At 43.5% G+C, this 144,179-nt stretch overlaps 4 protein-coding genes and 1 long non-coding RNA gene across 9 annotated transcripts; 3 read left to right on the top strand and 2 right to left on the bottom strand.

Moving 5' to 3' along the window:
- Nucleotides 1-1,599: 1,599 nt before the first annotated feature.
- Nucleotides 1,600-48,441, bottom strand: CCNYL1 (cyclin Y like 1). The gene is made up of 10 exons (XM_069983474.1): nucleotides 47,993-48,441; nucleotides 35,135-35,209; nucleotides 31,417-31,451; nucleotides 30,175-30,275; nucleotides 22,278-22,313; nucleotides 21,580-21,631; nucleotides 19,260-19,379; nucleotides 16,057-16,223; nucleotides 6,432-6,594; nucleotides 1,600-6,300 (listed from the first exon to the last, which is right to left on the bottom strand). Exons 1-10 carry the CDS (start codon nucleotides 48,156-48,158, stop codon nucleotides 6,184-6,186), a joined length of 1,032 nt encoding a protein of 343 aa, XP_069839575.1. The 5' UTR covers nucleotides 48,159-48,441; the 3' UTR covers nucleotides 1,600-6,183.
- Nucleotides 48,442-48,690: 249 nt separating this feature from the next.
- METTL21A (methyltransferase 21A, HSPA lysine) lies at nucleotides 48,691-62,525 on the top strand. Of its 4 annotated transcripts, none has more exons than XM_069983478.1 (5): nucleotides 48,697-48,788; nucleotides 57,890-57,941; nucleotides 59,028-59,198; nucleotides 59,902-60,013; nucleotides 62,076-62,525. In XM_069983478.1, exons 3-5 carry the CDS (start codon nucleotides 59,052-59,054, stop codon nucleotides 62,462-62,464), a joined length of 648 nt encoding a protein of 215 aa, XP_069839579.1. In that variant the 5' UTR covers nucleotides 48,697-48,788; nucleotides 57,890-57,941; nucleotides 59,028-59,051; the 3' UTR covers nucleotides 62,465-62,525. The 4 variants fall into 4 exon arrangements, with proteins under 4 accessions (XP_069839578.1, XP_069839579.1, XP_069839580.1 ...); XM_069983479.1 differs by lacking the exon at nucleotides 48,697-48,788 and adding an exon at nucleotides 48,816-48,845; XM_069983477.1 differs by lacking the exon at nucleotides 57,890-57,941 and having other exon boundaries at nucleotides 48,691-48,788.
- Nucleotides 62,526-63,629: 1,104 nt separating this feature from the next.
- LOC138801773 (uncharacterized) lies at nucleotides 63,630-67,814 on the top strand. The gene is made up of 3 exons (XM_069984871.1): nucleotides 63,630-64,112; nucleotides 64,204-64,789; nucleotides 65,929-67,814. Exons 1-3 carry the CDS (start codon nucleotides 63,651-63,653, stop codon nucleotides 67,812-67,814), a joined length of 2,934 nt encoding a protein of 977 aa, XP_069840972.1. The 5' UTR covers nucleotides 63,630-63,650.
- A 12,274-nt stretch (nucleotides 67,815-80,088) lies between these two features.
- On the bottom strand, nucleotides 80,089-121,213 carry CREB1 (cAMP responsive element binding protein 1). Of its 2 annotated transcripts, XM_069983468.1 has the most exons (8): nucleotides 120,941-121,212; nucleotides 97,297-97,418; nucleotides 93,813-93,959; nucleotides 91,822-91,922; nucleotides 89,986-90,128; nucleotides 89,150-89,326; nucleotides 84,639-84,789; nucleotides 80,089-81,574 (listed from the first exon to the last, which is right to left on the bottom strand). In XM_069983468.1, exons 2-8 carry the CDS (start codon nucleotides 97,408-97,410, stop codon nucleotides 81,430-81,432), a joined length of 978 nt encoding a protein of 325 aa, XP_069839569.1. In that variant the 5' UTR covers nucleotides 97,411-97,418; nucleotides 120,941-121,212; the 3' UTR covers nucleotides 80,089-81,429. The 2 variants fall into 2 exon arrangements, with proteins under 2 accessions (XP_069839569.1, XP_069839570.1); XM_069983469.1 differs by lacking the exon at nucleotides 97,297-97,418 and having other exon boundaries at nucleotides 120,941-121,213.
- Nucleotides 121,214-121,309: 96 nt separating this feature from the next.
- Nucleotides 121,310-124,883, top strand: LOC138802112 (uncharacterized). Its single transcript, XR_011364690.1, has 3 exons — nucleotides 121,310-121,568; nucleotides 123,988-124,109; nucleotides 124,218-124,883. It is a non-coding gene; the product is annotated as an uncharacterized lncRNA (long non-coding RNA).
- The last annotated feature ends 19,296 nt before the right edge of the window (nucleotides 124,884-144,179 follow it).

Here is a 144,179-nt window from a genome sequence, read left to right as displayed (position 1 = left end):
AAATAAAAAATTGTTTAGTGACCGTTAATGAGCGGCCGTTGGCGTGAGTTTATGAACAATAATCTTTCCGTGGTATAGGGCCTTTACGGTTACCTACATTTACTCTCTGCGGTGCTTGGTTCATCAAGCATACAGGGATTAGAGCTGAGCGCAACTTGAGAATGCTCAAGTCCGATTGGTTAGCATTTGAAAACTGGCGGCTAAAAAGGTTGGATGCAGCTCTAGGGAGACCTGGAAAACATGGTCACAGCCATATGCTGTGCTTACCTCTCTGCCCTCCCTCTAAGCACTGGCCGTCGTGCTGTCCCATTGTCTCAGTCAGGGATACAGGTTGTGACTCCTGAGAAGAGTTAATCTCAGAAGTGGAGGTGGCTGTGACGGGACACTGGAGACCTGTAGGATGACACCAGGAGAGCGTGGAGAGGCAAGAACAGACTTTTTTGTTTTCTATATAACAGCAGCAGTATATTAAAAAGCTGTGTAATGCAGGACGACACTTTAAAGTACAGTAAAGGAAGCGGAGAACCAGGGAAACCCAGGCCACATGGCTGTGGAAAACACAGAGAGGAGGGGGAAAACAGAAATAAAAGGGTCACATGGCCTTTAGAAAACCTTTCCTGCTTTTGACAGCTCCTGTCACAGACAGAGGTGGCAGCAGAGAGCACTGAAAAGACTACACCACTTCCTGGAGGAGACACAGCAGTTAAGTCCTGGAGGGCTTGAGATTTTTTTTGATAGAAGTATTTTACAAATCTGGATACCCTTTTGACACTAGTGGTTTTGAAAACATTTATTTCCTCTGGAGTAATGCTGGGAGGGTTATTCTGAGGTCAAGTTGCTGATTAAGGGTCCATTTACACAGAAAGATTATCTGCCAAAGATTTAAAGCAAAAGCCAGAAATGGATTTGAAAAGAGGAGAAATCTCATGCTTTTCTTTATGACCTGATCTCTGTTTATAATCTGTTCCTGGCTTTGTCTGCAAAGCCAAGGAAGGTTAATCACTGTAATAAACCCTCCCTGATTCACAAAGAAGCTACAATGTTGCAGATACAGCCAGCCAGGGACTTGTTTACATAAACTGCTTCAGAATTGAGACGGGAGGAGGGGGAGAAAGACTCACGCTTTTTTTTGTGTGTTTTTAGCAAAAATCAGCAGATCAGAACTGGGTGAAGGTGACTGAATAGTTAACAAGTATGGAAGGAATTGTTAGTCTTACCATGGGCAGCACAATATCAAAAGTTATAATTGTGGAATATCCCTTTAAAGTGACTGTACCACCAGGCATTAGAATTAATGAAACCCTATCATAGAGGGGCTAGGGTTTCCTCCCACTAAGGGTCGGTCGGCCCGCTTCCAGTGCTTCAGCCTGGGCCTGGTGGTACAGTCACTTCCAATCCAGCCAAATCCTTTTACAAACCTCAGAAGAACTCCTATAAATGGTTTAAAACACATAATAAATGTGGTGCAAGTCAGTAAGTCAGCTTTTTGGCATAAAGGATGTCAGAATTTTTGCATTTGCAATATTACATTTGGGCCATTTTCCCATTCTCTTAGTTGATATCTAGATTACATGGACAGTAAATCACAGACAAACATAGTTGTTTAATTAAAATAGAGTTTATTATTAGCTTTTCTTTTAATTATAAACATGAGGAAGCACAACCTCCTGAAAATGTAGCATTAGTTTCAGAATAAACCAATTGACCCAATATGCAGCAGAGCTTCCCTGTGGTGCTCCAGGAGCGAAAAAGACTACAGACAACCTGGCACCAAGGTACCACATCATAGTCAGTTTGGGATAATATACTAATAAACTCTACTGGTCTAGTCTTCAATTGCAAATAGTAAGTTTTATTTGCAATCTGCTTAATGGTCTGCTATGCTCACAAGTTTTGTGGGAAACCGTTCTTTTAATACAATCTTAAACATTTTAACAATGTTAAATACATTTACTGATCACGGGACCCAACTCCTATCCAAACCTTATACAAGTGCAATGGCACCTCTGTTCAGTCTGCTACAGTTTTTAGGTTGGTGAACGATCTAAATTTTTTGAATGATAATCATCCCCGTGGAATAGGGCCCTTCTCTGCTGTGCAAGTATCGCTTCCCACTGATTCATTAGATGTTTTATCATCCAACTGAGTCCTTTTGGCCCACATGACATCATGATGCATCAGTATACTTTTTGGTGAATGGAATAGTGCAGTAGACTGCGTTATTCTGGCAAATACAAAGACAACTTGTAAAAACAGTCAGTCCTGTGTTGTATACATTTTTTTTAAACAGGAGTTACAGACTTCACTATACTGTTGCATCCATCAGATACAAGTTGGAAGCCTTTTCTGACACCTCCTAACAATGCAAAACACAGTGTGAAAGGAACCTTGGTGGGAAAATATATTTCATTTAGACTAAAATCCCATTTCTCTAATATTGACATGTCCACAAAGCACTTCCCTGTAAAATAATCTGGAATCTCACTTCAATAATTCCTGACTAAATATAACTGAAAACAGATTATAAATGCATCATTTAAAAAAAAAAAAAACTGCTGTGTCAACTGGGCCTAAAGATCCTATTACAATGGAACGATTATCGGCTGTATTCGTCCTGTGTAATAGAACACAACGATCAGCTGACATGTTGAAAGTCAAATGACTCATAACAGCGATCTTCTGTCGTCACTTGGCGGAATAGGAGCGGCGGCAGCAAACCGCTGCTATATGCTATAGGCTGCCCAGACGATCATGCAATCACCTGGGCAGCCCCCCCCCCGCTCTCACCCAGTCGCTGCCGCTGCGTGTAATGGCGGTGGCAGCAAGCGGGGAACGAGGAGGACACGCGCACTCACAGCGTTTGTTTGCTCCTCACAGTCGCCCCTGTGTAATAGGGGCTTAAGAGCAGGCATGGGGTGATCTGTCATTAAGTGCAAATTACCAATTGGTTTCAATCTGTTTGGCAAAACAGGCAACACATCCCTGACAGGACATACAATTCACAGACTGACCCAAACAGTAAAGGATTTTTTATTTTTTCTTGTATTAAAAAAAAATAAAAATTAAACCCTAAAGGCTGGAGAACCTGGATAACAAAACAGTTACTCACCACTGGTCCGGTGTCCATCAGGCTACTATGATGTCCCACACTTTGAGCAATAGATGTTGCAGCAAGTGAGTGGCGTCAGCGGTCTATGGTTGCATGTACTGAACAAGATGGTTGAGTGCACAATATACCTCATCACATCAAGCTGTAGAAACAGTAGCAGTGGAGAGTTTAGAGGGAAGAGTACAGTACAGTTCTGGGTTGTTTTTTTTCCCAACCCTGGTACGGCCTGTGGGGAATACTTTAAAAATACTGCACAACTCCTTGAAGATTGGTATGGAACGGGCATCTTGAAGTTGCCCCCTTAACATTTTTTTCTGCCTCACACCAGCTTCACACTACATTTGAAGTACTCCTATAATATACTTTTATTTTTCAAGACTCAAGTGTTGACTACTGTCGAGAGTCCGCAAATAGAGTACGTTCACTAGTGGATTACAATCAGTCTATTACAATGATAAGATAAGTTGTAAGCCGTTGCCAGACTGACAGCGGCTTATGTCTCAGAGAACAAAAAGGATCAGACAGTTGAAATCCAACATGCCTGACCCTTCTGTAACTAAATGACTGAACACACCACCAAATCTGCTGTGGATCCTGTGTGTGAACACAGCCTAAAGGTAGTCTGGGCCTGCCCAGTGAATCTGGACTACTTTTTGTTGTATAAGTTGTATAAGGGCCTCTAGAGAAAACCTTTTATATAGACTGTTCCTTAAACCTCCAATACAATAAGGACAGGAATATTCAGTTTGGCAAACTCAGACAATGCAATGTGAAACCCAACATGGAGTTTTAACACTTAAAATTTGAAAACAAACATTTCCATATTTCAGACAATAAGATCATTGTGTCTGTAGTTATGAAAGTCACACTTTAGCATGCACATACCCTATAACAAAGCTGACAGAGTAAGGCTGATTCAACATGTCCATGGGCTTTGTCTGGTATAGCAACAGAGGCGCCGTTATTCTAATTTTAGCCAATCCCTTGGTCACCCCTGTGTGTGACTGTTCTGGAATATCCAATTTTGCCTTTAACTATATGGCAAATAAGCGTTAAGACAGTGCTTAAAAATAGTATTCTCATCATTACAAGTGCTTGGCGGGGGTCTGACTGCCAGATCCCTAATGGAGGTAAAGTGTCCTCTGAATTAATGGAGTGGCGGCACTTCATTTATTCCATATGGGGCATCCAAACATTGCAGAGTTCAGCATCTGGCTGAAGTCTTTGCCTACTGTACACATTTGTAACAACTTTTAGTTTTGGGGCATGTTTTATCTTGTTAAAAACGTGTCAATATTTCCCATACCAAAACTGTTTTGGCTGCCAACACAAGATCTCACACAGGTTGCTTTAAAGTGCTTTGCGTGTACCAATTTCACATATATCTGTGTAACACATTTATAATTTTGGTAATAGGCAAGGTAAACTAAAAAAAACTGCATGAAAGAGTATGTAGTAGATTGGGCTTTTGAAGAGAAATCTGCAGACATTATGTGGTCGACAACCATAGTGCAAAGCCATAGCAAGTTACATTGAAACGTGTGCACTTCTGATGCATGGTAACCGGGCACGCACCACTGATATTGGATACTCAGCCTTAGGGCCCTATTCCACCGGACGATTATCGATCGCATAATCGTTAACTATTAACGATCTCAAACGATTGCTATTGCGAAAGACCTGAAAACGTTCACTCATTTCCATGGAACAATAATCGTTACTTATGATATTTGCGATCGTTTTTGCTTCGCTATTGCGTTCGTATCTACTGCGAACGACATCTTATTCAATGCGAACGATTTGCGAACGAGCAACAATAAAAATAGGTCCAGGTCTTATAAAGCGATCAATGATTTCTCGTTCGGTCATTAACTGCATTTTAACCGAACGATTATAGTTTAGATTCGAACGATTTAACGATAATCTGAACAATAATCGTCCGGTGGAATAGGGCCCTTACTGTATGACCTGTTGAAGACTGTGTTCCCTGACTCCATTACTACTGAACGGAACTGAACTATGATTTTCTTGATATTAAAAGGACTTGTAGAAAATTCGCAACCCAACATATATTTAGAGTTACGGCCAAATTGAATTTTGCTACAAAGTATTTCTGCATGTGAACAAACATAAAATACCAATGGTAGAACTGATAAGCCAACCAAACTGTAGTAATCTTTCAACTATACATACAGTTGAATGTATATCTTAACCCACAGAATAGGAGTTCAGTCATGGCAGGAAACACATGAAATCCATCTTTGCATCATTATGAGCTGAAAAAGTGGTGTAAAGTATAAAAATCCCAAATTTATTTAATTTTGCAGTTCCTTATAATGCATAAATTTCTGGAGGAGCACCAAGGAGTATAGTAGGACTGGCTAGATCCCATTTTAGTTCCAAATACACATTCTGTTTTGGACAGTGCTAATCCTATCCAAACCATTTTGTAGTTCCTGCACTGGTAGGCAAAAGCTTAATGAAACATTGCACTGACCTAATAAAACAGTTTAGGACCAGAGATCATCATACAAGGTCCACAGTTTAACCCTTGTCATTGCTTAAGCGTAGTGTATAGTCCGGAAAGAACTGATAACAATTGATAGGGGTAACTGGGGCAAATAAAGAAAAATAAAATTGGTAAGGGGACCAAGAAGGCAATAAAATAGTAACTATAATCACAGGATTAGTGTTTTAGACTCTAAAATGTCAAACTATATAGTGTTAAAAAGAGTTCACAGCTATAGGCCTACACAGTAAGCATACAAATGTAGGTGGTAGAGGGAGATCTGATGAGAGAAGGACTTCACTTTTGATGCACCATATTATCCTGTGTAAACCGGCCGTGCTGCTTTCTATTACAGCCTCTTCTCTGATTTCACGATGTATGCCCCTTAGTCTTGAAGAAGGGCTTGCAGCGTCCCTGCATTCACAATCCCTTGCTCCCCACAGCCCTCATACTGGAAGACACTGCTGGCTTGAAATAGTGTGTAAGAGTGTGTGGGAAGCTTGGTAGTGCCCGGGTATCCGTGTTGCACACTGATCATGTTGCAGCTGCTCCTGCTGGTTGCGCCTCAGGAAATGATGGCATTAGAGCGCCGAATGCCCACTAGGTTATCAGCACTGATGGACCGCCTCATGGCAGCTTTAGAAAGGTCCTTGTACTTATCTTCACAAAGCCTGGAAATAGCCTAAGCAAAAGAAAATCATGTTTTAAAGGCAAATACTTTTTCTCCACGTATTACATACTACAGAATACACAGACTGTCAGCAAAGCAGCAGAAGGAGCACTGAATAGTCAAAGACTGTATATTGGTCTTACCTCTAGTTTTTGTGCTCTCTCTTTACTAAGTGGCTCAAGCAGAAAACTGAGATTGTTGTCATCTGCCAGGGAACGCAGATCAAAGTAGTATTTGGCATATACACTGGCAGGGACATTGATGTTGAACTGCAGCAGCTCCAAGAAGTGTCTCTCCATTTCATTCCTAAAATGAGAATCAAGCACATTAAGAAAGGTCTAACAGTGTGACTATAAGAGTATACACAGATCTGACAAATCAGCATGAACTACACCACACTAAGGCTGCGTTCACATTAGCGTTTGACCATCCAGCACCATTCCGTCTACCTTTTCCGTTTTAGAGTAAGCTAAACGGAAACTGTCGGATCCGCCAAAATCCCCATAGACTCCCATGATATATTAGTGTGCTCCGTTTGCATGCAATCCGTTAAAGATCCGTTTTTTTGAACGGAAGAAAAAAATAGTGTTTGCAGTAATTTTTTTTTCCGCTTAAAAAAACGGATCACGAACGGAAAGTGCACTTCCATTTTTTTTTTTACATTGTAGTCAATGAGGACGGATCTAAAACGGAAGGTATTTCCGTTCACATCCGTTTTTTTCATCTGTTTTTTGCACTGAGCATGCGCAGAAGCAGCAAGAAACCAAAGAAAAATAAACTGATAGAAAAACGGATGCTAACTGATGCAAACTGATGTACAAAAGTCAGTTTTTTTAAGCCAAAATACAAACGGACCATTAAAAAAAGATGAACATTTTGCAATCAGTTTGCATCAGTCTGCTCATCAGTTTATGCTCATCCGTTTAATTAATATAGACGGCTCCGTTATAAACAAAAAAAAAAACCCGCTAGTGTGGCCGAGCCCCAACTCAATTGAGTTTTGAAAAAGAAGCATGCATATGTCAGTATAGCATTTATCTTCTGTTGGAGTTTTTAGTTATGCTATTTTTGCGTGTGTGTGACATTGTGATTGCCATTTAATTTTCGACAGCAGGATTAACAAAATCTAATTTATTTATTTTTATGGCGTTTACCATGAAGGTTAAATAATCTAGTGGTTTTATAGCCTTGGTTATTAAGCTTTTTTTATGACACTGTTATTTTTTATTTCTCACATGTATTATGTTGTGTATTTTTACTTATTATACTGTCTAACTAGGGGACTTGACTGTGTCATTTGCTGATTGCAAGTATACTACACTGCAGTACAGATCTGCACTGCAGTGTATTATGCCTGTCAGTGTTACACTAACAGACATAGCTGAGCAGACTCTGCCTTAGCATAACCAGGAAGTGAAAGGCCTTCAGTTGCTGTGTCAGGATAAAAGGTTAAATTGTCCTGATAGTAGCCGCAGCTACAAAGCAATGTGAGACAGCCGCAACCTGCTGCAGATGACAGACAGCAAAAATTTTGAAAAAAAATTGCCTTGCTTTTTCTAATAATTTAAGTTAATAGAAAATGCATTCTGCTGGCACACATCCACTTTGTTTTCGAAAAACGGATGCATTTTCGTGCATCCATTTTGATCCATTTTTCCACTGACTATAAAAAATAAATAAAGAGAAGATGAAAAAAAAAAAACGATCAAAACGCATCCATATTTCATTAAGCACAAAAAGTGTCAGACCATGTTTGTGTATGCTAAGAAAAAGGATGTGTTTTGTTTTCTTTAAAAAATAAAATGGAAAAAACAGATGCACACAGAATTTGTTTTTGCTGCATTAAATGATGGGGGGGGGGGGGGGGGGGGTAACGAACTGCAGTGCAAACCCCGCCTTACACATATAGTTGCATCCTTTTTAGGAGCATAAAGCATATATGTTGAATGTAAAACACAAATACAGCGTGAACCTGTCCTAACCCTGTTGTCGATATCTGTCCCCTTCATCCAGGGCACAATATCGGCTCTCAGCTAGAGCTACGTTTTTTTTATATTGCTTCTGCCAGGTGAGCAGATGTAATTTCTTATGGGACTGAGGAATGAGCCCTGGGAGCGAAGCCATTCCTTCCTCTTAGCTTTCATGCAGACGCTCTGCACTGAAACAGATGAAAGGAATGATACTTGCTGTTTATTAGCTACAATGAACTCTACAACATTTTCACCATATTGATAACAGGAAAAGGCTCTTTTTTTTATTACTAAAGTACAGACGTATCAACAAAAGTGGTGGGCACATCACCAAGGCAACAAATGGATCAGCGCAGAGCCGAAGCTATTATCTCAGTGAAAAAGGGCCCTTGAAGCAATGTGGACTCATCGCATAATAAATAAATAGACGACACTATGGAAAAAGGAATTCCCCTGCCCCCTTCTCACAGGTTTAGAAAATATAAGACAACAAACTCAAAGATCAGTCACGGAGGACAGTTATCGGCCACAGTTATATGGGAGCGACTATATGGGGGTAAACAATACTTCATCTATCCCACACCCTCAAACAAGTCCTACACTTCACTTTAGACCTACACTTTACAGTAGACATGAGAGATAATAATGATTAGAGATAATAATAAAGAAAAGTGCTTTGTTATCTCTGCAGTCCGCTCTTCAGCCTGATGCCTTTAAGGCCGGGTTCACACTGAGTTTTTGCAATCGCGTTTTTTTCATCCGTTTTTTGCAAAAAAACGGATGAAAAAAGCGGATGCATTTGTGTATATCTGTGTTGATCCGTTTTTCTATTGACTTCCATTGTAAAAGAAAACTGATCAAAACGGATCAGTTTTTTTTTTACGGACACAAAAACGTATCTGACACTACTTTTGCGTCCGTAAAAAAAACTGATCCGTTTTGATCGTTTTTTTTTTGTTTTTTTTTTTATATATATATAATGGAAGTCAATGGAAAAACGGATGCACACAAATGCATACTTTTTTTCCATCCGTTTTTTGCAAAAAACGGATTGCAAAAACGCAGTGTGAACCTAGCCTAATTGACTGCCGCTCCTCTCCGGGTGCTGGGAAAAGCTTGATCCAGTCCTGGGAAACTGGGAGGACTGGATCAGCTTTTTCCAGCACCCAAAGGGGAGCAGCACAGACCGTCAGTCACTTAAATGGAAGCCGGCTGATGAGCGGACGGCAGAGATAAGAAAGCACTTTCCTTCGTTATTACTGTAAATTCGCTTATCTCTTCTTTACAGAGATGCACAGGGGTTTTCCACAGCAATGACACATCACTGTTTTAGAGGAGACTGAAGGTCCAGTTATACTATAGTCCAGCACCCTATAAACTAAATCCCACCTTGCTCGGTTTTATGTTATAGAGTAGTATTTATGGTGATCACTTTTTAACTATTAATATTTGTTTTTATATAATTTTTCTGTACTTACGCATCTTAAAATATTTTATGCTTGCGAATAAAGATTTTTAATTTGAACTTTATCCCCATGTTTTTTGTGTATACCTTTGTTTTAGATGAGGATTTATAATTTTTTTTCAGCTGAAATCCAGTGTATTAAAAAAGGCTAATTGGATTGGCCTCCAACTGGAGTCAGTGTTAAGGGACCATTATGGTTTACACTCCAGAATTGAGGTAAGAATGGTCAAAGTATTATAAGCCCTCGTGTGGTCCTGAGGAAGGACACTATTATTTATGCTCCATGCCACATACACTCATTCGAGTAGAGATTATAGAAACATAGAAGATTGTCGGCAGAAAAAGACCACTGGGTCCATCTAGTCTGCCCTTTTAGTATTTCCCTTCTTATTATCTTAGGATAGGTATACATTTATCCCAGGCATGTTTAAAATTCTGATATTGTAGATTTACCAACCACATCTGCTGGAAGTTTGTTCCAAGCATCTACTACTCTTTCAGTAAAGGAATATTTTCTCACATTGCTTCTGATCTTTCCCCCAACTAACCTCTCACTGTGTCCTCTTGTTATGGAGTATTTATTTTTTTTTTTTTTTACTAAAAACACTCCCCTCCTGAACCTTATATAGAACTTATTTAGCTTCTCAATTCCAGTCCTCAGGCCTCACCTACAGGTCATGTTTTGAGGATTTCCTTAGTATTTCACAGGTGATATAATTATACTCTGTGCATCAGGTAGTCTCACAGGTGATCTTTGTTTGGGAAATCCTCAAAACATGATCTGTTGGTGAGGCCTGAGGACTGGAATTGAGAAGCACCGATTTAGCTTTAACAAAAAAGGCGTCAATCCTGCCACACACCCCTCCTCTTTTCTTCTAGACTATAAAGATTCAAATCCCTAATGGACCTATTCCACGGGCCGTCTAGTGGAGCAAACGAGCGCTCTCAGCGCTCGTTTGCTCCTCGTTCCCAGCTCGCTGCCGCCGCCATTGGATGCGGCTGCAGCGAGAGGGTGAGTGCAGGAGGGGCGGCAGGGAGCTGCGGGGGGCTGCCCGGGTGATCGCTGATCGTCCGGGTAGCCCAGAGGATACAGCAGTGTCTGCTGCTGAAGCTCCTATTCAATGGAGCGACGGCAGCAGATCGTTGCTGTATCAGTCGCTTGTTTTTCAACATGTTGAAAAACAAGCGACTGCAACGATTAGTCGACATGAACGATGTCGGCTGATCGTTGCACTCTATTCCACGGGACGATTATCGTCTGTAGCGGCCAATATCGGCCGATAATCGTTCCGTGGAATAGGGCCTTAAGTCTTTCCTGATCCCATGTAAATTAAAATTAACCATATTTTCCATCATATGTTTCTTCCCAAGACTAAACAAATGTAATTCTTTCATTCTAATTCTTTCATTCTATCCTCATAACTAAGATACTCCATTCCCCTTATTAGTTTAGTTGTCCGTCTTTGTACCCTTTCCAGTCCTAGGATGTCCTTTCTGTAAATCTGGTTCCAAAACTGGACAGCATACTCCAGATGAGGCCACACCAAAGCTTTATAGAACGGTAATATTATATCTCTGTCCCTGTTTTATTACATGACAATATTCTGCTGGCCTTAGAAACAGCTGACTGACATTGTGTGCTGTTCTGTAGTCTATTATCTACAAGTACACCCAGATCCTTCTCTATCAGTGACCCTCCCAGTGTAACTCCCCCCCAGGACATATGATGCTTGTGCGTTATTAGAGCCTCATTTGCCAAGTGGACGCCCAAATACTCTGTCTAGGTCAGCCTGTAACATCTGCACATCTTCCACAGACTGTACTTCTGGTGTCATCTCCAAAGATAGAAACATTGCTGTTTATGCCATCCTCAATATCAGAAGAGGGCTCAGTACTGACCCTTGGGGTACACCACTTATTACCGGGGACCATTCAGAGTAGGAATCATTGACCACCACTCTGGGTATGATTATTAAGCCAGTTTTCAATACAGTAACAGACTAAACTTTATAAACCCATAGACCATAATTTATCCATCAGACTCACATGAGGGACAGTGTTAAAATGCTTTTGCAAAATACAGGTACACTATATCCACAGCAGACACCCCGTCCAGGCTTTTATTTATGTTACAGACAACATCATGCTAGGACACCTAAGGTGTAAGAGGAGGTCTGAGGTTTTCCTTAGTCATATGATCCTTTCTGTGTCCATTAAACATGAGGGTCATTAGAGGTGGGGGGTCAAAGCCCTATTACACAGGGCAATTATTGCCAAATCAGGCTATGTAATAAAGACAACCTTTAGGCTGTCCGTGTAATACAGCTCTTCCATACAGCCAGCTTTACGCCATGCAGATTCTTCTTAAAAGTTGATTTTCAATTTACCAGTATTCACTTTAGGGAGTTGGAAATCACATTTCTGTTGAATAAACGCTTTAAATGGTGGGCCGCACACTAACACTACACAATAAAATACCTGTGGGGTACGATTCTTTCAAAATGTATAGTTGGCGTAGAGGTCATAGCCAAAATCATTTTCCTTTCTTGCTTAGTGGCCAGACCTATAGAAATGTAAATTAGACCTGAGATCAGCTGATCGATGCACTAAATCACATCAGCGCTCTGCACTTCTTTCTTTTGTCCTAATACATCTTAAATGCAGACAAACATAATGCTTAAAGGACCAACACCAAATTACTGTGATACTAAAGTGCGGCCTTCATAAATAAGGTACAAACACAGAGTGTGAATGTCACTGGGCAAATAGAATAATAAATAGAGCCAGAGAATAAAGGGAGAAGACCTGGAAAAGACCTCTTTTTAACAAGGATACAATAGATCTGGAAAACAAGTAATTTATTTAGGTGATTTTTGCTGTCACAGTTACTTGTTCTTCCATTAAACACAAAAATATCTAGTTTTGCATGTAGCAATAACAATCGGTACAATCTTTGTAGTCTATGCCTTTTGACGCTCAATTACTATGACAATGCCTTTGTGGCAACAAAATAGCAAATATTGCCTGTAGGCTTTATAGTAGTTAGTAGTAGTAGTAGAAGAAGAAATTGTTCACGTACTGTAACAATGTCCTTTAATTCATTGGATTTATTTAAAAAAGAAAAAAAAAACCTTAAAACTTTAATTGTGGTGATAAAGAAGGTTAACCCTCTCCTGGCTTTATCTTATATGGCCTGACAGTAGGGAGGTCACAATACCAGAATTTTGAGTTTGATACTGATGCCAAGTTTAGTATCATGATTCTCGATACAAAAACAGAAAAATACTAAGTTTACTCAATTTCTTAACATAACCCTCTAGGTTTCGATAATGCTTTGGAAGCCGGTCGTGTTGCAGAGAAATCCCTGCGTCTTTTCTTTCCAAATCAGCAATTTTTCTATGGACATCAGACTCATCTCTGATCATTAGTATAATGTGCGTGGCGTGAAGTAGGGATTTCTCTACAATGCAAACAGCTTCAAGAGCAGAACCGGAACCAAGAAGGTAAATATAAAAATCTTTATTACGGGGTATGCTGCAGTTTGCCCAGATCATCTGCGTGACCCGTTCCATTTACCATACAGTATCGAAAACCAAGGAGCTATAGTATTGTTTTAAATATGATTCAGATGTGTCGCAAGTGTTGTGAAGTCGCCAGTTCTTTAACTGCCCTGCATTACCGTTGCCAGGGCTGGGAGGAGGGGGGGCAAGTGCCGTCCTGCAACTCAGTGTGTGTGTGTGTGTGTGTGTGTGTGGGGGGGGGGGGGGGGGGGGGAAGATTTGCTGACAGTTGCACATATACAGCATATCATATTTTATAAAATATTTCTAGAACCTCTTATTTTCATGATTTCTCTGCCTGTTGTCACTTTCGCTCTGCCTTCTTGTTTCTTCTAGTGAATGTGTGTGGGTGGGTGAAGCAGGGAGTAGGCATCCCTCCCATAAGCTGCACGGATGGCAAGTACAGTTGTGCTCAAAAGTTTACATACCCTGGCAAAATCTTTCTTGTCCTTTTTCATAGAATATGAATGATAACACACAAACTTTTTTTCCACTCATGGTTAGTGGTTGGGTGAAGCCATTTATTGTCAAACTACTGTGTGTTTTCTCTTATTAAATCATAATGACAACCAAAAACATCCAAATGACCCTAATCAAAACTTTACATACCCCAGTTCTTAAAACCGTGTATTGCCCCCTCTAACATCAATGACAGCTTGAAGTCTTTTGTGGTAGTTGTGGATGAGGCTCTTTGTTTTCTCATATGGTAAAGCTGCCCATTCTTCTTGGCAAAAAGCCCCCAGTTCCTGTAAATTCCTGGGCTGTCTTGCATGATCTGCGTGCTTGAGATCTCCCCAGAGTGACTCAGAGATATTAAGGTCAGGAGACTCAGATGGCCTCTCTTGAACGTTAACTTTGTTCTGCTGTAGCCAATGACAGGTCGATCATGACAACCAAAAACATCAAAATGAGCCTAATCAAAAGTCTACATACCCTGGTGATTTTGGCCTGATAACATGCACAGAAGTTGAAACAAATTGACAAAAATTTCAGCCAGGAAAAATTGTTTGGGATGCAAAGAAAACCCCACTAACATCAGCTGAAATAGAGGACTCTCTTAAAACTAGCGGTGTGGCTGCTTTAAGATGCACAAAAGGAAGACACTTGAAGAAATATGCTCTGCATAGTCGAGTCTCTAGAAGAAAGCAATTACTGTGCAAATACCACAAAGTATCTTGCTTAAAATACACCAAACAGCACAGAGACATGCCACAAAACTTTTGGAACAGGGTCATTTGGAGTGTTGAGGCCAAAATTTTACTTTTTGGCCACAACTATAAACGTTACATTAGGAGAGGCATCAACAAGGCCTATAATGAAATGAACACCATTCCTACTGTAAAGCAGGGAGGTGGATCGCTGATGTGATGTGTGAGCTACAAAGGCACAGGAAACTTGGTCAAAGTTGAAGGTTATCAGCACTCATCAGCTCGGAAGCTGCACATGGCACCTACTTGGATGTTCCAACATAACAATCCAAAACACAGTGCCAGTGGCTACAGCAGAACAAAGTGAAGGTTCTGGAGTGGCCATCTCAGTCTCCTGACCTCAACATTAATGAGCCACTTTGGGGAGATCTCAAGTGCGCAGTTCATGCAAGAAAGCCCAGGAATTTAAAGGAACTGCGGGGGGGCTCATCCATGACTACAACAAAAGTCTTCAGGCAGTCATTGATGTTAGAGGGGGCAATACACGGTATTAGGAACTGTGGTATGTAAACTTTTGATTAGGGTCATTTCGATGGTTTTGGTTGTCATTATAATTTAAAAAAGAAAACACAGTTTGACAATAAATGGCTTCATCTTCATCATGTTTGTTTTTTTGTGGTATTTATATTATATGAAAAAAGGGCAAGAAATTAAAATTCTGGGATATGTAAACTTTTGAGCACAACTGTATGCACGGCTTGTGAGCTGGAAACTGACAGCACAGATGTCTATACAGTACATGGCTGATCGCTCGGCCAGCTTGGCTGCTCAATTAGTTGTGCTGTGTAAAGGCACTGCAAACAAGCGCCATTCTTGTCGACCAGTGCTCGTTCGTGGCTGTCTGCCACTGACAAAACGTCCAGTGTAAAAGGACCTTTTGTATGCTCTGCAACAAATCTGCCATGGGTGATATTTCAGTTGCAGAAAAATAGATTTGCTTCTGTGGCATCTGCATGGAATCAAATAAGTTGGACAATTGCTGAATCTTCCAGCAGGGTATATAACCATATGCAAATAAAGGTGGAGCAGACAGTAATGTGGCTCAGTGAGTAGCATTGTTCCCTGTATCTGAACTGGTTTTATCGCACACGGATTGGCTAATTTGGATGTAGTTGCCATTCCTGCAATTATTTATCTTTCATTTATTTAATGCAAAGAAATGTTATCAATAAATGTGAGTCACTGTGGCTTTAGGGCTCGCTTTACAATGTGTTTCTGTTACCTACACAAGCGTCAAATGGGACCATAAGTTAGCAGTTTTTGCTGTACACAATAGAGCATTCATCAAGTAAAAAATTTTTTATATATTTTATATATATATATTTAATTTTTTTTATTTATGTATACTGCAATCTATCTATATTATAATGATAGTTTGTCTTCTTCCTTAGGAGCCTATGAGTGATGGGCACCACTTACTGTACACAAAATTCTGAGGTATCCATACTTTAAAGGAATACTGCACATCCATTTTGTTTAGGTAACACAAGTTTTCTTTAAGCTTTGGCAAACTCAAGGTCTGTATTAAGTGGCTATAATGCAAATGGGAGAATCTTACAACTTACATGTCTTCTACAGTAATGTCCTTCAAAATCTGGCAGTAGTCCACATTCCAAACCGCCTGATCATCCCATACCTTAGAGGCAAGTAAGATTGCTCCCAATACGATTCTTTTCCAGTTACTGGGGCAAATATCAATTTCAGCATAAGTTAAAAGTCTCTCCAGATAAACCTACAAGTGAAAAAAAAAAAAAAAAAAAAAAAAATGACAGAACTTAACCATCGCAAACGTGGAGGAAAAAAACTGCACAAATTACTTAAGGCAGAAAGCTGACATCTAGTGGTAAAATAGTAGTACAACTACAATAATATTTAAATGGGCACTGTCTTTTCAATTTATATCAAGTGATATAAAGCATGTTCCTAATTTACACTTTTTTTTTCAGTTATAACAAAACTAAGTTTAAGCACGTTTTATATAAACATTGGGAGAGATTTATCAAACATGGTGTAAAGAGAAACTGGCTCAGTTGCCCCTAGCAACCAATCAGATTCCAACTTTCTTTTCTCACAGACTCTTTGGAAAATGAAAGGTGGAATCTGCCAGTTTCACTTTACACCATGTCTAATAAATCCCCCCCATTGTATATACCATATCTCTGTGACTACTATATTATATATACATACACACACACACACACACACACATACTTTATTCCTATGATTACCTATATGTTGTCTATATGTAGTTCCTACAATATATAGTATTGCTTGTATTACCACATACCTCTATATGATAGTTACATTTGCATTCTGTTTCTCCACAGCAACGTTGAAAAACACCCCAGATGGGTCCAAACATCTGGTCGTACTTACAAGCTCACAAATACCACTAACAGTACCACAGCTGATAGGTGCTGTTGTATATAATTATCTGGGTTGGCTTTATCTGGGAAGTTAATAAACTGAACCCACTTAGCATTTATAAATGAGCTAAAAATTCTTTTCTATATTAAAACAAAGCTATACTTACTTGAAATCCAGGACCGAGACCCTGAAGGCAGCTTGGACACATCATCATGCTTTACCAGGAAAAAAAAAAAAAAAAAGAAATGCAGGAAGTTCCCAAGACTAAAGCTGCCTTTAGGAGACTGGAGCTGGTTTTCTGGTAAAGCAGGATAACAAAAAAACTAAATGCATGTTTGAAAATTCTAAAAATTATAAAAAAAATAGAATAAATGGGAAAGGAGCCAAAGAAAAAAAAACATGCTTTCTGCAAGGCAGCATAAAGGCTAGAAACATCCTCTCTTGTTTTTCTGTAGACAGCTAAGTCATAAAAAGACTTGTCTACCCCCAAAAAAAAGACTTGTTAAAAATGTAAACTTTTTAGATCTTCAAAGTTAGTCACACTTTCTATCCTATCCCCTCTGGAAGCACAACAAAAGTGGAACGTAGCCTCCTGATTGATATGCACACTATAGACCACTGGGAGGTGCTGTTGTGCAGGTTAGAGGAAATGGAAGGAAATCGGTCATCTACTTAATGCTGCAACAGAGTAGGATCCGGCTAGCTGAGTTAAAGTACTCAGTTTAGCTTGGCTGGTCTGATAGCATGAATGTGTATACATGTGATACCATGTGTATAAGTGTTAGCTTTAGTTAATAGTTGCAGCACATACAGTATTCTGTGTCCACTGTGGGCCTCAAATGCAGTGTATTCATTCAGCAAGCTGCTCTCTCCAATAGGTCAAGAAGGCACCAGAGTCCAGGCTCCTGATAAGCACAGTAACACAGTATGGCTGCAAATATTAAAATAACATTAAAATTAATAATTTTACATGTGCTTACAAGAGAGTTCTGTAAGCTAACTCATATGGTTGATCCGACTCTTATCTGGCATTAGCATTTTTTCATTTTTATCTGTAAACAGTGCCACATGAGGGCTAACAGTAGTCACACAAGTTGTATTTGTGAAGAAACAGAATTCTGATATTTGTGCAGTAACTGAAGTAAACGTGACATGGTAACTTTATTCTGCATGTCAGTAGGAGTGAAGCAATAACAAATTTATAAAATTACACATTTTTAAAAGAGCAAAATATTCCTTTACAGCACCATTTACTGCTGATCTCATCCTGGATTCGTGACTGATTTCCGCACTTTGGGGAAAATTTATTAAGGGCTTTGCGCCTATTTTTAGGTTTATAATAGGATTTTTGCCAATTTTTGGTCTAAGTTCTATTTGTGAACCAGTATTCGATGGGTGAATATTTTTTAGATGCAACTTTTTTTTTAATCTGCCTGTTTTGAGTCTTCACCCAAAAGTAAGCATAAACCGGGATTAGCTTCCAATGTAATATTTGCGACTTTTTAAAAATTTGCACAAACTGGTGCAGGCCTACGTCTGGTCAATATTAGGAGAATTTGTTTGCGCAATTCTTTTACTTTTTGTGACGATTTTGTAACTTTTTACTTAGGTACATTCACTATGGCAGTGCTACATTTTTATAAAACAGACACAAGATATTCGAACAAAACATATACCGATCTTCATTAGAAGAGTCACACACAGACTCCTTAGTAAATCTCCCCCTTTGTGTATACAAGACAATGATGCTTGACCGTAGGGAGATCAACCAAAACACTGCAGAGACAACACCACGTGTTTTTCAGTGTCCAAGGAACTAGGAATGTAGATTCACTGACTTTGAGAAACACGTGGTGTTGTCTCTGCTGCGTTTTGGTTGATCTCCCTGAGGTGAACCATCATCGTCTTGAACGCACTTGCTAGGCTTTGCTCCTACTAGCCAGAATCCTACTCCCCACTGATGAGGGGCAAATACCTCGAAACAGCTGTCTGTGGATGAATACCTTGGGGTATTTCCCAAGTCCTGTCATTTTTTGATTGTCCTTGACTGGAGACCCCGCTTGGTTTGGTTGTTTCTTCCCGGACGAGGGTCTGTAGATAGCTTACTGTCGTTGAGAAACATGTGATTGTGTCTCTGCAGTATTTTTGCATACCTGATTTTGCCCTTTGTGTATAGTGCCAAGATCCACTGTGAACCTGCAACAAAATCCACATGTATTGCATGTGGTTTCTGCTGCATATTTGTGACAGATCTGCATACAAATTCCAACACGTGAAATCCCCCTAATGGGGTGTATTCTGACCAAGTTCTACAGCAGTAAAAGCTGTAATATGCTTCTCCATACATCCTAATACCTTTTTTTCAGTCTTTGGAAAACAATTTACAAGATTCAGTACTTACTAAAGTGACAATCGCACATTCCGCTGTCAGCTGTGCTGCACTGAAAAGGGTCCGCACAAAACGGTATATGTGCTTATGATCCGGATCGTGCTTACAGTAGTCATCAGTCACCTCCTCACGCTGCAAAATACAATATTATGTCAGGTTTCCCGAAAGGTCTAAACTGGGAAAAGTTCTTCAGGGTTAAAAAGGGTCTATTGATCAGTAATGACATTTGCTGAAATTTGTCTTAAGTGTTCTTAAGGGTGCCTTCACACACACACACAGATCCGATGTTCAGTTATTTAGATGAAATCTGCTGCGATAAAGGGTGCGTGAAGCTACCCTTAGGGTAAATTCACACGGGCGGATCTGCCGTGAGTCTCACGCTCAAAATCCGCAGCTAGTCCGCAATACACGTAAGTGCGTGTTGGATTGGGGGTAAATTGCATGTAGGTAGATTTACATGTAGATTTACCCGCAATCAAACACACACTTACGTGTATTGCGGATTAGATGCGGATTTTGAGCGGGAGACTCGCGGCAGATCCGCCCGTGTGAATTTACCCTTAAGGGGTATTTTAGTGCAGAAAATTTCACTTCTTTTGAACTTATTTGGGACAATGCCTGTAACGGAGGGGCCCCCACTGCATAGGCAGCATCTATGCCGTGATGCTGGGAGCGGGGGAACTGTATGAATACGCGCCATACTGTAATGAAGCAGCCGCGCGGTGGTGGGGGACGCTCAGTCAAAGGCATTTCACGTCTGTGTGGAACACACTGTGAATGCAGCCTAAGGGCCCTATTCCACAGGAACGATAATCGGCCGAATCGGCCCCAATCGGCCGATTATCGCTCTGTGAAATAGAGAGAACGATCAGCTGATGATCGTGTCATCGGCTGATTGTTCATTTAGGGCCAGACCTAAAATAGCGGTGCGCGGCGGGCGACCGACGATTTGAGAAGCTCAATACATTACCTGCAGGGCTTCTCCTCCGCTCTGTCTTCCTCCCCAGGTCCCCCACGCTCTAGCTTCAGAGTGGCCTGTCAGCTGGCTGAGTGGCCTGTCAGCAGACAGGCCATTCTGAAGCTAGAGCGCGCGGGACCCGGGGAGGAAGACAGAGTGGAGGAGAAGCCCTGCAGGTAATGTATGCTGCAAGGACACGGGTAACGATGTCCCTGAAACCCTCGCTCAACGATCAGGCCGTGGAATAGGCCCAGTAATCGAGCAGCGATCTAGCAGATCGGCGCTCGTTTATACATAGTTGATCGGGCCCTGCTCGGCCCGTGGAATAGGGCCCTAAGTTCCTAAAATAGAAGTTATAGGAGGATGAGCTAGGAACTAATGTGAGAGTATTAGCAGACAGAAAGCACAATAGAAAGTGCACACAAGACCGGATGATTGTCCTTTAGCTACCCGTTGAGCAACAGTGTGCCAAAATAATAAATAAAAGAGGTGTGACACAAGTAAAGGATGGATTAGGTGTAAAACCGTTACTGTGCATAAATGACCCTGCAGTGTTCTTTCCATTGTTTGAATATTGTGAAGGAGGCCTATGATTCTCGATGCACACTACACATTACCGGTATATAAAGAGGTGAGCATACAGCACACTGAGGTGTAGTGGTGCTAGAGCTCAGGGAATGATAGGCCTCACCTAGTCAAGGCCCAAATAAAGGACTTTATGAGAATATAAAGACACAGGCAACAGAAGTTATGTTCTGAATGATCTATCCCTGAGGTGTCACCAGCCTGGTAGTTGTTCAGGGGCGACAGATTAGATTTAACAAGCAATGTGTGACTATTAAAAGAGCACTCCCACAATTTTTATTTGTCCATATAACAAACACTCATGTCCGTTACTCCTGCGGTGTCATCTGTTTCATTGTATTTCTAAATACCCCAAGACTATATACGGCCATTATAACTATGACAGGAGTTGTATACGCACCAACATTATAGAAAATGACATTAGTAATCAAATACAATACATGTTGAGGGTTTCATACAAACTGGGAGAAGTTTCCCAGGACTGGAGGAGCCTCACGGAGCGGAGCAGACTTCAAAGCCTGCTGCCTGATGAGAAGGCAGATTGGAACAAAGCGATTTGCTTCATTCTTACTGTAGATTCGCTCATCTCTAATCAGAAGCAACATGAGAAAATATTACTTTACTGAAATAGTAGTAGATGCTTGGAACAAACATCCAGCAGATGTGGTAGGTGAATCTACAATACCAGTATGTAAACATGCCTGCGATAAACATATATCTAGACTAGATGGACCAAGTGGTCTTTTTTCTAACGACAATCTTCTATGTTTCAAAGCGGGCAGATCTTACCGTTAAAGGATGCAGTTTTTCATCAAATATGTCCAGGGATCTGTCCGAATCTCTAAAAAAAAGACAGTACAGTATACCCATCAGACAGGTTTTTGGCGCAAATAAAATAGGTGTTAATCATGTCAACATTGATATGGTTATGGTGGTATGAATCATATAAATATATATTTTCCACATATATTAGGATTAGATGGCAAGGACAAAGGAAACAACAAGGTAGTAATTAGGCTGTATCCATGTTTTCCCAGACCCCCAAGGGCTGCATCTAACTTCTTTAGAAATGCTGAACGAATGGACGCGAGCATGCTCAAGTTGTGCTCAGCTCTAGTAGTAATCATTGGCCAACTACTTATATGCTGCCGACAGGTTTAGCATGGTATTCCCGCTTATGTTTTCTCTTTAAAAAGCACAACTCGTATTAAAAAACCAAGCCATCAGCAGCTATTTTGACAGAGAGCAGGGACTGCGGTCAGCACATCGTCTATGTGTAAGTGCCTCATTTACTTGTGTAATACACTTTACAAAACATTAATTAACGGTATGTATATATATGTGTACGAGTGCAGCAAGGGGTTAATGATGTTTAAGACGTGTGTCTGTGTGTGTGTGTGTGTGTGTGTGCGCAATTGACAGTAATGGATTTAGTCACTGAGACTTTATAATCTGGTAAATAATCCACAGACGAGCATTTTCCATACCTGTTCTTTATGTGGTAATATATTGCTAAGGTAACACTGAAAAACAACAGAGAAACATAAAAGAGTAAAGACAAGAAGTGGAAAAATGAAGCAGTATCATAAAAACAGACAAAAAAAAGATGCAAACTGCAAAATGGACAAGGCAGATATTGAGTATTACTAAGAACTGACAATATTGAGTTTGCTTTACAAATATTTTTCTATCCACCTGTGTTCAGGGTTCATTTAAACAGAGAAAACCCTACCTATACTTATATTCCTGGCTGCCTGTATATTTCAAGCCCGTGTCTATGCCTTGGCACCAGGCGATCACCTGCTCAGCCACTCATTGGCTGCAGTTGGATCCACCCCAGCCACAGCTTGGCTGAGCAGGAAGCAAGAAAGTGCCTGCAGCCAAGGCAGAGACAGCAGCGGGGCAAATAAATTCTTTTAATTCACACCTCCTTAAAGAGGACCTGTCACCCCCGGTGACGGGGTGACAGGCTCCTGACCCCCCGTTAGAGCCCCCTATACTCACGTGATCCCGCTTCTGGAGATGGTCGGGTCACAGAGATATCGGCGCCCGAAGCCCGGCGCGCACGCTCCTCAGATGAGTCCAACACTCAGAGAATGACAAGAGAGTCCAGCGCTCCGTCATTCTCTATGAGCGTTGGACTCATCTGAGGAGCGCGCGCGTCCGGCTGCAGCGGCTGAGATCTCCGTGACCCGACCATCTCCAGAAGCGGGACCCGGCGGGATTAGGTGAGTATAGGGGGCTCTAACAGGGGGTCGGGAGCCTGTCACCCCGGCACGGGGGGTGACAGGTTCCCTTTAAGCACAGTTAGATAGTAAGAAAGCCAGAATACCCCTTTAACCCTTTTTATGAGCACGCCAATTTTCATTTTTGTATTTTCGTTTTTTCCTCCTTGCCTTCTCACAGCTCTAGCGCTTTCATATTTCTATCTAAAGGGCCATGTAAGGACTTGTTTTTTTCAGGAACAAGCGTACTTTGTAATGGCGCGTTGGACGGTTTTATTACAGGTAATTATTTTTTAAGAATTTCAGTATTGGTCGTCACATGATCGGAGCTCCCTAGTCACATGTGCTTAGTCACATGAGCAGCGCATCATCAATGTACAACAGAGGAAGAGTGTGGCTCTGTGTGATGATGTGGTACTAAGTATCACATGATTTAACTTGCACATGATCAGAGATCATATGTCTATACTAAGGGTCCATTTACACAGAAAGATTATCTGAGAGATTATCTGCCAAAGATTTGAAGCCAAAGCCTGGAACAGACTAAAAACAGAGATCACGTCATAAAGGAAAGCCTGAGATTTCTCCTCTTTTCAAATCCATTCCTGGTTTTGGCTTAAAATCTTTGGTAGATTATCTGTCAGATAATCTTTCTGTACAAATGGACCCTAAAATAGGAGCAAATTAGAGCCACTTTTATTGCTAAGTGCTATTTCCTTGACACCCTATTGGACAGGTGACCATTTGTTTGGGGGCAGGACTGAGGACCCCCTGATTAGATCAGGCCACATAAGAAGGAGGAGACCATAGGAGGCTTGATAGCAATTCTTCCTGAGGAGGGGCTATAGGCAGATTTTAGATAGTAACAGCACACTGCTCCACCATATTCAGTGACATAGACCTGGTTTGGTTCTACTGCATATGGTTTATATGGTAGCAGTTCTACTGTTTTTAACACATTCTTTCTACCAGTTGATAGACAGATTTTATTTGTATGTAAGACTAAAAGTTAGACTTTAGTTGGGTCCCATTAAAGGGGGAGTTTGTCCCTAGGCAATTAGCCTGAGGGATTGGGAGTCTCTGGAAGAAAGTGGCCATGTTTTCGTAGCGCTGGATAACCCTTACAGTCCCCCTGGTGGACTTTGGCATAGAGTCATTGGATTGCATACACTGGTCAATGCTATGCCATAGAAAAGCATTGATCAGCGTTCTGCACATAGAGTGCAGACCACATGGAGGTAAGGAAAACTCCTGGGAAAGCAACCAGGACCCCCGCAATCACAGGAGCCTGTCAGTAAGGGTTCTATTCCACGGGCCGATGAGGGCCCAATCAACGATGTAAACGAGCGCCGATCTGCTAGATCGGCGCTCGTTTACTGGGCCTATTCCACGGCCCCGATAAGAGAGGGCTACAGGGACATAGTTACCGATGTCCTTGCAGCCCTTGCGCCATACATTACCTGTCCGGGCTGCAGGTCTTCTCCTTCTCCCGGGGTCCCGCGCGCAGCAGCTTCGGAGCGGGGCTGTCAGAACTGAAGACCACTCAGCCAATCACTGGCCGCGGTGGTCCCGCGTGGATGAGCGTTCTGTCAGTTCAGACAGCCCCGCTCTGAAGCTACTGTGGTGCGGGACCGGGAGAGAAGGAGAAGACCTGCAGCCCGGACAGGTAATGTATGGTGCTGCTAAAATAGTCGGTCGCCGCCGCGCACCGCTATTCCAACATAGCAATGCGCTTATGGCGAACGATGATTTTAGGACTGAACCTAAATGAACGATCAGCCGATAACACGATCATTGGCTGATCGTTCTATCTATTCCATGGAGCGCTCCGTGGAATAGGCCCCTAGTAGTGAGAACCTGACTGCTCATAGCAGCTGACCCCCACCTGCTATGAAGCGACCTCAGCTGAGCTCGCTTTATAGGCTGCATAGGAAGTAAGGACATACCGGTACGTTCAGGGTTACACCAACACCCAGGTTGAGTGTGTCATTAACCCCTTAACGACATCGGGCGTAAGTATACGCCCCCGCAGAGTGGGCTTTAACGCAAACGGGCGTATACTTACGCCCGATGTTTCCCCGATCGCTGTGTGTTCACACACAGCGGTCGGGGAAGATGGCCTGTTATAATGTATAGCAGGCCATCTCTGCTCGTCGGCACGGGGGGTGATTAACCCCTCCCGTGCCGACGATCGCTGCTATATGCTGATCTATACAGATCAGCATATAGCAGCTGGAAACAGCTTTCCGGTTCATCGGTGACCCGGAAAGCAATGGCAATCGCCATTAGTGTCCCCACCAAATATGGTGCCGATGCCACCCCCATGATGGCCGTGATAGGCTGGCCAGTACCGGCCGGCCCATCATGGCGATCAAACTGTAAAAAAACTGTTTTGTCGCGTTCTGCACCCCTTAGCTAGGTAGCTGAGGGGTGCAGAACAGGTGTGTGTGGTGCAGGTGTACCATACTCACCTGATCTGGGCGTCCGGAGCGACGATCTGCGGTCCGCGCCGTCCTCGCGTCTTCTTCGGGTCACTTCCGGGTTCGGTCGTCCAGCGTCGGAAATCTTCGTAATCGCTCGGGTCCTCGTGTTCGGCGGGCCTCGGTAATCTCCGGCAGCGTCGCTCTACCGCCCCCTAGCGGCTGATCAGTGAATATCATTCACTGATCAGTTGCTTTGGGTTAAAAAGATTTTTTTTTTTTTTTCCAATTTTTTTTTCTTTTCTTTTTTTGCGCCCTAACGCCGCTGAGTGCTGATCAGCATCGCCCGTAAGTGCGCCGCTGATCAGCAACTCCTCCTTTTCAGCGTAGGGGCGTTTTTCCCCTCTATATCCTACCGCCACTGGCTGCTGATAAGTGCCGCACATAAGTGCGGCATTTATCAGCAGCTCCTTTCTTGGCAAAGGGATATTTTATCTTCCTGTCAAAAAAACACGTAAAAAACACTACACCACTACACATTTACATACCCCATATACCAATCCCCGTATAAAGATGGCCCCCAGGGTGTTTTCGGTGTCGGACGCATAGGCTATTAGGCCTCCGACACCGAAACAGCCAGTGAGGATGAATGGGGGGGATCCTTCTTTCCTCCATTCATCCTCATCATCCAGTGACGTGTCTGGGGGTAGCGTAGCGTACGCTGCCCCCCAGACACGTCTTTTCCGCCAGTACCGTCCCAATAAGAGATGGCGGTATGGCGTGAAATTCTACAAACTCTGTGACAGTACCTCAGGGTACTCTTACAGATCCAGGGTACGTGCACACTGCGGAATGGCGAAGGATAACCCTTTGTGCATTCCGCAGCTGGCACCCACCGGCGGACTGATGGAGGCGAGCGTCTCCACCCGTGTCATAGACTCCATTCTATGCACGGGCAGATTCCGCCGTCTGTCCAAAGAATGAACACATTGGACAGAGGGCAGAATCCGCCCGTGCATATAATGGAGTGTGACACGAGACGCGTGCCTCCATCAGTCCGCCGGCGGGTGCCAGCTGCGGAATGCACAAAGGGTTATCCTTCGCCATTCCGCAGTGTACACGTACCCTTAGAGTGTATGAAGGAAGGGACACCCGAATGCAGCCCCCAGATGCCCCCCCCATCCTCCGAGTTAGTGGGGAGATCGTTCGGGAACTGATCTTCCCACTGCTGGATAAAGGTCACCACCTGTACAGGGATAACTTTTATACCAGCACCCCATCTTCTGGTCCCTCGCTGAGTGAGCTACTGTAGCTTGCGGCACGATACGAAAATATCAGAAGCAGTAATAGAGCCCTAATATTTAGCAGCCATGGAGCGGACCCAGCGCTTCTGGATATGAAGGAACCCGTATCGCACCAGGACAACATTTTCCAGGTGACGTCCCCCACACTGGAGAAAGGGAGACCCCAGAAGAAGTGCAGAGTGTGGCGTAACAGGGGGATCAGGAAGGACACCATTTTCCAGTGTGACACCTGTCCTGATCACCCCGGCCTCTGCATACTGGATCGCTTCAAGGCCCACCACACGTCATTGGAGTTCTACATTATCTAAATTCTGTCCCTTATTCCTCTTTCAGGGGTCACGTTGATCCAGGGATTATTCTGATCGCCATTATGGAATCGGGAAGGAATTTTTTCCCTGTGATGAGGCTACTGTCGTCTGCCTTACGAGGGTTTTTTTGCCTTCCTCTGGATCAACACAGGTTGAATTTGATGGACACCTGTCATTTTCAACCTTATAAACTAATAATTGGCCTAATACCCCCAAATAAATTAGAATTGTCCCTTTTCCCCAGCTAAATAGGTATGGCCGCCATTCCCATTAGAGGATGCCATGATGCAATTATAAACCCTCTGTGATGCCAGGGCAGTAGAAACCCCCCACAAGTGACCCCATTCTGGAAACTACACCCCATAAGGACTCTAACTAGGGGGGCAGCGGGAATATGGCCCCCTGGTGACTGGCACATTTGGGCCGTGAAGATGAAAAAAAATTGTATTTTTTATTTTCATGGCACATGTTCCACTTATGTGCCCATCACCAGTGGGGTCCATATACTCACTGTACCCCTTGTTGGATTCCTTATGGGGTGTAGTTTCCAGAATGGGGTCACTTGTGGGGGGTTTCTACTGTCCTGGCAGCACAGGAGCTTTGTAATTGCGACATGGCCTCCATCCTCCATTCCAGCCTCTAAATGGCGCTCTGTCCCTTTGGTGGCTTGCCCTCTGCCCATATGGCAAATTATATCCACATGTGGGGTATTTTTGTACTCAGGGGAAATTACCCTACACGTTTTGTGTTCACTTTTTTTTTAACCCCTTGTGGAAAAGGAAAAAAATCAAGGCTAGACCAACATTTAGTGTAAAAAATGTTTAATTTTTACACTAAATCATTGATCTTGTCTTGATTTTTTCATTTTCACAAGGGGTTAAAAGATAAAAAAACACTAAATGTGTAGAGCAATTTCCCCTGAGTATGGAAATACCCAACATGTGGACATAAAGCGCCATGTGGGCGCAGGGCAAGCCTCCGAAGGGAAGGAGTGCCATTTGGATTTTGAAGGCTGGATTTGGCCAGAATGGATGATGAACGCCATGTCGCATTTACAGAGCCCTTGTGCTGCCAAAACACTGGAAACCCCCCACAAGTGACCCCATTCTGGAAACTACACCCCTCAAGGAATCTAACAAGGGGTGCAGTGAGGATATGGACCCCTTGATGACGGCCACATTTGTGCCGTGAAAGTGAAAAAATGAAATTTTTCCCTTTCACGTCACATTGTTCCACATTTGTGCCCGTCACCAGTGGGGTCCATATGCTCACTGAACTCCTTGTTAGATTACTTGAGGGGTGTAGTTTCCAGAATGGGGTCACTTGTGGGGGGTTGCCAGTGTTTTGGTAGCACGAGGGCTCTGTAAATGCGACATGGCCCTTGAAATCCATTCCAGTAAAATCCAGCTTGCAAAGGCCAATTGGCGCTCCTTCCCTTTGGAGGCCCGTCCTGCGCCCGCTTGGCACTTTATGTCCACATGTGGGGTATTTCTGTACTCGGGAGAAACTGCGCTACATGTTTGGTGTTTTTTTTTCTTTTATCCCCTTGTTCTAGCATTCATTTTTACAACATTTTAGTGTAAAAAATTGAATTTTTCCTTTTTTATACCACATTGTTCTGAAAATCTGTGAAGCACCTGTGGGGTCCAGATGCTAACCGCACCCCTTGTTACATTCCTTGAGGGGTGCAGTTTTCTAAATGGTGTCCCTTTAGGGGTGTTTTTTAGGTTTTGGCACCCCAGAGCCTCTGCCAACCTGAAGTGGTACGGTCAAAAATGACCAAATATAACGGAGGCGTTGAAATTCACTAGGCGCTTGTGGTTGCGTCAAATAGCGCAATAGGGCCACATATGGGGTATTTCTATAAACTGCAGAAACGGGGCAATCAATATTGGGGTGCATTTCTCTGCTAATAGGTTTATCATTATGAAATATATTGGATTACAATAAAATCTCTGCACAGAAAATAAAAATTTTCAAATTTCTTACACACTTCGCTTTTATTTCTGTGACTCCCCTAAAGGGTTAAAAAACTTTCTGGATGTGCTTTTGCAGAGTTTGGGGGGGTGCAGTTTCTGAAATGGGGTGCTTTGTGGGGCTTTCTAACATACAGGCCCCTCAAATACACTTTGAACCTGAACAGGTCCCTAAAAATATCCGATTTTGAAATTTTACAGAAAATTTGGAAAATTGCTGCTAATGTTTTAAGCTTCCTATTGTCTAAAAAAAATGAAATATAGTTTAATAAATGCCGCCAACAAAAATGTTGCTAATGCTATTTAATATATAATTTATGTGGTATAACCATTTTCTGTATAAGCAGAAAGGTTTCAAAGTTTGAAAAATGCATTTTTTTAAAATTTTTCACGTTATGTTGGTGTTTTTCATAAAGATTCATTATCAGTATCGACTCCATTTTACCAGAAATGTTAAGTACAATATGTCACGAGAAAACAATCTCAGAATCAGCTGGATAGGTAAAAGCATCCGGAAGTTATTAATGAATAAAGTGACACTGGTCATATTCATAAAATTTGTCTCTGTCCTTAAGGCCATTTCAGGCTCTGTCCTTAAGGGGTTAAAACGTAGCATCAAATTAAGATTTTATTATCTCTCCTGAAGAAAAACAAACAACCCCCCACCAAAATGTTACATTATGCAAACTACCTACCCTCGCTCCCCTGCTGCACAATTTTTTCATCCTGGCTATGTTCCAGTCTTGGTGGCTCCTGCTGACGTCCTGCTCCCCCGATCAAAATTGTAATTGGCTGATTTGGGAGCAGGACCTTATCAGAGGCCAGCAGAACAGAAGCACAGGTGGGACCAGAGGAGTGCACAGCGGAAGCATTGGGGGGGTGTACGGCTTGTTTGTGAGACATAAGGCACAGTTTATAATTTATAAAGTTTATAGTGATGTTTATGGGTTCTGCTGTATGGCACGCAGAAGAATCTGTTTTTAGCATCCACCAGCTTACGTTTTTATCCTTTCCCAGACTCTAAAACGTATACATTAAATGTGAATACAAATGCAGTGTGAACCCAGCCTAATTTTCATCCTTTTTTAGTAAGCCAAGCTCAAGAGTGGATTGACAACAGAAATATTGCAGGTTTACTTTTAATCACTCACCACTTTATTGTGCTTCTGAGGTTGGGTTGACTGACTGTGCTGTCATCTAAGAATATTGTGGAACATGAACTGTACTTCTTTGTAAGTTGCCCAGGAGAGACCTGTGTATGAACAAAAATTCTAGTGTCACTTTAACTGCATTAATACACAACTATGTGATCATATGTGGTAAGTTTGGTGCCAGTCTAAATTTACACTTTAAGAATTTTATATATTATTAGTAAATCAGTCTTAAAGTATTAAAGTATTTTGGGTAAAGATTTTGACCAAATCTAAAATGTTAAAAAAATTAAAATAAAAAGAATAAAAAAAATGCTATGATTTACAGACAGATGGCGCTAGAGCACTGTAAAATAACACAAGCCGTAATTATCTAAGCATTAGAAATACGATTGATTTATGTTTGTATGTTGCCAGGTCAGAAACAAAAATCTGCAGAAAAAGGGTGTCTAGTAAGAAGACTTGGAAAACGGATGAAGCCTGTCAGCATTCCCCCTGCCCCTGTACTATTAAGACTGATATAGATGGCGCTAACTTCTTGGTATAGACAAATTGCAACTGGTGTTTATTAAAGGGAAACTGAAAGCACAGAACTATAACTGGGCTGCCAGTTTCTGGATACTAGTCACAGGAGCATTGCATACATTTCTTTGGTGATGCTAAGTGATGCAGCTGCTTCGATAAAAGGCATCTTTATTCTGAGCCGACATTGTCACTGTAGAGTGTGCCCAGGGCGCACAGCCTCGGGCGAATCATAGAATATCGCCAAAGGTATGTATGCAAGGCTCTTGTGACTGACACCTGGAAACTGGCAGCATGGATATATGCATATCCTTGCTGTCAGTTTCCCTTTAAAATGTAAAAAAAAAAAAAAAAAACTTGCCATGAACAGGTTTTTACATGGGCTAATCCTAAATGAAGACAGCATACAGATATTATCACAGTGAAGTATATGCCAAAATAAAGAGTGATCATATACCAAATCAGTGTGACTGGTGTATTAGGGAACTGCCTTTTCTGCAAGGTTTTTCATTATGTATAAACATTCACAGCCAGCTGATTTACAGCATGTAGAACAAAGTTTAGTAAATGATGTAGCAGAGTGTTTAACAAGCATATATTAATAACCCAACCAATAATAGCATGGAGAAAGACCATAGGCAAATGTGAGGAAATTGTAAGAATACAATGTGCTCTGGTATCATTAAAGCAGCAATAAATCAGCAGGTGAATGCTACTTACATGATTTATATGGTTACTCTTCCTCTTTTCTCTCACTGTAATAAAGAAATACACATTACTAGCTTAGCAGAACTGGAAACTTGGTATCTGGACAAATCAAAGGTTCCAATCAGTTTACAGAACTTAAAAATCATAGGCAGAGAAAAAACAAGGTTATATAAGGAGGACTGACAAGTCATTTAAAGGAGAAGTCTGGCAAAAAAATTTTTATTCAAGTATTGTAATTTTCCCCCCCAAAAGTTATACAAATCACCAATATACACTTATTACGGAAAATGCACATAAAGTGCTTTTTTCCTGCACTTACTACGGCATCAAGGCTTCTCTTCCTGGATAACATGGTGATGTCACGACCTGACTCCAAGAGCTGTGCGAGCTGTGGCTGCTGGAGAGGATGATAGCAGATTGATGCTCTGTGTCCCTCCAGTGCCCTGTTTATCTCAGTGTACCCCTACCATCATTCTCTCCAGCAGCCACAGCCCACACAGCTCTGGGAGTTGGGTTGTGACATCACCATTTTATCCAGGAAGTGAAGCTTTGATGCAGTAATAAGTGCAGAGAAAAAAGCACTTTATGTGCATTTCCCATAATAAGTGTATATTGGTGATTTATATAAAGGTTTTTTTTTTATTTTTTTATTTTTTTTTGGGGGGGGGGGTAAATACAATACGTTAAAGGGGTTGTCCAGCGAAAAACGTTTTCTTTCACATCAACTGGTATCAAAAAGTTATATAGATTTGTAATCTACTTCTATAAAAAAAATCTCAAGTCTTCCTATACTTATTAGCTGCTGTATGTCATGCAGGAAATGTTGTTTTGTCTGACACTGCTCTCTGCTGACATCTCTGACCGAGACAAGAACTGTTGTCTCGGTTATCTATCAGTCCCCATAGAAAACCTCTCCTGCTCTGGACAGTTCCTGTCTCGGCCAGAGATGTCAGCAGGGAGCACACTGTCAGACTGAAAAAAAAAAAAATAATTCACTGCATGACATACAGGAGCTAATAAGTATGGTAAGATTTTTTTTAATAGAAGTAAATTACAAATCTATATCACTTTCTGGTATCAGTTGATTTGAAAGAAAGATTTTCGCTGGACAACCACTTTAATAAAAATGTTCGCCAGACTTCTCCTTTAACACACACAAAAAAGCTTAGAATGGTTTTACATTGCCCTTCATGATGTTTCGGAACTGAACAGTCGGCGGGGGCTATAAGTGTGAGTGCAACCTGACCAGCATTTACACAGTCAATCCTACCAATGTGCATGGCTGTATCCTAATATTTGTGTAGCTGGAAAACCTCCCCTCCCCTCCAGCTTCTTCCAGGCAAGCAAAGATATAGTACTGGCAGGAAACGTATTTACATCCCAAGCACAAGAAACATACAACAAGACAGCTTCCCTTGTGACTTCAAGTGCAGTCTCTACAAAAGACGACTTCCTTAAGGGACAAAAGAGAAAACTTCCTTCACTTGAAGTAAATATTCAACATTTCACTGAAGAGGAGCTATTACTAAAGGCAGGAGGCCCATTTCCCCAATTTATTAAATAACTGCATATGAGTAGAACTTGGCTTTACACTAGTAAGGCATTAGATCTCTGATCCACTCAACCATCTAGAGCAGGGGTCCCCAAACTAAGGCCCGCGGGCCGCATGCGGCCCCCTGAGGCCATTTATCCGGCGAACTTCTAGAAGTGACAACTTTCATTTGTGGTCAGTGAGAGGACTGCTCTTACTGACCACCAATAAAAGAGCTCCCCCTTCCGGATCACGCCAGCTGTAGCCAAACTCCACCTCCGCCTTTCCCTGACCCTGCCCCGCATCCTTGCCGCCGCCATCCCTGGGCCCTTGTTCAGCAAAGCACTGACAGCATGTTCTACGATCCTCCTGCATGCAAGTGACAGTTACGTTTGCTCATGCACGTCCCGCAGAATGACATCACTTGTCTCGGCATGCCGCAGTGGGACCTGCGTGAGCTTGGCTTGCCTCACTGTCATTCTGACAGAGCTGCCTCCTCCAAGCAGAACAGCACCCGGTGTGGTGGTGGGGGAGGGCTGATAGAGCGTGGGAAGGGGGAGTGAGTTGAAATGGGATGAGGGGGGCTTATTGAGGGTGTGAAGGGGGAGTAAAGGGGCTGGTTGAGGGGGTGAAGGGGGAGTGAGGAAAGGCTGTTTGAGGGTGTGAAGGGGGACTAAGGGGTTGAGTACGGGCTGGGTGAGAAGTGGAAGGAAAGAGGGATGCTTTTAATTTGGGGGTGGTGGGCGGGGGTTGTGGCATTTTGCATTGGGATTTGATTATAGTTTTTTTTTTTTTTTTTTTTTTTTTTTTAATAGTCCGGCCCTCCGATGGTCCTAGGGACAGTGAACTGGCCCCCTGTGTGAAAAGTTTGGGGACCCCTGATCTAGAGTGTGTTTGTAAGTTTGAATTGCCTGACTTTCTCATAGATAAGCCCTTGCCAGAAGTCTTTGGTCATGCACACATTCCCTACTGAAGTCCTAGGTGTGGCCTAGGATCTGATATGCCCAAGGGCCACCACACCATTAAATGCCCACTGGTGCAGACTGACTGAAAGGCCTTGCAGCACAGACACAGTGGTCCAGATTTATCATAGGGTGTAAAATTTACACTGGTGTAACCTGCCCACAGTAACTAATCACACCCATCATTTTACCAGAGCTGAAAGCTGAGCTGTGACTGGTTGCTGTAGGCAGTTTACACCAGAGTGTATTTTACACCCTTTAATAAATCTCCCCCAGTGAGCGTATAAAGCTGCAGCCTCACTACTTACACTAACATTGCATGCGCCATTAGAGACAGGATCATGTCTGTCTAGTCACGGACATCCAGACAACTCACAATTAGTGCTAGTAGTGAGGCCACAGCTTGTGGAACCATTCAAATGAAACATTATCGCGCACATCCCATCATTGGATAGGATTAGATTAGAAGTGCAGGCAGTTCCTATGAACTGTAGGCCTTGGGATTTGGGGAGCTGGTGTGCTGAATTGGTATACCCACTTGGGGGTGGGGGTGTTATAATTATTGCCATTGTAAGGGATTTGGCAGCTGTCTCAGTTTCTGCCCTGTGTTTACTGTGCAATACATAGTAGCGTGAAGAGCAGGGGCATGACATGTACGGAACAATGAAGGTGCTGAGCTGTATGATGGGAAATGTATGTTCCCCAGCCAGTGCCATCTTAGCAGTAAACAACCATTTTGAAAAAAAAAAAGTTTCAAAACAAGTAAGTTGGCACAGAGACCTGTGAGGTGTGTTACACTGACAGGGACTTTTGAGTATGACTAGCAAGTTTAAGGAGCATTTTATGTCAGATCATTAGCAGAATACTATTTTAAACTCCTAATACCATGAAAATGGTGTAGAGGATGATGGTAAGACACTGGATGACGAGAGTAATAAGCAGTAATATTTTTCTAACCTGCTGAATTAAATATACTGAATTCTGAGCAAGCAAACAGAAAAAAAAAAAAAACACACACATAGAAGTTGGGGATGGGGGGGGGTTTGATATCAAGATTTTTATTTCAGGCCATATTACCCAGCCATATGCCTACGACTCCTTTATCCATGTAAAACATGTAAATTTGTGTTTGTAAGCATTACGTTTTCTACCAAATAAAATTCTCTAAAATGCAAGAGCAAATGTACTCAGGAAACGTCCATACACGAGATATACAGTACTTCTGAATATAACTCACCATCAGTCTGGGATTTGCTGAGGAATATTGTGCTTGCTCTTGCATGATCAGAAGGGTTGGATTCATGAGCCAGTTCTAAAATAAAAAAGACAAAAAAATAATTAAGGACAAATGTGAAGTCTATAAGATAACTACAACGTAACAGTACTGTATATGCATAAGATATGTGTATGTGTACTGTGTATAAGAAAATGAATTTCATGAGAACTTCACTGCTGTACGTTTTTTCGTAAAGACAGCGCTCCACTTGAAGTTGCATAGCCACCTTGCAATAACATTGAGTAAACTAGCAAATATCACTTAACACAGCAAACATGGTGTATATTCTTAAAAAAAAAAAAATTTTTACATATATATATATATATATATATATATATATATATATATATATAGTGCTGTGACTAGATGTTAGCTTAAAGTTTACAGTACAAATGTAAAACATCTAGTTTGTGGCACTTTTTTAGTTTTGTATGCTCACCGGTAAGCACCAGCAGTGCCAGTCTTATCAATCCACTTCCCCATTCTCCAGACCTCTCAACAACTTCCACTTACCTCTCCAGCTCCAGTACTGCCACCTGCATTCTACCTGTGTCCAGCCGCTTCCTGTCCTGAGAATGGACTTGAGACGTGACAGGTCAGTTCAGCCATTCAGTGGCAGATGGGACACTACTGCTGAATTCCTGAGTCGGCCTGTCACATCTCAAGTCCAGCCTCAGACCAAGAGGCGGCCAGACACTGGTGGGCCGCAGAGGCGGACTGAAGGTGGCAGCGCTGGGGCTGGTGAGGAGAGCGGATGTTATTGTTTTCACCTAACTCCTCTCAGAGCACTGCCGAAAAAGGGTTCAACATACACTACAACATACAAGTCCGTTTTACACTTTACACTTTCAGCACAACTAACTTGTTGAACAAAAGTCTTGGATGTAAAAAGCCAATTGTAGGGAACATGATAAAACATGGGTACTGTGGAGGAGGTCTGTGGGTAGAGAAAGTGCCAGGGACCTATGCTGCTATAATAACTGTATTCCCCAATAATTAAAAAAAAAAAAACACAAACTATTCTGGAGGAGCTTTTCTTCAGAATGCTAAAGCGGTGTTCTATTTAGGCTTTATGGGTGTAGAAGCCACGACTGTAAGATGAACTTGTGTTACTATGCTGTTAAGATGTGTACCTTACTGGGGAATAAAACAACACAACTATAAGCATTGGGAATAGCCTTGAGGAGCGGCCTGCTGCCCGGCTCAAGGTTATCATTAGTCACGTGCATTATGGCATTTGATAAATAGCACATTTTGTCCGATTTTTTTTTTTACATGTCCTTCATGTCACAGTCCTAGACACATTATATTTGCTTAGTGATGGAATGTACAAAACATATATGAAACTTGGGTGTTGATAAGTAAATTATGGGAATGTCCATGTGTAACGTAAAGAGGGAACAGATCTATAGATAGAAATCCTGTGTGCACATAACATATACTCTTAAATTTTTAAAACATGAAAAAAAAAAAAAAAAAAAAAAGTCACCCCCTTCAAGTCTCGGCACTTCTAATGCCAGTGACCACACATTTTAAGACCTTAGCCTTTACCATCAATACCCACAATAGGAAATCCTAAGTACTCTGGCCTGCTGGAAACCTCTTAAGTAGAGATGAGCGAACCTCGAGCATGCTCGAGTCCATCCGAACCCGAACTTTCGGCAGTGGCTGCTGAAGTTGGATAAAGCCCTAAGGCTATGTGGAAAACATGGATATAGTCATTGGCTGTATTCATGTTTTCCAGACAACCTTAGAGCTTTATCCAACTTCAGCAGCCCCTGCAAATCAAATGCCGAGCGATCGGGTTCGGATGGACTCGAACCCGAACCCGGTTCGCTCATCTCTACTCTTGAGGAATTATTTCAGTGTTGCTTCACACTTGAAACATTTACCTAAAGCAAATCCCCATATAGCAGAACATTACTGTACTCTGCTATCTGTCAGCTCACACAGGGAATGAATGAAGCCGCAGCATGCATGTATGACCTGCAGCTCCATTTTAACCTATGACTTGGGTTCCAGTTTTTGAGGTTATCCCAACTTTTCAAGATCATGTACAGCTGGAATGGACAGAAACCCTTTAATAATCCTTGGATGCCTCTGTCCCAATTACTGTCACCAGTCTTCCTTACTTAGACCAGCACCAGATATATCACAGTGGCTTAGACTGTTTTTGACCCAAACCAGGAAACCTCACCAGCCCAGACACAGAAAGAATTGACAGATTGATGGCTCTTTCTAGATTCTGTGGGTGGTGGTTCATGTCTATTCTTAGGTTGCTGGAGCAATTTGTCTGGTTAATTCCAATAACAAACAACTCCATGATAAAAGTCATGTGATACTCAGGTGTATCGGTATACCTGGCCAGTGAGTGGCTACTTTACTGCCCGGAGCATATTTCTCTAGTCAGGACCCAGGTGAAACTGCATAGAGCATTTTTATGATTTTCATGGATATATTAAGGTGTCATTAAAATAAAGGTTACATTTTATGAGTTGGCTTCAGCTATGCCAGGATTTCACGCCAGAAAATAAATCTGGGCCTTTGTGTAAAAGGAAAGAGCTCAATGATCTGACAATTAATCCACCCATCTAAAACACTGGACCACGTGTGTACAATTACACTGCAATATTGTGCAATTACTTATTTTCTGTAAGACCAGTATTTAGCAATACACTGCCAGTCTGTAAATAAAGAAAATCCTGTGGTACCTTCTAAACTATATATAGCTAAGCATTTTATTGATATGATAACGTAAGTTAATTGTATACAATCGCTGACCTCTTAAAATGTTTGACCATTGTACTTATGATAAGTATGAGACGGTACTACAGAGACCGCTTAAAAGGGGTTATCCAGCGCTACAAAAACATGGCCACTTTCCCCCCTACTGTTGTCTCCAGTTCAGGTGTGGTTTACGATTAAAGGGGTTATTCAGCGCTACAAAAACATGGCCACTTTTCCCTCTACTGTTGTCTCCAGTTCAGGTGTGGTTTGCAATTAAGCTCCATTTACTTCAATGGAACTGAGTTTCAAAACCCCACCCAAACTGGAGACAACAGTAGGGGAAAAGTGGCCATGTTTTTGTAGCGCTGGAGAACCCCTTTAAAGGAGAACTAGAAGAAACATTTACCAGTCCATCTACCAGACCTTTTTAAACCCTTTTCATGGTCCTGTAAGATAGGAGAACAACTGCACCTGTATTATATCTTGAGACAAACAATCGGCAACAGGTCTGAAAGCCCCTAAGACTGCGCTCCCACATCTCAGAAATACTGTGCAACTATTAGTTACCGAATAGGGAGTGGTTTCGGCTGCACACAGTGACTGCAAAAGTGGAAACCTGGCCTAAGGTTCTCAGGACATCCCCCCCACTCTGGTTCCTTCGCCTGTATCATTTGATGGAAACCACATTAACATCATGAACATTACCCTTGGAAGTCTCCATGGTAGAGGTGTATCATATGGCATCTAGTATGGTATTAATTGCCACTGGAAGTCCACCATTGCATCAGCAATCTAGTAATACTAGTGGTGCTGGTACTATGAACAGTCCTGCAGTCACCTAAAAATGCTCTCTGCAATATGGTTCTTGCTTTGCCAATGCTAAGTTTCCCTAGGACTCACTAGCAAGCTTCAGTGCAGATATTACTACCATAAGCCTTCAGAGTATTGATGGGGACCAAAGGTTTGCTGACCTCACCCTGCAGCTGTCCCAGAAAATGAATAGCAGGGGAAGTAGCACATTCTTTCTGCTCTGGGCTACCTTCCTGTTTAACGCTGTTCCTGGGAAAATATAACAAAGGGTGTGTGCCGGGATGTCCAGGACAGCCAGAAGTTTAGCATACTGCGGCAATAAGCAGCTCCACTTTCTTCCACTTTGTCTATTGAACTGCTGCCTTGAAGGACAAATGAATGCAGCAATTGATAATTCAGCAGTGCACAGGGCAACACCAGTCACTATAGTCTGATCAGATTACCTCTATTATAATCTTGTCCTCTAATGAGTCTGAATGTGATCCTGACACTTCATTCTACAGGCTCACCTACACAGTACATTAATGCTTCACTAACCTGACAGCGCATCTGCTAGGACTACACAACAATAGCAGCTCTATTAGTTGTGATTCATGGTAATATACAAAGCAAACTGTCAAGATGAAAGACTATTCCACTATCTGTATTTTTAAAGGGATAAAAACACTCAGGACATAAGTTTAAACAGTTTTAGAAAAAATCTATGAAATCAGGTTTTATATGAAAGCCCTGCAAATTACAAAGCAGGTGAAAGTGTAAGAATATAAGTACAAGAAAGGTGTGCAGAATCCCCCGGAGGCACCCAAGACGTCAGTGGAAAGGTGACTAGAAGCAATGCATTGGCTTGGGAGATCTGTTATTTCCTAAAACAACTACTTTGAAGTAACAGGAATATGTGTTGCATCTGACAGATTCCCAAACTACTGCCACTGTTAAGATAGCTGTTAGGTCAAGGAGACCCATGGTACCTTTCATATATACAGCTGTGCTTCTAAAGCCCAGAGAGGAGCTTTTATTCTCTGTCATACCTTTGTACAATCTATTATAGACTTTCTTTCTGCACTTCCATAAGCTGGTATATGGATAAAGTGTGAACAGTACTACATAGAAAAAAATGGAACTATGTAGTACTATTCTCTCTTTACGTATACAGGCTTATAGAAGTACAGACAGAGTATATGTAGCATAATTAGTGATAAACTGTTAGGGACAATGGAGAAGAAAAGTTGCTGTCTGGCGATCACCCGGGCAGCCCCCCCCCCCCCCCCGCTGCCTTCTGATACTCACCCGCTCACTGCCAACACGTGGAATAGCAGGAGCAGATTTTTACATGCGAGTTTTGATTTCCATATGATTTTCACAGGCGAGTTCAACACCACAAAAAACGCAGCTACTTTCATGTGAGTTTGATGCAAGTTGTGTGCAAGAAATAAGCAGCGATACAGTACGTGTGAAGGCACCCTAAAAGAAACACTCCGGTATAGTTAACCTCCAAGCCAAAATGTGTTGTGGTATAGGTATAACTCATCTTTCTAGAGACCACCAGCAGTTCTTTCTTTGGTTCGAAATAGTTATATAGGATATATATAAATATAGATATCTCTCATTATTGTATTAAAAAAAACTAATGTAGACCTATATTTCATCTCAATTAGGGGATTCAAACCAAAGAATGACCTCTAGACAGATGATTTACCCCTAGATCACAGCTCCTACACAGGCTAATAGATTCAACTATATCTGATTGCAGATCAGTCCTCTATGGCAGATACTGACAGCTGAGCGAGTGGGTGGCCGGGCAGCATTGATTATTCATAAATGAGAGGGATGAGAAAGCAATGGTGAGGTGTTCCAGAGTGCAGCACAAATGCTGAGCCACAACACCTCTTTGACGCTTCATTACAGTAGTATTATGTAAGAATGAAAAATCTACTCTACAGACAAATTACAAAAAGCAACATGCTCACTAGGGGACTTCCAGCTACAGCACACTGTCAGCACCAGTGGTAGCAAATATGGAAAAGAACACTGCAGAGACACCATCACGTGTCTCGACATCAGTGAACTAGCCAGACCTTCCTCCAGAAAGGAACAACCAAGCCAAGGAATGTCTCCAATTAAAGAAACCACCTAAGCAAGGTATCCATCCACAGACAGCTGTTTCGGGGTTTTAATTGGAGACGTTCCTTCCCGGAGGACGGTCTGGCTAGTTCACTGACGTCGATACACGTGATTGTGTCTCTGCAGTGTTCTTTTGCATATTTAATTTCCCAGGGGGCAATGTTCTAGAATACACGGACGTTGAGACACGTGATGGTGTCTCTGCAGTATTTTGGTTGATCTCCTTGAGGTCAACCAGCGTCCCCTTGTAAGCACCAGTGGTAGGGCCCGGGTGCTGACAGATTCCCTTAAAATGGATGTACTTTATGGTGCATTCGCTTTAAAGCAGCAGTTTCCCCCCACTGCTTTACCCCTGACCCGGTACCTGTGAATAGAACAGCGCAGTACATGGGAACTGGGCCGCAATTCAAAAAAAGGACTGCGGCCCTGGCTTCCCTGCATCGGCGTTGTTCTATACATGGGTAATATTTAAAGCGAATGTACCTGATGGTATATTCGCTTTAAGGGCCCAGTCTCATCCTGACAGAGATTTCATCATGTTTCTTCCATTCTCAATGAATTAAAGCTTTTATGGAGAAGACATGAAATCCAACAGGTTGGAGTTCTTTACCACTTGATCCTATTTGAACTTTTGTTCCTTTTCCGTGAATTGTCTTCCTCAGAAGATCTCACAGGGACTTAGTTTTGTTTACATAATAACAGAGCTCAGACTTTACCATTTCTTTGATACTCTGAATTAACCTCTTTCCAACTCATGACATACAGTTACGGCATTAGCTAAGTGATGGAGTATGACGTAGGCTCAGAACCCAGTCCCATGTTATACCTGGCAGGTATAATGACTGACATTGGTGATCACTCTGATGCAGCTATCAAAAGTGATCGCAGAATGTAAACAGCTCCAGTGCCAACTGGTTGTCACAGCATGCCAAGGCCTCAGCTTCTTTGGTGGTATAGTCTGCTACAGACTACGCCACATTCCTGATTATCCACCAAAATACAAAAAGTTGCAAGGTTCACAATTGCGGATTTATGGTCACATCACAATACAGAAGAAAAAGAAAAAAAAAGTGATCAAATGCCCAATCATCGCAAGTGTGGACCTGGTCTCTAATTTTTCCCACACATGCCTGGCCTTTCATGGACATCTCTATGACCCCATTGCACAGAATACATAATCCAGAATTAAATAAAAGTCTTCTCAGCATGCTGCTCACCTTCTTACAGACTGTATGATGCAAGACAGCAAGAGTGCTGGGGGGGGGGGGGGGGGGGATGTAGTACTTTCAGATCTGTCAGGAGGTATTAGATGTACATAATGTACAAAGACTACATGGCTATAAACTGTTTCTGACCCAAAATCTGTCCATACCCTTGTTGTGATAACCATCCCCTTCGGCACAAGGATGTCACATCAATCGATATGCAAATTAGCCTTTAAAGCCAGTGGGGTTAATCCCATCCAGTTATTATGAATGCTTGCCATAACCTCCTCCACCAGAGTGATAACAGGCAGTGATAACAAGTGGATGGGATGCACCCGGTTGGGCTTTCACAGCTCAGAGAAGCTCATTTGCAAATCAATCAAAAATATGAAATTCTCAGCACTGGAAGTGTCAATAATCAAACCAAAGAAATGTATGGAGTCATTACAGCCAATACAGCCATGGCATAAGATTATACATCAAAACCTGCTGATAGATCCACTTCAAGAGAAGAGAAATCACTGCTCCAGACACAAGAAGATAGAGCGAAGTGCCAGGTAGAACTTCCCCCTCACAGGCCAGCTCCACCGTGAGCTAACACAATACCCGACCCCAACTGCTCAAAGGGCCAGGAGGTGGGACACAAGCATCTGGCATAGGAGGAGGAATGGCCACACTTGGCTGCAGCTCCATGGAAACTTAGGTCTCATTCACATGACTGCAATCGTGGGCCTGTGATTGTTAACAGTAGTTTGTGCCTCTGCAGTGGTCCGCAATTCAATTCTGTGTCAGAAAGAATCTACAAGTGGAGCAGAGGTGGCGCTGATAACAGGATATCAGGGCAGCTACACACATTACAACTAATTTCTCTGCTGGTGGCTATACACTAGGATTTCCCCAGCCTACTGTTATATCATTACACTGTTCCCAGCCGCCAATCACTGGCCTTATCTGCATGTATGACACATGACTGCTGAAGCCAGTGATTAGATGGAGCAACATGTGATGTCATCAAGGCGCACCCAGAGAGGGACACTGAAGCATTGGTAGGGTTTATGCATAACGGGAAACTACTGTGTTTTGTTGTTTTTATACCTGTATATTTTGTATGCCTGTTTAGCCTTACAGTTTTTAAAGGGATCCCATCTCCAGCAGTGTTTGTTTCAAACTACAGCCAGATGTTGTAAGGCTTTTAGTCTTGCAAACATGACGGTACAATGTCAGTGCAACTTCCATTCATCCACAAAATAGAATACTTGGAGCCAATATGGTAAGCTGCAGTAAAAATCTGTCATCCCCAACAACGTGTATTGATCGCACACAAAGAGGAGTATCATTTATATCTTACTGTATAGTGTTACCGCAGTAATGCAAGGATCGTTTTACATATAACGTATAATAAAGTTAATGTGCATATAGTGTCAGTCCTGCCCTTCTCTATGACAGCACTAACAGGCTGTATAGGAATGTATGGTAACAGAGGCACAGGACACAGGGGTGTATAGGGATGTATGGTAACAGTGGCACAGGACACAGCGTGTATATAGGAATGTATAGTAACAGTGGCACAGGACACAGGCTGTATATAGGAATGTATGGCAGCAGTGGCACAGGACACAGCGTGTATATAGGAATGTATAGTAACAGTGGCACAGGACACAGCATGTATATAGGAATGTATGGTCACAGTGGCACAGGACACAGGCTGTATAGGGATCTATGGTCACAGTGGCACAGGACACAGGCTGTATATAGGAATGTATGGCAGCAGTGGCACAGGACAAAGCGTGTATATAGGTATGTATGGTAACAGTGGCACAGGACACAGGCTGTATAGGGATGTATGGTCACAGTGGCACAGGACACAGGCTGTATATAGGAATGTATGGCAGCAGTGGCACAGGACAAAGCGTGTATATAGGTATGTATGGTAACAGTGGCACAGGACACAGGCTGTATAGGGATGTATGGTAACAGTGGCACAGGACACAGGCTGTATATAGGAATGTATGGTAACAGTGGCACAGGACACAGCGTGTATATAGGAATGTATGGTAACAGTGGCACAGGACACAGGGTGTATAGGGATGTATGGTGGCAGTGGCACAGGACGTATATAGGAATGTATAGTAACAGGCACAGGAAACAGCGTGTTACATAGTTACATAGTTAATACGGTTGAAAAAAGACACATGTCCATCAAGTGTATATAGCAATGAATAGTAACAGTGGCACAGGACACAGCGTGTATATAGGAATGTATGGTAACAGTGGCACAGGACACAGGGTGTATAGGGATGTATGGTGGCAGTGGCACAGGACGTATATAGGAATGTATAGTAATAGGCACAGGAAACAGCGTGTATATAGCAATGTATAGTAACAGTGGCACAGGACACAGCGTGTATATAGGAATGTATGGTAACAGTGGCACAGGACACAGGGTGTATAGGGATGTATGGTGGCAGTGGCACAGGCAGTATATAGGAATGTATGGTAACAGAGGCACAGGAAACAGCGTGTATATAGGAATGTATGGTAACAGCGGCACAGGACACAGGCTGTATATAGGAATGTATAGTAACAGTGGCACAGGACACAGCGTGTATATAGGAATGTATGGTAACAGTGGCACAGGACACAGGCTGTATAGGAATATATGGTAACAGTGGCACAGGACACAGGGTGTATAGGGATGTATGGCAACAGTGGCACAGGACACAGCGTGTATATAGGGATGTATGGTAACAGTGGCACCAGGGCTGTTTCTTGCACCGGGCGGGCCGGGCAACGGCACGGGGCGCGGACAGTTAGGGGGCGCTGGTGGCACCCCCGAGACCTCACACAGCCTTGGTTGGATAGCGCACCAGCGCCCCCACACCCAGACCGTCACCCGGGCGCCCGGCAGCCCCACCCCCACCCCAGTCTGCAGCTGCCGCGCTCATGTGAGCGCTCAAGACTTGCCCCGGCCGCCTCTCTGCATCACCTCCTGCCCGCACGTGTTCATCCAATCAGCGCAGTGCAGAGCGGGAGCGTGGGGCCGCTGCGGCCGGCTGTGGAGCACGCGTTGATTGGCTGCGTGCACCGCAGCGGCTCCACGCACCTGCCCTGCTCTGGAGGATCACGTCGATATGTCGGGCGGGCAGTAGGTGATGCGCCGCTACTATCACTGAAGTACTCACCTCGCAGACGCAGGTGAGAGGTGAGAAGGCAGCCAGTGGGGAAGTGTGTGTGTGTGTGTGTGTGTTGGGGGGTCAGGGGGGGGATAATGTATGGAGGAGGAGGGGGGTCAGGTGGGGATAATGTATGGAGGAGGAGGGGGGTCAGGGGGGATAATGTATGGAGGAGGAGGGGGGGATAATGTATGGAGGAGGAGGAGGGGGGTCAGGGGGGGATAATGTATGGAGGAGGGGGTCAGGGGGGATAATGTATGGAGGAGGAGGGGGTCAGGGGGGATAATGTATGGAGGAGGAGGGGGTCAGGGGGGATAATGTATGGAGGAGGAGGGGGTCAGGGGGGATAATGTATGGAGGAGGAGGGGGTCAGGGGGGGATAATGTATGGAGGAGGAGGGGGTCAGGGGGATAATGTATGGAGGAGGAGGGGGTCAGGGGGGATAATGTATGGAGGAGGAGGGGGGGTCAGGGGGATAATGTGTGGAAGAGGGGGGGATAGTGTGTGGAGGAGGGGGGTCAGGGGGGATAGTGTGGAGAAGGGGGGGATAGTGTGTGGAGGAGGGGGGTCAGGGGGGATAGTGTGGAGAAGGGGGGATAGTGTGTGGAGGAGGAGGGGGATCAGGGGGGATAGTGTGTAGAGGAGGAGGGGGATCAGGGGGGATAGTGTGTAGAGGAGGAGGGGGATCAGGGGGGATAGTGTGTAGAGGAGGAGGGGGATCAGGGGGGATAGTGTGGAGAAGGGGGGGATAGTGTGTGGAGGAGGAGGGGGATCAGGGGGGATAGTGTGTGGAGGAGGGGGGTCAGGGGGGATAGTGTGTGGGGGAGATGGGGTACAGATGGGGTAGTGTGTGTGGAGGGGGTCAAGTGGGGTAGTGTATTTGGGGATGGCGGTCAGGTTATTTGCAGGCAGGAGGGGAACTTTATTACTATGGTGGGTCCAGCAGGAGGCATTATTTCTATATAGGAGGCACAGCAGAGGAGGCATTATTACTATTTGGAAGGCACACTGAGGGCATTATTACTATATGGGGGCACAGCAGAGGACATTATTACTATTTGGAGGGCACAGTAGGGGATCCTATATACAGGGGACAACCCACATAGCTACTAGCCTTACTGCACATGACACAAAAAAGTGGAAGTTGTAAAAGTGCGGAGCCTAAGATGTTTGTCTGGCAGGTCCAGAAGAGACGAATTGTAGCTTCAAGAAATCTTCCTGGTGGTCTGGGCCGGATGGAGAGGAAAAGGAAAGTGACGCCTCAGATCAAAGAAGACGTCACCTGTGAGTTACTGTATGACTTTAGAAAAGTTGGGTAACTATGACATAAAACACGCACTGCTTTTTCTGGCAACAACCCAAATAAATCACTTGGGGGGGGGGGGGGGGGGCGCTTTTATAAAGATTCGCCCTGTAGTCAAAATCACCTAGAAACTGCCCTAAGTGGCACAGGACACAGGCTGTATATAGGAATGTATAGTAACAGTGTAACAGGACACAGGCTGTATATAGGAATGTATGGTAACAGTGGCACAGGACACAGGCTGTATATAGGAATGTATGGTAACAGTGGCACAGGACACAGTGTGTATATAGGAATGTATGGTAACAGTGACACAGGGGTGTATAGGGATGTATGGTAATAGTGACACAGGGGTGTATAGGGATGTATGGTAACAGTGACACAGGGGTGTATAGGGATGTATGGTAACAGTGACACAGGGGTGTATAGGGATGTATGGTAACAGTGACACAGGGGTGTATAGGGATGTATGGTAACAGTGACACAGGGGTGTATAGGGATGTATGGTAACAGTGACACAGGGGTGTATAGGGATGTATGGTAATAGTGACACAGGGGTGTATAGGGATGTATGGTAATAGTGACACAGGGGTGTATAGGGATGTATGGTAGCAGTGGCACAGGACACAGGGTGTATATAGGAATGTATTGTAGCAGTGGCACAGGACAGGCTGTATATAGGAATGTATGGTAACAGTGGCACAGGACACACAAGGTGTATATAGAAATGTATGGTAACAGTGGCACAGGACACACAAGGTGTATATAGAAATGTATGGGAACAGTGGCACAGGACACACAAGGTGTATATAGAAATGTATGGTAATAGTGACACAGGGGTGTATAGGGACGTATGGTAGCAGTGGCACAGGACACAGGGTGTATATAGGGATGTATGGTAACAGTGGCACAGGACACAGGGGTGTATAGGGATGTATGGTAATAGTGACACAGGGTGTATATAGGAATGTATGGTAACAGTGGCTCGGGACACACGTGGCTATCCAGCTAGTTACGGGCACAGAGCACTGGTGGCAGCAGTAAGTCATAACTAAAGAGGCTTCCCAGCTCATACAGTACTGGCATATAGCTAGGATATGTATGACCACATCCTGGAGGGTAAGCAGCGCTGTGTCCCGGTGGCGACGCTGGTGACCTCTGCCTCAGGGTTGTCACTCTCAGGGGTGGGCTGAGAGTACAGGACCCCCAACCACCTGGAGATGCCAGGGCTATGATGCAGTATGAGATGGGAATACCCTATAGGATGTGCTGCAGGCTGGTGGCACTGGGGGGTTCCCTGGCATGTGCCAGGCCTCATACACACAGCACACAGAGGGTGGCAGAGCATGGCCCCTGCAGCTGTATGTGACCGACCCATAGAGCAGTGTGTACGGGCCAGCCTGGCACCTACCACCGGGGATGCAGCACTATGGCAGCGGACATCTGCCAGCAGCCTCCTCCACAGGACAGCGGCTCTTACCATCCGGGAACTCCCGGTCGCTGATGTGCTGTAGGTGAGGCCCGGGCTCCGTCTCATCCAGCTCCACGTCCACCTGGTACGGGTCCGGCCGGTCCAGCACTCCGCGGGCACGGCCCTGCTTAGGACTGGCGTCCGGGGACACACAACAAGTCACTGTGTTGCCCATGCTGTCTCTCCCCTGAGGCGGCGCTGAGGGACACCACGTACGGCCAGGCTCTTCTCCGTGCGCTCGGAGGCCTCCTCCTATCCGTCACGGCTCTCACAGCACAGACATGGAGGGCTGGCTACACGGCGACCAGTATGAGGGACACCAGGGCCACCACTGCTAGGACGGCCGGGACAGCAGCAGCCGCATCCTCCCAGCCGGTCCCACGGAAGCTGAGGGCGGGAGTGAAGCCGTGACGCAACTCACACCCCTCCACTGACGTCACGCCTTTCTCTCACTCCCTCTTGGAGGTTCTTTCCGCTATCTCCACAGACCGCCAATAGGCGCTAAGATGGGCGGAGTCTGATGGCGAGATTTGGATTTCATTACAGCCAATCACAGAACAGCTTTTGGTCAAGATGGGTGTGTCCCTCTAAGCAACGTAATACGAGCTTCGGACACCCCATCACATGTCAGCACTGCTCTGCCGAGCCTTTACAGCGTACCAATCAGCGTGGTTATGGGCGGGGCCTCTTCAGAATGAGGTTTGGAACGCAATATTTCCTGACATTCCTGAGAGGCTGTAGCACATGATTTGAATAAGTGAGAACGTGCGCCTATTGCATCCCGTGCGACGGATCGTGCAGCCCGGTAACTGCTCCTGTGGGTGATCGTGGTGTCTGCATGGGGTCGTGCAGCCCCATTAAGGTATGTTCACACTTACCGGATCCGCAGCAGATTTCATTTAAATAACTGAACACACCATCAAATCTGCTGCGGATCCTGTAGGTGTGAACGCACCATAAGGCTATGTTCAGACTGCGTAAGAGACCGGCCGTTCCCTGACCCGGCCAGCTGATGGAATGGCCGGTCTCTGAAAAGATGATCCCAGCCGGTACTGCAGTATCTGCTGGATGATTGTTAGGGCCGCAGGGTTGTGATACAGGCACCAGGGCTGTATTACCAGCTGCTGCTGCCCTGGGCACTATACCTGAAGACGCCCCATCTTGGGGAGCCTGGTTTCGACCACACACTTTTCTCTACATGCAGAAACATTGTCTGATTCGCATTTTCATGGTTTTCACTGCTTAAAACCTAAAAAGTAGTCCCCCCCCCTCCTCCTGCTCCCTGGTGCTGCCCTCGGCACCGGACCACAGGTGCCTAGTAGTAAATACGGCCCTGGCAGGCGCATCCCACTTCCCTACAGCACACTATGGAGCATGCTGCCGGAGCCGCTCGCTCCATAGTGTGCACTGACAGGGTTTTCTGCCGCCGCTATTCACTGACATGTCAGTTTTTTACAGCCAGAGTGTATACTATGTGTATACACTCCGGCCGGGATCCCTTCAGCCTGCAGCACTACGTGAGTTCCGTGGGAATCATGGTCGTGGAACAACGTCCGTGATTCCCACAGAACTTACGTTGTGTGAACATAGCCTTAAAATGTATCTTTATTGGCCGCACATAAAGGGAAATTGAAAGCACAGATATGTGTATACCCGAGTTGTCAGTTGCCAGATCACAAGCAGCAGTCTATATTCACCCACCATACTACATGTGATCTGGCATCTGGTTCTCTGGTCACTGCTGTAACTTAAAGGGGTATTCCGAAATTTTTTTGTAACTTTTTGTCAGAAAGAGCTGAGTACGCTGCAAGAGTGCTGTACTCAGCTCTTTCCATCATTCCATAGGAATAAATAAAGGCGGGTCACGGGCTGACTTGGGGCTCTATTTATAACAGAGTCAGCCAGGGTTCGATGGCCGGCCATGGTTCAGGGGTCGGACCCCCCATGATCTCCAGGATAAGGGAAAAGTTATTTTCGCTGGAATACCCCTTTAAGGCTGCAGCTGCCTCCTCTGGCTGTCAGTCATTCCTGAGGAGGCGGCAGCCTGAAGTTTCAGAAGCGGCCAGAGGATACTGCATTACAAGCTGAGTGGCTGGTAGGTATAGGCTGCTTGTGATCTGCAAACTGACAACACATGGTACATCCTCTTTAAAGTGTCACTGTCGTGAATTTTTTTTTTGCAGAAATCAATAGTCCAGGCGATTTTAAGAAACTTTGTAATTGGGTTTATTATCCGAAAAATGCATTTTTATCATGAAAAAGCAGTCTGAAGCTCTCCCCCCTGTCTTCATTGTTCTCCTATGGAGAGAGCTAAAGAAAAGACCAAAACAGGACAACAAAGAGTTAATCTACAAATCCCTCACGGGATATCTCCTGTGACAGTCACCAGTGACCTGTCTGAGCTCGGATTACAGCTGTCACCCAGCTCCGTGCCTGTAATCCTCTGTTATCTGCTTTCTGCTGCCGGCTAACTCCCTCCTTCCTCCTCCCCCCTCCCCTCTCCCTAGAACAGACAGGGGACGTCTCCTGCAACAAGTCACAATTTTCAGATTTTTCAGAGTGGATGAAAAAGAGGAAGGAGGGGGGGACCTGGGAAAAGGCTTTTTACATGCAGATAATGGCAGATTTGGCTAATAAACCCAATTACAAAGTTTCTTAAAATCGCCTGGACTATTGATTTCTGCAAAAAAAAAATACGACAGTGACTCTTTAACCTAAACCCACTGATCGAACGGCGCCGGCACGGGGAAGCCGGTGCCGCGGTCGGTTTTTCAGACCGAGGCCCGATTCCCGTGCACGGCGCCGTTCTATGCACCGGAACCGGCCGGTGCTCAAGCACTGGAGGCGGGCCGGGCCGCCCCCAGTGGGAGGGAATTCCCTCCCCTGTATGACGCGGCTCCCTTAGAATGAGCCGCGTCATACAGAGGAGGGAATTCCCTCACACTGGGGGCGGCCCGGCCTGCCTCCAGTGCTTGAGCAGTGGCCGGTTCGGGTGCATAGAACGGCGCTGTGTACGAGAATGGGGCCTCGGTCCGAAAAACGGACCACGGCACTGGCTTCCCTGTGCCGGCGCCGTTAGATCAGTGGGTTTAGGTTAAAAAGTATGTACCAGGTGGTACATCCTCTTTAAACATATCTGTGCTGTCAGTTTCCAGGGCTGCATGGAAACGTGGGGTAAAGGCACCAGAACATCCTGGGTAAGTATATAATGTATTATTTTCTATGTGAAAGCAAGGTCTGCAGGTTACCTATGTCTTTGCAGCCCTTCCTACACGATTGTTGAGCCGTGTAATAGGCTCAGTAAGTGGATGACTATCTAGCAGATTGGCTCTCCCTTATGGTAATTTTACACGGAGCGATAATTCGCCGATCGCACAATTAACGATTTTGAATGAACAATGTTTTTTTTTTTATAATGATCAGCTTTTAGACGGAACGACATAACGTACGGAAAAATCGTTATGCGATCGTTTTGCGATCGCTTAAGCCTATCTCACACATAGGTGAAATCGTTGAAAGAATGTTTACACAGAACGATCTGCGAATTTTTTGCGAACGACCAACGATAATTTGAGAACATGTTGAAAGATCAAAATGAACGATTTCTCGCTCGTCGTTTGATCGTTCGCTGCGTTTACACGTACGATTATCGTTCGAATTTGATCGTTATTGTGCAAATGCGAGTGATAAATCGTTCCGTGTAAAAGGACCATTACACTGCTCCTTGAGCCATGTAATACATCCTTAAGATAATATGATATATGTCTGAGGACTCCCTAAAGGATAGTACATTGTGGAATCCATCATATTTAGGCTGGGTTCACACTATGTATATTTGAGGCTGTATTTGTGAGGCTGTATAGCAACCAAAACCAGGAGTGGATTGAAACACAGAAAGGCTATGTTCACATAATGTTGTAATTGAGTGGATGGCCGTCATTTAATGGCAAATTTTTGCTGTTATTTTAAAACAACGGCTGTTATATTGAAATAATGGCAGTTATTTACCGTTATATGACGGCCATCCACTCAATTTCAACATTGTGTGAACAGAGCCTTTCTGTGTTTTCAATCCACTCCTGGTTTTGGTTGCTATGAGGACCTGACTTGAGGACCAAATACTGCCTGAAGTATACAGTGTGTGAACCCAGCCTATATAAACTGTAAAAAAACTCACATACAGGATCCTACTCAATGGAATAGCGCACCAAGATCTTTGCTATTCCATCCAGCAGAAGTCTAGGACCCTGACAGAAACTATCTGAACTATGCATAATAGGATAACCTCAATTCTGTTTAAAATAGTTGTTGGAGAATGTTTGCTGTTATCCTATTATTTATAGTCATTGAGGGAGATTTATCAAAGGGTGTAAAATTTAGACTGGTGCAAACAGCAACCAATCACAGCTCCTCCTTCCTTTCACCAGAGCTGAAAGCTAAGCTGTGATTGGTTGCTGTGGCCAGTTTGCACCAGTCTAAATTTTACACCCTTTGATAAATCTCCCCTATTGTTTTTTCAAATGTGATCTATCCGGAGGTCTGGGCATTACTAACCTGCTAGTATGGGGAAGTAGCCCAGGTCACCATGATCAAAATGCTTTTTTTCCATTCCTCGATCTGGTGCGCCATTTCCTAGATATGGTTAAACATAAGATAAAGTTTACAGGGGGATATTGTTTGTAAAGCTACTGGGTGGGCGAAGCAGTGCACTTATGGCCTCAGGACGGCCCGCAGTGCATCATACCAGGTCATCTGCATTCTCTTATGTTTGCCCATATCAAGGAATCTGACCGAGGCTACTTCACAAACCAGCAGGAAACTATGCCCACATCTCATGATAGACTACCCTGGGCCAATGAACCATGGGATTAATGGACTCTTATGCTGGTTTCACACATGGCAGTTTTTTGGAAAACTGTCACTGCAGTTTTGAGCCAAAGCCAGGAGTGGATCCGGCAGGTAGGAGACATATAAGTGCTTCCTTTATTTTACCCATTTCTTTGAATCCACTTCTGGTTTTGGCTCAAAAAACTGTAATGTGTGAAACTAGCCTTAGAGGGTTTGTGATGGACTGAGGTTATGCCACATGAGGTGACCCTGTTGACCTATAATTTTGTGCTGTTGAAATGTATTTTTATACCTGATTATTCTATACACTGGTAAAGCTGTAAAAAAATATTAATAGAGTCTATTGGTTGTGATGTGAACCATCATAATGGGGTGTATTGTAAAGGCTACACACGTGATCCCAGGTCCTAGTGGTTCCATTGAAAACCTCTTTTGTGTATAGTTACTTGAGATTTAGCAACAGAGCCCTACAAACTACAAGTTGTGCCTTTGCGTGTCCAAATGTACAACAGACATATGAACAAAGCCTAATAGCTAACACGTGTAATAGGCATGGATAGATTTTAATTGCCATTCCAGCTAACCCAGTGGCAACGTCACAAGGTCCTTACAGGCGGTAAATTAGGAGAATCGCAATATCACTCACCTCAGGACAGTAATAGAAGTACTCCTAGATGGGGTATGCGAGAAAACACTTAGCAATTGCTTTCTATATACCCTAAACAGAAGTATAGAGAATCTGTAATAGCTAAGAGGTTAGCGTGTCTTGAGCTTTATCACTCAATGTCTTCGAAATAAGAGTATCCCTTGCTTCCTATAGACAAATTGAAATGCAGTAATACTTAAAGGGGAAATATCAGCAGGTTAAACAAATCTAGCCTGCTGATAGCTCCTTATTGTGCACAGGGCACTGAAGATGAAGACAAGTCTCTAACTTTCATCCTCAGTGCTGTTCCCATGCAGTTTTTAGTGGAATCCTGTCTTTGGTAATGCCATTCAGAGCACTGGGGGTTGGTCTACCGGCCCACTTCACTGATCATCATTAGAAGGGTGAGGCTGGCCAGGGACGGATCAGGGCTCTAGGAGCTGTAGTCACACCCCCAGTGTGCCAAAGGGCCTTACCGGACGCAGGATTACTCCACACGGGTACTGCACTGAGGATGAAGGTAAGAGACGAACACCTTCAACCTCAGTGCCCTGAGCGAAATAGGGAGCTATCACCCATATTTAAGAGGCGCAATAGTTTAAAACATTGTCCGTATGACTGACATGTTTTGCCGGTCTCGCCGTGACTTTGAAAACGCTGGTGAGACCGGTGAAACATGTCAGTCATACGGACAATGTTTTAAACTATTGCGCCTCTTAAACATGGGTGATTCTATGGCTTCACAATAGATTAGCGGGGGAAGAGCGTATACAAAATCTCTCAGGGCACAGCAGTATCTTGCTGTAAGAGTGTACTCCTGCTCTAACGGGCTCAGTGTGGAGTTCTGATATTGGTTGAACCAGGAACCCACAGGGATTGCACCAAAAAGGGCACAGGTAACCCCAGCTGGGGACTGTACCACCCCAACACTACGAAGCCTACCCAATAACGCACACAGTGTCGGCCGACACCAATACAGAGTATATAGAAAGAGGTAGCAATATTTTAATTTGCATAGCTGAAGTAAAGTTTTAATGCAGAACAAATAAAAGTTAAATTTTAACCTAAGGGTAAAACTGGGTATTCCCGGAGCACTCCTCAGGAAAGTGTCTATTTCCTTTTAGGCACTTTAAACCTGTCTAGTTGAAAGGCATTTCAATCACTACACTTCTCGCAATAATACCTATTTGAAGATCATCAATAAAAGTACAATTTTAGCCACTAGGGAAGGAGGGGGCATATTGAGGGCTTGTCCCTTAGGTGGATGTACTGTAAATTGACTAATAGTACATCCCTGCAAAGGCCTGGATGGACTGCATTTATATGTTCCTGACATAGGCTCCCTCACCCATCACTTGTGGGGTATTCCAACATGTAATTTTCCCTTTTGTCTGTGAAATAAAAGGGTGTCCTGTGACTTCTGACTTGCTTTGTAGTAGTATAGCTGATGGCAGATGTGAGGCATACCCATAGACAGGCACTACAGTTTTTTCTTCCACTGTTAGGCTTGTCTTATTTAAAAGCTTGGTGGATGTGGACAGAAGTTGACCATTAATAATGCAAATAGTACTATTTTCTTTGTTGTTGTTAGCGACATCTCGGTGTCCTCCCAGTGTCATCCTGTTCATGACCTCTACACATTGGCTGTGTCAGAGTAACAATGGTGCAATAGACAGCTCTGATGAATCAGGCCTCTTCATGTCCCAGCAGGATGGTATTCTGTAGACGCTGTTCTGAATAGAGAGGGAGACCAGTCCTACATTCTTTGTCAGTTCCAGTAAATATATTAAGGGTACAAACACACACACCGTATATGCAGCAGATATGCAGCAAATACGCAGATTTGATGCTGTGTTCAGTTATTTAGATCTTATCTGCTGCATATTTGCTGCGTATCGCAGCAGTAAATACGCAGCGTATACGGTGTGTGTGTTTGTACCCTAAAGCTGGGTTCACACTACGTATATTTCAGTCAGTATTGTGGTCCTCATAGTGCAACCAAAACCAGGAGTGGATTGAAAACACAGAAAGGATCTGTCCACACAATGGTGAAATTGAGTGGATGGCCGCCATATAACAGTAAATAACTGCCATTATTTCAATATAACGGCCGTTGTTTTAAAATAACAGCAATTATTTGCCATTAAATGGCGGCCATCCACTCAATTTCAACATTGTGTGAACAGATCCTTTCTGTGTTTTTAATCCACTCCTGGTTTTGGTTGCAATATGAGGACCACAATACTGACTGAAATATACGTAGTGTGAACCCAGCCATAGGGTACAAACACACACACAGCGTATACGCAGCAGATCTGCAGCAGATTTGGTGGTGCAGATTTGATGCTGTGTTCAGTTATTTAGATCTAATCTGCTGCGTATCGCAGCAGTAAATACGCTGCGTATATGGTGTGTGTGTTTGTACACTAACAGTGTAAATCTTTACTTATCGTAACAAATGACTCTTTCCTTTAGTATATGGAGCTTCTTTCAAACAGAGGTATTTGTCTAAAGGAAAGATGTAATCTTATACTTTCATGGTTGCCATAATGATTTATAGATCTTCTTTTAAACTAACCTATTGTTGAAAATTTTGTTAAAATATTACAACCTACATCGTTTTACCAGATTAATGCTTCATATGCTGCGTTTACACGGAGCGATAGTTCGCCCAATTGAACGATTAACGATTTCGACATAATGTGTTTTTTCTAACGATCAGCGTTTATGGTGCTTTTACACAGACAGATTTATCTGACAGATTTTTTAAGCCAAAGCCAGGAAGGGATTTGAAAAGAGGAGAAATATCAGTCTTTCCTTTATGACCTGTTCCCTGTGTATAGTCTGTTCCTGGCTTTGGCTTCAAAGATCTGTCAGATAAATCTCTCTGTGTAAATGCACCATTAGACAGAGCGATATATCATTTGGAAAAATCTTTATTGCGCTGTTTTAAGATCGCTTAAGCCTATCTTACAGGTAGAGTAAATTGTTAAAAGACTGTTTACACGAAGCGATCTGCGAATTTTCAGTGAATGACCAAGTATGATTTAAGAACTTGTTGAAAGATCCAGATGAACAATTTATGATTCGTCACTTGATCGTTCGCTATGTTTACACGAGCCGATCATTGCTCAAATGCGATCGTTATTGCGATAATTGTTATGCGATAATCGTTCCGTGTAAATACACCAATAGTGATGATAAGGTAGTTTTAGAGCTCTCATTGCTGTTCTTGAGCCCTTGAGAGTCCACTCCATGGTGCACAGCTGTTTGCCATTCTCTCCTATTCAGGGGGTGGGTTCAGAGCTGGGCTATTTGTCACTAATACACACACAGGACTTCCTCCCTTACATCTAAAGCTAGGCACTTGTGAATGTACACTGGACTAGCCTGCACTGTGCTGGGCTGCTAATTTATACAATACAGTACTATAGACCAGCGCTTCTCAAACTTTTTCTACTGGAGCCTCACCCAACAGACAAAATGATGCCTGGGCCTCACAAAACTCACCAAGAGGATATTGTGGCCTCACCATCTATGATAGAAGTCCATGCAAATATAAAAACTATTGCTCAGTCTACCCTCCATTTGTCCCCTAATCTCTGCTTAACATAAAATAAGCATAAAATGAGTCACTAATGTTCCTAAAGCAGAAATTGTTGAGTCAGGGAAAGGAGTGTGCAGCTTATTGTCACTTTTGTGAGAACTACCTCCCAAGCTGGGCCTTACCAGAAACTAGGTGGCGTCTCACTGGTGAAGCCCGCCTCACAGTTTGAGAAGCACTGCTATAGATGGCATGTGGGGGAGAAGAAGTTACTGAAGCACTGGCTTTGAACGGTGCAGTGTGAGTAGTAGAGATGAGCGAATCGGGTTCAGGTTCGAGTCCATCCGAACCCGAACAATCGGCATTTGATTAGCGGGGCTGCTGAACTTGGATAAAGCTTTAAGGTTGTCTGGAAAACATGTATACAGCCAATGACTATATCCATGATTTCCACATAGCCTTAGGGCTTTATCCAACTTCAGCAGCCACCGCTAATCAAATGCCGAAAGTTCGGGTTCGGATGGACTCGAGCACGCTCGAGGTTCGCTCATCTCTAGTGAGTAGAAATAAAATAAACATGAGCAGCAAAGGATTACAATAAACTCTGCTGCTGCTGAGATTAGATGAAAAGCATTTACCTTCCAATCTTATGCAGAAAACATGGTATGCCCTGTCCCTATTTCCTGTAATCAGTCTAGCTGAGGCTGTTACTATAGACAGATTTCTCCTAGCAACAGGCAGTAGACAGCAGATTACAGAGAAAAGAGATGCCTAGTGGCCAAGATTTTTAGAGGTATATTTTACAAAAAAGCTTTCAAATGGAGGGAGGTTGTTTAGAATGACATTGACTATTTTTTTGATCCCATAGGATATTTTTCCATCTGAAACATACGCTGCGGCAAAAGCAACAGAAATCCTAGGCATGTCCTTCACTACTTTCATTTTTACATGCAGATAAGTCCCATTCAATAAGGAACGCTCTGCCTTCCTGAAGCTATTAGTATGTATAGAAGGAACCCAGCACTCACCAAATGAATATGCGCTTATTTATTCAGTGCAATACGCATCATGTTACATCAAGTACGTGTTTCGGCCAGGCATGGCCTTGATCAGCTTCCTAAAGCCGTTGACATATCACTTATCCATGCAAATCATAGAAACAAAAAATCTCACTGCAGTATATATTCCTATTGAGAACTGTAAGACATATATTGTATGTTTCTCTGTGCTAATCTGGATATATATTACATGCCAAAACACTTTCGGAACTAAGCCTTAGGGTAAATTCACATGTGGCGGATTAGCTGTGGAGTTGACCCTTGGGAGTTTAGTACCCATGGTCAGCTTCTCTAGCTTTATAACCACATAACTTGGGCTTAACATGCTGATTTTTAAATCTGTTTATACCATATAAAGTGAAATAAAATAATAAAGTTTATCTTACTCTGTATGTTCTTGTATATTGTGGTGTCTATGAAAGTGGGTATAGCCTAGGTAGCGCTTGATTTATGTGCCTAAAATATTGGGAACAGATTTCTTCATACAATCTTGTTCCCAGGTTTGCAAAAAAATCCTTAGCAATAGATAGCTAGATAAATATTCTGCTATCGTCTTCCACTCTGTGTGCTGCTGAGACATATGGCGTTCACTGCAGCTGCCAGCAACTGCAACCAAATGTCTCCCAGTCAATGTGCTGCTACTATTTATAACAGATGCACAGGCCCAGTGGCGAGCAGTGACCCGTCCTTATCCCAGGATCCAGCAATAACTATGCCTGATACAGCAGGAGAACTAGATTAGTCATACAGGGGAGTTCTATCAGTGATTCCAGCTTAGTCCTCATTCACATGATTGAACCAGGCAGCACAACTCCATATGTCAAGCTTAGTGCAGTACAGCTTAGTACAGCTGACTACTGTATGTCCAGTAACTACAAGAATGATGACTCTCACTATTCTATATGTTTATTATAGTGTATTCATAAACCCTATTGTACTATGTCATAGGTCTGTCTCATCTGGCTTTCTACAATGGCTTTGGTACCTTATGATGACCAGATACTAAGTGGCCTAAAAAGGTTTCATCATTCCAGCACTACCTATACCTTCTCCAACCACACCATACATATCAAGCAGGACTGGAAAGCACTGGGAGTAGCGGCGGTTGTCTGGGATGCAGTATGTATTGCCGTGGTACTCTTTTACCCTTATCGGTATAGGTGTCACATATTCAGGGGATATTAAAAATCTTAAACAGTATTTTGCTGATCATTTTATTAATGAAGCTAGTCGCTATATAGATATAGATATATATACATATCTGATAAAGGGGCAGAAGAATGGGGGGGAGGGGTGTTATAGGCCCTTGTCCTGTCTATTAAGGCAGCTGTGAGTCCAGGTGGAGAAAGACTGTAGTAGAGCTGATGGAGTAATGGTGCATTTACACAGGCAGATTTATCTGACAGATTTTTGAAGCCAAAGCCAGGAACAGACCAAAAACAGGGAATGGGTCATAAAGGAAAGACTGAGATTTCTCCTCTTTTCAAATCCATACCTGGCTTTGGCTTTCAAAATCTGTCAGATACATCTGTCTGTGTAAACGCACCATAAATGCTACTTGTTTTCAGGAGAATCTAGTATGAAATCAGGTACACATTTCCCTTATCTAAGGATTCTGCACATAACCATAGACCATATAGAGACAATACAATTTGCCTTGTGTTTTTGCATATCGGTTCTATAGTGTAAATGAAGCTTTATATGGTTTCATGTATAACACATCATTTATAGCTAAAGAATCAAATATAAATGTTTTCTCATACCTCCCTTGATCTCTGTACAATACTCTGAATGACATTATTGTTCCACCCTCTGATTTTAGGCTGTCGTTCTCTGTATGTACCTAGAAGCTGGAGGAATGAATGTGCAGGGACGTTCTGTAATTGAGTTGGGTGCAGGGACTGGATTGGTGGGAATTGTGGCAGCATTATTGGGTAAGTGATATATCGCCAATCATTGTATTACATCAGATATGTGCAGAAAATGAAAACCGTGCCCAGTGTAGATGATATACTTATAACAATGATTGTGGGAGGATGTCTCTTAGAACTGAGGATAGCAAATATTGGTTGAGTTTATTACAGAGATATTGAGAAACACCCTGAATGTATTACATATCAGGTACTCTCTGCTTGTTGAGGGAGTTATCATTGATTTCTCACAGCTAAAAGCCCACCTGGTTTTGAAAGTCAGAAGAAAATGACTCCAGAGGACACTTCATGGAATTCAGAAGTTTTTATAAGATTAGAGTAGTACTTCTTATTCTACTCTGGTGAGACTACAGAAAGGTACAGTATTCCTATTGTAAAGGGGAGTTTTAGACAAGTATGCATCTCATAGGCTTATAAAGACCCTCAAGTCTCCTCTATAAAGATAATCATAAAGAGGCAGAGGAGGGGCACTTCCAAGTGCAGAACCCAAGTAGAGATGTATCCAAAGTCACCACACAAGTAGTAGAAATGTCTGCTAACTTTCCTTGCATTGCACAGTGGTAGGTGCAATGCTGCTGTGGGTATGAGTGATAATCAACATCCATGGCAGCTCTCCACACTTAGCTGTCCTTCTTGCCACAGTCGTATCAACCAAAAAGACATATGTATCTAACAGCCAAGGCTTGTATACCCAGAACTGTTAGTGGATCCTAGTCAGCCAGACAAAGCAGTATCATCCACCCCCCGATATGTAAACAGTCAGGGTCATAATGTCCTATGCAAGATTTTGAGAACAATTTTAGTTACATGGTTAATAAGGTTGAAGAAGAGTCCATCAAGTTCAGTCTTCAGAATAACCAGTGGCGTCGCTACTATGGAGACAGAACACGCAACTGCTACAGGGCCTGTGCGGCAGGTGGGCCCGGGTTCCCCGACGGAACATGGTCTCCCTCCATGATAGCTACTGCTTAAAGCACCCACTGGCTGGGTTTCCTATCCTGCCAGTGTCTTGTGGTCAGAGGCAGCATTGCACCTCCAGAAAAAACCCTCTATGTAAGGCTTGTAATGCAGAGTCCACCAGCAAGAGATTTCACAGTCACTACAACTCCCAGCAGGAATAGATATCAGGTCCTACATCTACATATGATCAGTTCAGTGATGCTTAGCTTGGTTATAGTACAGTCCATGTGAATAAGTGAAAAAAGATAATGTCTAGCAGTACTCACCAGAAAATTTGATGTTTAGTTTATATCCAAAAGACATACAGGACAGAAACATGTAGACACCTCTTTTCACAGCCTCAGCCAATGGCCGTTTCATGCTTCACAGTGCTCCATCAAGCCATGCCTTGAGGAAGCGATGGGAAGCATGAGTGCCTGCAACAAGACACTAAGCAGTATATAGCCAAAAGTATATACAGGTAGGACTGGTGTTAATATTTAACTATTATGTACATGATAAATAAATAAAAAAAATTAAATTGCTGTTTTATGGGCAGAACCAAGGTCCATTTTAAATTTAAAGGGAACCTACCACCCCACCCCCGTACCGGGGCAGAGCCCGGCCGATTCCCTGGTGCAGACACATATACTTACTGTTTCCACAAAGTCTCAGAGATATTCCCGTCCAAAGCCACGCTCGCTCATCAGAGATGAGTCCGACGTCCATAGAGAATGACTGGAGCCTTCATTCTCTATGGATGTCGGACTCATCTCTGTTTGGATGGGGATATCTCTGCTACGGGATGGCCTCCGGGATTAGGACTTCGTGGAAGCAGTAACTATATGTGTGTGCACTGGGGGGGGTCGTCCGAGCTCTGCTCCGGAACGGGGGGGGGGGGGGAACAGGTTCTCTTTAAAACCAAGCATAACATTTTGTGTGATTATGTGTAAGGCTGGGTTCACATTGTGTTTTTGCAGTCCGTTTTATGCAAAAAATGGATGTTTTTAACAGAGCTGGTTCTATAAGGCTCAGTACGGGAATGGGACAGTTTGATCAACAATACAAATATTATTCTAAATATTTTTTAAATGTAACTTTATTTTTTTTTTTTTTACTACCCTAGGTGCTGATGTCACTGTGACCGATCGAGATGTAGCAATGGAGTTTCTCAAATCAAATGTTCATGATAATCTTCCTAAAGAACTGGAGCACAGAATGTCTGTGAAACCGCTGAACTGGGGAACTGGGCTTGAGCACTTTTCTCATTTTGATGTGATTCTTGGAGCAGATATAATTTATCTTGAAGAAACATTCCAAGATCTTTTAAAGACTATAATCCACCTGAGTTCAGAGCAGACTGTGATTTTGTTGTCATGTAGACTCCGATACCAGCGTGACCACAACTTTCTAGATATGATGAGAAAACATTTCACTGTCAATCAGGTTCACTATGACAAAGATGTAGATGTCTACATCTACAAGGCACAGAAGATACACAATAAAGAGTTATGAAGGACAACAAGGCTGCCAGCAACCACACAGACTTTTTCCTAATAAAGATTCATTTATACCATTCTATTTGTATCATGTCTTGGCTCACAATGTCGTATTGTATATTTCTCTTTTCGCCCTATGACGGCACCCCTGGAGAGGTCCACCTCCTTTCCCCATTGGACAGGAAACAGGATGCAGGGAATCCCTGGATCTTTAAAAGAAGTAACCTTCCCTCCTCTCGTCAGTTTCTGTTTCCTGTCCCAAGGGAGCAGGAGCTGGAAGGGGCTCTCCCTTCCCTACCCTGGATTAAAAGAGAGAGTGACTGGGGGTTACCGGGTTAAAACTTACCGGCTTCCCGGCGGCGTCAGGCTCCGTCATGGAGCAGCCTCCTAGTCTGGCTTCCCCCCGACACCTCCGGAAGACGGGTCCCCGGACCTCCCCTGGCCCTCCTCGGTGCGGCTGGTGCTCCAGTCTGCAGCGCTGCGCCCGCGCGCGCTGCGGCATGAGTAGCCGGAAGTACGGGGGAGGGGGTAGCTCTGCCGGCCGTGTTCGGCAACTTCCGGGGTCTGTGCCTGCTCAGGTGGAGCGCCGGGAGGGTGACGCCGGGTCAGCGCACGGCGTGGGGGCGGAGTCAGCCGGTCACATGGGATTTCGGCGCCAGATTTAAAAAGGTGCCATGATGGACGCCAGGTCAGTACTCAATCCTGGGTGCTTGAGCTGCTCTCCCTTGTGAAGCAGCTACCTGGTGCTATAACGGAAGTTCTGACCTCCTGGATCTTGGACGATCATCATGGAGGGTGAGAGCGCTGAAATCACTGAATCTACTCCTCCTGCAACTCAGGTTCCAAAGGTATGGAGTGGGTAAGAGGGGAAGTTCCCCAATCGATTTTATGTTTTTCTCTAAAGTTTTGATGTCTTGTCAATTTTAGGAAGGGTCATCCAGTAAGACTCGCTCTAAGAGTAAAGAATGTCCAACCTGTAGAAAACGATTAAGTAGCTCCTACAATAAGCTTCTTTGTGGTAGCTCTATGAATAGAGTTCTGGAAGACCAGGGACCATCTTTTGTTCGTAACATGAAGAACATCATAAAAAAGGAAATTAGGGTAGGTTTAAAAAAAAAGAAAAAAAAAAAAAAAAGTTTTTTTTTTTTTTTTTTAAAGATATATAGATATATTTTTCTTTTTCTGCTTATTTTCAGGCTTCTATGCCTTTTCAGGCTCAGCCTCCTACAACACCAGCCCCTCCGTTAGCCCCTATACCGGCTCCAGCTCTGCCTCTTCCTATGTCAGCTCCAGCCGTTTTTCCAATTATTGATCTTGAACAACCTGGACCTAGTAGATCTGTGTCTCATCCTCCGTCCTCTTTAGGAGAAGAGGAGGACCAGAGTCTCGGCACAGAGGCAGAGGATATGGGGCAGTCGGGCTTGGAGGTTGAGGAAGTAGTGTCTGAGCCATCACCTGCGGTAGATTTTGTGGATACCTTAATCAAGGCCGTAAGAGAGACTATGGGCATAGAGGAGACTCCAGAACCTCAGACCATACAGGATAGAATGTTTGGCGGTTTGGCTCCTAAAAAACGTCCAGTCTTCCCTATTCATCAGAATATCAAGACTCTCATCAAACATGAATGGTCTAACCCAGATAGAAAATTCTTTATACCAGCCGCTGTAAGTGCTGTCTTGTCTGGTATATATATACAATTTCTTTTTTGAATATCATACGATTTACACCTACCACCTTGTGTTATTTCTCTTACAGTTCAAAAGGAAATATCCATTTGACCAAGAGGAATCTAGCACTTGGGGCGTGGCCCCCAAAATAGATCCTCCTATAGCCAAGATATTCAAACAGAATGCTCTACCTTTTGAGGACTGTGCCTCCCTGAAAGACCCAATGGACAGACGAGCAGAGATTTATTTAAAAAAGGATTGGGAGGCATCTACTGCCGTGTTTAAACCTTTAGTGGCAGCCACTTCAGTCTCAAGAGCCCTAGAGGTTTGGTTGTCTGAACTTAAGGAGATGATTAGTAAAGGGACACCTGTTGACGAACTCCTTAAACCATTTGAAACCTTGGAAAAAGCCATGTCTTTCGTTTCTGAGGCTTCAGCTGACGCCCTGAAGCTTTCCGCTCGTTCAGCCGCGGTATCTAACTCTGCTCGCAGATCCATGTGGCTTAAAGAGTGGAAAGGGGACGTCACTTCAAGATCTAAGTTATGTGGGGTCCCCTGCGAAGGTAACTTGCTTTTCGGTCCAGCTCTGGACAATATATTAGAGAAAGCATCAGACAGGAAGAAAGGGTTCCCCCTGATACCGCAACAATCTACTCGTCCCTTCAAGGGAAAAGGTAGGAACACACAGAGGAGCTCTAACACTAATAAAAAAGAGTGGAGACCCACGAAAAAAACCAAGGGGTTCCTCTTTAAGAATACTGATAACCCTAAAAAACCTACACAATGACGCCAGGTCCCTGTGGGAGGGCGTCTGTCATGTTTTTGGTCACAGTGGTGTAACATTTCTAATAGCACGGTTGTACTGGATCTAATAAAACATGGTTTAAAGATTTCATTTTTGTCCTCCCCAGGGGAAAGATTTGTAGTTACAGATTTATCATCAGAGCCTGAAAAACAGATAGCCCTCACACTAGAAGTTCAGTCCTTACTGGATAAAAAAGTTCTGATCCCGGTCCCAGAAGCAGAGTATGGTAAAGGGTTTTATTCCACTTTGTTCCTGGTAAAAAAGCCCAATGGTTCTTATAGAACCATCATCAATCTTAAACCGCTCAATAAAGTTCTTACTTATGAAAGGTTTAAGATGGAATCTGTTGCCACTGCCATCCTGAATCTCTCCCAGAATTGTTACATGGCCACGTTAGATTTGAGGGACGCTTATTACCATATCCCCATTTACCCAGACCATCAGAGGTTCTTAAGGGTGGCCGTAAAAATGCTGGATTCAGTATGTCATTTTCAGTACCGGGCGTTACCCTTTGGTATCTCACAGGCCCCTAGAGTGTTTACTAAAGTAATGGCAGAAGTGATGGCACACATAAGGGAACAAGACATAATAATCATTCCCTATCTAGATGATTTTTTGCTGGTGAGTAACTCCGCTGATTCACTACAGACCCAGATCAAAGTAGTAGAGGACATCCTGGTTAAATTAGGTTGGGAAATCAATGATGACAAATCCAACAAAATACCCTCTCAGTATTGCCAGTTCTTGGGGATCTGTCTGGATTCTAGATCCAAAAGATCCTTTTTACCCGAAAACAAAATTTCCAACATTTGCGCTAAAACTCAGGAACTTTTGGATAACCCTCAGACTACTTTCAGGAAGGCTATGTCACTTTTGGGTCTATTTACTTCCTGTATTCCTGCGGTTCCCTGGGCACAATATCACTCTAGGGTGTTCCAGTCTCAAATCCTTGGTGAATGGGACGGTGCGGTTGAATCTCTTGATTTGCCCCTCCTTCTATCTCCACAGACACTCAGATCTCTTTCCTGGTGGACACAAAGGAATCATCTCTCCAAGGGACTTCCTTGGAACTTAGAAGAGGTTGTGACAATCACCACGGACGCCAGTCCTCGGGGATGGGGAGCCCATGCAGATTCCCAGGTCTTCCAGGGCCAATGGTCTCCAGAGGAAGCCAGGGACCCACAAAACGTGAGAGAGTTGAGAGCAATATTCTTCTCCTTATCCCAGGCTCTTCCACTAATAAGAAACAAAAATGTGAGAATCTTATCAGACAACAGGGCGGCAGTGGCATATGTCAACCACCAGGGAGGCACAAGGTCACCACAGCTCATGAGGGTAACTCATTTTCTTTTCAGATTAATAGAACCACATTGCCTATCCCTGTCAGCACTTCACTTAAGAGGGGTAGACAATGTAAAAGCAGATTTCCTCAGCCGACACTCTCTAAATCAGGGAGAATGGGAACTTTCACAGGAAGTTTTTTACCAGATCTCCAGACTGTGGGGAACACCAGAAATAGACCTGTTTGCCTCTCGAGCGAACAGGAAGATTCCCAAGTTCTTCTCCCTCTGCCCTGCCGACAAGCCCTTAGCACTGGATGCGTTAGCCCAACCGTGGAACAGGGGCCTTCTTTATGCGTTCCCTCCCATCAGACTAATTCCGAGAGTAGTCAGGAAGATCAGACAGGACAGGGCCCATGTCATACTGATAGCACCCTTTTGGCCAAGAAGGGTCTGGTTTACCTGGCTCAGAAAGATGTCCCTGACGGATCCTTGGATACTACCAGACAGAGCAGATCTCCTCAGCCAGGGCCCAGTCTTCCATCCACAAGCTCACAATCTTCACATGACTGCCTGGCATTTGAAAGGCAACTGCTGATAGATAGAGGCCTTTCTTCTGAAGTCATCACTACCTTGCTTGCCAGCAGAAAGAGAGTTACCTCGATGATATACTTACGCACTTGGAAAACATTTTGCAGATTTGTAAATAAACCGATAAACGTACTGGCTGCCCCGGACATTCCTTTAATTCTACAGTTTCTTCAGGAAGGTCTAAATAAAAACCTTAGACCCAGCACTCTTAAAGTACAGATCTCGGCACTCTCTGCCCTCTACGATTATAAACTGGCGGACCATCCATGGATTAAGAGGTTCGTTAAAGCAGCCAGCAGGTTGTGTCCCACTGTCAAGTCTAAGATTCCTCCCTGGGATCTCAATCTAGTGTTAAATGGCCTCACCACTAAGCCCTTTGAGCCATTAGCAGAAAGCCATATTAAATTCCTATCATATAAGTTAGCCTTTCTCCTAGCCATAACGTCAGCCAGAAGGGTTAGCGAGATTAGGGCTTTCTCTATACAGACTCCCTATATGACCATTAGAGATGACAGGGTGGTCCTATCACCTGACCCGGCCTTCTTACCAAAGGTAGTCACTGATTTTCATAGATCTCAGGAGGTAGTGTTACCATCATTTTGCAGCACACCAGCTAATGAACAAGAGATATCTTTTCATAGTCTTGACGTTAGAAGAGCTATTCTACATTATTTAAAAGTCACAGAAGAATGGCGCTTAAGTAATAACTTACTGATATCCTTCCAAGGGAAATATAGGGGTAGAGCAGCCTCTACACAAACAATAGCCAGATGGGTCAAACAAGCGATTGGAGAGTGTTACAGGGCTAAAGACATGATAACGCCAGTGGGGTTTGGAGCTCATTCAACTAGAGCAGTAGCTACCTCTTGGGCGGAGAGGGCAGCAGTTTCCATTGACCAAATTTGCAGAGCAGCAACATGGAGCACCCCACATACTTTTTTCAGACATTACAGATTACAACTATCATCTACTGAGGATCTGACCTTTGGTCGCAGAGTTCTACAAGCTGTAGTCCCCCCCTAGGCGGCCATATTCCTATTCTACTCTCCAGGGGTGCCGTCATAGGGCGAAAAGAGAAAATTAAAAATTACTAACCGGTAATTTCTTTTCTTTGAGCCCATGACGGCACCCCGCCTAAATCCCGCCCTTGTATATATAAAAAAAAAAAAAAAAAAAAAAAAAAGACATAAAAAACACAAAAAAAAAAAAAAAAAAAAAAAAATGTGTGCATTTCTATATTTTTTTGTGTGTGTTGTGAGCTTCGCTCCTAGGTCCTTGCTAAATACTGACGAGAGGAGGGAAGGTTACTTCTTTTAAAGATCCAGGGATTCCCTGCATCCTGTTTCCTGTCCAATGGGGAAAGGAGGTGGACCTCTCCAGGGGTGCCGTCATGGGCTCAAAGAAAAGAAATTACCGGTTAGTAATTTTTAATTTTCCCCATACACAACAATTCAGCAGAGTTGCTCTGTAATCTCATCTATGTGTGCAACATAAATTATATAATTAGCAAAGAAAAAAAATCCCCAACACAATAAAAAATTTCAACTCATAATTCAATATATACAAACAAAAAGGAAGCATTTATAGGGAAAATATGAGTATTCTTTATTTATTGTTTAAAAGATATAAAAAACACACACACAGGCACCAACACTTGGGTCTGTGTGATGTCACATGAAAATAATTTGTTACAGAACGGACACTTATGACCACACAAATGCAAAAAATGGGATCCCAACACCCACAAATTAAAGGGGTAGTGCGGCGCTCAGCAATTATTCACAGAATAACACACATTACAAAGTTAAACAACTTTGTAATGTATGTTATGTCTGTGAATCGCACCCTTGCCGTGTCCCCCCACCCCCGCACGTGTACCCGGAAGTGTGGTGCGATATACATACCTGACGCGTGTCGACCCCCGTCTTCTGTCGATGCAATCTTCGGGAGGCCGACCGACTCGCTGCAGCCGTCCCGCATGCCGGCCCCCCCTCTGCAGCATCATCAGCCGCTCAGCCGCGATAGGCTTAGCATAACTGTGCTCAACCAATCGCGGCTGAGCACAGTTATGACGCGGCAGAGGGGGGTCGGCCGGCCTCCCGAAGATGACATCTTTTTTTTTTTTTTTAAATATATTTTATTGGAGTTTTGCATGACAGAACAGGATAATAAAGATAGCATTGTCACGACACAGGTTGTCAAAACATTTTACATGTAACGAATAATACAATGTAGTTCCGTAATCTACGTTATGTATAAACAATCCGTAAGATAAGAGAAACGAAAAGGTCGGTGCAGTACATCAATACTCGTTCCCGAGCAGCAAGTTGTGGCTTAGTAATACAAAGAGCACTGACCATAATCACTTAGCACTGAAATTTTTTTTTATGTAAGAACGTTAACCAAAACTAAAACTATAAACTATTTGCATGTACCTTAGCAGTGAGACATTCTTATGGCTCTAAGGGAGAAGTATTCCAGGACTGACAGCCAGGATCACAGTCGTGTAAGATGACGTCTTTGAAGAAGATGGCGGACGGGGTCAGGTATGTATAGCGCACCACACTTCCGGGTACATGGGCGAGGGTGGGGGGACATGGAAAGGGGGCGATTTACTGACATAACATACATTACAAAGTTGTATAACTTTGTAATGTGTGTTGTTCTGTGAATAATTGCTGAGCGCCGCACTACCCCTTTAATATATCTAGTGTAGTGATGTCGCCATCATACAATGTTCCCCTTCTACAAATGGAATAAAAATAAATAAGTAAATATACATTTAGGCGGCGTTCACACTACTTATATTTCAGTCAGTATATGTATATTTCAGTCAGTATTGTGGTCCTCATATTGTAACCAAAACCAGGAGTGGATTAAAAACACAGAAAGGATCTGTTCACACAATGTTGAAATTGAGTGGATGGCCGCCATTTAATGGCAAATATTTGCTGTTATTTTAGAACAACGGCTGTTATATTGAAATAATGGCAGTTATTTACTGTTATATGGCGGCCATCCACTCAATTTCAACATTGTGTGAACAGATCCTTTCTGTGTTTTTAATCCACTCCTGGTTTTGGTTGCAATATGAGGACCACAATACTGACTGAAATATATGTAGTGTGAACGCAGCCTTAGGCTGGGTTCACACTATGTATATTTGAGGCTGTATTTTTGAGGCTGTATAGCAACCAAAACAAGGAGTGGATTGAAAACACAGAAAGGCTCTGTTCACATAATGTTGTAATTGAGTGGATGGCCGCCATATAATGGCAAATTAAATGTTATTTAAAACAACAGCTGTTGTATTGAAATAATGGAAGTTATTTACCGTTATATGGCGGCCATCCACTCAATTTCAACATTGTGTGAACAGATCCTTTCTGTGTTTTCAATCCACTCCTTTTTTTGGTTGCTTTGAGGACCAAATACAGCCTCAAATATACATAGTGTGAACCCAGCCTCAAAGTGCAAGTGCTCAAACCATGTAACACAGTTCAAATGGTTAATACAACCAATAGGGAGTAACTTGAGGGGGGGGGGGAATATACACATAAGGTATGCAACCTCACAAGAACAGGGGAGTTTGAAAGGCACCAGTATGCAACACTAGATATATTCATTTGGGGGTGTCTAGGGATCCCATTTTTTGCATTTGTGTGGTCATAAGTTTCAGTTTTGTAACAAATTCTTTTCATGTGTCATCACACAGACTCCAGTGTTGGTGCCTGTGTGAGTGTGTGGTTTTTTTTAATATCTTTTAAACAATAAATAAAGAATACTCATATTTTCCCTATAAGCGTTTCCTTGTTTGTATAACATAAATTACATAGTAAACAATAGTAAAGGGAATGTAAGAAACTTTGTAATATAGAAAAAGAAAACATTCATGCCTAGGAGGAACTAGGAGGAAGGATGATTGGAGAGAGCCAGAAACAGACTGCAGATAGGTTTACTGTTGGTATTAAAGCGACTCTGTACCCACAATCTGATCCCCCCCAAACCACTTTTAGCTTCAGATAGCTGCTTTTAATCCAAGATCTGTCCTGGGGTCCATTCAGCAGGTGATGCAGTTATTGTCCCTAAAAACAACTTTTAAACTGGCAAACGACCAACGCCCAACGACCGGGGCTTACATTGTGTATGCATTAGGCTGGCACAACCTCTCTGTCCCTCCTCTCCACCCTCTTTATCATTAGAAATGCTTCAGGCAGAATGTCTCCTATTCATCACCTGTGTCAGCCCGGAACATGGGCTGGATCGTTAAGCACATGTTTAGCATGGAGAAAATGTTCCACTGGCATTCCTAATGATGAAGAGGGTGGGGAGGAGGGACGGAGGGGTGGTGCAAAGTTAAGGCACAGATACTCCCGTTTGGCACGGGCTGCAAGTTTAAAAGTTGTTTTTTTTAGGACAATAACTGCATCACCTGCCGAACGGACCCCAGGACAGATCTTGGATTAAAGGCAGCTATCCAAAGGTACAAGTGGTTTGGGGGGGGTCAGATTGTGGGTACAGAGTCGCTTTAAGGGTCTTTTACATGGGCTGATTATTGTGCAAAAAATCATTAAAGCATTTGAATGTAAGCAATAATTTTCTGCTGTAAGTGTGGCAACGACCAAACGTGTAAACACATAGGGGGACATTTATTAAGTCCGGCGTTTTTTACGCTGGACTTATAAATGTCCCTGCATCTCCGGCGCCATGGGGATTTATGTAGAGGCGGACTGCCTCTACATAAATCCCGTGCGCTCTGGTGCGCACCGTCGAAAACCTACGCCAGCTGAGGACTGGAGTAGGTTTTCGGCGTATCTTTTGGCGGAACGGATGGTGAATCGCGCGGACTCGGAGTCTGCACCCTCTGTTCCGCCCCCTTGACACCCCCCTCCCCGCCCCCCGGCGTACTCGGCGGAAAGTGGCGATTTGCAAATATTTTTCGCAAATCGGCCATTTGCGCATAAAATAATGCGCAAATCGGCACTTTCCGCCGAAAATCATCCGTACGCCGGATGATACATGTCCCCCATAGTATATACAGTAGATGCAAATACAATTCTGAATATTCTCAGAATATATATGAACACAATTATGATTACATTTATGACTTTCTATGATGATTTATCTTGTCGTATAAACTGCTATCTTTTAAAAAAAAAAAAACATCATTGCTTGTTGTTTGCCAAACAAGGGATTAAGCTTTTTACCTGTGCATGTAAAAGGCCCCTAAATTGTTTGAGTCACAGCTTGGACTACTCAGTACTGCTCTACCTCGTCCTTGCTGGTGCTGCTTATTAGGATGTTAGTTGAGCAATTGCAGAGCAGGGTCCCCTCTTCTCTGTGTGCAGCATATGGGAGCCACTATAGAGGTTAGTGTCCACCCACTATCTCAGCGACAACTGGACATTAGAGACGAAGCCCGCAGTGCAGAAATCTGGTGAAAAAGACCTATGCAAGTTATGTAATGGCCAGGAACAATGCTACTATGATACTGTCCATACACAAGACAGCTTATGAAAACCACCTGAAATGACTGCTAGACCTTAATCTTTAACCCTTTAAGGAACAGGCCAATCATCATTTTTGCGTTTTCCTCCTCGCCTTTAAGAGCTATAGCACTTTTATTTTTCCATCTACAGGGCCATGTAAAGGTTTGTTTTCAGGTATAGCTGTATTTTGTAATTGCTTCCAATCTACCATAAAATGCATGATGACACCTAAGTTATTATTAATTTGGTGAAATTTGAAAAAAAAAAAAAACACATCCTGACATGTTAACTTTATTTTGTAGGTCAGTCCGGATATGATGATACCCATGTTTTCATAGCTTTTCTAAAATCTTGCATTTTTTAAACAGTAATATACATATATTTTTTTTGCTAATAATTATGATTAAACTTGCTTTATTGTGTCTAAAAGGACAGTTTTATTTTTTTGCTCAATGATCTATAGTTTTTTTTTGTATCATATTGGTGTACATGGGATTTTTGATCACTTTTTATAAAAATGTATTTCATATGTAATGTAAGAAGAAAAAAAATCAGCAATCCTGGTGTTTTTTTTTTTTTCTTCTTCTTTTTCGTTTCGTTACGCTGTTCACAGTGTGGGAACAATATTATTGTATCTTACTAGATCAGACAGTAGGGTCAGGCAGTGAATATAAAGTACGTCTGACCCTTCTCTTTACTGACATAGTTACATAGTTGATACAGTTGAAAAAAGACACATGTCCATAAAGTTCAACTAAGGAGGGGATGGATACAGGGAAGGGGGACGGGTGATATCATTGGTTGGGAGGCTTTTACCTGTAAATGTAGCAAAAGGCAGCTCCACAAAGTCTTAGCTTTCAGGGGTTGAATGTTTATGTAAAGTATTGCTAAAAAATATTATTGCCCCCTTAAAATGGTAGGCATGGTACAAAGCCTCCTCAAATACATTTTGATGCAAGAAAACAGATAAAACACTTTATAAGACACTGGGGAGGGATTTACTACTCCTCTGATGTTTCACTATTCTAGTACACTACTTGGGAGACACTTTTTAGATGTTTTCAGAGCTTTTGCTCTACAAAAGGTGGTGTGTACATTTTACATCTGGACAGGGATTTACCAACATGCACCAAAATAGTAACTAACACAAAGAAATACACCTTGCTCAACACAGCGGGCATATTGGGCACTCACCAGTTAGTAAATTCTGCCAGTGTATGTGGAGTCTGGTACTACTGCATCTGCTTAATATCATCCAGCAGGTGCCAAATGAATGTCACTGTTATGGTGCGTGCACACTACGGAATAGCCGCGTATAACCCGCAGCGTATTCCGTCGCTCGTCCCCGCACGCGGCGGCGCGCATATCAGCCCGTGCCATAGACACTATTCTGTGCACGGGCGGATTCCGCGTTCCGTCGAAAGAATTGACATGTCACTTCTTTCGACGGCACGCGGAATCCGCCCGTACATAGAATAGTGTCTATGGCACGGATATGCGCGCCGCTGCGCGCAGGGACAAGAGACGGAATACGCCGCGAGTTATACGCGGCAATTCCGTTGTGTGCACGCACCCTTACATAGTCTATTCATATAATGTTAACTTTGGCAGCATTGCAGGCAATTTATACCACTTATAAGTCAAAAATTATATTTCTTATTATTATACTGACAGCCAACTGTAATTAATAAGTTATATAACCTTTATCATAAACTTTAATGGCAGTGACATGACCAACTGGTGACTTCTAGGAGCCCCCACAATCATTTACATTTTTTCTTTATTGAAAATTGCAAAAGCAAAACAAATATAAGTCAAGATAGGAAAGCATAAATCAATGTATCAGCTAAACTTAGGGAATGAAAAATAAAGCAATTTTTAGGTTTGGCCCCTCAGTGTCCCTGTAGCGTTGACAGCAGTTCCCTAGGTTCCCGACCACCACTCTCAGCTCTGGGAGCAGTGGCCACACAGTGACCCAAGTTGCTGGGATCCTCAGAAGTAACTGAGGATCCCAGTGTCCCCCCCGTGCCGAACCAAGATGTGAGCGGGGATGCAGCAGTGCCAAGATAAATTCTTAGCAGATAGGACAACCCCTTTAAATATGTTGCTAAATTTCAAGGCAACCAGACATAAAGGGGAATGTACATTTGGTTAACTGTAATGGAAGAATTATAGATAAACCACTTTAAATGCCTAGCTTTCAGCATATCATATTTTATTTTAATAAATTCTTAAAGTGTCACTATTGAGTTTTCTCTCAAGTTACAGAAGTCTCAGGTTATAATTGTTTCAACATATAATGGTCTTTCCTGGGACATTGTAACCAAAAACCGTCTGTTATGTAGTCCATGTAACTGGCTGAGATATCCAGCTATGCAGTATAGGTATTGCTCTAGTATAAGACCTGTATTATTAACGTTCATGCACTCATTGATTAATCTAATAATGTCCCTCTACAGTACAGGACAGATAACCATAAGGGGGCTTCTTTTTATTTTGTGGTATATTGTGTGTACTATACAAGACATTTAGAAAAAAAACTTTTGATATGTCAGACACATATAAAAGTTATCAATCAGTTCAGACCCTGACCAATCAAAAGACCCCCCCCCCACACACACACAAAATGACAGGTACACTTTAATAAACTCTGTTCTTGACACAAAGGTGGTATGTATCAATAGAACATTTTTTAGCCGCTAGCACACTTTTCTTGTGCTATGCAACAAACAAAATGTTGTGCTTTTTTGGGGCTAAAATAAAGGCTAAGAAACTACACCAGGAAGTACTGGAGTACTGCTGCACAATATTTTTTGCGCAAAATAAAATAAAAAAATTGCACATGATAAATCTGGCTAAAAAGTCACGTCCCCTCTTAATGAAAAATGTGAAAAAAGTGCAGCCAGCATAAATTGTTCCAAAAGTGCAGACAGCTTGATAAACTACAAAAAATATATTTTTTGAGTAGAGATGAGCGAAGCAGCCAAAAATTAGTTTTGTGAGGTCTACTAATTTTGTGAATCAGATGCAAACAAATCTCATTAAAACAGCCAAGCTATAGTGAGATAGTACAATAGAGTAACTATTTTTTTTTCAACAGATGTTGCTGTGACAGTGTCAAAAATTGGAAAATCACAATTTAAAAGAAATGTCAGTCAGCCAGTCAGTCATTTAATTTCTGCCATGGACAGTAGTGGACCTTGGTCGATCAGCAGCGTAATATCAATTTTCTCCCTGGACAGCAGTGGAAGTTAGCATAAAATGACACTTTCTCCTAGGACAGCAGTGGACATTGGTGGACCAGCAGCATCAAATCAGAGACTCTGGAGTGAGCGCTAGGCTCACCAGGAGCTTTCTTGCTGACAGCCCTGGCAAGAGGAATTGGGTCTGAGACAACACAGGAGACGGCACAGAGGAAACATCCTGACCTTGCCATGGAATAGTGGTGTGCAAGAAAGGGGTCCGTGAAGCCTCGGTTGTGAGTCTCAAGACACAGGAATAGCCTTATATCCCTCCAGGGAAGGAAACTTGTTGCCAAGGGGGTGGCTCCCTGTGGGGAGATCACCAAACCACCCTGATACATGGGCCCTTAAGTCCCATGTGGTTGCAAGAATTGGGACACAAATAGGGAAATCCCAGGGTGGTCCCTCTTGCATTAAAATCTAACTCAGTTGCGAGTATTGCGACTGACAAGGATTTTTTTTTTGATCTCCCCACTGGCAGGCACCCCTTGGCAACAGGTTCCCGTTTCCCTGGAGGGATATCTGGCTATTCTTGTGTTTTGAGACTCGCAACCAAGGCTCCACAGCCTTCCTTTATTGCATATTTAAATTTTATAGGGGGCAATGTATGAATGGAGACTCTTGAATGGTACTCCCTGATCTGATCTCCCTGAGCTCAGGGATTGTTGTTTCATAGAATAGTGGTGGCACTACTCCGGGACGACCCTTCTGTTGACAATCCCAGTCTGGATGGTGTCCACCTGCCCACTAGATGTAACTAGTAGCTGAAACCTTACTCCAATGCAGTTAGGATCACCACTCCAACGATTCTGTCTTCCGCTGGCACCACCCTGTATACCATCTTGGCCGCTCACAATGCCCATACCCTGAGAAGAGACAGATTTTTTTTTACACGCTTGGACATGGTTGTTTTAGGAATTTTAGAAGGAGCTAAATAAATTTTGTTTGGTGGATAGTGCCACTGATTTCAGAGCACCCACTCACTGACAATAGGACCTGTTTTCTCAGCACCCAGTAAGTTACTGATCCCAGTGAATTAGTATAACACACTATGGGGGGGGGGTTTATGAAAGGGTGTAAATATACACCTGATGTAAACTGCCCTCAGCAATCAATCACAGCTCCTTTTATATTTTACCAGAGCATAAATCTTCCCCTATGAGTTTACAGAGCCCAGTAAGTTATTAAGGCAGATGCTGTCTTCACTAATCCATGCAAATTGATATAACACACTATGGGGGGGGGATTTAGCAATGTAAAATGTTGTATTTAGTGACGTAAAATGGCCTGATGCAAATAAATTAATTTTACGCTTGTTGCACCAGAGGGGCAGGGTGGGGGCAGAACTGGGGTGTGGATTCTGGGTCAGCTAAATTCATAATTTTTCCACCAGCTCTGAGCTAGCGTAGGTTTTCCTCCGTGTGCACGCCGGATTTATGTAGAGGTAGTGCACCTCTACATAAATCTGCGTACTGTTGGCACCACTGGGACATTTTTAAGCCCCGATTAAAAACGCTGGACTGAATAGATGTCCCCCATGAGTTTACCGCACCCAGTAAGTTATTAAGGCAGATCCCAGTGAACTGGTATAACACACTATGGGGGAGATTTATCAAACTGGCGTAAAGCAGAATTGTCTTAGTTGCCCCTAGCAACAACTCAGATTCCCCTTTCATTCCTCACAGATTCTTTGCAAAATGAAAGGTGTAATCTGATCTGGTTGCTAGGGGCAACTAAAACAATTCTACTTTACACCAGTTTGATAAATCTCCCCCTATGAGTTTACAGAGCCGAGCCCACTTATTAGCCCAAGTTATTAAGGTGGACACTGTCTTCACTGATCTAAGCGAATTTGTATCACACACTATGGGGGAGATTTATCAAAGGGTGTAAAATTTAGACTGGTGCAAACAGCAACCAATCACAGCTCCTCCTTCCTTTCAATAGAGCTGAAAGCTGAGCTGTGATTGGTTGCTGTGGGCAGTTTGCACCAGTCTAAATTTTACACCCTTTGATAAATCTCCCCCTGAGTTTGAAGCACCCAGTGAGTTAATAATATGGACTTCATATAATGCACAACAGGCACCCAGTTACTTGGTAAACTGGATATATATGAGTTGGTTCTGACTTCTTTAATAACTTTCTAAATGCTTATTTTCTTTAATCCCAACTTTTTCTTATCTTGTTTAATATACTTGGGCTTAAATCATCACTTCTCAAACTATGAGGCACCCTCTAGTTGTTGGTGAGGCAGTTTTAATAAAAGGTCACAATAAGCTGCACACTCCTTTCCCTGGCTGCAACAATCTCTGCTTTAGGAACATTATTGACTCATTTTGTACTTACTTTAATGTTATACAGAGTTTAGGAGACAAAGGAAGGGTAGACTGAGCAATAGTTTTTATTTTTACATGGGCTTTCACCACAGATGGTGAGGCCACAGCATACTCTTGGTCAGTCTGGTGAGACTCCAGTAGAAAAAGTTTGAGAAGTGCTGCCTTAAATGATAAGCCTTAGGCTACGTTCATATTAGCGTTTGACCATCCGGCACCATTCCGTCTACCTTTTCCATTTTAGAGTAAGCAAAACGGAAACTGTCGGATCCATCAAAATCCCCATAGACTCCCATGATATATTAGTGTGCTCCGTTTGCATGCAATCCGTTTTTTTGAACGGAAGAAAAAGAAGTGTTTGCAGTATTTTTCTTTCCGCTTAAAAAAACGGATCACGAACAGAAAGTGCACTTCCGTTTTTTTTTTTACATTTTAGTCAATGAGGACGGATCTAAAACGGAAGGTATTTCCGTTCACATCCGTTTTTTGCACTGAGCATGCGCAGAAGCAGCAAGAAACCAAAGAAGAAAAATAAACTGATAGAAAAACGGATGCTGACTGATGCAAACTGATGTACAAAAGTCAGTTTTTTTAAGCCAAAATACAAACAGACCATTAAAAAAGATGAACATTTTGCAATCAGTTTGCATCAGTCTGCTCATCAGTTTATGCTCATCCGTTTAATTAATATAGACGGATCCGTTAGAAACAAAGAAAACCGCTAGTGTGGCCGAGCCCTTACATTTATTTGGAATTCCAATAATGTAATAAAACAAATTATTATAACTTGCAGGTCCATTGTATATTGTATTGAAGTCTGTATGAACTGTGAGATAGCGTAAGACTGTGCACATAAAAAAACCCTCATAAGTCCTTCAGATTGGGACCACATAGCATGCCACTTTGTGCTTCCATTCAAATCAAATGGGAGATGGGTTGAGGCTTTAATATTACTATTTTTGCCTGTTTAGATTCTACACATATATCTTCTGCAGAGATCTTAGAGAGTTACAACAAATACAGCAAGCATTTGCTTCCTTTTATTAGTGACAAACTGCAGGGACATAAGCTGGTCCCTGACAAAATAGGGGTGTGGTCACAGGAATATTTTAGGTAATTTCTATTTAAAAAAAATATCTGAAGATTAGTTACAGTTATTGTAATAAAATTGACTGTCCAGGGAAAATATGGATGGCACTATTGAGGGTGCCTGAATAAGGACTTCTTTCCAGGTTTTTAAATTTCGACTGCATTGTATTTTTGAGGCTTGAACACAGTATAGTTGTGTAATAATGTCTGATTAAAGAGAACCGGTCACCAAATCCAAAACATTACCGTTATGGGGCTCTTCAATGGCTCTACGAACATGTGTTAAAAAGGGAACCAATCAGCATGATTGTGTCGATATGACTCCCAGCTGCAAAGTATAAATCTGATGTGCAGCTCCCAGTAGCTACCAGCTGCCTCTGGGAGAAAGGAGTTTTATTAATTTGCGCGAGGCTGGGAGAGGGACGGCAACTAGTCATCTGCATGGGGAGCTGCCCATGACTAGTCATGGCTCTCTGCCTGTCAGCGCACTCTGCAGGGGTAATTGGCAGGCCGAGAGGCCACTCTACCTGTCAGTCATCAATCACACAATTGTGCTGATTAGTGGGGTTATCCAGTATTAGAAAAAGCACTCATATTTTTTTTCTCAAAAACAGCACCACCCATCCTTAGGCTGAGTGGAAGAATTACAGTTCAGCTCTATTTATAACAATGGAACAGAGCTGGAAAATAACATCCAAACTGGCAGCAGGAGACGGGTTGGCTAAGATTACAGAAGAGATTCTGCCGACATTGCAGCCTCTTTAAGACGTCAAAAACATCTCAATAGGTGCCACTACAGTGGACAGTGTGACTATTAAGGCAAGTGACTCCATCCAGATGACTTGCCTTGAGTAATTATAGCATGACACACAAGGTTAAAGTTCATTTTCTGTGCTATCCCTTATCAGACAGCAAAACAAAAAGCAGGGTAGAGGGGCTGCTAAAGAGATCAAGACATGGTTGTTTAGAGTTGAAAAGCTAGGTGATAGGTGCCTTGTAATATTTGCACAAATGTAGCTAAATGGAGTCTGTTTTGCACCAGCTTCCAGTGTTGAAAGCAGCACTTACCAAATTCTTGTAAATTTTAATACCATTATAACTTGCCGATCTTAAGTCTGTAACATATTCTAAGATTACAAATGTATGAATTTTCAGAAATTCAATTTATATAGTAATATATATGTGTGTAAAAAGTTAAAATATTGGATATATACAATAGCACATAAGCACAAAGAAATTCTGCACACACAAAGTAAAAAATGTTCTGATGCAAACAATACATCATAAGTTTTAAAATACAAAATGTATTTCAAATAGTACATGATAACTCTACTCAACATAAAATATTTTACAAGACCAACAAATCCCAAAACACAAAGTAAGTTTCTGATCTCAAATGTTGCAGTGAGCAGAGGCTAACAGTAAACCAATGGGGATATGCCCATTTTGTATTTTTTTTTTTAATTACCTTTCCAAATCTGGGCACGGGGAGGGAACAAAAACATCCAATTCATAAATATAAATGTGGAGTCAAATATCCCACAATAGGTTGCTGGTGATAGGGATTTGAGTTTAGAGGTACAGTACATAAAGAAATGTTTTCAGTTTTAAAATTGCCCACAGAGTGTTGCTCTTCAATGATTAGACATTCTACTTTCCTTTATAGAAAACAGGTTAACAAGTGTTGAAGTTTAGAATGATTGTTTTATACATCATGGTACACTTGGGTGCTTCTTTCAAACTCAGTCCTTTAAAACTTGTTGAATGTACCTCTGTGTGCTTAGAACAGACCTTTCAATAAAGTTTTGCACAATTTCTTAACGTAGTACGCGCAGTAAACGTTAACTTGTCAAATGACTGGTGCAGCTGCCTAGCACGACAGTCCAATCATCCCCGAGACACAATGTAGCTACTCCATAGGAAATGAATACGGTTATCTTCCATGTGTTATGTGGTCATTTGGACACATCAATAACTGGTCAATGTTCTTATCGATGCTTTGGCCAGGCAAAGTGGAGTAAAGTAGATGGGCAAAGCAAGGCAGTGTCTGTAATCAGCTCCAATAAAACAGTATATAATTGTATTAAGAGCCACATAAGTGAAAAACGCCTGAATGCACTATTATATACATAAACCTTCCCTGCACTAACAATGTGGAGCAAACACAGGAAGGGCAAAGCAGAGTTGCAAATAAACAAAATATGATTAAAAAAAAAATAATAAAATAAGTCTCTTCTTCTTGATCTTGAAAGATGTTATTTACTTGCTTGGTTTTGGAGGCAGGAGTTAGGAGCATTCACATTTTAATGCAAAAAGCACAGATGAATGAAATCCTGTAGTTGCTGTCAGGCAGTTTTGCGCAAAAGGGGGATATAGAAAATAAAATTATAAAAAACAAAACAAAAAAACAACTCAGTTCCATCTGGTTACAGAACCAGTCTCTCTCCTCATCAGGGGTTTATAAACTTAATGAAATCTGCCCATCTTAGTCAGATTTGTGGCAATAGAGGTCCTTAAGTGCTTTCAGTTCTTCGATCAATGTTTTGTTTTGATTCTCGAGGACAGCTACTCTGTTCTCTAGACATTTTACATATTCCTTCTTTTTCCGACGACACTCTCGAGCTGCTTCCCTGAAAGAACAAAAAACATGTTCCTGTCAATTGACAAGCAAACAGTACTTTAAATTCGCCATCAATAAACATACAGCTTAAAAGAGAACCGGCTGTTGCTGGCTATTTTTGAATATTTTTGAAAAAGTCAGTACGAGCCCAGAACTTCCGGGCATGCAGAGTAGCAGGATGGGATCCCATGATCCTTTGTACGCTGCTCTGTCAATACTCAGTGATCTTGCGCTGTCCAGCACAAGATCGCTGTGTATTACTGTCACTATTATAAAAGTACATGGTACCTTTAGTGTAGTTATGATACAGACTGCCTTTGCAGTTTGTATCTAATACTACACCTAAACTTCTGGACTCTAAGGCCCCATTCACACGTCAGTGTCAGTTTTTACTGTCAGGAAATCCTGATCAGGAGGCTTCAAATGTCATCAGGAAAGTATCAGGAAACCTTCAGGATTTCCTGACAGTAATCCGTTTTTACCTTCAGGAAACCATCAGGAAAAGCCTTCAGGATTTCCTGATCAGAAAAAAAAAGTGTTTAATATGGTCTAGTATGCCAACATACATCACAAGTATCCACATCCCTCCTAGTGCACCGTGCCACCATCTCCCCCTCATGTACCGTTCCACCATCTCCCCCTTATGTACCGTGCCACCGTCTCCCCCTTATGTAGCCTGCCACCATCTCCCCCTCATGTACCGTGCCACCCTCTGCCCCTCATGTACTGTGCCACCGTGCCCTTGTGTCCCCTATGTGTATCGTGCCCCCTTACCCCCTTGTGTACTGTGTCACCATCTCCCCCTCATACCATGTGTCATCTTATCTGTTGCAGAACTACAACTCCCATTATGTGATGTAGTCCTGCATATTATTACACACTATGCTGGAAGATGTAGTTCTACAGCCTACCCTATATACCATGCTGGGGGATGTAGTCCTGCATATTACCACACACATCATGATGGGAGATGTAGTTCTACTATGCCACTGCCTCAACCCTCTTATACCGTGTCAACCTTTCATTTGTTGCAGAACTACAACTCCCATTTGAACTGCCAATAGCACATGATAGGAGTTGTAATTCTGCAACCTGGATGACCGCAGATTGCAAAACTACAACCCCCATCATGCCCTGATGGCAATCCATGATGGGAGTTGTAGTTCTGCAACCTGAAAGGGCCGCAGGTTGCAAAACTACAACTCCCATCATGCCATGAAGGCAAACCATGATGGGAGTTGTAGTTCTGCAACCTGGATGGCCACTGGTTGCAGAACTACAAAGTCCCATAATATCCTCTCAGCAGGGCATGATGGGAGTTGTAGTTTTGCCATCTGAGACCATCCAGGTTTCAGAAATACAACTCCCACCATGCCCTGCTGACAGGTCATAATGAGAGTTGTAGTTCTGCAACCTGGATGGCCACAACTACAGCCCCCATCAAGACCTGTCAGCAGGGCATGATGGGAGTAGTAGTCCTGCAACCTGGATGGCCACAGGCTGCAGAACTACAACTCCCATCATGACCTGTTAGCAGGACACATGACGGGAGTTTTACTCGGGGGGGGGGGGGGGGGGGGGGGGGGGGGGGGGGGGGTAATCTCACCAGTCTCGGCGGCCGTTGATCAGCGCTGAAGGAGCAGGAGCGGCGGGAGCAGGGGCAGGCGGTGGTGAGTCCCGGGGAGCGGGGGCAACCTGCTGCGGTCGCCGGGGTGGGGGGGGAGGGGGGGTTGCAGGTGCGGGGTTGCGCGGGACGACCTCCAGGCACGGGGACGGGAGGCTGGGGACCGCGGAGCGGGAGCAGCGGCAGCACAGCAGGTGTTGAGTCCCGGGGGGACCCTGCAGGTGTTGAGTCCCGGGGGGGGGGTGCGGCGTTTGGGCTTCATCATCAGGCCCCGGGGGGTGGGTGAGAAGTCCCGGCGGCCAGCCGATTAGAGCAGGAGGCCGCCAGTGAGGTTCGGGGGGTGGCGGCTGGCGGGTGAGGGATATGAGGAGCGAAGGGGTAGTGAGGGGAGCTCTGTCAGGCCATCCGGAGGTCCGGACGCTTTCCTGATGTGCATCAGGAAAGCGTCCGGAGCTCGGGCGCTCCCATAGGCTTCTATGGGAGCGTCCGGACCGGGTTTCCGGATGAAAATAGGACAGGATCTAAAAAATCTTGACCTATTTTCCGGAACGGACACCCTTCCGGAAAAATCCGGAAGGGTGTCCGTGTCTAATGCAAGTCTATGGGTCCGGAAATCCGTCCGGATTTCCTGATAGGAAATCCGGGCAGATTTTCCGGACGTGTGAAGGGGGCCTCAAGGAATCATGCACTCATGTTAAATCACCCCAGCCCCAAACATCCCTTCCCCCAGAGACTAACAATTCATTCCATACTTGTCATTGCCTTTTCTGTCTCCTTTCCCCCAGTTCTAAGTCTTCCGAGAGGGCTCTTGTAAACAGTCTCCCTTGACAGCTATTTCTTCACTGTTATGCACTCTGTGAGGTCAGGAGGGTTTATCACAGTCAGTTCACAAGTAAATTGACCATAGATTAACACTCCAGCATTACACAGTGCAAAGACAGACAGAAGAACTCTTTACATGAGCCGCCCTGGAAGGGATTATTTATTTATTTATCTTTTTTGGGGGGGGTTGTTAATACAGAGTTGGGTCCCTTCTAATGGCTATAACATCCTGTGCTCTTGTGGGAAAGCTTGCCATGAGATTTTGTCCAAAGGAGGGCTTGTGTGCTACTGCTAAACCATAGAAACCTAAATGAGTAATCTTCCTGACACTTTTTTCTTTTTCATGGGGGGTTTTCTTTGGGAGTTTTTTTATTTTTATTTATTTTTTCTCTTAAGGCAGTTTGTACTTTACAGCCTGCAGACTGGGGTCTCAAAGAAAGACATGGTTTTTGGGACATATAAATATGCATAAAAAGCTCTACAAAACGCACAAGTGGTTTTTGAGCCCTCTTATTGATTTTAAATGGGAGAATTTATTATATATTGGTATATTAAAAGCAAAGAAAAATTGGTAAGAGAAACATTTCATATTTTACATTACAACAAACATACAAAGGAGCCATCTTACCTGTTCTTCATAAGTCTAACTTCTCTCTTCCGTGCAGCTTCCTCGGCAGGCTGAGCCGGAATTGCTGGAGATGATGCCATGACCACTCCTGGTGCAATCGTGCTTGTGGGTGCTGTGCGTATCTGGTAAGTTTGTACATCCCCTGAGGCAGCTAAAATGGAATACGCAAGAAAAATAAATTACCAGTCAGGCCAGAACAATCAACAGTGTATACATTCTACAAATGTTTTATTTCCACTACACGTCTTGTAAGTCACTGCATCTTTTTAACCCTTTAAAAAGTTACTTTGGAGGAAAGGAAAAAAATTGTATAACTTTTAATTTAATTATAATTTAGGAATTATTTTTATTTCACTTTTATTTTTATGTCAATGGATTAAAAAGGTGCCAAGCAGAATATATCACATCTGTAACCATTGCATGTGTAAAATTAATGTGTGTGTGATCTAAAGGAAGTTTTATCATTGAAATCAACAGAACTCGATGGTAAAAAAATAAAAAATAAGTTCTGATTTCTGGGCAGTGTACATAGCTTAAGAGTGGTGTTCTCTTTCAGCTGTCTGGCTATAATAGGAATGAAAGTTTTAGAATAGCTGGGGAGCCATGACAATTATATAATACACATAATAAGCTACCCATAAGCACATATTTCCCTAGCAATATTAGCATTGGCTTGTTGCCTGAATGTATTCTTTGCATCCATCTAGCCTGTTGGATAACTCTCCATACCACTCACTGTTTACAATGGTTCACGTACCAAACTATGCATGGTTTAATGGAGTGTATAACTCAGCTAATGTGAATGTGTCTCTTCTCAGATCTTTAAACTGTTTTGTTATCTAAAATAACAAAGAACATGCAACAATAATTATAATATTTTTGGAGTGCTACTCATTTGATGAAAACAGCAGCGTCCACTGAAGTTTGTTAATACAGGTGTACATACAGAAATGTCATCCTACACATTTAAGGCAGTTTTCCAAAAAACTCTAGGGCTGTATATTGGTAGTGGGGCTGTGTTGAACCTCCACCAAATGATCATCAACAGGCAATCCTAGGAATAGGTTAATAATGTTTAAAGCGTAACTGTCATTTCAGGGTAATTTTTCTGAAAACATTAAATATCAACAGTACAAGCGATTTTAAGAAACTCTGTAATAGGTTTTATGTACTAAAAGAGTTTCCTTCTGTAGTAAAAAAGCAATCTCCCAGCCTCCCCCCTCACATCAAATGAAGCAGGATTTCTGTCTCCATTATGTGGCTATGGAGAGGGGAGGGGCTGTTAGGAGTGACTGAGCACGGAGGATTTCTGCAAAGCACAACACCCTGCGATCTTCTCTCAGTAAGTTCATAGATAAGCACTGACCTTTCTGACCCCTGAATTTAGCGTCTTAGGTGCCCAGAGAGTCTACAAACAGCTGACCTTCATGTCACCTCTTCCTGCTCCCTCATTTCCCTCAGCCCCTCCCCCCTTCATAGCTTACAATGGAGAGAGCAGAGCCAGTCTTCACTGGCTTCTCTGTAATGAAGACAAGTTTGCCTGATAATGCACAAATAAGAAATCAGGGGGGGAGGCTGGGAGATTGCTTCTTGAGTACAGAAGGAGGCTTTTTTGGCTGATGAAACCTATTACAGAGTTTCTTAAAATCGCTTAGACTACTGATTTCTGCAATAAAAAAAACATGACAGTTACGCTTTAACCCATTCCTGACATATAATGTAAATTTACGCTTTAAGTCTTGACGCCCAGTGGGAAGACCCCCCCCCCCCTATGATGCGGCTCCATTGATTCTAATGGAGATGCGTCATAGAGGGGCGGGGGTTTCCTCCCACTGGGGGCCTGCCCGCCTCCAGTGCTTCAGCCCAGGCTGTTGCTTGATAATAGACCGGTGGCTAATACGGGGCTAATCCCCCCCCCCTTCCCCCTTTTTTTTTTTCTTTTCTTTATGTGCAAGGTAATTTCTATGTGTTTGGACCTTGGGTAGGCTTGGGATGGGTGGGAGGGATGGAAGTTGGGTTACAAATATGGTTATAAGTTGGAAATTTATAATAAAAATGTTTGAGGGGGAAGGGTAACAGAGGGAGGAGGGCCGGGGGGAGGAAAGAAAGGGGAGGGAAAAAGGGAAGGGGGATGAGGGAAGGAAAAAGGAGAAAAAAGGAAAAAGGAAAAGAACAGTGAGAATGAATTATGGAAGTTGGTAAAAGGAAGGGATGGGGCGGCAAGAATTTGTGAACGGGGGTAGATAAATTGGGTGGGGGCTTCGGGACAGCCCGGTTGCGCAATGGATGGTAGGGGCACTGTCCTAGACAGTATATAAGGATTGAACTAGCAGAGAGTGAAATGGGGATACCTGAACAGTATACATGTATAAGAGTCTGGAAGTGGGACATGCTATTCTGGTGTTGGAGTCAGAGAAGTGTGTGGTATGACCTGACCTCCCCGGGTGATCCGTCTGTTCATTATAGATGGCTGGGGGAGATCATCGGGGGTGGTTCGGGGTGGTGTGAGTGGCTCAGCTAGGGCTGGGTTGCGGGCACCAGGAATGTAGTGGAAAGAATAGTAGACTTAAAGGTGCTGAGGCTCCTGGATAAGGAGTATGAAGACCAAAAAGTTCTGCTGGTTTGGTGTTTCGGTAGTGCTGGCTTATAGTCAAGGACTCGAGGAATAAATTTAGACTAAGAAAAATATCAAGAAATAGGAAATAAAGACAATGGTGAGGAAAGGCTGTGCCCCGCCCTTTGGGGTGCTGCCGGGCTGTCGTGGAGTCAATGTTGTAGGATGATCTATATGGGTCGGGGTGAGAAAGGGGCAAAGTAAGAATTGGTATAAACGCCAATAGTTAGCGGAATTCGGGTGCCCAGGGGGATGGGCCCTCGGGTATAAAAGGATTAACTGATGGGTACTTGTGTCGTCCTTCGAAACCTGTGTTGGGAGATGTCTATGTAAGTGTTTACAAAGATACTTTGATGAGTTGAGGATGCCGCCTGGATTGCTCCTCTGTGCCCGATTCTTTCTTTTTTTTTCCTGTATTGATGATCATGTGTATTTTAAGATGGTATGGGAAAAAAATAAAATAAAATTAATAAAAAAAAAAAAAAAAGAAGAATGTTGTCAGGATGATATCTCTGCAGAGCATTATGCGTCCCTCGGCTCGTGCTGTTCGGCCGAGAAGGCACTGATTTTCTTGTATTCTGTTTCTGTGTTTTGTTTTGCTGTGTGTGAACTCTGGTTTGTTGCTCACCTGGGTTGGGAGACACACCTGACTTCACCTGCTGAGTTCTGTCTGGCCATGTCATGGTTAATCTGTGTTTGGGTTCTGCTGTGACTGACAGGTCTTCCTGCCAGTGGATCTGTTTTGTTCTCGGCTGTCTGTGCTTGGAGATCAGGGGGATGGTCCAATTGTGTTCTGGATCAGAACCCTGGCCTCCTATATAACTACCTCAGTCTTGGATATCATTGCTGGTTATTGACTTAAGTCTCTGCCTGCTTGTGGATTCTGTTTCTTTGCATCTCCTGACTACTGCTTTGTGTTCTGACTATCCTTGCTAGCTGCCTGCCCCTGACCATATCGCTTGTTTTTTGACTCTGCTTATTGGATTGTGATTTTGTACTGTGCTGCCTGATTGTTGTGACTCGGACTGTCGACTATTCTTTATTGTGTTTTGTCTGTCTGTCTTGTCTTTGTGTCCCACCTAGCCAGTGCAGGGACTGCCGCCCAGTTGCTCGCCGCCATCTTAGGGCGTATTGTGGCAAGTAGGTAGAGGACAGTGGGCGGGGCAGAGCTTAGGGCTCACTGTCTTGTCTTGTCCTGCTGTCCCGTTCCTAACAAATGTACTGATGGTACATTTGCTTTTAAGTGTAACTGTCATGTTCTTTTTGTTGTTGTTGCAGAAATCAACAGTAGAAGCGATTTAAAAAACAACAACTCTGTAATAAGTTTTATTAGGCAAAAAAGCAGCTTTCTGTACTCAAAAAGTAATTTCCAAGCCTCCCACCCTCACTTCTTATCTGTTCATTATCAGGCAAATCAGTCTTCATTACAGAAAAGCCAGCGAAGACGGCTTCTGCTGTGTCCATTATATATTATGGAAGGGGGAGGGGCCGAGGGAGATGAGTGAGCAGAAGAGGAGGCATGAAGGTCAGCAGTTTATAGACTGTCTGGGCACCTAAAATGCTGGATTAAGAGGTCAGAAAGATCAACACTAGGAACTTGCTGAGAGAAGATTGCAGGGAGTTGTGCTGTGCAGGACTGCTATTTCTCTCCTCCGTGCTGTACAGAAGGAAACACCTTTGCTAAATAAAACCTATTACAGAGGTTTTTTTTTTTTTATAATCGCTTGTATTTATTGATTTCTGAAAAATTACATTTAAATGACTGTTACGCTTTAGTGTTTAAATGACACTAACACCCTAAATCACAAAAATTTTCTAAGCATTCTGGAGTAAGGGAAAAAAAACAAAACAAAACAAAAACGGGATAACAGTATGCAAGTCCTTTTATTTCTCTTACCTTGTACAACAACTTGGTTACTTGGGACAAGTATCTGCTGTCCATCTGTCGTCTGTGCATACTGTAAGATTGTAGGTTGAGTTGCTGCCGTATTGGCCATAGTTAATGTCTGAAGCCCTTGAACTCCATCTGTACCATTGTTAGCTAGCTGTATAGCTCCTCCCTGAGTAATGGCAACTAAATCAGAAACAGCATTGTATAGTCATAAGTAAACATCTTTGTAAAAAGAAAAAAAGGCATAGTCCTGTAAGGGTTCTTACACGAACTTCAAACAAAACAAATTGTCTTTAGGGTGCGTTCACACCTACAGGATCTGCAGCAGATCTGCAGCAGATTTGATGCTGTGTTCAGTTATTTAAATGAAATCTGCTGCAGATCCTGTAGGTGTGAACGCACCATTAAACTGTATTCCTGTCTCATAAGGCAATGTCATCAATAAAAACCTAGACTATGGAAACCGCTCCAGTGCTGTTTGTCAACCTCTCAGGCGTACCTCTGATTTCCTGGACAAAAATTAAATATTCAGACATGAGATTCCTCACTTGAAATCAAAGGAAATAATCTCCATATATTGTATCTTAAAAAAAAAAAAAAAAAAAAAAAATTATTTCCCTGTTTTTCTGCCAGGGAGCTGTGCATTATATCAGTTATTTTCCATGCCACCTACTATTCCAACACATTTAGCGGCTAATACAATCCTTGTTCCTCTTGCTATGCCTGTCGTCCTGTAATGTCTGGGGCACAATGACTAATTTACATTGGGATAAAAGGCTCTTAAAAATACCATCTATGCAATGTATGCAAGAGGTATAAAAATAAATCTGTCCAATACTTACTATATTGGCCACTGCTGGTTTGGTAAATAGGTGTTGGTACAGTCACTGTTGTTATGGCTGGAGCAGATGTCTCCTCTTCAGACTTTTCTTCCTCAATTCTTGGTACACCAGGAGCATCTGAAGATAGATCATTTAGGATTTTTCTGTAAAAAAAAAAAAAAAAAAAAATAGTTAATCTACAATAATATACCCAGAATAGAGACACGGGTACTTCAGAGGGAAAAATATAATTTACTTTGCAATTAAAATAACGTGTTCAGATTATTATATGGGTCATTTTAATTGTGGTGATATCATAGGTGCTGATTATATAATCTCATTTAAATAAAAGTCAGCTGAACCAGACAATTTTGATGGCAGCTGCAGATACCGAGGGGAATAAATAAATAAACTGTCTGTATTTAAATTTTTTGTAAACGTTTAGTGTAAAAACAATGCCAATTTTTTTCCACTAAACATTTGGCCAGTAATGTTAGACTTGCATTGTGAGACCAGAGTTAAAGAATTAAGCTGCATTCACATGTTCTGTGTTTTGCACGGAAGTGGAATGCCTGTAATGGTGTGTGTCCCCCCCCCCTTATGGGCAGAACTTCTGATATTATGCTGGGAGCGGGGAACTGTATGGGTTTGCGCCGCACTGTAACGACAGAGCCGCGCGGCTACTTCATTACAGCGTGGCCCAGTAAGTTACATGATGCTAATTGTTACATTTTATTACTTAAAGGGAACCATTCACCCCGTGGCCCCCGTTAGAAACAGACAAACAGTTACATAAAGGTCAATATACTTACCATATCGCTCCCGGTCCCGTCCCGGATCTCGTTGTTGACACGGAGAAATCGCCGATTCTTCTTCTCGCGCCCATTATGGTAATGAGCGCCGCCGGCCCGAAGTCCAGCCTTCTCCCCGCCTCCGACACTTGATTGACGCCGGGTCTTCTTCCTCCTCGTCTTCTTTCTTCTCGCCGGATCCCGCGCAGGCGCCGTGACGGTCGTTTTCGGCGCATGCGCAGTTCACAATTGAAGCCGCTCCACAGCTTCAATGTTTACTGCGCGTGCGCCGATTGTCAGAGCTGAAGCGACGTGTTGGACTTCGCGCATGCGCGGTACACAGGAACGTCACGAGCACGTATCCTGTTTACCGCGCAGGCGCAGAAGAGATGACGAGACCTTCGCAACGGCGCCTGCGCGGGAATTCGTGAGGAGACTGAAGACTGGAGACGTCAATCAAGTTCCAGGAGGCGTGGATGGGCGGCGACGAGAAGAGGACCTCATGAATAAGTTGGACTCGTCCGTCGTTTCCTATGGACGTTGGACTCATCTCAGCTCATTACCATAATGGGCGGGAGAAGAAGAATCGGCGATTTCTCCGTGTCAACAACGAGATCCGGGACGGGACCGGGAGCGATATGGTAAGTATATTGACCTTTATGTAACTGTTTGTCTGTTTCTAACGGGGGCCACGGGGTGAATGGTTCCCTTTAAAGAACAATTCTGGCGCTAAACAAAAAACAAAACAAAAAACAGACAGGGGGCAAAACAGTGACTGAAGCACATTACAAAGTTATATAACTTTGAAATGTGTTTTAATCACTGTAGAAAAGGTTATCACCAGAGTTGTCCTTTAAGAAAATTAGCCCATAGGCTCTTCCCCAACAGATTAATGTCAAGGGTATCAGACATGCTGTATTTTATTTGCCTGAGAACACAATTAGCCAAGCTTTTTTGTGTATGGTGGGGATTGTGAAAGATCGCTGCTGGACCACCGAATATTTGGCCAACAACTTTTGAAGCTGTATGACCACCTTTAGGAGAGAATTGTCAACTATTTTGATACCTGTATGATGGCCGTCTTGACAGAATTTCTCTGCGCTTCTGAGAGTCTGTAACACTGTCTACTGATTCTTGTGAATCTTCACTTTCTGCAATAGTTGAAATCTGATCACAAAAGAATGACATGAATTAAATGTCTATAGTTACTTTTTTATGGGCATAATTAGGCTCTGGCCACATCACAACTGGGCACGATGGTGTAACAACTAAACTACATTAATATAGAACATATTAATACATAATAACACATTAATATAGAACTGCACTAAGCGTACTACTAAACGGAACGATATCGGCCAAATCGGACGGATTCCGCCGATGATTGCTCCGTGTAATAAATACAACTATCAGCCGATGACAACGATCATCAGCTGATCGTTGATATAGGTTTGAACCTATAATTGTCGGGCACCGACCGCGCATCGCTACGTGTAATATTGGTACGCGGTCAGCGGCTGACGATTTACATTACCTATCCAGGCAGCAGGGCTCCACTTGCGGTGGTCTTCTCCTCGGGTCCCATGCGCTCCAGCTTCAGAGCAGCCTGTCTGAGCTGACAGGCCGCTCAGCCAATCACAGGCTGGGGCCGCCATGGCCAGTGATTGGCTGAACGGCCTGTCAGCTGAGACAGGCTGCTCTGAAGCTGGAGCGCGCGGGACCCGAGGAGAAGACCACCGCAAGAGGAGCCCAGCAGCCTGAACAGGTGATGTATAAAGTAAAAGCAAGGGCTGCAAGGACATCGGTAACGATGCCCCTGCAGCCCTTGTTAAACGATAATCAGGCCGTGTAATAGGCCTATTAAATGAGCGCCGATTGTTTACAGTTCTTATCAGGCCTTCATCAGCCCATGTAATACTACCCTAACTGTGACTTTCACATAATTTCCTCTGTAACTGGTGCTGTGCTGCCCCAAAGAAAAACACAGGGAAACCAAATTTTTTTGTTTGTTAAAAAAAAATAAAAAATAAAAATCTATAACAAATAAAGTAACATATAATTGGGAAAGACAACTGTGTTTAAAAACTATTAAAAAAACACAGGCTCCTTGCTCATGACAGCAATAAATGGTCCACATACAGTCCACAATTTGACACGTTGTATTCTATGGGCCAATGGACAGACTCGTATACTTCTATGGCCTCCTATACAAACCATGATTGTGAACGGCCCATAGATGACACTCTGTGGGATGTCCATCCACACAAAGCATCAAAAATTACTATGGTTACCTGCAGATGGTTGCAAAATAACAGTGAAGAAATTTCTGCAGGTTAGTTATGTCATAAAGTCTAAATATTTAATTTTTGGTCCTCTCAGGAGTGAAAAATATATTCTGGGCATATTTGTTTTTTGCATAGACACTTACATGCAGAGAACTGCATGAAAGTACCTACCTGGGACTGAGCCCCAATAGTTGGTGGTCAGCAAAGCACCTCTGGTCAATACAAGGTTCCTGGTGACAGCACCCAAACTCAGACACACAATATCCTGAATCCCTGCTGAGCATGCACACCTCAGAGACATATATGCCAAAAACATATTGCCCTCTTCTGGGACGATGCGCTGAAGGCTAAACAAAAACACGACCCACTTAAACTTACATTATCTATTCAAATGAAAGGGGTAAAACATTAAAATAAAACAAGAACTTTATGTTCATAAAAAAATCTATGGGATTGTATACACATCTGCACCTATATGGTCCATTTTGTGGTCCTGGCTCCATAAATGTTATCGGTCTGTGATCACAGGCGGCATAGCTATGGGCTGCCTGCAATTATGGACCGTGCATTATAGAATCACATATGGCAGGAGGCCATACACAGCGGATGGATAGTGGGTTCAGCCATTTATATAACCAAGTTTAGCCCTTGGACTTAACAAAATCCATATAATAAGACTAGTAGTTCTATTTTAATATAAGTTTCATCAAATAATGTCATCTGCTTTGGAAAGAAAAAAAAAAACAAAAAAAAACAACAAATTAATACTTACTTGCACTGTCTGCACCTGTGGAGACTGTATAACAGATGGTTGTGCAGCCTGAATAACCCCGTGTACCTGGACTGTCTGTCCATTTGGAAGCTGGACTAATGTAACAGTTGGGGCAGAGGACGTTGCATGTGCAGCTGCCATGGAAACCTAGCAAGATTGCAAAAATAATCTATTATAGCAAAACGTGACATTACATATAATTTTTAAACATATACATATAACCTATTGCCAAAAAGTACCAAACGGGGTTTACACGTTTTATATAAATAGAGCTTAACCCCTTAAAGTGTCACTGTCGTGAATTTTTTTTTTTTTGCAGAAATCAATAGTCCAGGTAATTTTAAGAAACTTTGTAATTGGGTTTATTAGCCGAAAAATGCATTTTTATTATAAAAAAAAAAAAAAGCAGTTTGAAGCTCTCCCCCTGTCTCTATTGTTCTCCTATGGAGACAGCTAAATAAAAGACCAAAACAGGACAACAAAGAGTTAATCTACAAATACCTCACCCTTTATCTCCTCTGACAGTCACCACTGACCTCTCTGAGCTCTGATTACAGCTGTCACCCAGCTCCCTGCCTGTAATCCCTTTGTTCTCAGCTTTCTGCTGTCAGCTAACTCCCTCCTCCCCCCTCCCCTCTCTATAGAGCAGACTGGGTACGTCTGATGCAACAAGTCACAATTTCCTGATTTTTTGCAGTAGATGGAAAAGAGAAGAGGAGGGGGGGACCTGGAAAAAGGCTTTTTAAATGCAGATAATGGCATATTTGGCTAATAAACCCAATTACAAAGTTTCTTAAAATCGCATGGACTATTGGTTTCCAAAAAAATAAAAAATAAAAATACGACAGTGACTCTTAAGGGTACAAACCCACACACTGTATACACAGCAGATACGCAGCAGATTTGGTGGTGCAGATATATATATTATATATATATATATATATATAATTATCATACACACAATAATATATATATATATATATATATATATATATATATATTTATTATTGTGTGTATAATTATATATATATATATATATATATATATATATGCGCGCACACACACACACACACACACACACACACACACACACACACACACACTTACACTTGGATCAATAGCGTTATATTTTAAATAGTGTGAACATTTTGGCATGCAGCAATACCAAATGCGTTTTTCTGTTTATAAAAAAATTTTTTATTTTGAAATTGGGGGTAATTTAATTTTTTTTATTAAGGAGAGCATTTTTAGATCTAATTTTTTTTCTTTAATTCACCTAGGGAACTTCTATGAGCAATTCCCTTCATTTCAACATATTGCATCAATTAGATCAGCACTCTATTTGCTTCAGTTTCCCATAGGCAGGCTTAACCAATAGATAATAGGCTCACTATACCACCAACTATACACCAATGCACACCACACACTACTCACTTTTGCGGCAACAGCAGCTACTGCACATTGCAAATTTACCTTTGTAACAGCTGTCTGTCACCAAGGTGGGGCTCCTTGGCTGTTGAGTTCCCTCCCCCCACCTCAAAATTAAATTTGCAATGTATGGTTGCAAACACAGGTGATAGTATGACACTGAATTTGTCTGTCCACATTTAAACAGTATATAGGTAGTACTGAGGATCACTTTGTTACAGCTATTAACACAGAGTTTCTGTTGCTCAATGCTTGGTTCTTGAGCCCGCTCCATACACATAAAGGGGTTATCCAGCGCTACAAAAACATGGCCACTTTTCCCCCTACTGTTGTCTCCACTTCAGGTGTGGTTGGCAAATAAGCTCCATTTACTTCAATGGAACTGAGTTTCAAAACCCCACCCAAACTGGAGACAACAGTAGGGGGAAAGTGGCCATGTTTTTGTAGCGCTGGATAACCCCTTTAACACCACTATGACAACCAATGTTAATAGACTCACTTCATATTACCTCCATCAGAGGAATTACTGACATACACCTTAGCATTACATAGGAGCCCCTGGCAGCATAAAATTTACAGGTAGTGTTTATGATACACCAATTCCATAAACAATGGGATGTTTACCTGGCACATACAGTAAGTGGGCACTGCCTACAGTGTAAAAAGAGTTATAGAAATAAGAGATTGTAAAACTTATTAACAACCTTTGTTTTAATTCCTCAAATAACCCCTACTTGTAACCAATAACAGCACAGCTTTCATTTTCACAATTTTGTCTTAAAAAATGAAAACTATGCAGCCATGCTATGGGTGAAAGGGACATTGTTTTAGTTTTAAACAGTCTCATAAATCTGCACCAGCGTTATATGCTTCAAGAGATTTGTGTAGGGCCTAGACTGAACTGAGAGCAGGGCTAGCTATTCATCCTCTGCATGGAAGACCCAGGTCACAAAATCATTTTTACTTCGATTTTATATGGTAATCCGTGAGAAATCTGCATCCAATGAATGATAACTAAATAAATATTTGAAATCCGCAATGCAGGGGAAAAAAAGGAACTTTGGTAAAAAGTCATGTTGAACCCCTGTCTGGAAGCCTGCACATGGGTTATGTAACTGAGTAGGGCTGCGTCCATGTCCAAAACTGCAACACAGCAAAGGAAAATTTGCAGCAAAAGTCTGAGGGTATGCCTGAGAGAGAGAGAGAGATAGATAGATAGATAGATAGATAGATAGATAGATAGATAGATAGATAGATAGGATAGATAGATATTTCTGATGAAAAATATCCATTGTGTGAACAGGACCTCGGAAAACTAATAAAGTTAAAGGACAAGTGCCATGAAAAACTTTTTCCCAGTAATTGAAGCACATTACAAAGTTATATAACTCTGTTATATGCTTCAATCACCTATCTGCCTCCCTTCCCTGTCTTTCCCCCCTCCAACCCCCACAAGGAAGGGTCCTGACTCACACAGACCTGATTACTGTCGTCACCGTCACCAAGCTCTTCTCTCAGCTCCTTCTCCTGTTACAGCAGCCCCCTCCCTGCCTTGTCAGGTGACTCAGCTTGCTCAGCTCCCATTGGCTGAACAACTGCAAGCGATCACTTGGACTGGGGAGGGGGGGGGGGGATGCTGTAACAGGACCTAGAGCAGCCCTCCTGCTCATGACTCATCCTCACAAGATGGAGCTGCCTGGTGACAGCAGTCATCAGGTCTGTGTGAGTCAGGACACTTCCTGGTGGGGGGTGGAGGGGGGAAAAGACAGGGAAGGAAGGCAGATATGTGATTGAAGAATATTACAGAGTTATATAACTTTGTAATGTGCTTCAATTACTGGGGAAAAGTTTTTCATGGCACTTGTCCTTTAAAAACAGTGAGGAATGAAAACAAAAGTATATTAGAAAGTTACAGAACTTTCATTTAAGGATTATACTTTATTAATCTTTTAAGTAGATAGGAAATGCATTATAAAGGATTTCTTTTCACTTTATAAGTACATTTTTTGAAAATCAAAGATGAAAAAGCCTTTAGAAAAGATAGTAATGATCCAACCTGTGCTAATGTGGCAATTTGTGGCTGGGTCTGAATAGTCATTTGTTGGGCTTCGGCCTCCGTCACAGCCGCATCTCCACTCTGCTGCGTCTCTGCTCCAGATTCCATGGTCATTTAGTAACCTAAAAAGTAGATACATTATATGTATGTATTTCCTAGAAAGTTGAAAAAATATTTGACTATGGTTGCTGCAATAGCATTTTAAAAGGAACCAATCACTTCAAAAACGCCTGTAACGCTATGGGAATGTGCTGTAGCAGCACCAAGCACACTTCCCAAACATGCTTTTACACCCCCCCGTCTCTGGAGTGTACAGCCCGAAAACTTACTTTACAAACTTGGCGCCCTGTATGTAAATTGCCCCCAAGTAGTCACGGTCACGGTGAGCTGTGGCAAGTAGTCACGGTCCCCTGGGCGTTCCAGAGCATTAATCAAGCCCCTCAGGGCGTGATTAGCCTGCATAATTATGGCGACATCACCGAGAGGCGCGCTGTCCCTAACGTCAGCACGCCTATGTTCTTGCTGTGCCACTCATGCGCAGTACAGCGGGTCCACTCCGCACCGTGCAGGTGCAGAAAGCCTCAAACTCATTGTTGGAGATCATGCAATAAGTTCGAGGCTATTTTGCACCTGCGCAGTACGGCGCAGACCGGACCCGCTGTATAGCACATGAGCAGCACAGCAGGAACGTAGGTGTGCTGATGTTAGGGACATCGCGCCTCTCGGTGACGTGGCCATAATTATGCAGGCTAATCACGCCCTGAGGGGCTTAATTACTGCTCCGGAACGCCCAGGGGACAGTGACTACATGCCGCAGCTCACTGCCCACCGTGACTACTTGGGGGCAAATTACATACAGGGCGCCAAGTTTGTAAAGTAAGTTTTCGGGCTGTACACTCCAGAGACGGAGGGTGTAGAAGCATGTTTGGGAAGTGTGCTGGCTGCTGCTACAGCACATTCCCATAGCGTTACAGGCGTTTTTGAAGTGATTGGTTCCCTTTAAATTCTGTAAAATATTCTTTAGCAGCTGGCTGCTTTTTAGTTTTTCATGCATGTTATTTCCTACAAAAAAATTTGTTTCAAACTTCTATGAAGCCAAATATGACTATAAGCTACTAGACAGCAGTTCCACATTTTTAATTTTGCTGTTTTGCTGTTAATTTTTTACAGCACAAAAAAGTAATCTTTTACAGCACATAAATAGGATTGTTGTCTTTATGTAAAGTTGTGTATGAGATGCACACTACTTTAAGAGAAGGAAATGATAATGAGTCATCTGTTTAGTCAAAAATATATGGAGAGCAGTAGCACATTCCACTCCCTGGCTCAAAGCGACTTCTGTCCAGCAGCCCCATCATAAGTCTATGGGGCTGCTGACTGGAGATGACTGACAGCAGCAATGTCAAGCTTCTAACTGCTCGTTCTCCTGATCAGTAGGGGTCTCTGCTGAGACCCTGACCATTAGAACTTCCAACATACCCTTGTGCAGTTAAATTTGAACAGGGGCAATGAGAAAAAAACAAAGATATAAAACTAATTCATATTTGTCTGCACCGTATTCACAGAGGAAATTTAAATTCCAGTTGAAATGCAGAGAGAAATGGTAAGGCTGGGTTCATTTTCTTTTCAATCCATTTTTTTTTTTTTTTTTTTTTAAACAGTTGAAATTTTGTGCATCCATTTTGATCTGTTTTTCCATTGACTTCCATTATAAAAAAAAACCACCACAGATCAAAACAGATGTTTTCTTTAGCGTACACAAAAACGTAGTCAACCTCATATGTCAGTTAAAAAAAAAAAAAACGGATCCATTTTGATCCTTTTTTTTTTAATAATGGAAGTCAATGGAAAAACGGCATCCTTTTAGTTCCAAAAACAAAATGCAAAAACGGATTGCAAAAACGTAGTGTGAACCCAGCCTAAGCACTCCATTACAAGCCTTTTTTGTAGCCCAAGACTAAGTGCAGTAAACAGCTAAAATAAATAAACAAGACAAATCACCAGGTCCAGATGAGAGTCACCCCTGTGGTCTAAGGTAGCTAAGTAGCGTGGTAGAAAGACCATTATTTCTAAGAACTCTATAAAGACAGAGTATGTTCCCCAAGACTGGCACATAACAAATGTGGTGCCAATATTCAAAAAGGCATAAAAAAAATAACCCTAGAAATCACAGACTGGTTTAGTTTAATCTCTATTATATGTAAATTGTTTGGAGATTTTCTTAGAAATGTTATTATAATAATTTTTTTTATAATTTTTATTTATATAGCACCAACAGATTCTGCAGCACTTTACAATTCTGGGGGTACATACATAGACAAAAAAATAGACATTACAGAGATATACATATAATTATCCATACATCAGCTTACATACTATCGTTTATGAGGGATCACTCCTGTCAAACTTACTTGATCAGCTTATATAAGAATGTAAGCGTTCTCCTACGCCAGTCTCTAATTAGGCCTCGCCCCCCTTCCCCGGCTGACTTCACTAAGAGGTGGTGCACCCAGAGTACTAAATCTACAACAGCTTCCAGATGTTGTGTTGCTATACACAAGCTGTTTGTCTCCTCTCCCTTTTCCCTCATCCCCTCCCCTCTCCATAGTCCATAAAAGACACCGAGAATTGGGTCGGAGTGTGGGGCTGCAAAACAGCCTTTATAGTGCAGAAGGAAACTTTTGCTTAATAAAACCTATTACAGAGTTTCTTAAAATGGCCCGAACTAATGATTTCTGGAAAGAAAAAAAAATGAAATGACAGTCACATTTTAAGGCACAGTTCACACTGAGCAAAAATGGTGGAATTCTGCGACTGAGCTCTCCATCGCGCTCAGTGTCCTGCCGTGACTGAATGGGAGAGCATGCAGGCCTCCGCTTCCTCCCCTCTCTGCTCAATTCTTTGAGTGGAGAGCAGTGGAGGTGTCCATGCCATCCCATTCAGACACTGCAGGACACAAAGCATGGCGGGATTCTCTGCTGCGGAATTCTGCCGTTTTTGCTCAGTGGTAACTGGGCCTAATTGTTTGCCTCTGCAGCCTGTTTTGGCCTTAAAGTGACTCTGTACCCACAATCTGATCTTCCCAAACCACTTGTACCTTCAGATAGCTGCTTTTAATCCAAGATCTGTCCTGGGGTCTGTTCAGCCGGTGATGCAGTTAAAGGAGAAGTCCGGGCAAAATTTATTTTTATATGTTATTACTTATGGAAAGTTATATAATTTACTAATGTACATTAATTATGGGAAATGCTCATATACTGCTATTTCCCTTAATTTAGTGTATCAAGAAGTGTTAGAATTATCTCAAAAGTCACGACAAATGGTGTAATTACTATGGAGTGTCTATATATATATATATATATATATATAGAAGTCAATGAGTACCATTGACTTCTATATATAGTGCGCCCCTGCTGGACACTCCATTGGAATTACAATGGATGTGTGTATGTAATGTAATGTTATGTACTGTACTTTGCAATTGAATACATTTATGGAATACTTTGGGGAGCAAGTGTCCTTGCTCCCCAAAGTATCCCATAAATGTATTCAATAAATACATTTGCAGGGCACCGAGCAGGGAGGGAGAGAAGTGCCATCTACCTCCCCCCTCCCTGCTCGGTGCTGGGCACATATACACAGTACTACTCCCCCATTATCTGCAGATAATGGGGGAGTAGTACCTGTGCTATCTTATCGCCGCCCGCGCCGCCGCTTACACAAGTGCCGCTTACACATGCCCCCTCCTCCTCCCGGCTTCAAACATTATGGCGCCGCTGACTCCCCGCAGCCCGTGCTGCTCCTCCAATTATCCGGCCGCCGCCTCTGCTCCTACAGGCCGGCCGTGTCAGCCCTCACCTGACACGGCCGGCCTGCAGGAGCAGAGAGCGACGGCCGGATAGTGTGAGGAGCGGCACGGGCGGCGGGGAGTCAGCGGCACAGGCAGGCGGCGGGAAGTCAGCGGCGCCATAGTGTTTGAAGCCGGGAGGAGGAGGGGGAGTGGAGGAGGAGGGGGCATGAAGAGCGGCACTTGTGAGAGCGGCAGCGCGGGCGACGATAAGATGGCACAGGTACTACTCCCCCATTATCTGCAGATAATGGGGGAGTAGTACTGTGTATATGTGCCCAGCACCGAGCAGGGAGGGGGGAGGTAGATGGCACTTCTCTCCCTCCCTGCTCGGTGCCCTGCAAATGTATTTATTGAATACATTTATGGGATACTTTGGGGAGCAAGGACACTTACTCCCCAAAGTATTCCATAAATGTATTCAATTGCAAAGTACAGTACATAACATTACATTAATTGTAATTCCAATGGAGTGTCCAGCAGGGGCGCACTATATATAGAAGTCAATGGTACTCATTGACTTCTATATATAGTGCGCCCCCTGCTGGACACTCCATAGGAATTACACCATTCGTTGTGATGTCGCTGCTTCTGAGAGAATTCTAACACTTCCTGATCTACTAAATTAAGGGAAATAGCAGTATATGAGCATTTCCCATAATTAATGTACATTAGAAAATTGTATAACTTTCCATAAGTAATAACATATAAAAATTAAATTTTGGCTGGACTTCTCCTGTAATGTCATAAAAAAAAACAAAAAAAACTTTTAAACGGGCAGCCCCATGCGCTTTGGCTGGGGCTTACATTGTGTATGCATTAGGCTGGCACAGCCTCTCTGTCTCTCCTCCCCACCCTCATCATTAGGAATGCTCCAGGCAGATTGCCTCCTATTCGTCAGCTGTGTGAGCCCAGCACATGGGCTGGATCGTTAAGCAGCTGTGTAGTTTTCACTGCAGAGGAATAGGAAAAATGGTGAAGAGGGTGGAGAGGAAGGACGGAGAGGTTGTGCCAGCCTAATGCATACACAAACTAAGCCACGGCCAAAGGGCACGGGGCTGCCAGTTTAAAAGTTGCTTTTTATGACAATAACTGCATCACCTGCCGGGGGTGTCAAAGTGTGGGTACAGAGTCGCTTAAACGCCAAGGGCCTATTTTTCAAATCTGACCTGCCTCACGTTACGTATCAATAACTCTGTGATGCTTTTAGCTATAGAGGTGATTCTGAGACTGTTTCTTTGGGACATATTCCTCTTTATGTTCGTAGTAAACCTTTGTTTTTGTAAAAAAAATAAATAAATGTTTGAAAAAGAAAAAAAAAAGTGAAAAATTTACATTTTTTTCATTCAGAATTCTCTTTCTCTAAGGGTGGGTTTACATGTACCGGATCGCAGTGGATTTCATGCTGCGAGTTCCGTGACCCGGTGAATACCTTACCAGTCTACGCTCCAGCCTGCTTCTTTGGCTCTCAGCTCAGCCAATCAGTGCACTGTCCCGCTGCAGCCACTGATTGGCTGAGTGGGATGTAAGTGAGCCAGGAGCCACAGAAGCAAGCCGGAGCGCAGACGGGTAAAGTATTCACCGGGCGGGAATGGTGCTTTACATACTCGAAGCGGAACAAAACTTCCACTGCAAGTATGGAAACCTATACAAAATGACAGTACTGGGAATCACAGTGGGAAGTCTGCTGCAATGAGGTACATGTGAACCCACCCTTAGCAAGATAGTCATGCCACATAAACTAATTATGAATGTAACATCTACAACAAGTCTACATTATGTTGACATCATTTGGTGAACAGCCTTTTACTTTTTAGGATGTTACAGGGCTTCTAAATTTTGCGTAAATTTTTCAACTTTTCAGGAAAATTTTAAATCCTGATTTTTTTAAGGGACCAATTCAGTTCTGAAATGGATTTGTGGAACCTGCCACTTACTTACTCCCATAAATCCTTCTGTTGTAAAAACTGCACCCCTCAAAGTCACGTTTCCCAAGTTTATTAACCCTCACACAAATTTAAGCATGTTGGAGGAGAAATTTAAATATCTAATTTTTTTGGCAGATATTACATTTTAAACTTTTTTCCCCTCTAACACAGAAAACACTGACCGAAAAATGCAACTCAACATTTATTCCTCTTATTCCAATGTTTCCAGAAATACCCCATATGTGGCTGCAGTGCGTCACCTGACTCAACTACAGGCCTTAGACCTGGTGAACTTTGGGGCCTCCTTTTATTAAGGGTTTTATTTTAGCCATTATATCACAGAGGCCTTGGGGTGTGGTTTTTCATTTTCATTATTATTACCTATAGACAGCTGTGGTCATGCTGACAGCAGAGTCTATGAGGCCAACTGCCCAGGAGGAGTGCGCCTCCTCGCTGGACAGTAGAGGGGGGAGGAGTCAATGTGTGGCAGCCTCCGCAGGCGGAGGCAGGGAAAGCATGGCGTTACAGGAACGTCACTGCTTTTCATAACATTTCCGGATCCAATTTTCAAATCTGACTTGTCTCACATGTAGATATAGCTCTGGAATGCAAGTGATCCAAGTGATACTGGCAATACCAAATGTGTATATATATTTTTTTAATTTACATTGAGGAGTGTGTTTATTTTACTTTTTTTGTGCTTTCTGTACTTTTCCATCTTTTTTTTTTACATTGCCACTAGGGGACTTCCCTATCTGATTGTCTGATGACAGTCATCCGCCTTAAAGGGGTTATCCAGGTAACAAAAACAACATTCTAAACAATCCCCCTTCTCAATACCACCCCAAGTCTGATTACATGTATAGCCTAACCTAATCTTGCATCCTTTCCCTGATTTTTTTCTCATACCTTACCCACTGTGGACATCTAAAATGATTTTCTATATGTACACTCTTACAAAATGCTACTCCCTCTCCCCCCTCCCTTTTTAAACACAGGACATGTGATCTCCTAAGTGCTGGGCTAATGCACCTGATCACTGCTAGTGAAAGTGCTACTTTCATAGACTTACATGTGTCCCTGAGCCTAGGCTTCTGTAATATGAAAAGGTATAGTTCTATCTCTGCTTGCTGTCAGTGAATGCAGGTACATGTATGCGTCTGTGTCACAGCTCTGTATATTGTGTTTATGGATGTTCTTAGTCTGGATGGAACTAGAATATTTTTTATTTACAGTCAGCAAGCAGAGATCTAAACCTACACTACACCCCCACCCAAGTAAACAGATGCCTGTTGTGCAGCACATAGCTACAGAATGCGCAAGTCAACTCTGCTACATCATCAGCTAGTATGGAATACATACTGGGGTGATGCAAAATCACTGTGCAATAGTAATGACAGCAGGAAAGAAAGCTAATGGGGCAAGTATGCAAACAGATAAATAAGGGAGGCGCCTGATGGGAAATGTAGTTTCCTATCTTGGATACAGATAGACTTTTAGAAAAACTTGTAACTCAGGAATGGCAGCAGCTGGCTCAAAATACTCAGGGGGACTTTGTGAGTAAAACCAAATAGCCCCTTTGAGGGCAGAGTATGATCGGCTTCCATAGCTATGACACCAGTGACTTTAAGTTGTCATAGCTACCATTGGGCTCTTCAATCACTTCGTGTTAAAGGGGAACTCCAGCAAAAAAAATCAAAATGAACTGGTGTCAAAAAGTTATACAAATGTGTGAATTACTTCTAAGAAAAAACCCTCAACCGTTCAAGTAGTCATCAGCTGCTGTATGTCCTGCAGGAAGGTGTGTATTCTTTCAAGTCGACAGCTATTCTATGGGGATTTGCTACTGCTCAGGGCAGAAGAAATTATAACAGCATGCCATTCTCTTTAACTATACATAGGTTAATAGATAAGACAGATATATCTCTCAAGTATATATCTACAGATATACCTCCAGTGGGTGGCCAATCCATTCAAAAAAGTCATGCCTCTACCAACCATTTTGAATCGAGAAATACGTGCATATAACGCCCCTGGTAATAGGTTGGCGTTCCTTAAAGGGAGTTATCCAGCAAAAATCTTTTGAATCAACAGGCTTCAGAAAGTTATTTAGATTTGTAATTTACTTCTATTTAGAAATCCCAAGTCTTCCAGTATTTATCAGCTGCTGTATGTCCTGCGGGAAATGTTGTTTTCTTTTTAGTCTGACACAGTGCTCTCTGCTGCCATCTCTGTCCGAGACAGGAACTGTCCAGAGTAGTAGCAAATTCCCAAAGAAAACCTCTCCTGCTCTGGACAGTTCCTAACTCAGACAGAGGTGTCAGCAGCAAGCAGTGTGTCAGACTGAAAACATTTCCTATAGGACATACAGCAGCTTATAAGTAAGGGAAGACCTGAGATTTTTTTAACTAGAAGTAAATTACAAATCTATATCTTTCTAAAACCAGTTGATTAGAAAGAAAAAAAATTTCACCGGTTAACCCCTTTAAGAAGATGATCGCCTGACCTGTCCAAGTAATGTGCTAGAAAGGATTAAGTTCTCAAAAAGATTAGGAAGAGTCTTTCATCAGCATACAGCAAGGAATATGTAAAGACAATAGCATTGACAGTTCAAATAGTTATGAAGGATATTCACAATTAGAAAGCTTTGTACAACTACAGCTAATCTTTATTCAAAATGTAATGTTAACTTATAAACACCATTTCATGGTTAACAAATGTGCAAAGTACTAAGAAAATTAACCACTCGGCTAAAGCTATATATAGGAAAGATGGTCAAATACCCCTAAAGGAGAACTCTTGTGGGAAAAAAAAAATCCAAGGAGAGTGGGTTGGTGGGTAGTGGGGGAACATAATAAAGAAGCGTAACTTACCCCCCATCCCCCTGTTCTGTGCCACCACTCATAGTCCCCGCTGCTGTGACGCCACAACATGCCTCAGAGTTGCAGTTGTGGGCCAACTCTGCATTCACCAACTGGCTGAGCGGCACGGGGACAGGTAAGCATGGCTAATAATCTTATATCTTTATAGTGTGCTGCAGTAATGGGGGGGGGAGCAAGAGTCTATTCTCACCTATTGACACTCCACCGGTGTTCAAGTCTCCTGCTCCCACCGCCACATCCCAGATGAACTCATCTCGGCAATGACAGCCAGCTCAGCCAATCACTGGCCACAGTGCTGTCCCATCTCGGTCAGTGATTGGCTGAGCGGGCTGTGACTGCAGAGATGAGGAGTTCATTTCAGATGTGGCGGCGAAACAATCACCTGGGGATCCAAAAACTGCACAGAAAGACAGTGGGGGAGTGTGGAGGGGCACTCAAATCAAAAGTTTTTAAGTGCTGGATAACACCTTTAACCCCATCTGCAATTCAGCCCGCATGTCCCTGTCTGTATTAACCCCCACCGCCCACCAACATCCGCTATTAACCTTCTCCGCCCCTTCCTCTACAATATCCCACAAAGAGCAGACAGTCTGCGCTGCTGCAGGCTCTTCTCTGGAGGAAAGCATCCACGTCACTGCTACATATACAGCCGTTCTACCAGTACGTATGGCAATGATGTTGATGCTTCCAGCCCTACAGGACCTATGGGAGGAGCTGGGATGCATCAGCAGGCCCACTGTAGGAAATAATGGGCTGGGACAGGGTTTGACATGCCTGGCCTGACCAGTGGGGGGGACTTTAAACTGTTTAGGAGCTCCCAACATAATTAATCATGACGCTGGGAGCTCCAAGGTCCAGTCCGCAGGACACCGTCCATGTACAGACAGAATTCTTCGGACGTACAAAACGACCCCTTACAATAGATAACTCCTATGGTATTTCAAGTAGGTTCAATTCACAGAATTTCACCTTGGAAAATGGGAGTGGGGCACAAACCCCCCAAGGGGAGTTATCACCTAAAATATACTTTGGGCCCAATTTAACTCAGTGTATGATTTTTTAATTAAAAAACATGTTCCTGTTAGTAGATATGTTACACTGATGTCAGTGGTAGCACCCCCTACTAATTTCTGTGTCCATCTTCTGCACTGTGCAGTTGCACACATAAAAGCTCTGTTGTTGGCCTCCTCACCAATATCTGTGTAGAAATATAGTTTTATTATGCACACATACTTTTTTATGCACTTCCATAAGCCTGTATATGTAATAGATCTACGTGCAGTACTGTTCTCTTTGTATTTACATATGCAGGCTTCTGGAAATGCATAAAAGAAGCATATGAAGCACAAATAAAGAAGTTAAATTGTGACACTGGAGAAGTTAGATGCCATTGCACGTGTTAGTCTCGCTCAGCAGCTGAGGCACGACCCCACTATGGCTGCTGACTGACTGAGTAGGGCAGACTTGTCATAACCCAGGTCCCCTCTCAGACCAGGACATGGCTGGAGGACCAGGAACTGGAGGATAGCAGATTCCAGTGCTGGACCCAGGTGCATGTTGTTATGTTCAGCCACCTACTCCCCGACTCAAAAAAAAAAATATATATATATATATATATTACACACACACACAACCCCAGACTCATCCTTTAATGCAATTTCATGCAGTCTCTGGTTCCTTATGGCTCTTTACCCCCCTTCATAGACTTCTATAAGCAGCATGTAACTTGATCCCTCAGTGGGCTGCCAGTCTGGGTCACTGACAGTTTGACAAGTCAAAATGAAAGGGTTGACGAGACCAAGAAAACTAGGCCTAAGCTTAAGTATTATGTAAAATTTTACATATTTCAAATTTACAAGCATATTGTAATCCTCTGCTGCCTGCATTGTTTTGATAACATTTTGACCCTTTAACCCTTTGAGGACCAGGCCCAAAATGACCCAGTGGACCGCGCAAATTTTGATCTTAGTGTTATCGTTTTTCCCTCCTCCCCTTCTAAGAGCTCCAGCACTTTCAGTTTTTTATCTACAGGCCATGTAAGTGCTTATTTGTTACAGGAATAGTTGTACTTTGTAATGGCGTCATTCACTTTACCATAACATGTATGATGGAATTCCAAATATATTATTTATGAAGAAATAAATTGGTGAAATCGCAAAAAAGAATGCAATATGGTAACGTTTGGGGGGTTCCTGTGTCTACCTAATGCACTATATGGTAAAAGCGACATGATACAATTATTCTATAGGTCAGCCCGAACACAACCATATGCAGGTTACACAGATTCTCTAATGTTATATATTTTTTTTAAATGAAATCCTTTTTTTTGGCAATTATAAATAAAATGGGACTATTGTGACGCTTATAACGGTTTTATTTTTTCACCTATGGGGCTGTATGGGGTGTCATTTTTTCCGCCATGATCTCTAGTTTTTATTAATACCATATTTGTGAAGATCGGACGTTTTGATCACTTTTTATTAATTTTTTTTACTATATAATGTAACAAAATCGGTAATCCGTGCACTTTTTTCCCTCTTTTCGTGTACGCTGTTTACCGTTCGCAATGACGCTTGTTATATTTTAATAGATCGGACAATTACGCACGCTATGGTATATTATATGTTTATTTATTTTTATATGTTTTATTTATATAATGGGAAAGGGGGGTGATTTCAACTTTTATTGGGGGAGGGGTTTTGGGGTAGTGTGTTAGTGTTTTTAACTTTTTTTTTTTTTAACACATTTGAAGTCCCTTTGGGGGACTTTTACATCCAGTACTTGGATTTTTACACTGATCATTGCTATGCCATAGGCATAGCATTGATCAGTGTTAACGGTGATCTGCTCATTGAGCCTGCCTGTGCAGGCTCAGTGTAGCAGATCGCCGATCGGACCGCACGGAGGCAGGTGAGAGACCTCCGGCAGTCCGTTTTACCGATCGGGACCCCCGCAGTCACACTGCGGGGGTCCCGATCGGTAAGTGACAGGGGATTCCCCCTGTCACTTACACTTAAACGCTGCGGTCATTAAGGGGTTAATGACACGCGGCAGCACGATCGCTGCAGCGTGTCATTACCAGTGAGGTCCCAGCTGCTGATTGCAGCTGGCCCCCACCTGCTATGAAGCGCGATCCGCTCCGGAGCACGCTTCATAGCGGGAGAAACACCCAGGGCGTACAGTTACGCCCTAGGTCGTCTGGGGACAGACTTCCATGGCGTAACTATACGCCCTGGGTCGTCTAAGGGTTAAACCCAATAAGGTGGGCCAGACATAATTCAAATGCAATTCCAAGAAGGGAATAAATCCAAGGGGAAAAAAAACAATACAGGGATGTGAGTTACTTTACTAAAAACAGAAAAATCTTCTCTTCTTTACATACATGTATGTATGTATGTATGTATGTGGTACACATCTAATTTTTTTAAACTTTGCTTCATGGCACAACTCCTTTAAGAGCTTGAAAGGTTATAAAATAGAAAATGTTATGGATTTGAGAACAGCAGAAATCTCAGTCTTTCCTTTATAGTCTGTTCCTGACTTTGGCTTAAAAAATCTGTCAGATAAATCTGTCTAAACACGCCATAATTTGTGCCTTTGAGCTTTACCAAAGCATTTTCCCCCAAAGTGCTGCAAGTTCGAATGCCTTCTTGCTTCCCCTCCTATCCTTTATCCAGCTTGAAGCTCAGCTTGTGGCCGATCAGGAGCTTGGGAAAGCGTCTCTTGACACTTAGCACTGTAAAAAAGCATTTTTCTCTGTTCTAAACTCACAGAGGGACATGTGAAAGGTAGAGTGTCTGCTTGCGGTTACATCTATCTGACAGTATCAGCAGTTTGGAACATGACAGATTCACTCCTGCAGTCAGCGTTTATCAATTATCATTTTAGGCTGGTTTCACACATACTAAATCTATATGTAACCCCTTAGGAACAAAGCCAATTTTTGTTTTTGCACTTTTGCTTTTTCCTCTATGTTAAAAAGGCCATAGCGCTTACATTTTTTCACCTACAGACCCAATTGAGCCCTCATTTTTTGCGACACCAATTGTACATTGCAATGACAGACTAATGGTGCGTTTACACAGAAAGATTTATCTGACAGATTTTGGAAGCCAGAGCCAGGAATGGATTTGAAAAGAGGATAGATCCCAGTCCTTCCTTTATGATCTGATCCCTGTTAATAGTCTGTTCCTGATTTTGGCTTCAAAGATCTGTCAGATAAATCTGTCTGTGTAAACGCACCATAAGGGTCCTATTTCACGGGCCGATCAACAATGTAAACGAGCCCCGATCTGCTAGATTTTAGGTTTGAACCTAAATGAACGATCAGCCGATGACACGATCATCAGATAATTATTCTCTCTATTCCAAGGAGCGATAATCGGCCGAATCCGGCAGATTAACGATCCTTGGAATAGAGAGAACTCTACCTTTCACATGGAATAGGCCCCTAAGGATCCATTTACACAGAGATTATCAGACAATTTATCTGCCAAAGATTTGAAGCCAAAGCCAGAAACAGACTAAAAACAGACATCAGGTCATAAAGGAAAGCCTGAGATTTCTCCTTTTCAAATCCATTCCTGGCTTTGGCTTCAAATTTTTGGCAGAGAATCTGTCAGATAATCTGTGGAAATGGACCCTTAGGGTCCATTTACACAGAAAGATTGGCAGATAATCTGTCAGATGAAGATCTGAAGTCAAAGCCAGGAATGGATTTGAAAAGAGAAATCTCAGGCTTTCCTTTATGACCCGATCTCTGTTTATAGTCTGTTTCTGGCTTTAGCTTCAAATCTTTGGCAGATAATCTGTCAGATAATCTCTGTGTAAATGGACCCATAAAATATGCTGACAAACTAGAATCAAAAAATAATTTGCGCTGTCAAATGTGTGGGGGATGGGGTGTTTACGCAGTTCGTCCTATAGTAAAACTGCCATGTTCTCTATGTCAGTACGATTAAAATATGCAACTTGTATAACATTTTATTGAAAGGCTTTTAAAAAAAATTATAACCTATTTAAAAAAAAACAACGTAATGTGTTTAAAATTGTTCTATTACCATCCTTGTAACGCTTTTATTTTATTTGTTGGTCTACGGGGCTGTGTGAGGCTTAATTTTTTGCACCATGGATCTTGAAAGTACATCTTGATGTACTTTCTATTGGTACCTATATTGCGTATATGTAATGTTTTGAGCACTTACAATTTTTCTGGATTTGATGTGACCAAAAATGCACGTTACACTTTTTGCACATACACCTTTTACTGTGCGAGATCAATGTAATAACTTAATAGTTCGGGTGATCAGAAATCAATGTTGTGCATGTACACAGCACTGATTCATTAGATCAATGATACATTGCTTTGGTCTGCTGCAGCCCAGAGCAATGTACTGCCGAGCCGGGACGTCATTGCGCCACTGAGGCCTGGCTCGGGCAGAAAAGTGAATGTTATTTGGGCTATGGCTGCTGGAGAGGATGATGGCAGGGGGATGCTCATTGTTCCGGCGCCCCTTTCCAGCAGCCACCACACAGCCAGCTCTGGGAGTTACAGCGGGTGGTGACATCACCATTTTATCCAGGAACAAAAGCCTTGATGTAGTAGTAAGTGCAGGGAAAGAAGCACTTTATGTGCATTTCCTGTAATAAGTGTATATTGGTAATTTGTTTAACTTGAGTGACAATTCAATACTTAAATAAAAAATTTTTTTCCAGACTTCTTGACTGGACCGCACCAGCTAATAGAGGCTCGTCCCAGCTGCAGATAGCAGCCAGGAGCGGCGCCATTCAGAGCGTGATCCTGCCTGGACCCCTCTCTAAACCCCCCTTGCGCCACCATGTCGTACGAGATACATCATGGGACGCAAATAGTTAAAGGGGTTAGAAAAACATGGTTGCTTTTATCCAAAAACGACACCACTTTTGTCTCTAGTTTGGTTGTGGTTTTGCAGCTCAGTCCTATTAAAGTGAATAAAGCTTAACTGCAACACCACACAAAACCTGGAGACAGGAGTAGTGCTGTTTTGCAAGAAGGTAGCTGTGCTCCCTGTTCTGTACAATGTAGATAATTGTTTGTAGATGCAATCATTAACAGTACACACAAGTATATGGCTTTACCTGTTTTGTCTTTGCTGCCTGTTACAGAAACCCTGGCATTATGTTGTTACACTGTTACGAGATCTTGAGACATTTTTAATGCATTTTTACAAACATAATATACTACAGAGCCTTCTTGACGCCACATAAAGGCCACTACAAAATTACAGACGTTCTTTGCACAATCATGGCCATTACTATGAAGCTTTTATTTTACCAGAGCAATATGAGAAACTAAAGTTGACCTGTGATTGGTTGCTATGACAAAATAAAGACAGCTTGACAAATCTCCCCCATTTTATTTAAAGAGACTGTCAGCGGGTTTATGCTGTCCTATCACAGGGTAGCATAAAGTAGTGACAAAGAAGCTGAACAGAATGATGTATCACATTGTTTTGTGCAGCTGATTCAGAGATATCCTAATGAATAACATGGACAATAAGTAACTCTCTCCATTATGTCCATGAGCCCAGTGATCCTGGATATTCATGAACTGCAGAAAACTCCGTCCACCAGCTGCTGATTGGCAGTTACCTATCTATGCTGTGTATAGGCAGTCACCTGTCAATCAGCAGCTGGAGGGCAGGGTAAGGGGTGAGGCAAGAATCCTATTCTCCTGCATATTAGGAGAACGGCTGAACAATATGAATGTAATACACTGATCTGTTCAGCATTTCTGTCACTAGTTTAATCTGCCCTCATTTAAGCATCATACACCGAGTGACAGATCACTTTTAATATACACATATCAAGAAGAATGCCTCAGTTATCCCTTCTTGCTCCTGAATGGTACCATGCACAGTAGCAGATATTCTGTGGAGATATACAGGAAATAGAAGCTCTTAGTTTGGGAACAGGTTGTTGTGATGCTTTTCACCATGTTCCCCATTCTGAATCACAATGTATAGATTGCATGGAAGTTTACACTTTGCATTACCAGCAGAACAAAGATTGAGCATGCATGGTTACAGTAATAGGGGAAGGAGGACCCCCAACAGCTAGTCACTGCTGTCAAGCTAACATGCCAGGAAGATAAAAGGACTGGCATTTTTGAATCTTATACACCTGATCTTTTGATTAGAAAATCATGCTACCCCCATATACATCAATTAGTCTGTCACTGAAATCCACCATTATTTAAATCATTAGTCATTTGGAGTAAAGCCCCTATTACATGGGGCTTCACTCCAAATTGCTCGCTTGCTCCTCATTCCCCGCTCGCTGCCGCTGCTATAGCACGCGTCAGCAGCGAGTGGGTGAGAGAATGGGGGGCGCGGGAGGCTGCACAGGTGATCGCTAGATCGTCCAGGCAGACCATAGCAGCGGTCTGCTGCTGCCACTCCTATTCCAAGGAGCGACGGCAGCAGATCGCTGCTATATTAGTCGTTTATCTTTCAACATGTTGAAAGACAAACGACAGCAACAATCAGCCGACATTGTTCATGTCAGCTGATTGGTGTCTTCTATAACACAGGGCCGATGATTGTTTTGTGTAATAGGGCCTTAATTTTTCACATTGCACCATGCCAAGTATGCTTACTTTTATTGTGCCACCAACATAACTAGTGTCTGTAGCCAGCTGTCTTTTCTAGAATATTTCGACTTTTGTGTTATACAGCAGATTCTTATAAGATAGAAAGCTGTGAAGGACCAATACTTTGATTAACTTTATATAACCTTTCCAATTACAGCATCTGGAAAAGACAAAAAAACGAACAAACCCAAATTGCATATACATTTTAAACAGATCCCCATTATGTCTGTCATACCAGCTAATGTTATGAAGGTACAGATGGTAAGCAGAATTTTAGCATCCAAAATCCATAGTGTATGGCCAGTAATCATTAAAGGAGAAGTCCGGCAAAACTTTTTATTAACGTATTGTATTGCCCCCCAAAAGTTATACAAATCGCCAATGTACACTTATTACGGGAAATGCACATAAAGTGCTTTTTTCCCTGCACTTACTACTGCATCAAGGCTTCACTTCCTGGATAACATGGTGATGTCACGACCCAACTCCCAGAGCTGTGTCAGCTGTGTCAGCTGGAGAGGATGATGGCAGAGGGGTGCTCAGTGTCCCTCCAGTGCCCTGTGTCCCTCTGTCATCATCCTCTCCAGCAGCCACAGCCCGCAGATCTCTGGGAGTCGGGTCGTGACATCACTATTTTATCAAGGAAGTGAAGCCCTGATACAGTAGTAAGTACAGGGAAAAAGCACTTTATAAGCATTTCCTGTAATATGTGTATATTGGTGATTTGTATAACTTTTGGGGGGCAATACATTACTTTATTAAAACATTTGTAACGGACTTCTTCTTTAAAGGGGTTTTCCAGGTAAAAAAAAGCATGGCCACATTCTTCCAGAGACAGCACCACTCTTGTGTTCAGTCCAGTCTCCTGCAACTCAGTTTCATTAGTGTAAGGAGCCTTATTGCAAACCAAACCTGAACTGGAGCTGAGTTGTGTTGTCTCTGGAAGAAAGTGGTTGTGTTTATCTAATGCTAATGTTAATAAAAGCATAAAGGGGGAATTAAAGTACAATGATACCTTGGTTTAAGAGTAACTTGGATAAAGATCATTTTGCAAGAAGAGCTCACAGTTTTTCAAAGTTGGTTTAAGAGCTCCCTGTACTGAGTGGGAGGGGCATGGCATGCATAGTGGGGTCTACAGCACTGTACTCTGACCCAGGAAGTCTCCCTCACCTTCCAAATCATAGCAGATCCACTTCAGACTGGGGCTTTCATCAGGGGACAGGACTGTGGAGGTAATCTCTCCATAGCTGTAACCCCTCTTTCCCGGTCAGAGAGTGCTGCTATACTGTGCCCACATATGTCCTGCTCATTCCCTCTTTCTCTACAATGCTACAATGTGCCTGCACTCACACTCAGCTATACACACTGCTGCTATAATGTGCCTGCACTTACACTCAGCCATTCATACTGCTGTATCTAAAGTTTCTGTCTCTGCCCTCTTGCACAGCTCTGTGATTCTCATTTCCTGGTCCATGCTGAATACCCCCCCCCCCCCCACACACACACTGCTGTCATATGACCATACAGACCTCTGAAAGCAGCCCTGCTTGTCTATTCTAGCCTGTTGCATTACGTTACTGCATTATGGGAATCTGCATCTCCATTCTGTATCTACAAACTGCTGCTTTTTTTTTTTTTTTAGGTTTATGCACATACTATACATTATACTCCACATGCTTAATGCTATACTGTGCAGTAACTTTTATTCAGAATAAAACAAAAATAATTGTTATGGGGGTATGGAACCAATTGTCTGCATATCAGTGATTTCTTATGGGAAAATTTGCATTGGTATAAGAGTAGATTTGGATTACAATCGTGGTCCCGTAACAAATTAAGCTCGTAATCCAAGGCACTGCACTCATAAATGCGTTTGTTTTCTGTGCACCAAATTTCTCAAAATGGTGCATGGATTGTCATAAATTTAGCCCAACCGCAGAGACGTTCTAGTTCACAAAGATGAGATGCCTTTGATTTTATTATGCAAGTGTTGTCCAGACCGAAGTGCTTTTAGGCCTTTTAGAAAAAATAGCATCTGTTAAAGGGGTAGTGCGGCGCTCAGCAATTATTCACAGAACAACACACATTACAAAGTTATGCAACTTCGTAATGTATGCTATGTCTGTGAATGGCCCCCTTCCTCGTGTCCCACCAACCCCGCCCGTGTACCCGGAAGTGTGGTGCATTATGTGGTGCACCTGACGCGTGTCGACCCCCGTCTCCGATCTTCACACAATGACGTCCTCTTCGGACGGACGGCCGAACACCTCCGACTGTCCCTAGTGCCGGCCACCCTCTGCAGCGTCATCAGATGCTCAGCCGCGATTGGCTGAGCATAACTGTGCTCAGCCAATCGCGACTGAGCACAGTCATGATGCGGCAGAGCGGGGTCGGCATCAGGGACGGCAGGAGCTGTTCGGCCGGCCTCCAGAAGATGACGTCTTGCCACAAGATGGTGGATGGGCACGACCCGGATCAGGTATGTATAATGCACCACACTTCCGGGTACACGAGTGGGGGTGGTGGGACACGGGGAAGGGGGTCATTCACAGACATAACATACATTACAAAGTTGTATAACTTTGTAATGTGTGTTATTCTGTGAATAATTGCTGAGCGCTGCACTACCCCTTTAAATGTGCCACGACCTGCAAAAATAGAACTTTACTATTGACAGATGTGAGCAGTGTAAACTTGAGAAAAGCCGCAAATTAGGCAATAAAGCGACTGCGCAAAAATGTGTAACTTTATGTAAAAAGACCTATGTAAAACCCATGATAAATTCCCACCTAAGTGTTGACTGTTGTATTGTTCCTTCTCTTGTTTTCTGTTCCTAAAACATGGGGGGGGGGGGGGCACACAAAAAATAATATATATATATATATATATATATATATATATATATATATATATATATATATATATAAATATATATTTATATTACTGGAGGCAGAAAAAACAAAATGGCATCAGTGAATGAGATACATGCCAGACACAAATCCCATAACAGCCTTCGGCATATGAGTATATCCCCACACCACAACGCATTGCCCATCTCTACACACTGCTGTGTCTCTATAGTGGAGTTATACTGAAATAAATGACAGCTTCTCTACAATACAGGTTGCTGTTCTGCTCCAAAATAAAAAATTATTGATGTTGGATAAAAATAGAATAAAATACATGCCTGCCTTGCTGTGTTTTATTTATCCATAGTACATGGGGTTTACATAATGTATAAAGAAGCCCAGAGCAAATAGGCTTCTCAGCTTTTTCTTCTGGCAGAAGCCATCACCTCAGAGTGGGAGTGTACAGTAATACACATAACTTGCTTGTAAGTAATACATAGCCTACAGGAGTGGAAGGAAAAAAAAAAAAAAAAAAAACTGTGCTTGCGGCTTATTTGGAATTTATGGAACACCCTTCATCTAGTCACAGCTTCAACCTACAGAAATACTTCTCCCGCCTAAAAGGAAGTAACACAGATACAAAAATAAAACCAGAGCATTGTTGTTTTTAACTTTATTGTAATTTAGTTAAAAATAAATATAAGACACCAAGTGGTAGTGAGAAATGAATTGACATAAGTGCTGTTAAACTAGATAGAGTTTTCCCTTTGTTCAAGTTAAGACATCGGTACTGTGAACATTTCACAGGGAGACTATCAAGAGTTTCATGCTGCCCAAGTCAGAGACATACTGTAAGTCCAGGATTCACTCAGAGTAATCACAGTTGAAAGGAAACCTGTCACCCAGGGCAGCCCCCTGAACCCACCCCATCCCTGGACAGGGGCCCCACAGAGCAGAGATGAGTGATGGCCATAGTGATACTAGAGCAGTGAATTCCTATAGCCATCGGACTCTTCTCTGCTCATTTACATATTGAGCATGACGATGGGCCGACAGCCAGATCGTGGCGGCTGAATCAGCCACCAGGACACGCAGGAGGCGGTATGTATGCAGAGCCCTGTGTGACAGGTTCCCTTTAAGACTGGTGGAAAATGGGACACCAAGTCATTGGGTGTGTTCCCAGCTGGCTTCCCCCTGTCCCTCTGGTAGAGCATTTCATAGGTAGGACTATTAATCAAGCTCAGAGGGGCAAGCAGAATACGACGGGGACCACCCCAGGGACTGAAAGCCATGTTTCTAAGAAGTCAAAATTAAGATTGCTCTGTAAGTTCAGGTGGATTCCATGGCTCGTACCCGTTCATGGTGGTGCGCATATCCGCCGGCTCCTTAGTCACCATTCTATGGCCGGGCCGATTCCGCGTTCTGCCGAAAGAATAGACACGTCAGTTCTTTCGGTGGGACCCACCCAGCCATAGAATGATGTCTATGGAACAGGCGAATATGCTTGCCGCCGTGAATGGGTACGAGCCACGGAATCCGGAGGAACTTATCCGGGCAGATTTTGTTGGGTGGACCTACCCTAACACTGCAGCCTTTTAGAAGAAAGCCCTATTACATGAACTGACCATTAGCCAAATAGGCTGTGATACTGCCCTGTGTAACAGGCCCAGTGATCATCTGACTGCATTGCTTTGGTGGGAGAAAATATATATCTAAAGTAATTTGTTGGCTACAAATTGCCATGTGAAAACAGAGGGATGTGGGGCCAACAACAATGAGAAGAGCCACACCAATGACCCAGTGACTGAGTGACCCTAAGGGACAGCTGACCCATTTATAGGCTTCTTAAAAGGAGTGCCAATCTAAAAGACTGGCGCCGTATAGGGCAAGACCCTAAGGGTGTGTTTACACAGACAGACTTGTGAAGCCAAAGCCAGGAACATAATACATAAAAGGAGACCATGCCATAAAAGAGAACAGGTCATTGACTAATTTCTTCTCTTTTTTCAAATTCATTCCTGGCTTTGGCTTCAACAATCTGTCAGATAAATCTGCGTGTAAACTCTATCTCTACATCACCAGTCAAGGGGAGCTGATGTATATATTTAAAGTAGTGTTAAATTGTGATGTGAACAGATCCTTAATAGACTGTAAACCCAGAGACTGATTCTATTTCATGCCTACCAAGGTTAAAGCAACATAATGCTCGACAGGTTCCGATTAAGTAATGCTTTATTCACAAAGAGGTATCACAGCTCCACGATAGAGTAGATTTACCAAAAATAGTAGACAAAAGTCCCCCTACAGGCAAAACCTTCTAGACAATGCATGGAGATAATCACAGTAAAGGCCTCCTTCCTTTTTCATGAGGAGATCTTGAACATATTTTTATGGGAAATATCTGCCCCTAACAGGGTGTTTATTAGGGATGAGCAAATTTCACAATTCATTTCAGGTCCAAATCAAAACTTAATATGGATTAGTAAGTGCTTCAATGTTCCAAACAAAATATGTAAGTGAGCAGGGACTCCTGTCTAACATCTTCTGTGATTACGGTCCATGCATAGAAATGTGCTACACGGAATGCCCGAATTCCTACCTCAACGTGTGCGGTCCGCAAATACAGATCATGTGCTACAGAATGGTGTTCAGAGCTCCGGCATTGTGTATCATTATGATGCCAGGAGCTCTGGAAATTTAAATCCTTGCACTGACTGTAGCGAAGATTTAAACTGTTTTCAAGCTCCTGGCATCATCATTATTCATGCTGCCGGAAGCTCTGAGCACGTAGCACATGATCTCTATTTACAGACCAGGCACAGAATGTGTGAATGCCCCCTAAGAGTATGTTCACACAAAGTAAAATTGGCGTAATTTTGCAGCGGAACTCTCCGCTAGGGAATCCCACCTGTCTATAGGAGGGCTCACGCGCCTCCACACCCCGCAAAAAGACACTGTGGGACCCTGAGGCAGGTGGGATTCTGCGGCGGAGAGCTCCTTAATAGACTTACACCGATTTTACTCAGTGTGAACATACCCTAAAGGTAGGAATTCCTGCTCCTGATCAGTACATGGATCAGCTAGGCCAGATTCAAAGCATCAGCCAACAAATGCAAGGAGAAACATCTGCCATAAATACATCTCCGCATACCTGGTGCCAGTCACTGTACAGGAGCAGGGCCGGAATCAACCCAAAACAACTCACAAAAATTTGAACCCAAATCTGAAAAAACTAAATTTTTATTTTATTTTTTTTTTTTATTGAAACCAAATTCAATTTGTGCATCTCTAGTGCTAATAAGCCCACCACCCTATTGACTATGCAGAAACACCAAACCTGGAACCTCCTTACTGACAAAGGGGTGGTCTAGGGGTGGGGAGGATTGTAATATCCGGCATAGGGAAATCTGTCCACCATCATCCACATTGTGATGTTAGTAATAGCCAGGCAATGACAACCTCTACTGAAAGTAACCTGAAAAGACAACTATAACTGCATATGCACCTGGCCATTGCTGCTCCTCAGGTCTTCCCAGGGTTGCTAGAAGCTTTTCTTTCATTGCTCTACACCTACTTGTCAATTCATACTCCCTCCCCAACCTGTAGAGGCTTCAGCAGATGCTAAACTACAACTCCCATCATGCACAAGCAGCTGATGGCCTTCGGCGGTCTGGATATGATGAGAATTGTAGTTGTGAGAGGTAGAGATACTAGAAATCTGTGGCCTGGGGGCCGAGCACAGTCCTCTGTGGCACAAGAATGGCACTGGACAATGGGGAGTGCAGGCAAGGCATTTATTGATGTCTATGGGAGAGGCACTAGTCACCACAGTATAGGATGGAGCACTATATACACAGTAGATCGCCCCAGCAGCACTGTCAGGATGAGTGACAGCCAGTGGGGTCTGTGGAGCCGGGCACATTCCCAGGGACAGATTGGCGGAATCCTGATCTTACATTTTCGGAGGGAAAACAAAAATATAAAACCAGAAGTGACCAACCTCGCCCTGGCAATATGACGGGCCCCGGCCCCACGGACACGGGCGGCTGCAGGGCAGACACCGGGGACACACCGGGGAAAGGGGGCGAATGTGTACAGGAGCAGAGACAAGGAGCCGCGGAGGCACCGGGCCCGCCCGCCACACAGGGGGCAGTAGCGGCGGGGCCCGGCCGGGTGTGCGCCCCGCTCCCGGTGCCCCCCGCACCGCCTGGTACACCCCCGGCTCAGGCCGCCACCGCCGCCGCCATTATCCTTTGTTTCGCGGCTCCGTCTCTCCGCACAGCTCGGGGCGGCGGGGCTCCGGCCTGGGCTCCGGCTCGCTCGCACATTTACACGGAAACCATCGGGGAAAGGAAAAAAAAAGAAAATAACAAATGTCGGGAAAAGGCAGAAAGTGGTCCCGGGAGCCGGCTGTGAGGTGGCCGTGTGTGTGTGCGGGGCCAGCCCGGGGCTGCGGCCTGCTGCACGTCTCTCCTCCAGCCTCTCCCTCTCCTCCTCCTTCCTCTTACCGGGTTACACTGCCTCTCCTCCGTCACTGCTTTCGTTCGCGGCTGGGATCTCGCTGGGCTTTTTTTATTCTCTTCCCCACCACGTAACACACCGCGTCAAACTACACCTCCGCCGCGTCACTGCTGCCGCTCGCTCCTCTCTCCTTCCTCTGCTGCTGGGCGGCTTCTTTTTTTTTTTTTTTTTTTCCTCCCTCTTTTTTTTTTTTTCTTCACAGTCTAAGTCGGGCGCGGCATTGTGCGGCGGGCTCCGCTCTGACAGGACGAGGCTTCTTCCTCAACAGCGCCGTCAGCCAATCAGAGCGGAGGGGCGGGGCGTAGACCGCCTCTCTGTGCGCATGCGCGCAACTGGCTTGGGCCGGAAGTGAGCTATCGCTTCTCTTTGCTGTGGTGATTGTGCTGCAGGATTCCTCGTCCTGTGCGGTTCTCAGGGGATGCTGAGCGCTCAGGGCGAGGAGGCTTGTGGGGGCTGTACGGCGGTAGTGTAATCCGGGATGCCTTTGCGTTTCTGCGTGTTAGGCAGTGTTCATAGTGCGTTTTATTTAGGTTTTGTATTTTAGGCTGGGGTCACACTAAGCACCTGGGCTCTGTCTGTTCCTGAATGGACTGTCTGGCCTATGGACTCTCTGAGGTGAGGAAGCCCCAGGCAGAAGTCCCATATGAGTTCATCATTTGGGTTTGGTTCATTCAGGCAACAGAAATAGTTCTGTCCCATTGATAGGTCAGCTCTGAGTTTTGAGTCCTTTCAGTTTGCTGACTGCTGCAGGGGTATCCATAGGTGTGTGTAACATGTATACATCAGGGCTGCCCCATCTGCATAAAACAGTATGTATATATATATATATATATATATATATGTACACACTAATTCCTCTACAGTAATTCCTCTGGAAGGCTGCTCCAGAACCAAACAGTAGACATGAGCGGACCGTGGGGCTTTTGGTCCGACGGCATCGGCGCTCTCTCATCATGCTTTTGATACCGGCCGCATACTTGCGCTCCTGCGAATATGCGGCCAGGATATTCCAGGGAATTCAACAGGGATTCCCAGGAATATCCTGGCTGCATATTCCCGTGAGCGCAAGAATGCGGCCGGGATCAAAGGCATGATGAGAGAGCGAACTGCTTTCAAACCAAAAGTCCGAGCAGTTCGCTCATCTCTACCAAACAGTTGGAGAACCGAGATGTTTGTTCCCATAGGGAACAAAGTACAATGTAAATGTGTTTAATCGCTTTTTTACACTCCATCTGTCTGGTGCTGTGTCCCCGGCCCACAGAGTGTAAAGACTAGCAGTAAGTAGTGGTGCATCGTACGTCACTACTGACTGTAAGGGAGCGGGGACTCCTGTCATAATGACCGGAATCCCTGCCCTAAACCGTGCCCCTGCACAGTGATATCCTCCCTTTCCAGGCGCCTGCCACACTCAGCTGCATAGGAGACACATCGCCTGTCTGAGGAGGGAAGATGTTACTGCACAGGAGCTTGGATCACCCCCAATAAGATGGCATCCCCAAGTGCACACCCCAATATGCTTTATACTAAAAGCAGTCTAGGAGGAGAAGAGCAGCTCCTGCATGGTGACTTCCCTCTCAGGCAAATACCATATACACAATGCTTATTTTTCTTGTATCACATTGTGAACGAAGGCTTGCAACCTCGTGGAATCCCAACAGAGATAATATATACACTGCGTTTTTCATGCGTTTATATTAGAGATGAGCAAACCGGGTTCGATTCGATCCGAACCCGAGCGTTCGGCATTTGATTAGCGGGGGCTGCTAAACTGATAAAGCTCTAAGGTTGTCTGGAAAACATGGATACAGCCAATGACTATATCCATGTTTTCCACATAGCCTTAGGGCTTTATCCAACTTCAGCAGCCACCGCTAATCAAATGCCGAAAGTTCGGGTTCGGATCGACTTGAGCATGCTCGAGGTTCGCTCATCTCTAGTTTATATATTTATCCAATTTTGCGCAATAATTCAGCCGTTGACAACGAGAATAATAGTCCATGGTTGCTCAATTTTAATTAAGCTGCTGTCATCTCAGAAGGGTGCCAATGCAGATGATTGTAATGCTTTGAGAATAACTCTACTGTCTCAAGCATCACATAATCAACCCACCACCAGTATAAAAAGCTAGAAAGTATTGCAAGACTTTACAAGCTGCAGATACAAAGGAATACATTAGTGCAATTTAAATTCTACATAAATAATTACCATAACACCTTGCGCATCCTTATCCTTTGTAAACACTTAGGGTGGCATTTATTAAGTCCGGCGTTTTTTACGCCGGACTTATAAATGCTCCGGCGCTATGGAGATTTATGTAGAGGCGGACTGCCTCTACATAAATCCCGTGCACGCCGGTGCGCACCGCCGAAAACCTACGCCAGCTGAGGACTGGAGTAGGTTTTCGGCGTACATTTGGGCGGAACGGATGGTAAATCGTGCGGACTCTGAGTCCGCGCCCTCCGTTCCGCCCACTACACGCCCCCTTTCCGCCCCCCTGGCGTACTCGGCGGAAAGTGCCGATTTGCGAATATTTTATTCGCAAATCGGCCATTTGCGAATAAAAAAATACGCAAATCGGCACTTTCCGCCGAAAATCATCCGTTCGCCGGATGATACATGTGGCCCTTAGAGAATGGAAGCTACAGAAATACACTAAAATGACAAACCTTGTTCACTCCTCTTGGACAGCGATTCCATCAGCTGGATCCAAAAAACCCCTCTTTCTTTAAGAGGCGAGACTGGACCTGCATTTTATTCTCACCCTCAATTTCTTCCAAAATCATCGATTTTAACTCACTTACATTTTGTCTAAATTCTGCAAAATGGCATGCAATGCTGGTTTCTGATCTTATTCATTCTGGATGTCTGTACTATATAGACCAGCCCTACCTTGTTTACCTACTACCTTTTTTCTTTTTAATGTCTGCCCTAACAATATGATTAGCTAAAGTTTTTCTGCGTAAATAGACAAACTGGCTATTCTTTATTTATGTTCTACTACTAATACATTTAATTCTTTTAAATTTTCCCTCAGAAATCCCTTTAAACATTTTGGGGGCATGGCAACTACTTCTGAGTAACATTATTCTTATCTGTTGGCTAAGAAGAGAGTAGTCATGATCTTATTGTCTACATCTCTCCTTATTCCACATCTAGGTAATTGGCTTCATTTTCATGACTGTCAAATGAAAATTCAATAAGTGAATGTCACGAATTTAAGTATTGAACATACTTCTCCAATGATTTCTTATCTCCCATCCACAGCATGCTGACGTCATCCACATACCGAAGCCAAAGATTTGAAGCCAAAGCCAGGAATACCAACAAAACACAGTAATCACTGAACTCAAGGAGAACAGTGAAAGAACTCCAATGAAGTACTCAATCAAGAGTCTCCACTGATGCCCCCAAAAATTTAAATATGCAAAACAAGAGTCCATGGAGCCTCGGTTGGGAGTCTCAATACATGGGATAGCCAGATATCTCTAGCCTGTTGCCACGGGATGCCTCCATGATAGGGAGAGCACCACACCACCCTGATAAATAGCCCCTTAAGTCCCACTCAGTTGCGAGTATTGGAACATAAATAGGGAAATACCAGGGTGGCCCCTTTTTGTCAATGTCTAATTTAAGGTACGAGTATTGCGATCATGACAAGGGCTTGCCAAGGCAGGCTTCCATCCACAGGTAGTGATGTCACGATACCAGAATTTTGAGATCGATACCAGTACCAGCTTTTTTTTTTCAATGCTCGATACCAATTCGATACTTAATAAATTATATTTAAGAAACAAAAAAACCCCCACAAGAATAGAAATGACACCCCCCCACCCCCAGGTTCAGGTCAGTACGAACCAATTTATGTTCTCCTAATTTTATTACTTTAAAAATAAAGTCCCCATTATTTAAAATAAATAAAAACTTGCCCAACTCTGCCTCACTTTTTTTTTTTTTTTATCTTCGCCTGTCTGGCTGGGGGGTCAGGGGGCATTTTTTGCGCCGCGATCTGTAGTTTTATTTAGTACCATGTTTTTATGTGGTACTGAACTGGGTGGTTTCTGCGCTTGCTCGGTTTACCGTGCTTGATCAGGAAGGTGACAGGTAGTATGGACAATAACACTTCAGCTATCAGGGATGGGGGTTGTAGTCATGTAACACACACTTTAGATATCAGGGGGGTGATGGAGGAAGTAGTCATGTAACACACAACTGCTATCAGGGGGGAGGATGGGGGTTGTAGTCATGTAACACACAACTGCTATCAGGGGGGAGGATGGGGGTTGTAGTCATGTAACACACAACTGCTATCAGGGGGGAGGATGGGGGTTGTAGTCATGTAACACACAACTACTATCAGGGGGGAGGATGGGGGTTGTAGTCATGTAACAACTGCTATCGGGGAGGATGGGGGTTGTAGTCATGTAACACACCTGCTATCGGGGAGGATGGGGGTTGTAGTCATGTAACACACAACTGCTATCGGGGAGTATGGGGTTGTAGTCATGTAACACATCTGCTATCAGGGGGGGAGGATGGGGGTTGTAGTCATGTAACACACAACTGCTATCAGGGGGGAGGATGGGGGTTGTAGTCATGTAACACACAACTGCTATCCGGGGGGAGGATGGGGGTTGTAGTCATGTAACACACAACTGCTATCAGGGGGGAGGATGATGGTTGTAGTCATGTAACACACAACTGCTATCGGGGAGGATGGGGGTTGTATTCATGTAACACACAACTGCTATCGGGGGATGGGGGGTTGTAGTCATGTAACACACACCTGCTATCGGGGAGGATGGGGGTTGTAGCCCCTCCTCACACTCTTGCCCCCCCCACCACCTCATAGCCCCGTGCAGATGTAGTGGCCGCATCTCCTCCTGCCTCCCCTTCCTCCAGCCTTCTCCTCTCCAGGACTCGCCGCTCTCCCTCTTCAGCCCGTGACCCTGCTCTGCCCGCAGTCATTAGCAGCCGACCCCTGCTGTATATGGAGCGGGCTCAGGAGGGGGGTAATGCCGCTGTCAGTGTGACAGCGGCATCTATATAGTTACATAGCCGGCACAAGCAATAGCTATGTGTCGGCTATTTGAATTTGGCGCCGACGGGGGAAGAGGGTGCGAGCGCCGAGGAGATGACAGGTGGGAGCAGGGGGCGGCACACAGAGAACATGGCCGGCGCTCAGATGGCCGCCGGCCGTGCTCTCTGCACTATACTTTATTCTAAACTGCATAATAGCGCAGTTTAACATTTAAGTTTCGATACCAGGTAATCCTGGTATCGAACTGTTTTTCCGCCCGGAATATCGATAGTAGTATCGATATTTCGGTGCATCGTGCAACACTATCCACAAGAAGCCGTTTTGGGGTATTTGCCCCTCGTCAGTGTGAAGTAGGATTCCAGCTAGTTGGGGCAATAACAAATCAACCAACAAAACACAGTAAACACTGAACTCAAGGAGAACAGTGAAAAACTCCAATGAAGTACTCAGTCTCCACTGATGTCCCCAAAAAAATAATTTTTAGGGTCCATTTACACAGAAAGATTATCTGACAGATTATCTGCCAAAGATTTGAAGCCAAAGCCAGGAATAGATTTGAAAAGAGGAGAAATCTCTGGCTTTTCTTTATGACCTAATCTGTGTGTATAGTCTGTTCCTGGTTTTGGCTTCTAATCTTTGTCAGATAATCTATCAGTTAATCTTTCTGTGTAAATGCACCCTTAGGCCTAATTCACACGTCCATTGTTCTGTCCGCAATTGCAGGCCTGCTTAATGTATATTGGGGGTTGCACTTGGGGGATGCCAACATATTGGGGGTGACCTGAGCTCCTGCACAGTGACATCCCCTCTCCCCAGGTGGCCAGCATGTCTCCTATGCAGCTGAGTGTGCTGACCACCTGGAAAGGGAGGATGCTGCTGTGCAGGAGCACAGTTTAGAGCTGGGATTCCCTGAGCCTTTGTGTTGGAACACCTCGATAACTGTCAGCTAAACAATAGTTCCGCTAACGCTTATCTCCCCTGATTTTGTTCCGATACCGAACAATGTTCGCGTGCTGAACAAACCTTAGGGGGTAAATTTAATTTGAACACAGAGGTATTTGAAAATCAAGGTATTATTGTATATATATCTAAAGATCCAGGTAGCTTTTTTGTAACTTGTTTTTCTATGGCTTCTCCAAAGGCTGAAATGCTCTGTGCTGTTTAAACTTCGCTTAAATAAGGACATGCAGCCCCAAAACGTTGCTACAGCTTCATCACAATCTTAATACTTCTTTTGACTATTGGTCTGTAAGTGCACTTAGTCGCTGGATTAATAAGACTACAAAGCATAAGTAAAGATAAGTAGAACTTGAACAAATTTAAGCCTGATTGTTCAGCATTGGAGTACTGGTGGCAGAAGAAGTTGGATGCAGCCCTAGGGAATTGTTCGAGTTGTGCTCATCTCTATTATTAACACACAAAGTTGCTTTGTGTTCAGCACAATAGACAACACATTAAACGCAAAGAGTGGACATGTCTTTTCCTTTTTGACATGCTTATAAGGCATTAAAAACCATGTAAACATAACTAGGAGGAAGGAGGAGCAGTCCAGCAACATAGTAAAATTTAAATATGAATGTCTTGATTGAGTAAAAATGCATAATCAAGATGTCCAAAGAAACAACATGCATACACATATAGGGGGAGATTTATCAAACATGATGTAAAGTGAAACTGGCTCAGTTGCCCCTAGCAACCAAAATTTACTTTTCATTCCTCAGACTCTTTAGAAAATGAAATCTGATTGGTTGCTACTGGCACTTTACACCATGTTTGATAAATCTCCCCCTAACAAGAAAAAGGATAATGGGATAATGCAATGACATCATACATCATACAGACACATTACATAATTAGTGTACAAGATATATATATATATATAAAGATATATATATATATATATATATATATATATATATATATATATATATATACAGGGCCGGATTAAGGTTGGTGGAGGCCCTGGGCGACAATTTTTTTGGGGGCCCCCCATTCCTTCCCCCCCCCCCCCCACACACACACAAAAAATAAAAAATAACTATACCGCAATCTATACAGATGGCTGCTTACTGTAGGCAGCTTAGCACAGACCCCCTCCTCACTCCTGGCTGTGTGGCTCAGCATCCTCCTCTGTTGTGCATGTGATGGTCACTAGAGGCTGCAGTGCAGAGAAAGATGCCAGGCCCTAGAGACAGGAGCAGGGAAGGCTGACTATCAGGGTGTATTCCCACATTGTGTTTGTGATAATAATGCAATGTGAGAACCCAGCACTTTCTGTGTGTTCTTACCCACTGGGTAAGTAGCGTTGTTCTGCTAGATTGGCGCTCGCTTACAGAGCCTTTTATAAGGCTGGATCAGCCATCGGTCGCGCATCACAAACGTAGCGATGCACGGCCGGTGGCAGATTTTTGAACATGTGGGGAGATTTTGCTAGGGAGAAGCAGTGTGGGTATTATGGCTTAGAGAAATATAGTCTTAACATTTTTTATATTTTACCCCGGGGCACCCCTACCGAATAATTTGCTCAAAAATACAAAAAAAAACATCAGTGACTCACAGGTGACGTCTTCTTTGATCTGAGGTGTCACTTTCCTTTTCCTCTCCATCTGGCCCGGACCACCATGATGATTTCTTCCAGCTACAATTCGTCTCTTCAGAACCTGCCAGACAAACATCTTAGGCTCCGCACTTGTTCAACAACTTACTTCCTTTTTCCAACCTATAAGGTCTCAAACAGTAGTAATTCCACTTTTTGGTGTGATTTCCAGTAAAGTGAGTAAGTACTGTATGTGAGTTGCCCGTGTATGTAGGATTCCCCTGTTGTGCGCCCAAATAGTTATAAAGTCCCTATGTCCCCATATAGTAGTAATGTCTCCCGCTGTGCCTCCATATAGTAATAATGTCTCTGGCTGTGCCCTCCATATAGCAATAATATCTTCTGCTCCTGCTGTGTCCGCACTTAATGTTATACTGTGTGCAGATGTGCTGTGTGTGTGGGTTAGCAGCACCTGGGGCAAGGAAAAGTACTTGCGCCCCCAGTGCCCTTAGCATTGTAATTAACGCTTTAGTGGTGCTCATGTAGCTATCCCCTGTGGTGTGCTGATAGCTGTAGTTCTCTCCCCCCCCCCCCCAATCCCCTGTGATGTGCTGATAGCTGTAGTTCTCCACCCCCCCCCCCCAATGCCCTGTGGTGTGCTGATAGCTGTAGCCCCCCCAATCCCCTGTGGTGTGCTGATAGCTGTAGTTCTCCCCCCCCCAATTTCCTGTGGTGTGCTAATAGCTGTAGTTCCCCCCCCCCCCCCCAATCCCCTGTGGTGTGCTGATAGCTGTAGTTCTCTCCCCCACCCCCAATCCCCAGTGGTGTGCTGAATGCTGTAGTTCTCTCCCCCACCCCCAATATCCTGTGGTGTGCTGATAGCTGTAGTTCTCTCCCCCACCCCCAATCCCCTGTGGTGTGCTGATAGCTGTAGTTCTCTCCCCCACCCCCAATCTCCTGTGGTGTGCTGATAGCTGTAGTTCTCTCCCCCCCCCCCCAATCCCCTGTGGTGTGCTGATAGCTGTATTTCCCCCCCCCAATCTCCTGTGGTGTGCTGATAGCTGTAGTTCTCTCCCCCCCCCCCCCCCAATCCCCTGTGGTGTGCTGATAGCTGTATTTCTCCCCCCCCCCTCCAATCTCCTGTGGTGTGCTGATAGCTGTAGTTCTCTCCCCCCCCCCCAATCCCCTGTGGTTTGCTGATAGCTGTCGTCCCCCCCCAATCCCCTGTGGTGTGCTGATAGCTGTAGTTCACCCCCCCCCCAATCCTCTGTGGTGTGCTGATGTAGTGAAAACAAACAAAAAACACTCCACTCACCTTTCCTCTCTCCAGAGCTGGCCGGGCCCTCTGCCTTCTTCTGCAGTGCACGTCTTCTCCGGCAGGCGGCGCGCGATGAAATGACGTCATCGCGCACAGCCCGCCAGAGAGAAGAGGCCTGCACCGCCTCACAGGCACAGCGCTCTCCTGTGTCTAGCAGCAACCGGACACAGGAGAGCGCTGGAGCTGGAGATGCCATAGGCTGCATTCCCACGTTCCGTGATCCTAACGGATCACGGACGTGGAATGCATGTACTGGGGTCCCCTCCGCGCCCGGACAGCATCTGTAATTAGATTAGACTATTCATAAGCGATTCATTACAACGCGTCGCTTATGAATACAGTCTCCCCCGCTCCCAGCATCTAATTACAGATGCTGCCCAGGTGTGGGGGGACTCCGGCACATGCATTCCACATCCGTGATCCGTTAGGATCACGGAACGAGGGAATGCAGCAATAAATGCACCAATCTGAACCCGGAACTCTGCTTCCGGGTTCGAGTTGGTGGGGGCCCCTTTGTGGTGGATGCCTAGAGGCATGTGCCCCTGGTGCCCATTCCTTAATCCGGCCTTGTATATATACCCACGTAGGTACTGAAGAGAAAAGGTCCACAAAGGCAATACAATAGGGGGGAAAAACTCTGGGTGGAAGGAGCCTGCGTAGTATGGTGACTCCCCTAGAGGGTATTTTAAACCCTTAAAGGTACTGCAGTAAAAAGCTTTTTCTCAGTAATTCAAACACATTACAAAGTTATATAACTTTGTAATATGCTTCAATCACCTATCTGCCCATTTTCCTTATCTTTTCCCCACTCAATCCCACACCAGGAAGTGAAGTAATTCTTACCTAATGACTGTTTACCCGAGGCTTTTCTGTGGAAGCCATTTTGTGACAATGACATCATCAAGAGGGAGACGTGTCTAAGCCCTGTTAGGCCAGCCTCTCTTAGTCAGATGATTGGCTGAGCAAGCTGTAAGCCATCTAACATTTTTACAGAGTCAGTTAGAAATCACAGGAGACAAAGTGCATCATGGGAAACCCCAAACCAGGAAGTGAAGAAAAAATGAAGACACCAACTGGAGCTTCATGGACCTGCAAACAGGGGGAATTTCAAAAGGAGACAGACTCAGGAGGTATGGTAATGGTGCGTTTACACGTAACGATTAACGTGCGAATTTGCGCGATAACGATCGAATTCGAACGATAATCGTACGTGTAAACGCAGCGAACGATCAAACGACGAACGATACATCGCTCAATTTGATCTTTCAACATGTTATCAAATCGTCGTTCGTCGTTCCCAAAAAATTCGCAAATCGTTCCGTGTGAACAGTCGTTCTCCGATTTAACCAATGTGTGAGATAGGCTTAAGCGTTCGCAAAACGAATTTTCCGTACGATATATCGTACCGTCTAAACGCTGATTGTTATGAAAAAAAAAATCGTTACTCCGACATCGTTAATCGTACGATCAGGCCAATTATCGTTTCGTGTAAACGCACCATAAGTGTGAAAACTATGTTTATAATTGATTGATTGTTTTGTTTTTTTAAGCAGCACCGGAGTACTCCTTACACCCCTTGCCGCAATATGACGTTATGGGAACGTCATGGGATGCAGGTACTTCCCGCAAAATGACATTCCCGGAACGTCATGCTCTGCCTGCCTGCCCCCTCTGACCCTAACAGCGATCGGGCAGCGGGAGGAGGCTGTGTCACACAGCCTCCTCGCGCTGCCTCTGCCCGGAGGGGAGCCGCGCTCCCCCCGGGCGGTTAACCCCATAGACTATGCGGTCAGGGTACAAGTACAGGTACCGATAGAAAGTACACATCATGGCGCAAAAAAATGACACCTCACACAGCCCCATAGACCAAAGGATGAAAGCATGGGAATAGAGCGATTTTAACCCCTTCCCGCAAAAGGACGTACCGGCAAGTCAAATCTGCTCACCGTTCCGGCAGATGGACGTGCCCATGTCATCCCCGGCGGGGCCCGGCTGTCAGTGATAGTAGGGCACTCGCCACAACTGTGCGATCGCAGCACCTATAGTGCTAGAGGAAGGAAGAAGCCTCCCTTCCCCCTCCATCGGGGCTGTGTGGTGAGATCGCACAGTCCACTTGGAGCTGTGACACCAGGAGGCTTCCCCGAAGCCTCCTGATGTCCCAGCTACGGAAGCCGGTCAGGCTCAGCCTAAGGCTGAGTCTGATCAGCTTTGCCTTTTACAAGCATAGTGCATTACAGTGCTGATGAGCACTGCAATGCACTTTGCCTGTAATCAGGCAATTTTACAGTAAAGTCCCAATGGTGGGACTAAAACATAAAGTGTTACAAAACAAAAAACACAAACAAAATACATTTATAATAAAATAAAATTTACATATAAGCCCCATAGCCCCCAATACAATAATAAATGTAAAAAAAAAAAAAAAAGTACATATATTTAGTATCGCCGCGTGCGTAATGGCGCTGGCAATACAAATATCACATGAACCCCTTAGTGACCGCCAATATGTATTTTCACAGCGGTCACTAATGGGCTTTATTTCAATACATATGCCTTTTTCCGGCGTACGTATCGGAATGCTCTGCCTCTCCCTTGCGGCGGCAGAGCAGGGGATTAGCTGTCAGTGTGACAGCTGATCTCCCCCTGAAACTACCCGGAGCGGAGGATCAGCAGCATGTAATGGGTTCCGGTGGCTGCCGCAGGTATACTCACGTGATCGGAGGTCCTGCGGCACCGTCCAGTCCATCGATGGTCTCCATGGTAATCCCAGGGGCCTAATGAAGACCCCCCCAGGATTACCATGGATATGCTATGATGCTGACAGGCATGGCTATGCAGATTGTCAGCATGATGCATAATACAGTAGTAGTACAATGTATTGAATCAGTGATCACAGATCACTTTACAGTATTACACTAGTGTACAGTAATGTGCACTAGTGTAAAAGTAAAAAAAGTGCACGAAAACAGCCCCACCCAATAATGAAAATGCATTATATTCCCTATACACTAGAAACCATTACATAAAACCACAAAACCTATGCATGTTTGGTATCGCCACATCTGTAATAACCCAATCTATAAAACTAAATCCACCCTGTGTGGTCCTGGTACAAGAAATCATTACCTGTAACCACCCCGCATTACCTGTAACCACCCCGGGCTACCTGTAACCACCTCGGATTGCCTTTACCCACTCCGGATTACCTGTAACCACAGTAGATAACCCGTAACCACCCCAGATTGCCACAGACTGCCCATAACCCCCTCGATTGTCCATCACCACCCCAGATTACCACAGACTGGCCGTAATCACCCCAGATTGCCACAGACTGCCCGTCACCACCCCATATTGCCAGTAACCACCCCAGATTGCCCGTAACCACCCCAGATTGCCAGTGAACATCCCCAGATTGCCCATAAACACCTCCAGATTACCTGTAATCTAAATTTTTTTTATTTTTTAGCAACTTTGCTATTCTAGCAACGGATACTAGCTGCGGTTTTGCTCCAGCAAAATAACACTCCTTCCCTTCTGAGCCCTGCTGTGTGCCCATTAAGTGGTTTATGCCCACATATGGGGTACAGTTGTACTCAGGAGAACCTGCGTAACAAATTTTGGGGTTGCGTCTTCTCCCCTGTTGCTAGTGAAATTTCAAACTAAACAAACATTTTATAGGAAAAATTTAATTTTTTCATTCTTACTAATTTTGAATACTTTCCTCTAATGCCTGTGGGGTCAAAATTCTCATCACACCCCAAGATGTACAGTATTCTTTGAGGGGTGTACTTTCCAAAATGGGGTGACTTTTGGGGGGTTTCTCTTCTGCAGACACTACAGGGGCACTGCAAACGCACCTGGTGCTCAGAAACTTCTTCAGAAAAATTGGCACTGAAAATGCTAATTGTCGCTCTTTCCCTTCTGCGCCCTGCTGTGTGCCCATACAGTGGTTTATGCCCACATATGGGGTACAGTTGTACTCAGAAGAACCTGCGTTACAAATTTTGGGGTGCTTTTTCTCTCCTGTTGCTCATGAAATTGAGAAATTTCAAACTAAACAAACATATTATTGGAAAAATTTAATTTTTTCATTCTTACTGTCTATTTTTGAATACTTTCCTCTAATACCTGTGGGGTCAAAATGCTCACTTCACACCAGGGGTGTACTTTCCAAAATGGGATGGCTTTTGGGGGTTTCTATTCTGTTGACCCTACAGGGGCACTGTAAACGCACCTGGCGCTCAGAAACTTCTTCAGAAAAATCTGCACTAAAAATGCTTATTGGCGCTCCTTCCCTTCTGAGCCCGGCTGTGTGCCCACACAGTGGTTTATGCTCACATATGGGGTACCGTTCTACTCAGGAGAACCTGCGTTACAGATTTTAAGGGTGCATTTTTTTTCTAATGTTGCTGGTGAAAATGAGATAATTTAATGTAAACAAATATTGGAAAATTTATATTTTCCATTTTTTTACGGCCTAATCTTGAATACTTTCCTTCAGCCCCTGTAGGGTCAAAATGCTCATTATACCCCTAGATTAATTCTTTAGGGTGTGTAGTTTCTAAAATGGGGCCACTTATGGTGGTTTCCAGTATACAAGCCTCCTAAATCCACTTAAAAAAAATAACTGGTCCCTACAAAAAAAATCAGTTTTGGAAATTTCATGAAAATTTGATAATTTGCTGATACATTTCTAAGCCCTGTAACACCCGGGAAAAGTAAAATATGTTTATGAAATAAAGCCAGAATAAAGAAGACATATTGAAAATGTGACTTAGTAACTAATTTATGTGATATGACTTTCTGTTTTTAGAAGCAAAGAATTTCAAAGTTTTTCAAATTTTTCATGATATTTTGATGTTTTTCACAAAAAACAGACAGTGACATAAACATAAAGTGCCATATATTACGAAAAAACAATCTCAGAATCGCTAGCATACATTAAAACATCACTGAGCTATAAGTGAGACAGGTCAGATTTTTTAAAAATTAGCCTGGTCATTAAGGCCCAAATAGGCTTAGGGCCCTATTCCACAGTAACCATAATCGGCTGGATCGGCCCCATTTGGCCCGATTCGGCCGATTATCGTTCAGTGAAATAGAGCGAATGATCAGCCGATGATCGTGTCATCGGCTGATCATTCATTTTGGGCCAGACCTAAAATCATCGTTCTCCCATCGCTACGGTTGAATAGCGGTGTGCGGCGGGCGACCGACGATTTGACAAGCAGCAGCATCATACATTACCTGTCCAGGCTTCTTCTCCACGCTGTCTTCATCCCCGGGGCCCGCGCTCTCTATCTTCAGAATGGCCGGTCAGCTGACGGAGCGCTCAGCCAATCACAGGCCGGGACCGCCGCGGCCTGTCATTCTGAAGATAGAGAGCGCGGGACCCATGGATGAAGACAGCGCGGAGAAGAAGCCTGGACAGGTAATGTATGATGCTGCAAGGGCTGCAAGGACATCGCTCAACGATCATCGGGCCGTGGAATAGGCCCAGTAAACGAGCGGCGATCTAGCAGATCGCCGATTTTTTACATCGTTGAACGGGGCCTCCTCGGCCCGTGGAATAGGACCCTTAGTCTTGAAGGGGTTAAGGAACATATATTTGTTAAAAATGTTTTTAAAGCCATCGAATAAAATAAAAGTTATACATGTTAGATATCATTAGTGATGTGAGGAACATAGATAACATGTCAGTTTTACCATAGGGTGAATGACGTAAATGCGAAACTCCCCGAAATCAAAACCAATTCCTTTTTTAAAAAATTTGACAGCGCAAATAATTTTTTTTCGGTTTCGCAGCATATTTTATGGAAAATAATGCCTGTCATTGCAAAGTACAATCTCTACCTGTAACGCTGATATTGGAATACAGTAAATAACTTTTTTTTTTTTTTTTCTTTTCATTTCTACTCACAAATTATGATCAAGCATCTCTTATCTTTGAAGTTGAGCTCCATTAGGGCTCTGATCCTCTCTGCCGTTTAGCATCATTTACTTGTGTTACTGCATCATTTTTGTGAATACGCTGCAGTACTCCAATGACACTCCAACATGTGTGATCACAGCCCTAATTTCACTGCACAATCAGCGAAATCAGTGCAACACCTGCTTCTGGCTGGTCAGAGCTGGTGAATCACTCAGCCAGCCACGCCTCCTGTGACATCACGCCCTGCCCCCTGTCTGCATCATCAGCCTGATCTTAGCAAACACACACAATGTGAGACAGAGGCATGGAATATTTGTCTCCTAAGGCCCCCTTCACACGTCCGGAAAAACCACCCGGATTTCCTATCAGGCTGGCGGCCCCCGCGCCCAGCGGCACCCGGCGCCCCCCCCCCGGGACCTCATGTTGGTGGCCCCCGCCCGGCCCCCTCACCCAGCGGCACCCAAATGACCCCCCCCCACACACCCGGAACTCAGGTTGGCGGCCCCCGACCAGCAGCAGCAACCACAGACATCTCACCCCCCGGACTCCCGCTCGCCCGCCCGCCCAGCAGCCCGGCAGAAGACCAGGACAGGTGAGATCACTGCTCTCGCTCCCACCATGTTCTGCTGACAGGACATGATGGGAGTTGTACTTCTGCAGCCTGTGGCCATCCAGGTTGCAGAAGTATAACCCCCATCATGCCCTGCTGACAGGTCATGATGGGAGTTGTACTTCTGCAGCCTGTGGCCATCCAGGTTGCAGAAGTATAACCCCCATCATGCCCTGCTGACAGGTCATGATGGGAGTTGTACTTCTGCAGCCTGTGGCCATCCAGGTTGCAGAAGTACAGCTCCCATCATGACCTGTCAGCCGGGCATGATGGGAGTTGTACTTCTGCAAGCTGTGACCATCTAGTTTGCAGAACTACATCTCCCATCATGACCTGTCAGATGGGCATGATGGCAGTTGTACTTCTGCAAGCTGTGGCCATCCAGTTTGCAGAACTACATCTCCCATCATGACATGACCTGTCAGACGGGCATGATGGGAGTTGTACTTCTGCAAGCTGTGGCCATCCAGTTTGCAGAACTACATCTCCCATCATGTCCTATTTTTACTTCTTCCATCAGGCTTTTCCTGATGGTTTCCTGAAGATAAAAACGGATTACTGTCATACTGATACTTTCCTGATGACATTTGAGGCCTCCTGATCAGGATTTCCTGACAGTAAAAACTGACACGGACGTGTGAAGTGGGCCTAAGGGGGGAGAGCAGAAGGAGCAGGAGACAATGTGGATTGGCACAGAGGCCAGTTTTCTTCACTTTCTGGATTTTAAGCAGCTACCAGTGTGACAGAACCGTACAGATATGGTAATACATTATATAGACACATCTATAGAACTTTAAATGTACTTTTAATAGAAAACAAGTTTTCCTTATCCGAAGTAACCCTTTAACTAGCTTATGCAATCTAATGATTGCATGTAATAGTCCCCTGGGGTTTTATATAAAAAACACATAATAAGAAATAAACATATCAATATATTTATCGTAGCATGTGTGATTGTTTAATCTAATAAAATAAATAAAAATAGTGTTCCTGATTTTAAATTTTTTTGTTACATTAGTGATCCAAACATCCCATCTATACAAACATGAAAGCAATAAAAACTAGAGATCGGCCTGGGCCCTGTGTTTTGCTCCAAAGTACTGGCGCTCTATCAATCCCCGACGGCCCAACTGAAAATCAATGGAACACTCTTGGCCCCGTTTTCCATACACAACGGCACCCGCCAGGGATGCCCCCTATCCCCACTGCTCTACATCCTGATTATGGAGCACTTGATGGCCTCTATAGGTGCAGACCCTAACATTCATGGCATAACCGTAGGCGGTGTGGAATATAAATGTTCAGCCTTTGCCGATGACCTGCTGGTTTATGTCACGGACCCACTAACCTCCCTTACCTCCCTGATGGCTCGTTGGTCGGGATTCGGAGCATGGTCGAACTTTAAAATAAACCTGTCTAAGTCAGAGGCCCTCAACGTCTCCTTGCCTCCCCACCTAGTCTCGTCTCTGCGAACGTCTTTTCCCTTTGTCTGGCCCGCTACAGGTATCACATATCTAGGGATCAAAATCCCGCCCGACCTCACTCTTCTCTTTTCATCTAATTTTTACCCCCCTTCTCTCACAGTTTTGCAAAGATCTAGAGCTGTGGGATCGTCCTGAGTTCTCTTGGTTTGGCAGAATTAGTATTGTTAAGATGAACTTATTGCCGCGACTCCTATATCTACTGCAAGCGGTGCCGATTTCTATCTCTTCTGCATTTTTCCACCAGATCCAGAGGTGCTTTGGAGCCTTTATTTGGGCCTCCGGGCGAGCACGTCTTAATAAGCTGACACTCACCAGACCTAAACTCATGGGGGGCGCTGGTCTCCCTGACTGCCGCTTGTACTATCTGGCGTGTGTCCACGCTCGGATTCTAGACATGGGTTCATAACGATAAGACGAAGCTGTGGGTCCCGCTTAGCCCCAGACGCTCTCTTCCAAATCCCTTGCCACACTCCCCTGGCTATGGTCTCGCTCCCCCTCAGACACCCACATCATGTCCTTCTCCCACCCGCCACACGTTAGCTAGTCTCCATATAGACCGCACTGGCGCCTCCCTGGTCGCCCCCTGGGCCCCTTACTGCCTATCACGGATCATCCGGAATTCCCTCCTGGTGCCTTCGTCCACCCCCTTTCTGGGGTTTCTCCAAACATACTCCTCTACGCTTCGCTCATGTTCTGGACAAAAACTCCCTTAAACCTCTCGCATCCATTCTTGCTGCTGACTCCCCAGTCACGAGAGCCCCATTTGCCTATATGCAACTCACTCACTTCTATACCTTCCGCGTCTATGGGGTAAACATATCTCCCGCCCCCTTACAGACTTTGAGCGCTTGTGCATGTCCCCTTCTCCGCCTACACACCCCCATCTCTGCCATTTATGGACTCCTAATATCAGCTAGATCTGAGGACCTTCCTTCTTTTGCAGGAAATGGGAAACAGAACTTGGCAAACAATTTACTGAGGAACAATGGTCCCGTTGGCTTCTTCCTTACACATAAAGCCTCGATTGCCACTAGAGCACAGGAAACATGCTATAAAGTCTTATCCCGGTGGTATAGGGTGCCTTTGTCCCTACACACTTGGTTTCCCTCAGTTCAGACAGGTGTTGGAGATGCAGCGGCGCACCTGGAACCATGGTACACATTTGGTGGGGCTGCACCCTCCTCCAGCCATTCTGGAGGACAGTAGTGGCCCTCATTTCTGAGATAACGGGCATCCTCATCCCCAACACCCCTGAATCTGTCCTGCTATTTATGTTCCCCATGGCGCAGCAGAAGTACAAAAAAATCCCTCACCGACACTTGTTGCAAGCAGCGAAGAACCGTAATCCCCAGGCATTGGAGATCCACGGATGCTCCTTCCCTGGAGGAATGGTTCAAGGAAGTTTCCCACATTAAGCGAATGGAGGAACTTCTGGCGGTGACCCCGAAAGAGACCTCCTCATACACCTCCACATGGTTTGCTTGGCTGGATTTCCTCGCACCTCCCCCGTTACAGGACAGTCAGCCTCTCATAGCTGAATAGCCGGTTCTCCTCCCCCTCCCTCCTCTCTTTCCTCCCCTCCCTGGTGCGTAGCCTTCGAACGGTTGGTGCGGTTCCAGGGCGTACGGACCTTATTGGGCTCTGATTGCTACGGCTTATACAGGTATGGCTCCTATGCATAATTCGTGTTATTCTTCTCAGTTTTGTCTGTTTCCTACTCCTGTTCACCTCTGTCCCCCTCCCCTTCCTCCCCGCCCCCTCCTCTTGTCTCCTCTTTTGTCTCTCTTAGGCCGATATAACCTGACATTTTTCAAACAGATTGTTGCACTATGGCAGGATGTGCCAATTGCCTTACTTATTATGCGGTTAGTTGTTAAATCACTTTATACAGCATTTAGCGTACGCCCTTACGGGTATTGGTAGCTTAATCTCTCCTAAGGTCCTTCCACATAATGGTCGGAAGTGCAGCTTGCAGTACCCGGCTCTCTACGTTCTATAGTCTATCCCTGCTCTGTGTATATTTGGTACGCTTTATACTCTGATATCGGTTTTTCTGTACTTTGAAAACTCTTTAATAAAATTCTTTTTGAATTTGAAAAAAAAAAAAAACTAGAGATCGTGGTACAAAAATAAGACCAAACAGTCCTGTGAGTTGTAAAATAAAAGTGCAAAAATGAAAGTTGGCCTGGTCCATAAGACCAAAACCCCACTGTGTCCTTAAAGGGAATCTGTCGGCACCCAGACCACACCAAGGTGCCTTGTGTGTATGGTCCCTGTCTACAAAGCCTCTGTACAGTTGATTTTCTACACTCTTTACAAACACTAACCAAGTATCAAAGAGAAGTAGGGCTTGACATTTTTGCTGCACCCCGACACGCCTCACCACTACTACCTCCTTCCCCGTTTTAATGCATATTTACCCAGTAGCCTGTCTCCTGCTGTCATGTAGTGGCATGCATGCGCCGTTGCTGGCAAGGGCCGCACGCCGACTTGCCAGTTAGCACCTATGCTGACAATTCTTTCTGGGGACGCGTTTCTGGTAACCTCTTTCTTTGTGCATGTGCAGCAGGCGAAAGATGTTATGCTAAGGGCCTGAAGCCAATGCACTTCCGCCCTACGGTGCATGCGCGCATGGCATTACCAGGAGTGTGCGTGCAACTACATGACGGCAATGGGGAGCAGGGGGCAGGCTAGTGGGTAATATGCATGAAAACGGGGAGGAGGAAATAGTTGTGAGGCATGCCGAGGTGTGGCAAAAAAGGCCAAGCCACTCTTCTCTATGACACTTAGTAACAGTGTGTTTGTAAAGTGGTGTAAAAAGTCACGGCTCAATGTGTCCATCAGTCAAGACCTTGTCTGTGAGCGCTCTAGATGGCCTGGGATACACAGGTTTTCCTGTGTTTAGGCTCTTTGAAAAAAAAGAAGTTTTCCATGATAATAAAAAAAAACAACAAATGTATATTGCAAACTTGCTTTAGTTCACATCTACTGCTAATTTAGATTTTGAAAGTTATAATAACAGTGACCCTTCACCCTTTGATGACCAAGCCAATTTTATTTTTTGCGCTTTCGTTTTTTCCTCCTTGATTTTAAAAGGCTATACCGCTTGCATTTATTTACCTACTGACCCACATGAGCCCTTATTTTTTTGCGACACCATTATTACATACATGAAATGACCGACTTACTTTTTCCATAAAACATACATTAAATCCGGAAAAAAAAAATTTGTGCTGTGAGATGAAAAACCCCCCGCAATTTATTTCATTTCAGGGTTTTTGTGTTAATGCTGTTTGCCCTAGGGTAAAACTGACATTTTATATATGTTCCTTAAAGGGAACCTGTCACCCCCCGTGCCGGGGTGACAGGCTCCCGACCCCCACGTTAGAGCCCCATATACTTACCTAATCCCGCCGGGCCCGCTTCTGGAGGTGGTCGGGTGACGGAGAATCTCAGCTGCTGCAGCCCAGCGCGCGCGCTGAGAGATGAGTCCAACACCCATAGAGAATGACGGAGCGCTGGACTCTCCTGTCATTCTCTATGGGTGTTGGACTCATCTCTCGCGCGCGACGCCGGGCTGCAGCGGCTGAGATCTCCGTCACCCGACCACCTCCAGAAGCGGGACCCGGCGGATTAGGTAAGTATATGGGGCTCTAACGGGGGGTCGGGAGCCTGTCACCCCAGTACGGGGTGGTGACAGGTTCCCTTTAAGTCAGTACAATTGCAATGATATGCAACTTATCTAACTTTTATTTTATTTGACTGCTTTGAAAAATTAAAACCTCTAAAAAACCTTTGAAAAAAAAAATCTAAATGTTCTTAAAATTGCTTTATTATCATCCTTGTAATGCTTTTATCCTGTGGTCTAGGGGCTGTGTGAGGAGTCAATTTTGCGACAGGATCTGTACTTTCTATTGTTAGCTGACTTGCCTATTTGCGACTTTTTGAACGCTTTTTATATACAGTTTTTTCTGGATTTGATGTGACCAAAAAATTTTGCACTTTAGCATTTTTTGCCACTTACGCTGTTTACTGTGCTAGATCAGGCATACCATAGTTTAATAGTTTGGGTGATTACACCACACGGTGATACCAAATATGTTAATTTTATTTATGAAATAGAAAAAGAAGGTTGATTTAACTTTTATTAGGGAGGGGATTTTTTATAATGAAGAAAACTTTATTTTTACACTGTAATTTGAAGTCCCCCTGGGGGACTTCTAATACAATTGCACTGATCTCTCATAGATACTGCATACATACTGCATAGATCCATTAGATGGGCTGCTGGAGCCCAGAGCAATTTCTTGCTTAGCCAAGATCAGTGTCATTATGATGCTGAGGAAGAGAAAGGGGTGAACAATGGGTGGTCTGATGCTTTGTGTTCTTACAGATGGTTATTAATCCAAATATACTGTAGATAGGAGACTCCATAGCACTATTTTTAAATGCAAAGTGTAAAAAAGTTTATTGACAGCATGCAAAGGCAAGGCCAGGTATATATACAAAATTTCAACACATCAATGGTGAAAATACAATGAAAACTTTTTTGGCGACTAATAGACGTTTAGACCCTAGCCAAGGTTTTTTCAACATCACAAGGGCTGATAAAGGTTGGGAGTGCTCCTGGCGCTGTCCTGGGGCATATGCGTTAAGGCCCTGGCCCAGGCAGACACCCCTCTCAACTCCCCTACCCTACAGGTACATCCTGGGTTGTCATGGGGTTAAGGAGTTAAGTCTTGTTACTGTATGTGCATGCCATGACTAAGGGCCTGTGCGTCAGAGACATGTTGGTGTTTGTGTGCATATCTGGATATCATTCGCATTGAAAATTTCAACACATTGCTGGACTGCACCTCGTACTCCAGCTTTCGTCTGAGTTGCCATTACTAAGTAACAAGTCAGTCCACTGGTGAATCTCCAGCTGATCTGCTAAGCTGTATCTATCTGCTTGTATGTAAACATAACACGCCTGAATAAATGTGTTTTGTCTCCAAAAAACCTGCTGAGTATATCTGACCCAAAAGGTCCAAAACAACATACAGGGCCACACAGTCAACACCAGGTGAACAGACTGCAAAGCAATTCCCAGTTGCACAACCAGGAACCACCATATCGCACAACCCCTTCACTCAGTCAAGTGAATGGGGTCACGCTGAAACCTACAAGTACTACCTCCAGTATGAATTTTTTGTGACTTTGGAATCGCAATCACAGCAGCTTGTGGTTTGTAGCATGACCCTATTCACTTCCCTGGAACTTGAGTGATGTAACGAATGCTTGCAGAACAGGCAGAAAAGTTGATGCTAGTGGACTTAATTATATTACACAGTGAGCTTAACATTAAAAAAGGGGGGGGGGGGCGCCAGACATATGAGGGCACAGTAGGTGAAAGCTACATGGAGATATTACCTGGAGGGCTTACCTACACAAATATTTAACTATTATGGGGGGCACCAAGGACCTTACTACTGTAGGTTGGCACAGAGGGGGCCTAACTGCTATATGGATGCACAGAGTTGGGCCTAACTACTATATGGAGGCACAAAGGGTCCGCATTTTGATCATCAGTGATCTCTTAGTTATGCCTTATCCTGTGCATACTCATAACTACCCCTTTAAGTTTGCAGCATGCAAAGGTTGAAAGCTGTTGGAGACCTTACAGCAGGTGCTAAATTATTACATTTTGTGTAGTTTATGCTGTTTTTCTGCGGTGCATTATTTGTACTCCAAAGAGGCCTACTAAGTCTCTATAGCCTAAAGGGGCATTCACATGTTTTGTGCATTTAGAGTTCCAGCATCATCATAAATATGTTTAAATATTTGCGCTTGTACTGACACGGAATGCCCCCTAAGGGCTGGTTAAAATGTGGAATCGGCCGATGTCAACTAGAGATGAGCGAGAGGGTATATTCCCTTTAACAAGACTCTGGCAAAAGGATAAGAACAGTTCCATTTATACAATTTTGTCATGAACATAAACAGGAATTTCCTGTTTTCAAAAAGTTACAATGACAATGGTGGACTAAAAAGACCAGTGTTAATCAGTGACTATTGCGATACTACAATATTGTACTTTATTGATTTCATAAATTTCTAACATAGAAAAACTCAGTTTATTTCATTGTGTAAAATGCTACTACTGTTCTAATACTGTTATATAAAATATAATTACACGCAAATTATTTCCACTAATCATTAAAATCAATTTTTGAAAATGCAAAGGCCACCTGAATGCTGTCCAATTGCAACCCTCCCCCCAATTTCTCCTCTTTATAAGTGGAACAACTTAGGGGGTGATACAGTTG

This window comes from Dendropsophus ebraccatus, chromosome 9 (genome assembly GCF_027789765.1).
Source record: "Dendropsophus ebraccatus isolate aDenEbr1 chromosome 9, aDenEbr1.pat, whole genome shotgun sequence".
In the NCBI taxonomy this organism is placed as follows: Eukaryota; Metazoa; Chordata; class Amphibia; order Anura; family Hylidae; genus Dendropsophus; species Dendropsophus ebraccatus.
Note: the sequence above shows the minus strand (reverse complement) of the source record. Positions and strands in the feature narration are given on the sequence as shown.

Bases quoted from the DNA above. Each gene is read 5' to 3' on its own strand.
- METTL21A (XM_069983475.1), top strand. The intron at 59,199-59,901 runs GTATGTATTGCC...CTCTGATTTTAG, and splicing joins CGGCGGTTGTCTGGGATGCA to GCTGTCGTTCTCTGTATGTA. The intron at 60,014-62,075 runs GTAAGTGATATA...TTACTACCCTAG, and splicing joins AATTGTGGCAGCATTATTGG to GTGCTGATGTCACTGTGACC.
- LOC138801773 (XM_069984871.1), top strand. From the start codon at position 63,651: ATGCCTTTTCAGGCTCAGCCTCCTACAACACCAGCCCCTCCGTTAGCC. The intron at 64,113-64,203 runs GTAAGTGCTGTC...TTTCTCTTACAG, and splicing joins AATTCTTTATACCAGCCGCT to TTCAAAAGGAAATATCCATT. The intron at 64,790-65,928 runs GTAGGAACACAC...CTATCTCCACAG, and splicing joins TCGTCCCTTCAAGGGAAAAG to ACACTCAGATCTCTTTCCTG.
- CREB1 (XM_069983468.1), bottom strand. From the start codon at position 97,410: ATGACCATGGAATCTGGAGCAGAGACGCAGCAGAGTGGAGATGCGGCT. The intron at 91,923-93,812 runs GTAAGTATTAAT...TTTTGTGATCAG, and splicing joins CACAGGTGCAGACAGTGCAA to ATTTCAACTATTGCAGAAAG. The intron at 90,129-91,821 runs GTATCAAAATAG...TTTTTTTTACAG, and splicing joins TCAAGACGGCCATCATACAG to AAAAATCCTAAATGATCTAT.
- CCNYL1 (XM_069983474.1), bottom strand. From the start codon at position 48,158: ATGGGCAACACAGTGACTTGTTGTGTGTCCCCGGACGCCAGTCCTAAG. The intron at 21,632-22,277 runs GTATGGAAAATG...TCTTTTTTTTAG, and splicing joins TATTACCACATAAAGAACAG to AGATTCGGACAGATCCCTGG. The intron at 6,301-6,431 runs GTAAGACCAATA...TCTTTTGCTTAG, and splicing joins AGAGAGCACAAAAACTAGAG to GCTATTTCCAGGCTTTGTGA.